The sequence below is a fragment of the Vespula vulgaris genome, unplaced genomic scaffold, assembly GCF_905475345.1.
Source record: "Vespula vulgaris unplaced genomic scaffold, iyVesVulg1.1, whole genome shotgun sequence".
NCBI classification, from domain to species: Eukaryota; Metazoa; Arthropoda; class Insecta; order Hymenoptera; family Vespidae; genus Vespula; species Vespula vulgaris.
In genome coordinates, this window is record NW_026114518.1 from 1 (window position 1) to 144179 (window position 144179).

Genomic DNA, 144179 nt, shown 5'->3' on the forward strand with positions numbered 1-144179 from the left:
ACGTATTACAAGCAGAAATATTATCAATTCGAATAAAGAAAGCTTTCGTGTATATAATATTTCAAGAAAATTGACCTAAATATACCCATAATTCCACGTATTTTCTAAGTTCAATAGTAATTGTATTTCCACCATCTTGCTGAATTTCTCCTTCCATGTATGCCTTTTAAAGGGACTTATTACGTCAGCACATTTTACTCATATATACGCTAGTATTTAAAGACAAACGAAAATAACCAACAATCAGTGGACGACAATAAGTGAGGAAAAAAATGAAATGGAAAATATTTAGCGAGTAACATCGAGAAGTCTTGTTCTTTTGTCCCATGATGTTGAATCTTGTCCTATGTAATGCGGTATATAATATATATACATGTATATATGTTTATATATGTATATATATTATATATGTGTATGTATATATATATATATATATATATGCTTACACACACGCACACATATATATACATATGCACTTAATTTTTTATTAATATTATGTTTTCATGTAATATAAAATAATAATAATAATATTTCACTTCATATGTATATAGGTATATGAAAAATCGATTGAGCTATGCGCAGTAGACAGATCTGCTGATTGGTAACTCTTTCCTGAGGTAGACCGTATCTATGGCCATTAGTAAAAGGTGATTAGCACAATACCCAACGTACAATACTTGTCAGTCATCTTCTCTTGTTGAGGGCGTGTACTGCATCGTATAAGAAAAAAATTTTAAGTTCCTATTAGTTATTAAAAACGTTAAAACGTTCAAGAAAAAGTTACATTTCTCAATTTCGATAGCACCTCATTCAATTATTTTTATTCAGTAAAGATGGTTAAAACGGCAATAATGATTTTACAAGAGTTAGGAGTGAAAGAGGGCTTCTTACCAGTTTACACATTGCTTCGTTCAGAAACTGGTAAGCACATAAGTATATTTACTTATGAAGTAAAATATAAAGATTTCTCAGCAACTGGACAAGCTTTGAGTAAAAAAGATGCGAAGCAGAAAGCAGCTCAGAATATGTTAACATTATTGGAAGACCCAAATGATATTTCCAAGACGAGACCACTATCATCATCAAACGACATTTATCCTGATGCTTCCCCTTCAACATCAGGACAAGCTTTGCTAGATTCAACATTAATGCATGAAGACCTTAAAAATTATGTTGGATCTTTGCAAGTATGACTCCTTTGAGTTATTATTTTTTCTTTATTTAATTTCGTGAATATATATATATATATATATATATATATATATAAAAGTACATATATAATAGAATATATATACTTTCATCATCATTCTCTTTACAGTTTACTATATATTTTTTGTAAATACTTTTTGTCTATAACATGATCATAAGAAAGTTTTCTGGTTTTTTAGGAATACTGTGTAGAAAATAAATTAACGCAGGCAGAGTATCAAATTACTGATATAACTGGCCTAGCACACGAACAAGTGTTTACCATGTCCTGTACAGTAGGGTCAATAACTGAAGAAGCAACGGGAACTACAAAAAAGCAAGTCAAACAAAGAGTAGCAAAAAAGATATTAGAACGTCTCACAAATACTAATGATCCGTCAGTTGCAAACAAAGATGAATGCGGATCTTATAATCCTTTTGAAGACTGTGACAAGTTGTCTGACATAGACAATGATGTTCTTGACAAGTTAAGTTTAAAAATAGATAATTGTAAACTAAACGAAACCAAATCTCAAGCAAATAAGAAAAAAAAATATCTAGATGCAAAGGTCAAGAGTTACCTAGGACGAATATTTCAAAATGAAGTTATTGATTTCGAAAATTATCATTCGTTCTTCAAACAGTACGTTTACAATACTGTTTGCAATGGTAGCGAGGAAAAATTCATGGTAATATTTAATACTGTCAAGAGCTTTAAGACGAATTTTACAGATATAGAGAAATGTGACATCGTAACTTTAACTTCTCTGGAACAGGAGATTTTAACATATATTCAAGAGAAAATGAAATTATCCATAGAAAGAAAGATTATAGGTTCCAATGATCCATCGCTACAGTTAACTGTTTTTAGAATAAATGCTCCTATACCTATAACTCAAATTGGAGCACATAAAGATTCTGTGGTTTCAGGAGCAATAGCTCTAGCTAATATTCTTGACACGATTATAACATTCTTGGAGTAAATGTAAATGTCCAATTTCTTACAGTTGTTCTTACAATTTTACGTTCTGACATTTACTTTTTGATATTATAATTTATATATGTCGATATCACAATTTATACAATCGTAATTGTGTTCGCAATTGTGATAATAATCGTGACAATAATCGTGATCGTGATCGTAGTCGTAGTCGTAATCGGGATCTTAATCTTATTCGGAATCTTAATCTTAACCTTAATCTTAATCGGAATCGTAGTCGTGATCGTGATTGTAGTTGTAGTCGTAGTCGTAATCCGATTCTTAATCTTAATCTTAATCGGAATCAGAATCGTGGTCGTTATCGTGATCGTAGTCGTAGTCGTAGTCTTGATCGTGATCGTGATCGTGTTGTGATCGTAGTCATAGTCGTACTAGTAATCATGATTGATGTCGTAATCGTTGTTGTAATTGCAACGTAATCGTAATAGTAATCAAATGTAATGGTAACCCTAAAAAAGATTTTATACCTTGAGGCTTTACATAATCTATGAAATTATAATCGTATAAGTATATTTTATAAACTTTTAAAATCCATTAAAGTGAATTTAAGACTTGAAATATTTATTATAAAAGAAAATAAAAAATAAATGATCAATATAAAATGTCAGACTGTAAGCGTACAAATATATTTTATGTCTCGATATTTGATATAAAATGTAAAATTTTAATCGTATAAATATATTTTATTACCTTGACTTTGTTATATGTAAACTAAGAAACTGTAAATGTATAAATATAGTACAAAATCTTGACGTTTTACAAGAACCGAAATTGTAACAACAAAAGGCAAATAAAAATGGCTGTAAAAGTACTTGTCATCGTGTTACGTGTATAAAGAAAATTCCCTATTCGAAACATGTTATTTTTGGTTTGAAAAGTTATTAGGCGGGAATATATGAATTTACCCGTATTTCAGTCAATGCTTTTCTTCTAATTTCTGCATTATTCTCTGCATTATTATTTATTTGTTTATTAAAAAATTACTTATTTATTACATTAAAAAATTAATTATTTATTTTATTAAAAAGTTATGAATGAAAGTTTGAAGATATACGTCTTAATCGCTGCCAATTTATTGTCAATTGATTTGAAATATACAGGAAGGGACGCTATTCATGAAAATCGTTCAAACGCGATAATTTCCGCTTTATTTATAACCTATAAATAAGTGTTAAAGGAATTGTGAAATAATGCTGTTCAGTATAAGACAACTACACTTGAGAGTGATTTGTAATAGAAAAATTTTGGATACATTTATTGCTAAACCTACAACAAATCTACAAAGAAAATGTAAGTATACTAGATGGGAACATCGTAAACCAATTGCAATAGTGAATAAAAATGAGTTGTTTGATGATCAAAATGTGACTGATACAAAGATATTACAGAGAAAACGACAGAGTATCATGGTCAGAAAAATTAAATCACAAAAAAAAGTTTCTCCAAATGAAGAAACTCTTTTAGATAAGGAAAGTGATAAGATCAATAATAAAAACGGATGGAGTAATCGTATCATCAAACTCAAAGAAAATGATAGTATTACTAGGTCAGTATACAATATACAATATCATAATATCTTAATAATAAAATGATATACAAATATATCTTTTTTCTAGGTCTTTAATGATAAATGTAAAGTCTCTTAAGAAACGAAAGAGGAACGATCAGATTCTTCTAGAGGGCTATAGACTAGTCAAACATGGGACAGAAGTTGGAGTAAAACCCAAAGCTATTTTTCTTTTTCCAGATCATCTGACATTATTTATTTAACTTTGTACGAAGATGTTAAATTATTTCAGATTCCATATAAAACAATACAATTGTGGAGTAATTTAGCAACTTCTCCTGGAATTATAGGTAGGTTTATATTACTATCTAATTAAGTGTCATACATGTAATGTCATATAATTACTACACGCACATTAACTATGCGTAAAATTATATTTATTATGTGCAAAATTACACAACAAGCAAAAGAATAATTATGATTTACTTTTCACCTAATCATTATGGAAGCGCTGGATTAAGAAGATTTAAAAATGCAAGGACAGAATGTATCAGATGGACTAGCACCGAATCTGTGTCATTTGCAAAAGCCATGAGTAAAGATGGATGTACGGATGAAAAACAATGAAAAGAGATGATGTTTACAGCCATAAACGAACAAAACGACTGCAACCGAGGTCATTATTAGATATCAGATGAATATATCGATTAGTGAAAGATTATTTCAAACTACTCGATGCTTTAATGAAGTCTTCTATTAACAAATTATTTAAAGATATAAAATTTATTTTTCTGCTCAGCCTTCATTTGGACAAGGTGTCGATAGGCACTTATTTGGTTTAAAAATGATAGCTTCTATCGAATCAATGTGTCTTCCAGAATTGTATAAGGATGTTGCATATATTAAAAGTACATACTATGATTTAACAACGAGTCAAGTAAGAAATAAACATAGTTATTCCGAATAAACATGTTTACAATTGTGGATACAAGTTTTGATGTAATTCTCTAATCAACAGGTACCTCATAAAACATCGTCATTTATGTGTTACGGTCCGGTTGTACCAGAAGGTTACGGTTGTTGTTATAATCCTCGAGAGAACGATATTCTCTTTCGTTGCTCTCCCTTCAAATCCAGTACAAAAGCAGACGCAACACAATTTGCCAACACTTTAAAAGAAACTTTGTGTCGGATGAGAAACTTATGTAATGTTTGATTATATTGATATACTATGTAATAGTATAAATATATAATTATTTCATTTGTTAACTTGGATAGATTATCCATACGCTATATTGTTTTCATAATTTATATTTAAACAATAAAATTCTCAATTTCTAAGCATAATATAAAAAATATTTAATATCTATTTGAATTTTTTTCTTTGGGGGAAAAAAAAAGGAGGAATCGTCGAAAAAAAAAGGAAGCAATGTTCCCAGCGCGATTTATCAAAGTGACCTCTCATCTTTGTATAATTTTTTTTTTATTTTTGATAACATACAATATAAAATATTACAAAATTAACTAAGTTGTGATGAAAATATATATATTCTATTATTGTTGTCTACCCGTAATATTCCACATGATATTGTACTTCTTATGGTTGTGTTTATACAATAATTGATATAAATAAAAATAATCTATACCGTACAATGAAAATTTTTGACTGCGTACATATTTGTATACTCTCCTCTGTTCAACCGATCGAATTTTAAAAATAATTTAGCATGTAATTATATAACGTATTACAAGCAGAAATATTATCAATTCGAATAAAGAAAGCTTTCGTGTATATAATATTTCAAGAAAATTGACCTAAATATACCCATAATTCCACGTATTTTCTAAGTTCAATAGTAATTGTATTTCCACCATCTTGCTGAATTTCTCCTTCCATGTATGCCTTTTAAAGGGACTTATTACGTCAGCACATTTTACTCATATATACGCTAGTATTTAAAGACAAACGAAAATAACCAACAATCAGTGGACGACAATAAGTGAGGAAAAAAATGAAATGGAAAATATTTAGCGAGTAACATCGAGAAGTCTTGTTCTTTTGTCCCATGATGTTGAATCTTGTCCTATGTAATGCGGTATATAATATATATACATGTATATATGTTTATATATGTATATATATTATATATGTGTATGTATATATATATATATATATGTATATATATATGCTTACACACACGCACACATATATATACATATGCACTTAATTTTTTATTAATATTATTTTCATGTAATATAAAATAATAATAATAATATTTCACTTCATATGTATATAGGTATATGAAAAATCGATTGAGCTATGCGCAGTAGACAGATCTGCTGATTGGTAACTCTTTCCTGAGGTAGACCGTATCTATGGCCATTAGTAAAAGGTGATTAGCACAATACCCAACGTACAATACTTGTCAGTCATCTTCTCTTGTTGAGGGCGTGTACTGCATCGTATAAGAAAAAAATTTTAAGTTCCTATTAGTTATTAAAAACGTTAAAACGTTCAAGAAAACGTTACATTTCTCAATTTCGATAGCACCTCATTCAATTATTTTTATTCAGTAAAGATGGTTAAAACGGCAATAATGATTTTACAAGAGTTAGGAGTGAAAGAGGGCTTCTTACCAGTTTACACATTGCTTCGTTCAGAAACTGGTAAGCACATAAATATATTTACTTATGAAGTAAAATATAAAGATTTCTCAGCAACTGGACAAGCTTTGAGTAAAAAAGATGCGAAGCAGAAAGCAGCTCAGAATATGTTAACATTATTGGAAGACCCAAATGATATTTCCAAGACGAGACCACTATCATCATCAAACGACATTTATCCTGATGCTTCCCCTTCAACATCAGGACAAGCTTTGCTAGATTCAACATTAATGCATGAAGACCTTAAAAATTATGTTGGATCTTTACAAGTATGACTCCTTTGAGTTATTATTTTTTCTTTATTTAATTTCGTGAATATATATATATATATATATATATATATATATATATATAAAAATACATATATAATAGAATATATATACTTTCATCATCATTCTCTTTACAGTTTACTATATATTTTTTGTAAATACTTTTTGTCTATAACATGATCATAAGAATGTTTTCTGGTTTTTTAGGAATACTGTGTAGAAAATAAATTAACGCAGGCAGAGTATCAAATTACTGATATAACTGGCCTAGCACACGAACAAGTGTTTACCATGTCCTGTACAGTAGGGTCAATAACTGAAGAAGCAACGGGAACTACAAAAAAGCAAGTCAAACAAAGAGTAGCAAAAAAGATATTAGAACGTCTCACAAATACTAATGATCCGTCAGTTGCAAACAAAGATGAATGCGGATCTTATAATCCTTTTGAAGACTGTGACAAGTTGTCTGACATAGACAATGATGTTCTTGACAAGTTAAGTTTAAAAATAGATAATTGTAAACTAAACGAAACCAAATCTCAAGCAAATAAGAAAAAAAAATATCTAGATGCAAAGGTCAAGAGTTACCTAGGACGAATATTTCAAAATGAAGTTATTGATTTCGAAAATTATCATTCGTTCTTCAAACAGTACGTTTACAATACTGTTTGCAATGGTAGCGAGGAAAAATTCATGGTAATATTTAATACTGTCAAGAGCTTTAAGACGAATTTTACAGATATAGAGAAATGTGACATCGTAACTTTAACTTCTCTGGAACAGGAGATTTTAACATATATTCAAGAGAAAATGAAATTATCCATAGAAAGAAAGATTATAGGTTCCAATGATCCATCGCTACAGTTAACTGTTTTTAGAATAAATGCTCCTATACCTATAACTCAAATTGGAGCACATAAAGATTCTGTGGTTTCAGGAGCAATAGCTCTAGCTAATATTCTTGACACGATTATAACATTCTTGGAGTAAATGTAAATGTCCAATTTCTTACAGTTGTTCTTACAATTTTACGTTCTGACATTTACTTTTTGATATTATAATTTATATATGTCGATATCACAATTTATACAATCGTAATTGTGTTCGCAATTGTGATAATAATCGTGACAATAATCGTGATCGTGATCGTAGTCGTAGTCGTAATCGGGATCTTAATCTTATTCGGAATCTTAATCTTAACCTTAATCTTAATCGGAATCGTAGTCGTGATCGTGATTGTAGTTGTAGTCGTAGTCGTAATCCGATTCTTAATCTTAATCTTAATCGGAATCAGAATCGTGGTCGTTATCGTGATCGTAGTCGTAGTCGTAGTCTTGATCGTGATCGTGATCGTGTTGTGATCGTAGTCATAGTCGTACTAGTAATCATGATTGATGTCGTAATCGTTGTTGTAATTGCAACGTAATCGTAATAGTAATCAAATGTAATGGTAACCCTAAAAAAGATTTTATACCTTGAGGCTTTACATAATCTATGAAATTATAATCGTATAAGTATATTTTATAAACTTTTAAAATCCATTAAAGTGAATTTAAGACTTGAAATATTTATTATAAAAGAAAATAAAAAATAAATGATCAATATAAAATGTTAGACTGTAAGCGTACAAATATATTTTATGTCTCGATATTTGATATAAAATGTAAAATTTTAATCGTATAAATATATTTTATTACCTTGACTTTGTTATATGTAAACTAAGAAACTGTAAATGTATAAATATAGTACAAAATCTTGACGTTTTACAAGAACCGAAATTGTAACAACAAAAGGCAAATAAAAATGGCTGTAAAAGTACTTGTCATCGTGTTACGTGTATAAAGAAAATTCCCTATTCGAAACATGTTATTTTTGGTTTGAAAAGTTATTAGGCGGGAATATATGAATTTACCCGTATTTCAGTCAATGCTTTTCTTCTAATTTCTGCATTATTCTCTGCATTATTATTTATTTGTTTATTAAAAAATTACTTATTTATTACATTAAAAAATTAATTATTTATTTTATTAAAAAGTTATGAATGAAAGTTTGAAGATATACGTCTTAATCGCTGCCAATTTATTGTCAATTGATTTGAAATATACAGGAAGGGACGCTATTCATGAAAATCGTGCAAACGCGATAATTTCCGCTTTATTTATAACCTATAAATAAGTGTTAAAGGAATTGTGAAATAATGCTGTTCAGTATAAGACAACTACACTTGAGAGTGATTTGTAATAGAAAAATTTTGGATACATTTATTGCTAAACCTACAACAAATCTACAAAGAAAATGTAAGTATACTAGATGGGAACATCGTAAACCAATTGCAATAGTGAATAAAAATGAGTTGTTGATGATCAAAGAGTTGTGACTGATACAAAGATATTACAGAGAAAACGACAGAGTATCATGGTCAGAAAAATTAAATCACAAAAAAAAGTTTCTCCAAATGAAGAAACTCTTTTAGATAAGGAAAGTGATAAGATCAATAATAAAAACGGATGGAGCAATCGTATCATCAAACTCAAAGAAAATGATAGTATTACTAGGTCAGTATACAATATACAATATCATAATATCTTAATAATAAAATGATATACAAATATATCTTTTTTCTAGGTCTTTAATGATAAATGTAAAGTCTCGTAAGAAACGAAAGAAGAACGATCAGATTCTTCTAGAGGGCTATAGACTAGTCAAACATGGGACAGAAGTTGGAGTAAAACCCAAAGCTATTTTTCTTTTTCCAGATCATCTGACATTATTTATTTAACTTTGTACGAAGATGTTAAATTATTTCAGATTCCATATAAAACAATACAATTGTGGAGTAATTTAGCAACTTCTCCTGGAATTATAGGTAGGTTTATATTACTATCTAATTAAGTGTCATACATGTAATGTCATATAATTACTACACGCACATTAACTATGCGTAAAATTATATTTATTATGTGCAAAATTACACAACAAGCAAAAGAATAATTATGATTTTCTTTTCACCTAATCATTATGGAAGCGCTGGATTAAGAAGATTTAAAAATGCAAGGACAGAATGTATCAGATGGACTAGCACCGAATCTGTGTCATTTGCAAAAGCCATGAGTAAAGATGGATGTACGGATGAAAAACAATGAAAAGAGATGATGTTTACAGCCATAAACGAACAAAACGACTGCAACCGAGGTCATTATTAGATATCAGATGAATATATCGATTAGTGAAAGATTATTTCAAACTACTCGATGCTTTAATGAAGTCTTCTATTAACAAATTATTTAAAGATATAAAATTTATTTTTCTGCTCAGCCTTCATTTGGACAAGGTGTCGATAGGCACTTATTTGGTTTAAAAATGATAGCTTCTATCGAATCAATGTGTCTTCCAGAATTGTATAAGGATGTTGCATATATTAAAAGTACATACTATGATTTAACAACGAGTCAAGTAAGAAATAAACATAGTTATTCCGAATAAACATGTTTACAATTGTGGATACAAGTTTTGATGTAATTCTCTAATCAACAGGTACCTCATAAAACATCGTCATTTATGTGTTACGGTCCGGTTGTACCAGAAGGTTACGGTTGTTGTTATAATCCTCGAGAGAACGATATTCTCTTTCGTTGCTCTCCCTTCAAATCCAGTACAAAAGCAGACGCAACACAATTTGCCAACACTTTAAAAGAAACTTTGTGTCGGATGAGAAACTTATGTAATGTTTGATTATATTGATATACTATGTAATAGTATAAATATATAATTATTTCATTTGTTAACTTGGATAGATTATCCATACGCTATATTGTTTTCATAATTTATATTTAAACAATAAAATTCTCAATTTCTAAGCATAATATAAAAAATATTTAATATCTATTTGAATTTTTTTCTTTGGGGGAAAAAAAAAGGAGGAATCGTCGAAAAAAAAAGGAAGCAATGTTCCCAGCGCGATTTATCAAAGTGACCTCTCATCTTTGTATAATTTTTTTTTTATTTTTGATAACATACAATATAAAATATTACAAAATTAACTAAGTTGTGATGAAAATATATATATTCTATTATTGTTGTCTACCCGTAATATTCCACATGATATTGTACTTCTTATGGTTGTGTTTATACAATAATTGATATAAATAAAAATAATCTATACCGTACAATGAAAATTTTTGACTGCGTACATATTTGTATACTCTCCTCTGTTCAACCGATCGAATTTTAAAAATAATTTAGCATGTAATTATATAACGTATTACAAGCAGAAATATTATCAATTCGAATAAAGAAAGCTTTCGTGTATATAATATTTCAAGAAAATTGACCTAAATATACCCATAATTCCACGTATTTTCTAAGTTCAATAGTAATTGTATTTCCACCATCTTGCTGAATTTCTCCTTCCATGTATGCCTTTTAAAGGGACTTATTACGTCAGCACATTTTACTCATATATACGCTAGTATTTAAAGACAAACGAAAATAACCAACAATCAGTGGACGACAATAAGTGAGGAAAAAAATGAAATGGAAAATATTTAGCGAGTAACATCGAGAAGTCTTGTTCTTTTGTCCCATGATGTTGAATCTTGTCCTATGTAATGCGGTATATAATATATATACATGTATATATGTTTATATATGTATATATATTATATATGTGTATGTATATATATATATGTATATATATATGCTTACACACACGCACACATATATATATACATATGCACTTAATTTTTTCTTAATATTATGTTTTCATGTAATATAAAATAATAATAATAATATTTCACTTCATATGTATATAGGTACATGAAAAATCGATTGAGCAATGCGCAGTAGACAGATCTGCTGGTAACTTTTTTCCCAGGTAGACCATACCTATGGCCCTTTGTTAGAAGTGATCAGCACAACGCCCAACGTACAATACTTGTCAGTCATCTTCTCTTGTTAAGGGCGTGTACTGCATCGTATAGGAAAAAAAATTTTAAGTTCTCATTAGTTCTTAAAAACGTTAAAACGTTCAAGAAAAAGTTACATTTCTCAATTTCGATATCATCTCATTCAATTATTTTTATTCAGTAAAATGGGTAAAACAGCAATAATGATTTTACAAGAGTTAGGAATGAAAGAGGGCTTCTTACCAGTTTACACATTGCTTCGTTCACAAACTGGTAAGCAAATAAATATATTTACTTTTAAAGTACAATATAAAGAGTTCTCAGCAATTGGACAAGCTCTGAATAAAAAAGATGCGAAGCAGAAAGCAGCTCAGAATATGTTAATATTGTTGGAAGACCCAAATGACATTTCTAAGACAAAACCACTATCATCTTCAAACGACATTTATCCTGATACTTCATCAGTACCAGCTTTGCTAGATTCAACATTAATGGATGAAGACCTTAGAAATTATGTTGGATCTTTACAAGTATGACTCATTTAAATTATTATTTTTTCTCTATTTAATTCTGTGAATATATATACATATATATATATATATATATAAAAATACATATCTAATAGAATATATATACTTTCATCATCATTCTCTTTAGAGTTTACTATATATTTTTTGTAAATACTTTTTGTCTATAACATGATCGTAAGAAAGTTTTCTGGTTTTTTAGCAATACTGTTTAGAAAATAAATTAATGCAGGCAGAGTATCAAACTACTAATATAACTGGCCCAGCACACGAAAAAGTGTTTACTATGTCCTGTACAGTAGGGTCAATAACTGAAGAAGCAACAGGAACTAGAAAAAAGCAAGTCAAACAAAGTGTAGCAAAAAAGATACTAGAACGTCTCACGAATGCTAATGATCCGTCAGTTGCAAACAAAGATGAATGCGGATCTTCTAATCCTTTTAAAGACTGTGACGATTTGTCTGGAATAGACAAAGATGTTCTTAACGAGTTAAGTTTAAAAGTAGATAATTGTAAACTTAACGAAACCGAATCTCAAGCGAATAAGAAGAAAAAATTTCTAGATCCAAATATCAAGAGTTACCTAGGACCAATACTTCCAAAGGATGTTATTGAATTACAAAATCGTCATTTGTTATTCAAACAGTACGTTTACAATACTGTTTGTAATGGTAGCGAGGAAAAATTAATTGAAATATTTAATACTGTCAAAGGCTTTAAGAGAAGTTTTATGGATATAGAGAAATATGACATCGTAAGAGTAACTTCTCTGGAACAGGAGATTTTAGTATATATTGAAGAGAAAATGAAATTATCCATGGAAAAAAAGATTATACATAGCAGGAATCCATTGCTAAAGATAACTGCTTTTAAAATAAGTAATCCTCTAGATATAGTTCAATTTGGAGCACATAACAGTTCGTTGGTTGCAGGAGCAATAGCTCTAGTTAATATTCTTGACACGATTATAATATACTTGGAGTAAATATGAATGTCTAATTTTTTACAGTTGTTCTTACAATTTTACGTTATGACATTTACTTTTTGGTATTATAATTTATATATGTTGATATCACAATTTATACAATCGTAATTGTGTTTGTAATTGTGATAATAATCGTGACAATAATCGTGACAATAATCCTGATCGTGATCGTAGTTGTAGTCGTAGTCGTAGTCGTAGTCGTAGTCGCAATCAGAATCTTTATCTTAATATTAATCTTAATCTTCATCTTAATCTTAATCGTTGTCAGAATCTGAATCAGAATCGTGGTCGTTATCCTGATCGTAGTCGTAGTTGTAGTCTTGATCGTGATCGTGTTGTGATCGTAGTCATAGTCGTAGTCGTAATCATGATTGATGTCGTAATCGTTGTTGTAATTGCAACGTAATCGTAATAGTAATCAAATGTAATGGTAACCCTAAAAAAGATTTTATACCTTGAGGCTTTACATAATCTATGAAATTATAATCGTATAAGTATATTTTATAAACTTTTAAAATCCATTAAAGTGAATTTAAGACTTGAAATATTTATTATAAAAGAAAATAAAAAATAAATGATCAATATAAAATGTTAGACTGTCAGCGTACAAATATATTTTATGTCTCGATATTTGATATAAAATGTAAAATTTTAATCGTATAAATATATTTTATTACCTTGACTTTGTTATATGTAAACTAAGAAACTGTAAATGTATAAATATAGTACAAAATCTTGACGTTTTACAAGAACCGAAATTGTAACAACAAAAGGCAAATAAAAATGGCTGTAAAAGTACTTGTCATCGTGTTACGTGTATAAAGAAAATTCCCTATTCGAAACATGTTATTTTTGGTTTGAAAAGTTATTAGGCGGGAATATATGAATTTACCCGTATTTCAGTCAATGCTTTTCTTCTAATTTCTGCATTATTCTCTGCATTATTATTTATTTGTTTATTAAAAAATTACTTATTTATTACATTAAAAAATTAATTATTTATTTTATTAAAAAGTTATGAATGAAAGTTTGAAGATATACGTCTTAATCGCTGCCAATTTATTGTCAATTGATTTGAAATATACAGGAAGGGACGCTATTCATGAAAATCGTTCAAACGCGATAATTTCCGCTTTATTTATAACCTATAAATAAGTGTTAAAGGAATTGTGAAATAATGCTGTTCAGTATAAGACAACTACACTTGAGAGTGATTTATAATAGAAAAATTTTGGATACATTTATTGCTAAACCTACAACAAATCTACAAAGAAAATGTAAGTATACTAGATGGGAACATCGTAAACCAATTGCAATAGTGAATAAAAATGAGTTGTTGATGATCAAAGAGTTGTGACTGATACAAAGATATTACAGAGAAAACGACAGAGTATCATGGTCAGAAAAATTAAATCACAAAAAAAAGTTTCTCCAAATGAAGAAACTCTTTTAGATAAGGAAAGTGATAAGATCAATAATAAAAACGGATGGAGTAATCGTATCATCAAACTCAAAGAAAATGATAGTATTACTAGGTCAGTATACAATATACAATATCATAATATCTTAATAATAAAATGATATACAAATATATCTTTTTTCTAGGTCTTTAATGATAAATGTAAAGTCTCGTAAGAAACGAAAGAGGAACGATCAGATTCTTCTAGAGGGCTATAGACTAGTCAAACATGGGACAGAAGTTGGAGTAAAACCCAAAGCTATTTTTCTTTTTCCAGATCATCTGACATTATTTATTTAACTTTGTACGAAGATGTTAAATTATTTCAGATTCCATATAAAACAATACAATTGTGGAGTAATTTAGCAACTTCTCCTGGAATTATAGGTAGGTTTATATTACTATCTAATTAAGTGTCATACATGTAATGTCATATAATTACTACACGCACATTAACTATGCGTAAAATTATATTTATTATGTGCAAAATTACACAACAAGCAAAAGAATAATTATGATTTTCTTTTCACCTAATCATTATGGAAGCGCTGGATTAAGAAGATTTAAAAATGCAAGGACAGAATGTATCAGATGGACTAGCACCGAATCTGTGTCATTTGCAAAAGCCATGAGTAAAGATGGATGTACGGATGAAAAACAATGAAAAGAGGTGATGTTTACAGCCATAAACGAACAAAACGACTGCAACCGAGGTCATTATTAGATATCAGATGAATATATCGATTAGTGAAAGATTATTTCAAACTACTCGATGCTTTAATGAAGTCTTCTATTAACAAATTATTTAAAGATATAAAATTTATTTTTCTGCTCAGCCTTCATTTGGACAAGGTGTCGATAGGCACTTATTTGGTTTAAAAATGATAGCTTCTATCGAATCAATGTGTCTTCCAGAATTGTATAAGGATGTTGCATATATTAAAAGTACATACTATGATTTAACAACGAGTCAAGTAAGAAATAAACATAGTTATTCCGAATAAACATGTTTACAATTGTGGATACAAGTTTTGATGTAATTCTCTAATCAACAGGTACCTCATAAAACATCGTCATTTATGTGTTACGGTCCGGTTGTACCAGAAGGTTACGGTTGTTGTTATAATCCTCGAGAGAACGATATTCTCTTTCGTTGCTCTCCCTTCAAATCCAGTACAAAAGCAGACGCAACACAATTTGCCAACACTTTAAAAGAAACTTTGTGTCGGATGAGAAACTTATGTAATGTTTGATTATATTGATATACTATGTAATAGTATAAATATATAATTATTTCATTTGTTAACTTGGATAGATTATCCATACGCTATATTGTTTTCATAATTTATATTTAAACAATAAAATTCTCAATTTCTAAGCATAATATAAAAAATATTTAATATCTATTTGAATTTTTTTCTTTGGGGGAAAAAAAAAGGAGGAATCGTCGAAAAAAAAAGGAAGCAATGTTCCCAGCGCGATTTATCAAAGTGACCTCTCATCTTTGTATAATTTTTTTTTTATTTTTGATAACATACAATATAAAATATTACAAAATTAACTAAGTTGTGATGAAAATATATATATTCTATTATTGTTGTCTACCCGTAATATTCCACATGATATTGTACTTCTTATGGTTGTGTTTATACAATAATTGATATAAATAAAAATAATCTATACCGTACAATGAAAATTTTTGACTGCGTACATATTTGTATACTCTCCTCTGTTCAACCGATCGAATTTTAAAAATAATTTAGCATGTAATTATATAACGTATTACAAGCAGAAATATTATCAATTCGAATAAAGAAAGCTTTTGGGTATATAATATTTCAAGAAAGTTGACCTAAATATACCCATAATTCCACGTATTTTCTAAGTTCAATAGTAACTGTATTTCCACCATCTTGCTGAATTTCTCCTTCCATGTATGCCTTTTAAAGGGACTTATTACGTCAGCACATTAGTCATCTAGACGCTAGTATCTAAAGCCAAGCGAATGTAACCAACAATCAGTGGGCGACAATAAGTGAGGAAAAAAATGAAATGGAAAATATTTAGGGGGTAACATCGAGAAGTCTTGTTCTTTTGTCCCATGATGTTGAATCTTCTCCTATGTAATACGGTATATAATTTATATACATGTATATATGCATATATATATATACAAACATATATATATACACAGATATTTTTTAATTCATATTATGTTTTCATTTAATATAAAATAATAATAATAATATTTTATTTCATATGTACATAGGTATCTGAAAAATTGATTGAGCAATGCGCAGTAGATAGTTCTCCTGGTTGTTAACTTTTTTCCAAGGTAGACCATATCTATGGCCCTTTGTGAAAAGTGATCAGCACAATACCCAACGTATAATACTTATCAGTCATCTTCTCTTGTTCTGGGCGTATACTGCATCTTATAAGAAAAAAAAATGTAAGTTCTTATTAGTTCTTAAAAATGTTAAAACGTTCAAGATAAAGTTACATTTCTCAATTTCGATAGCTTCTTATTCAATTATTTTTATTCTGTAAAGATGGGTAAAACGGCAATAATGGTTTTACAAGAGTTAGGAATGAAAGAGGGCTTCTTACCAGTTTACACATTGCTTCGTGCAGAAACTGGTAAGCACATAAATATATTTACTTATGAAGTAAAATATAAAGATTTCTCAGTAACTGGACAAGCTTTGAATAAAAAAGACGCGAAGCAGAAAGCAGCTCAGAATATGTTAACATTAGACCCAAATGATATTTCCAAGACCAAACCACTATCATCATCAAACGACATTTATCCTGATACTTCCCCTTCTACATCAAGACAAGCTTTGCTAGATTCAACATTAATGCATGAAGACCTTAAAAATTATGTTGGATCTCTGCAAGTATGACTCATTTAAATTATTATTTTTTTCTCTATTTAATTTTGTGAATATGTATACATATATATATATAAAAATACATATATAATAGAATATATATACTTTCATCGTCATTCTCTTTACAGTTTACTATATATTTTTTGTAAATACTTTTTGTCTATAACATGATAATAAGAAAGTTTTCTGGTTTTTTAGAAATACTGTGTAGAAAATAAATTAACGCAGGCAGAGTATCAAATTACTGACATAACTGGCCTAGCACACGAACAATTGTTTACTATGTCCTGTACAGTAGGGTCAGTAACTGAAGAAGCAACAGGAACTACAAAAAAGCAAGTCAAACAAAGAGTATCAAAAAAGATATTAGAACGTCTCACAAATACTAATAATCCGTCAATTGCAAACAAAGATGAATTTGGATCTTATAATCCTTTTGAAGACTGTGACGAGTTGTCTGACATAGACAATGATGTTTTTGACGAGTTAAGTTTAAAAGTAGAAAATTGTAAACTAAACGAAACCGAAGCTCAAGCAAATAAGAAAAAAAAATTTCCAGATGCAAACGTCAAGAGTTACCGAGGACAAATACTTCGAAATGAAGTTATTGATTTCCAAAATTATCATTCGTTCTTCAAACAGTATGTTTACCATACTGTTTGTAATCGTAGCGAGGAAAAATTCATGGAAATATTTAATACTGTCAAGAGCTTTAAGACAAATTTTACAGATATAGAGAAATGTGACATCGTAACTTTAACTTCTCTGGAACAGGAGATTTTAACTTATATTGAAGAGAAAATCAAATTATCCATAGAAAAAAAGATTATAGGTTCCAAAGATCCATCGCTACAGTTAACTGTTTTTAGAATAAATGCTCCTTTACCTATAACTCAAATTGGAGCGCATAACAATTCGTTGGTTGCAGGAGCAATAGCTCTAGCTAATATTCTTGACACTATTATAACATTCTTGGAGTAAATATAAATGTCTCATTTCTTACAGTTGTTCTTACAATTCTACGTTGTGACATTTACTTTTTGATACTATAATTTATATATGTCGATATCACAATTTATACAATCGTAATTGTGTTCGTAATTGTGATAACAATCGTGACAATAATCGTGATCGTGATCGTAGTCGTATTCGTAGTCGTAGTCGTAGTCGTAATCGGACTCTTAATGTTAATCTTAATCTTAATCTTAATCTTAATCTTAATCTTAATCTTAATCTTAATCTTAATCGGAATCAGAATCGTCGACGTGATCGTGATTGTAGTTGTAGTTGTAGTTGTAGTCGTAATAGTGCTCGTGCTTTTAATCGTGATGTGATCGAAGTCGTAGTCGTAGTCGTAATCATGATAGATGTAACCGTTGTTGTAATTGCAACGTAATCGTAATAGTAATCATCTGTAATTACTTTTATTTAAGTTACTTTTATTTAGTTATTATTTTAATTGAGTTACCCTAAAAAAGATTTTATACCTTGAGGCTTTACATAATCTATGAAATTATAATCGTATAAGTATATTTTATAAACTTTTAAAATCCATTAAAGTGAATTTAAGACTTGAAATATTTATTATAAAAGAAAATAAAAAATAAATGATCAATATAAAATGTTAGACTGTAAGCGTACAAATATATTTTATGTCTCGATATTTGATATAAAATGTAAAATTTTAATCGTATAAATATATTTTATTACCTTGACTTTGTTATATGTAAACTAAGAAACTGTAAATGTATAAATATAGTACAAAATCTTGACGTTTTACAAGAACCGAAATTGTAACAACAAAAGGCAAATAAAAATGGCTGTAAAAGTACTTGTCATCGTATTACGTGTATAAAGACAATTCCCTATGCGAAACATGTTATTTTTGGTTTGATAAGTTATTATCCGGGAATATATGAATTAACTCGTATTTCAGTCAATGCTTTTCTTCTAATTTCTGCATTATTCTGCATTATTATTTATTTATTTGTTAAAAAATTATTTATTATATTAAGTTATGAATGAAAGTTTGAAGATATACGTCTTAATCGCTGCTAATTTATTGTGATTTGATTTAAAATATACAGGCTGGTACGCTATTCATGAAAATCGTTCAAACGCGATAATTTCCGCTTTATTTATGATCTATAAATAAGTGTTAAAGGAATTGTGAAATAATGCTGTTCAGTATAAGACAACTACACTTGAGAGTGATTTGTAATAGAAAAATTTTGGATACATTTATTGCTAAATTCATTTCATTTGTTAACTTGGATAAATTATCCATACGCTATATTGTTTTCATAATTTATATTTAAACAATAAAATTCTCAATTTCTAAGCATAATATAAAAAATATTTAATATGGATTTGAATTTTTTTCTTTGGGGAAAAAAAAAGAGGAATCGTCGAAAAAAAAGGAAGCATTGTTCCCAGTTCGATTTATCAAAGTGACCTCTCATCTTTGTATAATTTTTTTTTATTTTTGATAACATATAATATAAAATATTACAAAATTAACTAATGTACGATGAAAATATATTCGATTATTGTTGTCTACCCGTAATATTCCACATGATATTGTACTTCTTATGGTTGTGTTTATACAATAATTGACATAAATAAAAATAATCTATACCGTACAATGAAAATTTATGACTGCGTACATATTTATATACTCTCCTCTGTTCAACCGATCGAATTTTAAAAATAATTTAGCATGTAATTATATAACGTATTACAAGCAGAAATATTATCAATTCGAATAAACAAAGCTTTTGTGTATATAGTATTTCAAGAAAATTAACCTTAATATACCCATAATTCCACGTATATTCTAAGTTCAATAGTAATTGTATTTCCACCATCTTGCTGAACTTCTCCTTCCATGTATGCCCATGAAACGGCCTTATTGCGTCAGCACATTACTCATATAGACGCTAGTATCTCAAGACAAACGAATATAACCAACAATCAGTGGACGACAATAAGAGAGGAAATAAAGGAAATGGAAAATATTTACTGAGTAACATAGAGAAGTCTTGTTCTTTTGTTCCATGATGTTGAATCTTGTCCTATGTAATACGGTATATAATTTATATACATGTATATATGCATATATATATACAAACAAATATATATACACATATTTTTTAATTAATATTATGTTTTCATGTCATATAAAATAATAATAATAATATTCTATTTCATATGTACATAGGTATCTGAAAAATTGATTGAGCAATGCGCAGTAGATAGTTCTCCTGGTTGTTAACTTTTTTCCCAGGTAGACCATATCTATGGCCCTTTGTGAAAAGTGATCAGCACAATACCCAGCGTATAATACTTATCAGTCATCTTCTCTTGTTCTGGGCGTATACTGCATCTTATAAGAAAAAAAAATGTAAGTTCTTATTAGTTCTTAAAAATGTTAAAACGTTCAAGATAAAGTTACATTTCTCAATTTCGATATCATCTCATTCAATTATTTTTATTCAGTAAAATGGGTAAAACAGCAATAATGATTTTACAAGAGTTAGGAATGAAAGAGGGCTTCTTACCAGTTTACACATTGCTTTCTTCACAAACTGGTAAGCAAATAAATGTATTTACTTTTAAAGTACAATATAAAGAGTTCTCAGCAACTGGACAAGCTTTGAATAAAAAAGACGCGAAGCAGAAAGCAGCTCAGAATATGTTAACATTATTGGAAGACCCAAATGATATTTCCAAGACCAAACCACTATCATCATCAAACGACATTTATCCTGATACTTCCCCTTCTACATCAAGACAAGCTTTGCTAGATTCAACATTAATGCATGAAGACCTTAAAAATTATGTTGGATCTTTGCAAGTATGACTCATTTAAATTATTATTTTTTTCTCTATTTAATTTTGTGAATATATATACATATATATATATATATATATATATATATATATATATATATATATATATATAATAGAATATATATAGTTTCATCATCATTCTCTTTATAGTTTACTATCTATTTCTTGTAAATACTTTTTGTTTATAATATGATCGTAAGAAAGTTTTCTGGTTTTTTAGCAATACTGTGGGGAAAATAAATTAATGCAGGCAGAGTATCAAATTACGGATATAACTGGCCTAGGACACGAACAAGTGTTTACTATGTCCTGTACAGTAGGGTCAATAACTGAAGAAGCAACAGGAACTAGAAAAAAGCAAGTCAAACAAAGAGTAGCAAAAAAGATGTTAGAACGTCTCACAAATACTAATCATCCGTCAGTTGCAAACAAAGATGAATCTGGATCTTCTAATCCTTTTAAACACTGTGACGATTTGTCTGGAATAGACAAAGATGTTCTTGACGACTTAAGTTTACAATTACATAATTCTGAACTAAACGAAACCGAATCTCAAGCAAGTAAGAAGAAAAAATTTCTAGATGCAAATATCAAGAGTAACCTAGGACCAATACTTCCAAAGGATGTTAGTGAATTACAAAATCGTCATTTGTTCTTCAAACAGTACGTTTACAATACTGTTTGTAATGATAGCGAGGAAACATTACTTGAAATATTGAATACTGTCAAAGGCTTTAAGAGAAGTTTTATGGATATAGAGGAATATGACATCGTAAGAGTAACTTCTCTGGAACAGGAGATTTTAATATATATTGAAGAGAAAATGAAATTATCCATGGAAAAAAAGATTATACATAGCAAGAATCCATTGCTAAAGATAACTGCTTTTAAAATAAGTACTCCTGTAGCTATAATTCAATTTGGAGCACATAACAGTTCGCTGGTTGCAGGAGCAATAGCTCTAGTTAATATTCTTGACACGATTATAAGATACTTGGAGTAAATATAAATGTCTAATTTCTTACAGTAGTTCTTACAATTTTACGTTCTGACATTTACTTTTTGATATTATAATATATATAGGTTGATATCACAATTTATACAATCGTAATTGTGTTCGTAATTGTGGTAATAATTGTGACAATAATCGTGATCGTGATCGTGAACGTGATCGTGATCGTGATCGTAGTCGTCGTAGTCGCAATCGGAATTTTAATCTTCATATTAATCTTAATCGGAGTCAGAATCATGAGCTTTATCCTGATTGTAGTTGTAGTTGTGTGGTAGGCGTAGTCGTAGTCGTGCGCGTGATGGTGATTGTGTTGTGACCGTAGTCGTAGTCGTAGTCGTAGTCGTAATCATGATTGATGTCGTAATCGTGTTGTAATTGCAACGTAATCGTAATAGTAATCAAATGTAATGGTAACCCTAAAAAAGATTTTATACCTTGAGGCTTTACATAATCTATGAAATTATAATCGTATAAGTATATTTTATAAACTTTTAAAATCCATTAAAGTGAATTTAAGACTTGAAATATTTATTATAAAAGAAAATAAAAAATAAATGATCAATATAAAATGTTAGACTGTAAGCGTACAAATATATTTTATGTCTCGATATTTGATATAAAATGTAAAATTTTAATCGTATAAATATATTTTATTACCTTGACTTTGTTATATGTAAACTAAGAAACTGTAAATGTATAAATATAGTACAAAATCTTGACGTTTTACAAGAACCGAAATTGTAACAACAAAAGGCAAATAAAAATGGCTGTAAAAGTACTTGTCATCGTGTTACGTGTATAAAGAAAATTCCCTATTCGAAACATGTTATTTTTGGTTTGAAAAGTTATTAGGCGGGAATATATGAATTTACCCGTATTTCAGTCAATGCTTTTCTTCTAATTTCTGCATTATTCTCTGCATTATTATTTATTTGTTTATTAAAAAATTACTTATTTATTACATTAAAAAATTAATTATTTATTTTATTAAAAAGTTATGAATGAAAGTTTGAAGATATACGTCTTAATCGCTGCCAATTTATTGTCAATTGATTTGAAATATACAGGAAGGGACGCTATTCATGAAAATCGTGCAAACGCGATAATTTCCGCTTTATTTATAACCTATAAATAAGTGTTAAAGGAATTGTGAAATAATGCTGTTCAGTATAAGACAACTACACTTGAGAGTGATTTGTAATAGAAAAATTTTGGATACATTTATTGCTAAACCTACAACAGATCTACAAAGAAAATGTAAGTATACTAGATGGGAACATCGTAAACCAATTGCAATAGTGAATAAAAATGAGTTGTTTGATGATCAAAATGTGACTGATACAAAGATATTACAGAGAAAACGACAGAGTATCATGGTCAGAAAAATTAAATCACAAAAAAAAGTTTCTCCAAATGAAGAAACTCTTTTAGATAAGGAAAGTGATAAGATCAATAATAAAAACGGATGGAGCAATCGTATCATCAAACTCAAAGAAAATGATAGTATTACTAGGTCAGTATACAATATACAATATCATAATATCTTAATAATAAAATGATATACAAATATATCTTTTTTCTAGGTCTTTAATGATAAATGTAAAGTCTCGTAAGAAACGAAAGAAGAACGATCAGATTCTTCTAGAGGGCTATAGACTAGTCAAACATGGGACAGAAGTTGGAGTAAAACCCAAAGCTATTTTTCTTTTTCCAGATCATCTGACATTATTTATTTAACTTTGTACGAAGATGTTAAATTATTTCAGATTCCATATAAAACAATACAATTGTGGAGTAATTTAGCAACTTCTCCTGGAATTATAGGTAGGTTTATATTACTATCTAATTAAGTGTCATACATGTAATGTCATATAATTACTACACGCACATTAACTATGCGTAAAATTATATTTATTATGTGCAAAATTACACAACAAGCAAAAGAATAATTATGATTTTCTTTTCACCTAATCATTATGGAAGCGCTGGATTAAGAAGATTTAAAAATGCAAGGACAGAATGTATCAGATGGACTAGCACCGAATCTGTGTCATTTGCAAAAGCCATGAGTAAAGATGGATGTACGGATGAAAAACAATGAAAAGAGATGATGTTTACAGCCATAAACGAACAAAACGACTGCAACCGAGGTCATTATTAGATATCAGATGAATATATCGATTAGTGAAAGATTATTTCAAACTACTCGATGCTTTAATGAAGTCTTCTATTAACAAATTATTTAAAGATATAAAATTTATTTTTCTGCTCAGCCTTCATTTGGACAAGGTGTCGATAGGCACTTATTTGGTTTAAAAATGATAGCTTCTATCGAATCAATGTGTCTTCCAGAATTGTATAAGGATGTTGCATATATTAAAAGTACATACTATGATTTAACAACGAGTCAAGTAAGAAATAAACATAGTTATTCCGAATAAACATGTTTACAATTGTGGATACAAGTTTTGATGTAATTCTCTAATCAACAGGTACCTCATAAAACATCGTCATTTATGTGTTACGGTCCGGTTGTACCAGAAGGTTACGGTTGTTGTTATAATCCTCGAGAGAACGATATTCTCTTTCGTTGCTCTCCCTTCAAATCCAGTACAAAAGCAGACGCAACACAATTTGCCAACACTTTAAAAGAAACTTTGTGTCGGATGAGAAACTTATGTAATGTTTGATTATATTGATATACTATGTAATAGTATAAATATATAATTATTTCATTTGTTAACTTGGATAGATTATCCATACGCTATATTGTTTTCATAATTTATATTTAAACAATAAAATTCTCAATTTCTAAGCATAATATAAAAAATATTTAATATCTATTTGAATTTTTTTCTTTGGGGGAAAAAAAAAGGAGGAATCGTCGAAAAAAAAAGGAAGCAATGTTCCCAGCGCGATTTATCAAAGTGACCTCTCATCTTTGTATAATTTTTTTTTTATTTTTGATAACATACAATATAAAATATTACAAAATTAACTAAGTTGTGATGAAAATATATATATTCTATTATTGTTGTCTACCCGTAATATTCCACATGATATTGTACTTCTTATGGTTGTGTTTATACAATAATTGATATAAATAAAAATAATCTATACCGTACAATGAAAATTTTTGACTGCGTACATATTTGTATACTCTCCTCTGTTCAACCGATCGAATTTTAAAAATAATTTAGCATGTAATTATATAACGTATTACAAGCAGAAATATTATCAATTCGAATAAAGAAAGCTTTTGGGTATATAATATTTCAAGAAAGTTGACCTAAATATACCCATAATTCCACGTATTTTCTAAGTTCAATAGTAACTGTATTTCCACCATCTTGCTGAATTTCTCCTTCCATGTATGCCTTTTAAAGGGACTTATTACGTCAGCACATTAGTCATCTAGACGCTAGTATCTAAAGCCAAGCGAATGTAACCAACAATCAGTGGGCGACAATAAGTGAGGAAAAAAATGAAATGGAAAATATTTAGGGGGTAACATCGAGAAGTCTTGTTCTTTTGTCCCATGATGTTGAATCTTCTCCTATGTAATACGGTATATAATTTATATACATGTATATATGCATATATATATATACAAACATATATATATACACAGATATTTTTTAATTCATATTATGTTTTCATTTAATATAAAATAATAATAATAATATTTTATTTCATATGTACATAGGTATCTGAAAAATTGATTGAGCAATGCGCAGTAGATAGTTCTCCTGGTTGTTAACTTTTTTCCAAGGTAGACCATATCTATGGCCCTTTGTGAAAAGTGATCAGCACAATACCCAACGTATAATACTTATCAGTCATCTTCTCTTGTTCTGGGCGTATACTGCATCTTATAAGAAAAAAAAATGTAAGTTCTTATTAGTTCTTAAAAATGTTAAAACGTTCAAGATAAAGTTACATTTCTCAATTTCGATAGCTTCTTATTCAATTATTTTTATTCTGTAAAGATGGGTAAAACGGCAATAATGGTTTTACAAGAGTTAGGAATGAAAGAGGGCTTCTTACCAGTTTACACATTGCTTCGTGCAGAAACTGGTAAGCACATAAATATATTTACTTATGAAGTAAAATATAAAGATTTCTCAGTAACTGGACAAGCTTTGAATAAAAAAGACGCGAAGCAGAAAGCAGCTCAGAATATGTTAACATTATTGGAAGACCCAAATGATATTTCCAAGACCAAACCACTATCATCATCAAACGACATTTATCCTGATACTTCCCCTTCTACATCAAGACAAGCTTTGCTAGATTCAACATTAATGCATGAAGACCTTAAAAATTATGTTGGATCTCTGCAAGTATGACTCATTTAAATTATTATTTTTTTCTCTATTTAATTTTGTGAATATGTATACATATATATATATAAAAATACATATATAATAGAATATATATACTTTCATCGTCATTCTCTTTACAGTTTACTATATATTTTTTGTAAATACTTTTTGTCTATAACATGATAATAAGAAAGTTTTCTGGTTTTTTAGAAATACTGTGTAGAAAATAAATTAACGCAGGCAGAGTATCAAATTACTGACATAACTGGCCTAGCACACGAACAATTGTTTACTATGTCCTGTACAGTAGGGTCAGTAACTGAAGAAGCAACAGGAACTACAAAAAAGCAAGTCAAACAAAGAGTATCAAAAAAGATATTAGAACGTCTCACAAATACTAATAATCCGTCAATTGCAAACAAAGATGAATTTGGATCTTATAATCCTTTTGAAGACTGTGACGAGTTGTCTGACATAGACAATGATGTTTTTGACGAGTTAAGTTTAAAAGTAGAAAATTGTAAACTAAACGAAACCGAAGCTCAAGCAAATAAGAAAAAAAAATTTCCAGATGCAAACGTCAAGAGTTACCGAGGACAAATACTTCGAAATGAAGTTATTGATTTCCAAAATTATCATTCGTTCTTCAAACAGTATGTTTACCATACTGTTTGTAATCGTAGCGAGGAAAAATTCATGGAAATATTTAATACTGTCAAGAGCTTTAAGACAAATTTTACAGATATAGAGAAATGTGACATCGTAACTTTAACTTCTCTGGAACAGGAGATTTTAACTTATATTGAAGAGAAAATCAAATTATCCATAGAAAAAAAGATTATAGGTTCCAAAGATCCATCGCTACAGTTAACTGTTTTTAGAATAAATGCTCCTTTACCTATAACTCAAATTGGAGCGCATAACAATTCGTTGGTTGCAGGAGCAATAGCTCTAGCTAATATTCTTGACACTATTATAACATTCTTGGAGTAAATATAAATGTCTCATTTCTTACAGTTGTTCTTACAATTCTACGTTGTGACATTTACTTTTTGATACTATAATTTATATATGTCGATATCACAATTTATACAATCGTAATTGTGTTCGTAATTGTGATAACAATCGTGACAATAATCGTGATCGTGATCGTAGTCGTATTCGTAGTCGTAGTCGTAGTCGTAATCGGACTCTTAATGTTAATCTTAATCTTAATCTTAATCTTAATCTTAATCTTAATCTTAATCTTAATCGGAATCAGAATCGTCGACGTGATCGTGATTGTAGTTGTAGTTGTAGTTGTAGTCGTAATAGTGCTCGTGCTTTTAATCGTGATGTGATCGAAGTCGTAGTCGTAGTCGTAATCATGATAGATGTAACCGTTGTTGTAATTGCAACGTAATCGTAATAGTAATCATCTGTAATTACTTTTATTTAAGTTACTTTTATTTAGTTATTATTTTAATTGAGTTACCCTAAAAAAGATTTTATACCTTGAGGCTTTACATAATCTATGAAATTATAATCGTATAAGTATATTTTATAAACTTTTAAAATCCATTAAAGTGAATTTAAGACTTGAAATATTTATTATAAAAGAAAATAAAAAATAAATGATCAATATAAAATGTTAGACTGTAAGCGTACAAATATATTTTATGTCTCGATATTTGATATAAAATGTAAAATTTTAATCGTATAAATATATTTTATTACCTTGACTTTGTTATATGTAAACTAAGAAACTGTAAATGTATAAATATAGTACAAAATCTTGACGTTTTACAAGAACCGAAATTGTAACAACAAAAGGCAAATAAAAATGGCTGTAAAAGTACTTGTCATCGTATTACGTGTATAAAGACAATTCCCTATGCGAAACATGTTATTTTTGGTTTGATAAGTTATTATCCGGGAATATATGAATTAACTCGTATTTCAGTCAATGCTTTTCTTCTAATTTCTGCATTATTCTGCATTATTATTTATTTATTTGTTAAAAAATTATTTATTATATTAAGTTATGAATGAAAGTTTGAAGATATACGTCTTAATCGCTGCTAATTTATTGTGATTTGATTTAAAATATACAGGCTGGTACGCTATTCATGAAAATCGTTCAAACGCGATAATTTCCGCTTTATTTATGATCTATAAATAAGTGTTAAAGGAATTGTGAAATAATGCTGTTCAGTATAAGACAACTACACTTGAGAGTGATTTGTAATAGAAAAATTTTGGATACATTTATTGCTAAATTCATTTCATTTGTTAACTTGGATAAATTATCCATACGCTATATTGTTTTCATAATTTATATTTAAACAATAAAATTCTCAATTTCTAAGCATAATATAAAAAATATTTAATATGGATTTGAATTTTTTTCTTTGGGGAAAAAAAAAGAGGAATCGTCGAAAAAAAAGGAAGCATTGTTCCCAGTTCGATTTATCAAAGTGACCTCTCATCTTTGTATAATTTTTTTTTATTTTTGATAACATATAATATAAAATATTACAAAATTAACTAATGTACGATGAAAATATATTCGATTATTGTTGTCTACCCGTAATATTCCACATGATATTGTACTTCTTATGGTTGTGTTTATACAATAATTGACATAAATAAAAATAATCTATACCGTACAATGAAAATTTATGACTGCGTACATATTTATATACTCTCCTCTGTTCAACCGATCGAATTTTAAAAATAATTTAGCATGTAATTATATAACGTATTACAAGCAGAAATATTATCAATTCGAATAAACAAAGCTTTTGTGTATATAGTATTTCAAGAAAATTAACCTTAATATACCCATAATTCCACGTATATTCTAAGTTCAATAGTAATTGTATTTCCACCATCTTGCTGAACTTCTCCTTCCATGTATGCCCATGAAACGGCCTTATTGCGTCAGCACATTACTCATATAGACGCTAGTATCTCAAGACAAACGAATATAACCAACAATCAGTGGACGACAATAAGAGAGGAAATAAAGGAAATGGAAAATATTTACTGAGTAACATAGAGAAGTCTTGTTCTTTTGTTCCATGATGTTGAATCTTGTCCTATGTAATACGGTATATAATTTATATACATGTATATATGCATATATATATACAAACAAATATATATACACATATTTTTTAATTAATATTATGTTTTCATGTCATATAAAATAATAATAATAATATTCTATTTCATATGTACATAGGTATCTGAAAAATTGATTGAGCAATGCGCAGTAGATAGTTCTCCTGGTTGTTAACTTTTTTCCCAGGTAGACCATATCTATGGCCCTTTGTGAAAAGTGATCAGCACAATACCCAGCGTATAATACTTATCAGTCATCTTCTCTTGTTCTGGGCGTATACTGCATCTTATAAGAAAAAAAAATGTAAGTTCTTATTAGTTCTTAAAAATGTTAAAACGTTCAAGATAAAGTTACATTTCTCAATTTCGATATCATCTCATTCAATTATTTTTATTCAGTAAAATGGGTAAAACAGCAATAATGATTTTACAAGAGTTAGGAATGAAAGAGGGCTTCTTACCAGTTTACACATTGCTTTCTTCACAAACTGGTAAGCAAATAAATGTATTTACTTTTAAAGTACAATATAAAGAGTTCTCAGCAACTGGACAAGCTTTGAATAAAAAAGACGCGAAGCAGAAAGCAGCTCAGAATATGTTAACATTATTGGAAGACCCAAATGATATTTCCAAGACCAAACCACTATCATCATCAAACGACATTTATCCTGATACTTCCCCTTCTACATCAAGACAAGCTTTGCTAGATTCAACATTAATGCATGAAGACCTTAAAAATTATGTTGGATCTTTGCAAGTATGACTCATTTAAATTATTATTTTTTTCTCTATTTAATTTTGTGAATATATATACATATATATATATATATATATATATATATATATATAAATACATATATAATAGAATATATATAGTTTCATCATCATTCTCTTTATAGTTTACTATCTATTTCTTGTAAATACTTTTTGTTTATAATATGATCGTAAGAAAGTTTTCTGGTTTTTTAGCAATACTGTGGGGAAAATAAATTAATGCAGGCAGAGTATCAAATTACGGATATAACTGGCCTAGGACACGAACAAGTGTTTACTATGTCCTGTACAGTAGGGTCAATAACTGAAGAAGCAACAGGAACTAGAAAAAAGCAAGTCAAACAAAGAGTAGCAAAAAAGATGTTAGAACGTCTCACAAATACTAATCATCCGTCAGTTGCAAACAAAGATGAATCTGGATCTTCTAATCCTTTTAAACACTGTGACGATTTGTCTGGAATAGACAAAGATGTTCTTGACGACTTAAGTTTACAATTACATAATTCTGAACTAAACGAAACCGAATCTCAAGCAAGTAAGAAGAAAAAATTTCTAGATGCAAATATCAAGAGTAACCTAGGACCAATACTTCCAAAGGATGTTAGTGAATTACAAAATCGTCATTTGTTCTTCAAACAGTACGTTTACAATACTGTTTGTAATGATAGCGAGGAAACATTACTTGAAATATTGAATACTGTCAAAGGCTTTAAGAGAAGTTTTATGGATATAGAGGAATATGACATCGTAAGAGTAACTTCTCTGGAACAGGAGATTTTAATATATATTGAAGAGAAAATGAAATTATCCATGGAAAAAAAGATTATACATAGCAAGAATCCATTGCTAAAGATAACTGCTTTTAAAATAAGTACTCCTGTAGCTATAATTCAATTTGGAGCACATAACAGTTCGCTGGTTGCAGGAGCAATAGCTCTAGTTAATATTCTTGACACGATTATAAGATACTTGGAGTAAATATAAATGTCTAATTTCTTACAGTAGTTCTTACAATTTTACGTTCTGACATTTACTTTTTGATATTATAATATATATAGGTTGATATCACAATTTATACAATCGTAATTGTGTTCGTAATTGTGGTAATAATTGTGACAATAATCGTGATCGTGATCGTGAACGTGATCGTGATCGTGATCGTAGTCGTCGTAGTCGCAATCGGAATTTTAATCTTCATATTAATCTTAATCGGAGTCAGAATCATGAGCTTTATCCTGATTGTAGTTGTAGTTGTGTGGTAGGCGTAGTCGTAGTCGTGCGCGTGATGGTGATTGTGTTGTGACCGTAGTCGTAGTCGTAGTCGTAGTCGTAATCATGATTGATGTCGTAATCGTGTTGTAATTGCAACGTAATCGTAATAGTAATCAAATGTAATGGTAACCCTAAAAAAGATTTTATACCTTGAGGCTTTACATAATCTATGAAATTATAATCGTATAAGTATATTTTATAAACTTTTAAAATCCATTAAAGTGAATTTAAGACTTGAAATATTTATTATAAAAGAAAATAAAAAATAAATGATCAATATAAAATGTTAGACTGTAAACGTACAAATATATTTTATGTCTCGATATTTGATATAAAATGTAAAATTTTAATCGTATAAATATATTTTATTACCTTGACTTTGTTATATGTAAACTAAGAAACTGTAAATGTATAAATATAGTACAAAATCTTGACGTTTTACAAGAACCGAAATTGTAACAACAAAAGGCAAATAAAAATGGCTGTAAAAGTACTTGTCATCGTATTACGTGTATAAAGACAATTCCCTATGCGAAACATGTTATTTTTGGTTTGATAAGTTATTATCCGGGAATATATGAATTAACTCGTATTTCAGTCAATGCTTTTCTTCTAATTTCTGCATTATTCTGCATTATTATTTATTTATTTGTTAAAAAATTATTTATTATATTAAGTTATGAATGAAAGTTTGAAGATATACGTCTTAATCGCTGCTAATTTATTGTGATTTGATTTAAAATATACAGGCTGGTACGCTATTCATGAAAATCGTTCAAACGCGATAATTTCCGCTTTATTTATGATCTATAAATAAGTGTTAAAGGAATTGTGAAATAATGCTGTTCAGTATAAGACAACTACACTTGAGAGTGATTTGTAATAGAAAAATTTTGGATACATTTATTGCTAAATTCATTTCATTTGTTAACTTGGATAAATTATCCATACGCTATATTGTTTTCATAATTTATATTTAAACAATAAAATTCTCAATTTCTAAGCATAATATAAAAAATATTTAATATGGATTTGAATTTTTTTCTTTGGGGAAAAAAAAGAGGAATCGTCGAAAAAAAAGGAAGCATTGTTCCCAGTTCGATGTATCAAAGTGACCTCTCATCTTTGTATAATTTTTTTTTATTTTTGATAACATATAATATAAAAATATTACAAAATTACTAATGTACGATGAAATTATATTCGATTATTGTTGTCTACCCGTAATATTCCACATGATATTGTACTTCTTATGGTTGTGTTTATACAATAATTGACATAAATAAAAATAATCTATACCGTACAATGAAAATTTATGACTGCGTACATATTTATATACTCTCCTCTGTTCAACCGATCGAATTTTAAAAATAATTTAGCATGTATTATATAACGTATTACAAGCAGAAATATTATCAATTCGAATAAAGAAAGCTTTCGTGTATATAATATTTCAAGAAAATTGACCTAAATATACCCATAATTCCACGTATTTTCTAAGTTCAATAGTAATTGTATTTCCACCATCTTGCTGAATTTCTCCTTCCATGTATGCCTTTTAAAGGGACTTATTACGTCAGCACATTTTACTCATATATACGCTAGTATTTAAAGACAAACGAAAATAACCAACAATCAGTGGACGACAATAAGTGAGGAAAAAAATGAAATGGAAAATATTTAGCGAGTAACATCGAGAAGTCTTGTTCTTTTGTCCCATGATGTTGAATCTTGTCCTATGTAATGCGGTATATAATATATATACATGTATATATGTTTATATATGTATATATATTATATATGTGTATGTATATATATATATATATATATATATATGCTTACACACACGCACACATATATATATACATATGCACTTAATTTTTTATTAATATTATGTTTTCATGTAATATAAAATAATAATAATAATATTTCACTTCATATGTATATAGGTACATGAAAAATCGATTGAGCAATGCGCAGTAGACAGATCTGCTGGTAACTTTTTTCCCAGGTAGACCATACCTATGGCCCTTTGTTAGAAGTGATCAGCACAACGCCCAACGTACAATACTTGTCAGTCATCTTCTCTTGTTAAGGGCGTGTACTGCATCGTATAAGAAAAAAATTTTAAGTTCCTATTAGTTATTAAAAACGTTAAAACGTTCAAGAAAAAGTTACATTTCTCAATTTCGATAGCACCTCATTCAATTATTTTTATTCAGTAAAGATGGTTAAAACGGCAATAATGATTTTACAAGAGTTAGGAGTGAAAGAGGGCTTCTTACCAGTTTACACATTGCTTCGTTCAGAAACTGGTAAGCACATAAGTATATTTACTTATGAAGTAAAATATAAAGATTTCTCAGCAACTGGACAAGCTTTGAGTAAAAAAGATGCGAAGCAGAAAGCAGCTCAGAATATGTTAACATTATTGGAAGACCCAAATGATATTTCCAAGACGAGACCACTATCATCATCAAACGACATTTATCCTGATGCTTCCCCTTCAACATCAGGACAAGCTTTGCTAGATTCAACATTAATGCATGAAGACCTTAAAAATTATGTTGGATCTTTGCAAGTATGACTCCTTTGAGTTATTATTTTTTCTTTATTTAATTTCGTGAATATATATATATATATATATATATATATATATATATATATAAAAGTACATATATAATAGAATATATATACTTTCATCATCATTCTCTTTACAGTTTACTATATATTTTTTGTAAATACTTTTTGTCTATAACATGATCATAAGAAAGTTTTCTGGTTTTTTAGGAATACTGTGTAGAAAATAAATTAACGCAGGCAGAGTATCAAATTACTGATATAACTGGCCTAGCACACGAACAAGTGTTTACCATGTCCTGTACAGTAGGGTCAATAACTGAAGAAGCAACGGGAACTACAAAAAAGCAAGTCAAACAAAGAGTAGCAAAAAAGATATTAGAACGTCTCACAAATACTAATGATCCGTCAGTTGCAAACAAAGATGAATGCGGATCTTATAATCCTTTTGAAGACTGTGACAAGTTGTCTGACATAGACAATGATGTTCTTGACAAGTTAAGTTTAAAAATAGATAATTGTAAACTAAACGAAACCAAATCTCAAGCAAATAAGAAAAAAAAATATCTAGATGCAAAGGTCAAGAGTTACCTAGGACGAATATTTCAAAATGAAGTTATTGATTTCGAAAATTATCATTCGTTCTTCAAACAGTACGTTTACAATACTGTTTGCAATGGTAGCGAGGAAAAATTCATGGAAATATTTAATACTGTCAAGAGCTTTAAGACGAATTTTACAGATATAGAGAAATGTGACATCGTAACTTTAACTTCTCTGGAACAGGAGATTTTAACATATATTCAAGAGAAAATGAAATTATCCATAGAAAGAAAGATTATAGGTTCCAATGATCCATCGCTACAGTTAACTGTTTTTAGAATAAATGCTCCTATACCTATAACTCAAATTGGAGCACATAAAGATTCTGTGGTTTCAGGAGCAATAGCTCTAGCTAATATTCTTGACACGATTATAACATTCTTGGAGTAAATGTAAATGTCCAATTTCTTACAGTTGTTCTTACAATTTTACGTTCTGACATTTACTTTTTGATATTATAATTTATATATGTCGATATCACAATTTATACAATCGTAATTGTGTTCGCAATTGTGATAATAATCGTGACAATAATCGTGATCGTGATCGTAGTCGTAGTCGTAATCGGGATCTTAATCTTATTCGGAATCTTAATCTTAACCTTAATCTTAATCGGAATCGTAGTCGTGATCGTGATTGTAGTTGTAGTCGTAGTCGTAATCCGATTCTTAATCTTAATCTTAATCGGAATCAGAATCGTGGTCGTTATCGTGATCGTAGTCGTAGTCGTAGTCTTGATCGTGATCGTGATCGTGTTGTGATCGTAGTCATAGTCGTACTAGTAATCATGATTGATGTCGTAATCGTTGTTGTAATTGCAACGTAATCGTAATAGTAATCAAATGTAATGGTAACCCTAAAAAAGATTTTATACCTTGAGGCTTTACATAATCTATGAAATTATAATCGTATAAGTATATTTTATAAACTTTTAAAATCCATTAAAGTGAATTTAAGACTTGAAATATTTATTATAAAAGAAAATAAAAAATAAATGATCAATATAAAATGTCAGACTGTAAGCGTACAAATATATTTTATATCTCGATATTTGATATAAAATGTAAAATTTTAATCGTATAAATATATTTTATTACCTTGACTTTGTTATATGTAAACTAAGAAACTGTAAATGTATAAATATAGTACAAAATCTTGACGTTTTACAAGAACCGAAATTGTAACAACAAAAGGCAAATAAAAATGGCTGTAAAAGTACTTGTCATCGTGTTACGTGTATAAAGAAAATTCCCTATTCGAAACATGTTATTTTTGGTTTGAAAAGTTATTAGGCGGGAATATATGAATTTACCCGTATTTCAGTCAATGCTTTTCTTCTAATTTCTGCATTATTCTCTGCATTATTATTTATTTGTTTATTAAAAAATTACTTATTTATTACATTAAAAAATTAATTATTTATTTTATTAAAAAGTTATGAATGAAAGTTTGAAGATATACGTCTTAATCGCTGCCAATTTATTGTCAATTGATTTGAAATATACAGGAAGGGACGCTATTCATGAAAATCGTTCAAACGCGATAATTTCCGCTTTATTTATAACCTATAAATAAGTGTTAAAGGAATTGTGAAATAATGCTGTTCAGTATAAGACAACTACACTTGAGAGTGATTTGTAATAGAAAAATTTTGGATACATTTATTGCTAAACCTACAACAGATCTACAAAGAAAATGTAAGTATACTAGATGGGAACATCGTAAACCAATTGCAATAGTGAATAAAAATGAGTTGTTTGATGATCAAAATGTGACTGATACAAAGATATTACAGAGAAAACGACAGAGTATCATGGTCAGAAAAATTAAATCACAAAAAAAAGTTTCTCCAAATGAAGAAACTCTTTTAGATAAGGAAAGTGATAAGATCAATAATAAAAACGGATGGAGCAATCGTATCATCAAACTCAAAGAAAATGATAGTATTACTAGGTCAGTATACAATATACAATATCATAATATCTTAATAATAAAATGATATACAAATATATCTTTTTTCTAGGTCTTTAATGATAAATGTAAAGTCTCGTAAGAAACGAAAGAAGAACGATCAGATTCTTCTAGAGGGCTATAGACTAGTCAAACATGGGACAGAAGTTGGAGTAAAACCCAAAGCTATTTTTCTTTTTCCAGATCATCTGACATTATTTATTTAACTTTGTACGAAGATGTTAAATTATTTCAGATTCCATATAAAACAATACAATTGTGGAGTAATTTAGCAACTTCTCCTGGAATTATAGGTAGGTTTATATTACTATCTAATTAAGTGTCATACATGTAATGTCATATAATTACTACACGCACATTAACTATGCGTAAAATTATATTTATTATGTGCAAAATTACACAACAAGCAAAAGAATAATTATGATTTTCTTTTCACCTAATCATTATGGAAGCGCTGGATTAAGAAGATTTAAAAATGCAAGGACAGAATGTATCAGATGGACTAGCACCGAATCTGTGTCATTTGCAAAAGCCATGAGTAAAGATGGATGTACGGATGAAAAACAATGAAAAGAGATGATGTTTACAGCCATAAACGAACAAAACGACTGCAACCGAGGTCATTATTAGATATCAGATGAATATATCGATTAGTGAAAGATTATTTCAAACTACTCGATGCTTTAATGAAGTCTTCTATTAACAAATTATTTAAAGATATAAAATTTATTTTTCTGCTCAGCCTTCATTTGGACAAGGTGTCGATAGGCACTTATTTGGTTTAAAAATGATAGCTTCTATCGAATCAATGTGTCTTCCAGAATTGTATAAGGATGTTGCATATATTAAAAGTACATACTATGATTTAACAACGAGTCAAGTAAGAAATAAACATAGTTATTCCGAATAAACATGTTTACAATTGTGGATACAAGTTTTGATGTAATTCTCTAATCAACAGGTACCTCATAAAACATCGTCATTTATGTGTTACGGTCCGGTTGTACCAGAAGGTTACGGTTGTTGTTATAATCCTCGAGAGAACGATATTCTCTTTCGTTGCTCTCCCTTCAAATCCAGTACAAAAGCAGACGCAACACAATTTGCCAACACTTTAAAAGAAACTTTGTGTCGGATGAGAAACTTATGTAATGTTTGATTATATTGATATACTATGTAATAGTATAAATATATAATTATTTCATTTGTTAACTTGGATAGATTATCCATACGCTATATTGTTTTCATAATTTATATTTAAACAATAAAATTCTCAATTTCTAAGCATAATATAAAAAATATTTAATATCTATTTGAATTTTTTTCTTTGGGGGAAAAAAAAAGGAGGAATCGTCGAAAAAAAAAGGAAGCAATGTTCCCAGCGCGATTTATCAAAGTGACCTCTCATCTTTGTATAATTTTTTTTTTATTTTTGATAACATACAATATAAAATATTACAAAATTAACTAAGTTGTGATGAAAATATATATATTCTATTATTGTTGTCTACCCGTAATATTCCACATGATATTGTACTTCTTATGGTTGTGTTTATACAATAATTGATATAAATAAAAATAATCTATACCGTACAATGAAAATTTTTGACTGCGTACATATTTGTATACTCTCCTCTGTTCAACCGATCGAATTTTAAAAATAATTTAGCATGTAATTATATAACGTATTACAAGCAGAAATATTATCAATTCGAATAAAGAAAGCTTTCGTGTATATAATATTTCAAGAAAATTGACCTAAATATACCCATAATTCCACGTATTTTCTAAGTTCAATAGTAATTGTATTTCCACCATCTTGCTGAATTTCTCCTTCCATGTATGCCTTTTAAAGGGACTTATTACGTCAGCACATTTTACTCATATATACGCTAGTATTTAAAGACAAACGAAAATAACCAACAATCAGTGGACGACAATAAGTGAGGAAAAAAATGAAATGGAAAATATTTAGCGAGTAACATCGAGAAGTCTTGTTCTTTTGTCCCATGATGTTGAATCTTGTCCTATGTAATGCGGTATATAATATATATACATGTATATATGTTTATATATGTATATATATTATATATGTGTATGTATATATATATATGTATATATATATGCTTACACACACGCACACATATATATATACATATGCACTTAATTTTTTATTAATATTATGTTTTCATGTAATATAAAATAATAATAATAATATTTCACTTCATATGTATATAGGTACATGAAAAATCGATTGAGCAATGCGCAGTAGACAGATCTGCTGGTAACTTTTTTCCCAGGTAGACCATACCTATGGCCCTTTGTTAGAAGTGATCAGCACAACGCCCAACGTACAATACTTGTCAGTCATCTTCTCTTGTTAAGGGCGTGTACTGCATCGTATAAGAAAAAAATTTTAAGTTCCTATTAGTTATTAAAAACGTTAAAACGTTCAAGAAAAAGTTACATTTCTCAATTTCGATAGCACCTCATTCAATTATTTTTATTCAGTAAAGATGGTTAAAACGGCAATAATGATTTTACAAGAGTTAGGAGTGAAAGAGGGCTTCTTACCAGTTTACACATTGCTTCGTTCAGAAACTGGTAAGCACATAAGTATATTTACTTATGAAGTAAAATATAAAGATTTCTCAGCAACTGGACAAGCTTTGAGTAAAAAAGATGCGAAGCAGAAAGCAGCTCAGAATATGTTAACATTATTGGAAGACCCAAATGATATTTCCAAGACGAGACCACTATCATCATCAAACGACATTTATCCTGATGCTTCCCCTTCAACATCAGGACAAGCTTTGCTAGATTCAACATTAATGCATGAAGACCTTAAAAATTATGTTGGATCTTTGCAAGTATGACTCCTTTGAGTTATTATTTTTTCTTTATTTAATTTCGTGAATATATATATATATATATATATATATATATATATATAAAAGTACATATATAATAGAATATATATACTTTCATCATCATTCTCTTTACAGTTTACTATATATTTTTTGTAAATACTTTTTGTCTATAACATGATCATAAGAAAGTTTTCTGGTTTTTTAGGAATACTGTGTAGAAAATAAATTAACGCAGGCAGAGTATCAAATTACTGATATAACTGGCCTAGCACACGAACAAGTGTTTACCATGTCCTGTACAGTAGGGTCAATAACTGAAGAAGCAACGGGAACTACAAAAAAGCAAGTCAAACAAAGAGTAGCAAAAAAGATATTAGAACGTCTCACAAATACTAATGATCCGTCAGTTGCAAACAAAGATGAATGCGGATCTTATAATCCTTTTGAAGACTGTGACAAGTTGTCTGACATAGACAATGATGTTCTTGACAAGTTAAGTTTAAAAATAGATAATTGTAAACTAAACGAAACCAAATCTCAAGCAAATAAGAAAAAAAAATATCTAGATGCAAAGGTCAAGAGTTACCTAGGACGAATATTTCAAAATGAAGTTATTGATTTCGAAAATTATCATTCGTTCTTCAAACAGTACGTTTACAATACTGTTTGCAATGGTAGCGAGGAAAAATTCATGGAAATATTTAATACTGTCAAGAGCTTTAAGACGAATTTTACAGATATAGAGAAATGTGACATCGTAACTTTAACTTCTCTGGAACAGGAGATTTTAACATATATTCAAGAGAAAATGAAATTATCCATAGAAAGAAAGATTATAGGTTCCAATGATCCATCGCTACAGTTAACTGTTTTTAGAATAAATGCTCCTATACCTATAACTCAAATTGGAGCACATAAAGATTCTGTGGTTTCAGGAGCAATAGCTCTAGCTAATATTCTTGACACGATTATAACATTCTTGGAGTAAATGTAAATGTCCAATTTCTTACAGTTGTTCTTACAATTTTACGTTCTGACATTTACTTTTTGATATTATAATTTATATATGTCGATATCACAATTTATACAATCGTAATTGTGTTCGCAATTGTGATAATAATCGTGACAATAATCGTGATCGTGATCGTAGTCGTAGTCGTAATCGGGATCTTAATCTTATTCGGAATCTTAATCTTAACCTTAATCTTAATCGGAATCGTAGTCGTGATCGTGATTGTAGTTGTAGTCGTAGTCGTAATCCGATTCTTAATCTTAATCTTAATCGGAATCAGAATCGTGGTCGTTATCGTGATCGTAGTCGTAGTCGTAGTCTTGATCGTGATCGTGATCGTGTTGTGATCGTAGTCATAGTCGTAGTCGTAATCATGATTGATGTCGTAATCGTTGTTGTAATTGCAACGTAATCGTAATAGTAATCAAATGTAATGGTAACCCTAAAAAAGATTTTATACCTTGAGGCTTTACATAATCTATGAAATTATAATCGTATAAGTATATTTTATAAACTTTTAAAATCCATTAAAGTGAATTTAAGACTTGAAATATTTATTATAAAAGAAAATAAAAAATAAATGATCAATATAAAATGTCAGACTGTAAGCGTACAAATATATTTTATATCTCGATATTTGATATAAAATGTAAAATTTTAATCGTATAAATATATTTTATTACCTTGACTTTGTTATATGTAAACTAAGAAACTGTAAATGTATAAATATAGTACAAAATCTTGACGTTTTACAAGAACCGAAATTGTAACAACAAAAGGCAAATAAAAATGGCTGTAAAAGTACTTGTCATCGTGTTACGTGTATAAAGAAAATTCCCTATTCGAAACATGTTATTTTTGGTTTGAAAAGTTATTAGGCGGGAATATATGAATTTACCCGTATTTCAGTCAATGCTTTTCTTCTAATTTCTGCATTATTCTCTGCATTATTATTTATTTGTTTATTAAAAAATTACTTATTTATTACATTAAAAAATTAATTATTTATTTTATTAAAAAGTTATGAATGAAAGTTTGAAGATATACGTCTTAATCGCTGCCAATTTATTGTCAATTGATTTGAAATATACAGGAAGGGACGCTATTCATGAAAATCGTTCAAACGCGATAATTTCCGCTTTATTTATAACCTATAAATAAGTGTTAAAGGAATTGTGAAATAATGCTGTTCAGTATAAGACAACTACACTTGAGAGTGATTTGTAATAGAAAAATTTTGGATACATTTATTGCTAAACCTACAACAGATCTACAAAGAAAATGTAAGTATACTAGATGGGAACATCGTAAACCAATTGCAATAGTGAATAAAAATGAGTTGTTTGATGATCAAAATGTGACTGATACAAAGATATTACAGAGAAAACGACAGAGTATCATGGTCAGAAAAATTAAATCACAAAAAAAAGTTTCTCCAAATGAAGAAACTCTTTTAGATAAGGAAAGTGATAAGATCAATAATAAAAACGGATGGAGCAATCGTATCATCAAACTCAAAGAAAATGATAGTATTACTAGGTCAGTATACAATATACAATATCATAATATCTTAATAATAAAATGATATACAAATATATCTTTTTTCTAGGTCTTTAATGATAAATGTAAAGTCTCGTAAGAAACGAAAGAAGAACGATCAGATTCTTCTAGAGGGCTATAGACTAGTCAAACATGGGACAGAAGTTGGAGTAAAACCCAAAGCTATTTTTCTTTTTCCAGATCATCTGACATTATTTATTTAACTTTGTACGAAGATGTTAAATTATTTCAGATTCCATATAAAACAATACAATTGTGGAGTAATTTAGCAACTTCTCCTGGAATTATAGGTAGGTTTATATTACTATCTAATTAAGTGTCATACATGTAATGTCATATAATTACTACACGCACATTAACTATGCGTAAAATTATATTTATTATGTGCAAAATTACACAACAAGCAAAAGAATAATTATGATTTTCTTTTCACCTAATCATTATGGAAGCGCTGGATTAAGAAGATTTAAAAATGCAAGGACAGAATGTATCAGATGGACTAGCACCGAATCTGTGTCATTTGCAAAAGCCATGAGTAAAGATGGATGTACGGATGAAAAACAATGAAAAGAGATGATGTTTACAGCCATAAACGAACAAAACGACTGCAACCGAGGTCATTATTAGATATCAGATGAATATATCGATTAGTGAAAGATTATTTCAAACTACTCGATGCTTTAATGAAGTCTTCTATTAACAAATTATTTAAAGATATAAAATTTATTTTTCTGCTCAGCCTTCATTTGGACAAGGTGTCGATAGGCACTTATTTGGTTTAAAAATGATAGCTTCTATCGAATCAATGTGTCTTCCAGAATTGTATAAGGATGTTGCATATATTAAAAGTACATACTATGATTTAACAACGAGTCAAGTAAGAAATAAACATAGTTATTCCGAATAAACATGTTTACAATTGTGGATACAAGTTTTGATGTAATTCTCTAATCAACAGGTACCTCATAAAACATCGTCATTTATGTGTTACGGTCCGGTTGTACCAGAAGGTTACGGTTGTTGTTATAATCCTCGAGAGAACGATATTCTCTTTCGTTGCTCTCCCTTCAAATCCAGTACAAAAGCAGACGCAACACAATTTGCCAACACTTTAAAAGAAACTTTGTGTCGGATGAGAAACTTATGTAATGTTTGATTATATTGATATACTATGTAATAGTATAAATATATAATTATTTCATTTGTTAACTTGGATAGATTATCCATACGCTATATTGTTTTCATAATTTATATTTAAACAATAAAATTCTCAATTTCTAAGCATAATATAAAAAATATTTAATATCTATTTGAATTTTTTTCTTTGGGGGAAAAAAAAAGGAGGAATCGTCGAAAAAAAAAGGAAGCAATGTTCCCAGCGCGATTTATCAAAGTGACCTCTCATCTTTGTATAATTTTTTTTTTATTTTTGATAACATACAATATAAAATATTACAAAATTAACTAAGTTGTGATGAAAATATATATATTCTATTATTGTTGTCTACCCGTAATATTCCACATGATATTGTACTTCTTATGGTTGTGTTTATACAATAATTGATATAAATAAAAATAATCTATACCGTACAATGAAAATTTTTGACTGCGTACATATTTGTATACTCTCCTCTGTTCAACCGATCGAATTTTAAAAATAATTTAGCATGTAATTATATAACGTATTACAAGCAGAAATATTATCAATTCGAATAAAGAAAGCTTTTGGGTATATAATATTTCAAGAAAGTTGACCTAAATATACCCATAATTCCACGTATTTTCTAAGTTCAATAGTAACTGTATTTCCACCATCTTGCTGAATTTCTCCTTCCATGTATGCCTTTTAAAGGGACTTATTACGTCAGCACATTAGTCATCTAGACGCTAGTATCTAAAGCCAAGCGAATGTAACCAACAATCAGTGGGCGACAATAAGTGAGGAAAAAAATGAAATGGAAAATATTTAGGGGGTAACATCGAGAAGTCTTGTTCTTTTGTCCCATGATGTTGAATCTTCTCCTATGTAATACGGTATATAATTTATATACATGTATATATGCATATATATATATACAAACATATATATATACACAGATATTTTTTAATTCATATTATGTTTTCATTTAATATAAAATAATAATAATAATATTTTATTTCATATGTACATAGGTATCTGAAAAATTGATTGAGCAATGCGCAGTAGATAGTTCTCCTGGTTGTTAACTTTTTTCCAAGGTAGACCATATCTATGGCCCTTTGTGAAAAGTGATCAGCACAATACCCAACGTATAATACTTATCAGTCATCTTCTCTTGTTCTGGGCGTATACTGCATCTTATAAGAAAAAAAAATGTAAGTTCTTATTAGTTCTTAAAAATGTTAAAACGTTCAAGATAAAGTTACATTTCTCAATTTCGATAGCTTCTTATTCAATTATTTTTATTCTGTAAAGATGGGTAAAACGGCAATAATGGTTTTACAAGAGTTAGGAATGAAAGAGGGCTTCTTACCAGTTTACACATTGCTTCGTGCAGAAACTGGTAAGCACATAAATATATTTACTTATGAAGTAAAATATAAAGATTTCTCAGTAACTGGACAAGCTTTGAATAAAAAAGACGCGAAGCAGAAAGCAGCTCAGAATATGTTAACATTATTGGAAGACCCAAATGATATTTCCAAGACCAAACCACTATCATCATCAAACGACATTTATCCTGATACTTCCCCTTCTACATCAAGACAAGCTTTGCTAGATTCAACATTAATGCATGAAGACCTTAAAAATTATGTTGGATCTCTGCAAGTATGACTCATTTAAATTATTATTTTTTTCTCTATTTAATTTTGTGAATATGTATACATATATATATATAAAAATACATATATAATAGAATATATATACTTTCATCGTCATTCTCTTTACAGTTTACTATATATTTTTTGTAAATACTTTTTGTCTATAACATGATAATAAGAAAGTTTTCTGGTTTTTTAGAAATACTGTGTAGAAAATAAATTAACGCAGGCAGAGTATCAAATTACTGACATAACTGGCCTAGCACACGAACAATTGTTTACTATGTCCTGTACAGTAGGGTCAGTAACTGAAGAAGCAACAGGAACTACAAAAAAGCAAGTCAAACAAAGAGTATCAAAAAAGATATTAGAACGTCTCACAAATACTAATAATCCGTCAATTGCAAACAAAGATGAATTTGGATCTTATAATCCTTTTGAAGACTGTGACGAGTTGTCTGACATAGACAATGATGTTTTTGACGAGTTAAGTTTAAAAGTAGAAAATTGTAAACTAAACGAAACCGAAGCTCAAGCAAATAAGAAAAAAAAATTTCCAGATGCAAACGTCAAGAGTTACCGAGGACAAATACTTCGAAATGAAGTTATTGATTTCCAAAATTATCATTCGTTCTTCAAACAGTATGTTTACCATACTGTTTGTAATCGTAGCGAGGAAAAATTCATGGAAATATTTAATACTGTCAAGAGCTTTAAGACAAATTTTACAGATATAGAGAAATGTGACATCGTAACTTTAACTTCTCTGGAACAGGAGATTTTAACTTATATTGAAGAGAAAATCAAATTATCCATAGAAAAAAAGATTATAGGTTCCAAAGATCCATCGCTACAGTTAACTGTTTTTAGAATAAATGCTCCTTTACCTATAACTCAAATTGGAGCGCATAACAATTCGTTGGTTGCAGGAGCAATAGCTCTAGCTAATATTCTTGACACTATTATAACATTCTTGGAGTAAATATAAATGTCTCATTTCTTACAGTTGTTCTTACAATTCTACGTTGTGACATTTACTTTTTGATACTATAATTTATATATGTCGATATCACAATTTATACAATCGTAATTGTGTTCGTAATTGTGATAACAATCGTGACAATAATCGTGATCGTGATCGTAGTCGTATTCGTAGTCGTAGTCGTAGTCGTAATCGGACTCTTAATGTTAATCTTAATCTTAATCTTAATCTTAATCTTAATCTTAATCTTAATCTTAATCGGAATCAGAATCGTCGACGTGATCGTGATTGTAGTTGTAGTTGTAGTTGTAGTCGTAATAGTGCTCGTGCTTTTAATCGTGATGTGATCGAAGTCGTAGTCGTAGTCGTAATCATGATAGATGTAACCGTTGTTGTAATTGCAACGTAATCGTAATAGTAATCATCTGTAATTACTTTTATTTAAGTTACTTTTATTTAGTTATTATTTTAATTGAGTTACCCTAAAAAAGATTTTATACCTTGAGGCTTTACATAATCTATGAAATTATAATCGTATAAGTATATTTTATAAACTTTTAAAATCCATTAAAGTGAATTTAAGACTTGAAATATTTATTATAAAAGAAAATAAAAAATAAATGATCAATATAAAATGTTAGACTGTAAGCGTACAAATATATTTTATGTCTCGATATTTGATATAAAATGTAAAATTTTAATCGTATAAATATATTTTATTACCTTGACTTTGTTATATGTAAACTAAGAAACTGTAAATGTATAAATATAGTACAAAATCTTGACGTTTTACAAGAACCGAAATTGTAACAACAAAAGGCAAATAAAAATGGCTGTAAAAGTACTTGTCATCGTATTACGTGTATAAAGACAATTCCCTATGCGAAACATGTTATTTTTGGTTTGATAAGTTATTATCCGGGAATATATGAATTAACTCGTATTTCAGTCAATGCTTTTCTTCTAATTTCTGCATTATTCTGCATTATTATTTATTTATTTGTTAAAAAATTATTTATTATATTAAGTTATGAATGAAAGTTTGAAGATATACGTCTTAATCGCTGCTAATTTATTGTGATTTGATTTAAAATATACAGGCTGGTACGCTATTCATGAAAATCGTTCAAACGCGATAATTTCCGCTTTATTTATGATCTATAAATAAGTGTTAAAGGAATTGTGAAATAATGCTGTTCAGTATAAGACAACTACACTTGAGAGTGATTTGTAATAGAAAAATTTTGGATACATTTATTGCTAAATTCATTTCATTTGTTAACTTGGATAAATTATCCATACGCTATATTGTTTTCATAATTTATATTTAAACAATAAAATTCTCAATTTCTAAGCATAATATAAAAAATATTTAATATGGATTTGAATTTTTTTCTTTGGGGAAAAAAAAAGAGGAATCGTCGAAAAAAAAGGAAGCATTGTTCCCAGTTCGATTTATCAAAGTGACCTCTCATCTTTGTATAATTTTTTTTTATTTTTGATAACATATAATATAAAATATTACAAAATTAACTAATGTACGATGAAAATATATTCGATTATTGTTGTCTACCCGTAATATTCCACATGATATTGTACTTCTTATGGTTGTGTTTATACAATAATTGACATAAATAAAAATAATCTATACCGTACAATGAAAATTTATGACTGCGTACATATTTATATACTCTCCTCTGTTCAACCGATCGAATTTTAAAAATAATTTAGCATGTAATTATATAACGTATTACAAGCAGAAATATTATCAATTCGAATAAACAAAGCTTTTGTGTATATAGTATTTCAAGAAAATTAACCTTAATATACCCATAATTCCACGTATATTCTAAGTTCAATAGTAATTGTATTTCCACCATCTTGCTGAACTTCTCCTTCCATGTATGCCCATGAAACGGCCTTATTGCGTCAGCACATTACTCATATAGACGCTAGTATCTCAAGACAAACGAATATAACCAACAATCAGTGGACGACAATAAGAGAGGAAATAAAGGAAATGGAAAATATTTACTGAGTAACATAGAGAAGTCTTGTTCTTTTGTTCCATGATGTTGAATCTTGTCCTATGTAATACGGTATATAATTTATATACATGTATATATGCATATATATATACAAACAAATATATATACACATATTTTTTAATTAATATTATGTTTTCATGTCATATAAAATAATAATAATAATATTCTATTTCATATGTACATAGGTATCTGAAAAATTGATTGAGCAATGCGCAGTAGATAGTTCTCCTGGTTGTTAACTTTTTTCCCAGGTAGACCATATCTATGGCCCTTTGTGAAAAGTGATCAGCACAATACCCAGCGTATAATACTTATCAGTCATCTTCTCTTGTTCTGGGCGTATACTGCATCTTATAAGAAAAAAAAATGTAAGTTCTTATTAGTTCTTAAAAATGTTAAAACGTTCAAGATAAAGTTACATTTCTCAATTTCGATATCATCTCATTCAATTATTTTTATTCAGTAAAATGGGTAAAACAGCAATAATGATTTTACAAGAGTTAGGAATGAAAGAGGGCTTCTTACCAGTTTACACATTGCTTTCTTCACAAACTGGTAAGCAAATAAATGTATTTACTTTTAAAGTACAATATAAAGAGTTCTCAGCAACTGGACAAGCTTTGAATAAAAAAGACGCGAAGCAGAAAGCAGCTCAGAATATGTTAACATTATTGGAAGACCCAAATGATATTTCCAAGACCAAACCACTATCATCATCAAACGACATTTATCCTGATACTTCCCCTTCTACATCAAGACAAGCTTTGCTAGATTCAACATTAATGCATGAAGACCTTAAAAATTATGTTGGATCTTTGCAAGTATGACTCATTTAAATTATTATTTTTTTCTCTATTTAATTTTGTGAATATATATACATATATATATATATATATATATATATATATATATATATAATACATATATAATAGAATATATATAGTTTCATCATCATTCTCTTTATAGTTTACTATCTATTTCTTGTAAATACTTTTTGTTTATAATATGATCGTAAGAAAGTTTTCTGGTTTTTTAGCAATACTGTGGGGAAAATAAATTAATGCAGGCAGAGTATCAAATTACGGATATAACTGGCCTAGGACACGAACAAGTGTTTACTATGTCCTGTACAGTAGGGTCAATAACTGAAGAAGCAACAGGAACTAGAAAAAAGCAAGTCAAACAAAGAGTAGCAAAAAAGATGTTAGAACGTCTCACAAATACTAATCATCCGTCAGTTGCAAACAAAGATGAATCTGGATCTTCTAATCCTTTTAAACACTGTGACGATTTGTCTGGAATAGACAAAGATGTTCTTGACGACTTAAGTTTACAATTACATAATTCTGAACTAAACGAAACCGAATCTCAAGCAAGTAAGAAGAAAAAATTTCTAGATGCAAATATCAAGAGTAACCTAGGACCAATACTTCCAAAGGATGTTAGTGAATTACAAAATCGTCATTTGTTCTTCAAACAGTACGTTTACAATACTGTTTGTAATGATAGCGAGGAAACATTACTTGAAATATTGAATACTGTCAAAGGCTTTAAGAGAAGTTTTATGGATATAGAGGAATATGACATCGTAAGAGTAACTTCTCTGGAACAGGAGATTTTAATATATATTGAAGAGAAAATGAAATTATCCATGGAAAAAAAGATTATACATAGCAAGAATCCATTGCTAAAGATAACTGCTTTTAAAATAAGTACTCCTGTAGCTATAATTCAATTTGGAGCACATAACAGTTCGCTGGTTGCAGGAGCAATAGCTCTAGTTAATATTCTTGACACGATTATAAGATACTTGGAGTAAATATAAATGTCTAATTTCTTACAGTAGTTCTTACAATTTTACGTTCTGACATTTACTTTTTGATATTATAATATATATAGGTTGATATCACAATTTATACAATCGTAATTGTGTTCGTAATTGTGGTAATAATTGTGACAATAATCGTGATCGTGATCGTGAACGTGATCGTGATCGTGATCGTAGTCGTCGTAGTCGCAATCGGAATTTTAATCTTCATATTAATCTTAATCGGAGTCAGAATCATGAGCTTTATCCTGATTGTAGTTGTAGTTGTGTGGTAGGCGTAGTCGTAGTCGTGCGCGTGATGGTGATTGTGTTGTGACCGTAGTCGTAGTCGTAGTCGTAGTCGTAATCATGATTGATGTCGTAATCGTGTTGTAATTGCAACGTAATCGTAATAGTAATCAAATGTAATGGTAACCCTAAAAAAGATTTTATACCTTGAGGCTTTACATAATCTATGAAATTATAATCGTATAAGTATATTTTATAAACTTTTAAAATCCATTAAAGTGAATTTAAGACTTGAAATATTTATTATAAAAGAAAATAAAAAATAAATGATCAATATAAAATGTTAGACTGTAAACGTACAAATATATTTTATGTCTCGATATTTGATATAAAATGTAAAATTTTAATCGTATAAATATATTTTATTACCTTGACTTTGTTATATGTAAACTAAGAAACTGTAAATGTATAAATATAGTACAAAATCTTGACGTTTTACAAGAACCGAAATTGTAACAACAAAAGGCAAATAAAAATGGCTGTAAAAGTACTTGTCATCGTATTACGTGTATAAAGACAATTCCCTATGCGAAACATGTTATTTTTGGTTTGATAAGTTATTATCCGGGAATATATGAATTAACTCGTATTTCAGTCAATGCTTTTCTTCTAATTTCTGCATTATTCTGCATTATTATTTATTTATTTGTTAAAAAATTATTTATTATATTAAGTTATGAATGAAAGTTTGAAGATATACGTCTTAAGCGCTGCTAATTTATTGTGATTTGATTTAAAATATACAGGCTGGTACGCTATTCATGAAAATCGTTCAAACGCGATAATTTCCGCTTTATTTATGATCTATAAATAAGTGTTAAAGGAATTGTGAAATAATGCTGTTCAGTATAAGACAACTACACTTGAGAGTGATTTGTAATAGAAAAATTTTGGATACATTTATTGCTAAATTCATTTCATTTGTTAACTTGGATAAATTATCCATACGCTATATTGTTTTCATAATTTATATTTAAACAATAAAATTCTCAATTTCTAAGCATAATATAAAAAATATTTAATATGGATTTGAATTTTTTTCTTTGGGGAAAAAAAAAGAGGAATCGTCGAAAAAAAAGGAAGCATTGTTCCCAGTTCGATTTATCAAAGTGACCTCTCATCTTTGTATAATTTTTTTTTATTTTTGATAACATATAATATAAAATATTACAAAATTAACTAATGTACGATGAAAATATATTCGATTATTGTTGTCTACCCGTAATATTCCACATGATATTGTACTTCTTATGGTTGTGTTTATACAATAATTGACATAAATAAAAATAATCTATACCGTACAATGAAAATTTATGACTGCGTACATATTTATATACTCTCCTCTGTTCAACCGATCGAATTTTAAAAATAATTTAGCATGTAATTATATAACGTATTACAAGCAGAAATATTATCAATTCGAATAAAGAAAGCTTTCGTGTATATAATATTTCAAGAAAATTGACCTAAATATACCCATAATTCCACGTATTTTCTAAGTTCAATAGTAATTGTATTTCCACCATCTTGCTGAATTTCTCCTTCCATGTATGCCTTTTAAAGGGACTTATTACGTCAGCACATTTTACTCATATATACGCTAGTATTTAAAGACAAACGAAAATAACCAACAATCAGTGGACGACAATAAGTGAGGAAAAAAATGAAATGGAAAATATTTAGCGAGTAACATCGAGAAGTCTTGTTCTTTTGTCCCATGATGTTGAATCTTGTCCTATGTAATGCGGTATATAATATATATACATGTATATATGTTTATATATGTATATATATTATATATGTGTATGTATATATATATATATATATATATGTATATATATATGCTTACACACACGCACACATATATATACATATGCACTTAATTTTTTATTAATATTATTTTCATGTAATATAAAATAATAATAATAATATTTCACTTCATATGTATATAGGTATATGAAAAATCGATTGAGCTATGCGCAGTAGACAGATCTGCTGATTGGTAACTCTTTCCTGAGGTAGACCGTATCTATGGCCATTAGTAAAAGGTGATTAGCACAATACCCAACGTACAATACTTGTCAGTCATCTTCTCTTGTTGAGGGCGTGTACTGCATCGTATAAGAAAAAAATTTTAAGTTCCTATTAGTTATTAAAAACGTTAAAACGTTCAAGAAAAAGTTACATTTCTCAATTTCGATAGCACCTCATTCAATTATTTTTATTCAGTAAAGATGGTTAAAACGGCAATAATGATTTTACAAGAGTTAGGAGTGAAAGATGGCTTCTTACCAGTTTACACATTGCTTCGTTCAGAAACTGGTAAGCACATAAATATATTTACTTATGAAGTAAAATATAAAGATTTCTCAGCAACTGGACAAGCTTTGAGTAAAAAAGATGCGAAGCAGAAAGCAGCTCAGAATATGTTAACATTATTGGAAGACCCAAATGATATTTCCAAGACGAGACCACTATCATCATCAAACGACATTTATCCTGATGCTTCCCCTTCAACATCAGGACAAGCTTTGCTAGATTCAACATTAATGCATGAAGACCTTAAAAATTATGTTGGATCTTTGCAAGTATGACTCCTTTGAGTTATTATTTTTTCTTTATTTAATTTCGTGAATATATATATATATATATATATATATATATATATATATAAAGTACATATATAATAGAATATATATACTTTCATCATCATTCTCTTTACAGTTTACTATATATTTTTTGTAAATACTTTTTGTCTATAACATGATCATAAGAAAGTTTTCTGGTTTTTTAGGAATACTGTGTAGAAAATAAATTAACGCAGGCAGAGTATCAAATTACTGATATAACTGGCCTAGCACACGAACAAGTGTTTACCATGTCCTGTACAGTAGGGTCAATAACTGAAGAAGCAACGGGAACTACAAAAAAGCAAGTCAAACAAAGAGTAGCAAAAAAGATATTAGAACGTCTCACAAATACTAATGATCCGTCAGTTGCAAACAAAGATGAATGCGGATCTTATAATCCTTTTGAAGACTGTGACAAGTTGTCTGACATAGACAATGATGTTCTTGACAAGTTAAGTTTAAAAATAGATAATTGTAAACTAAACGAAACCAAATCTCAAGCAAATAAGAAAAAAAAATATCTAGATGCAAAGGTCAAGAGTTACCTAGGACGAATATTTCAAAATGAAGTTATTGATTTCGAAAATTATCATTCGTTCTTCAAACAGTACGTTTACAATACTGTTTGCAATGGTAGCGAGGAAAAATTCATGGAAATATTTAATACTGTCAAGAGCTTTAAGACGAATTTTACAGATATAGAGAAATGTGACATCGTAACTTTAACTTCTCTGGAACAGGAGATTTTAACATATATTCAAGAGAAAATGAAATTATCCATAGAAAGAAAGATTATAGGTTCCAATGATCCATCGCTACAGTTAACTGTTTTTAGAATAAATGCTCCTATACCTATAACTCAAATTGGAGCACATAAAGATTCTGTGGTTTCAGGAGCAATAGCTCTAGCTAATATTCTTGACACGATTATAACATTCTTGGAGTAAATGTAAATGTCCAATTTCTTACAGTTGTTCTTACAATTTTACGTTCTGACATTTACTTTTTGATATTATAATTTATATATGTCGATATCACAATTTATACAATCGTAATTGTGTTCGCAATTGTGATAATAATCGTGACAATAATCGTGATCGTGATCGTAGTCGTAGTCGTAATCGGGATCTTAATCTTATTCGGAATCTTAATCTTAACCTTAATCTTAATCGGAATCGTAGTCGTGATCGTGATTGTAGTTGTAGTCGTAGTCGTAATCCGATTCTTAATCTTAATCTTAATCGGAATCAGAATCGTGGTCGTTATCGTGATCGTAGTCGTAGTCGTAGTCTTGATCGTGATCGTGATCGTGTTGTGATCGTAGTCATAGTCGTAGTCGTAATCATGATTGATGTCGTAATCGTTGTTGTAATTGCAACGTAATCGTAATAGTAATCAAATGTAATGGTAACCCTAAAAAAGATTTTATACCTTGAGGCTTTACATAATCTATGAAATTATAATCGTATAAGTATATTTTATAAACTTTTAAAATCCATTAAAGTGAATTTAAGACTTGAAATATTTATTATAAAAGAAAATAAAAAATAAATGATCAATATAAAATGTTAGACTGTAAGCGTACAAATATATTTTATGTCTCGATATTTGATATAAAATGTAAAATTTTAATCGTATAAATATATTTTATTACCTTGACTTTGTTATATGTAAACTAAGAAACTGTAAATGTATAAATATAGTACAAAATCTTGACGTTTTACAAGAACCGAAATTGTAACAACAAAAGGCAAATAAAAATGGCTGTAAAAGTACTTGTCATCGTGTTACGTGTATAAAGAAAATTCCCTATTCGAAACATGTTATTTTTGGTTTGAAAAGTTATTAGGCGGGAATATATGAATTTACCCGTATTTCAGTCAATGCTTTTCTTCTAATTTCTGCATTATTCTCTGCATTATTATTTATTTGTTTATTAAAAAATTACTTATTTATTACATTAAAAAATTAATTATTTATTTTATTAAAAAGTTATGAATGAAAGTTTGAAGATATACGTCTTAATCGCTGCCAATTTATTGTCAATTGATTTGAAATATACAGGAAGGGACGCTATTCATGAAAATCGTGCAAACGCGATAATTTCCGCTTTATTTATAACCTATAAATAAGTGTTAAAGGAATTGTGAAATAATGCTGTTCAGTATAAGACAACTACACTTGAGAGTGATTTGTAATAGAAAAATTTTGGATACATTTATTGCTAAACCTACAACAGATCTACAAAGAAAATGTAAGTATACTAGATGGGAACATCGTAAACCAATTGCAATAGTGAATAAAAATGAGTTGTTTGATGATCAAAATGTGACTGATACAAAGATATTACAGAGAAAACGACAGAGTATCATGGTCAGAAAAATTAAATCACAAAAAAAAGTTTCTCCAAATGAAGAAACTCTTTTAGATAAGGAAAGTGATAAGATCAATAATAAAAACGGATGGAGCAATCGTATCATCAAACTCAAAGAAAATGATAGTATTACTAGGTCAGTATACAATATACAATATCATAATATCTTAATAATAAAATGATATACAAATATATCTTTTTTCTAGGTCTTTAATGATAAATGTAAAGTCTCGTAAGAAACGAAAGAAGAACGATCAGATTCTTCTAGAGGGCTATAGACTAGTCAAACATGGGACAGAAGTTGGAGTAAAACCCAAAGCTATTTTTCTTTTTCCAGATCATCTGACATTATTTATTTAACTTTGTACGAAGATGTTAAATTATTTCAGATTCCATATAAAACAATACAATTGTGGAGTAATTTAGCAACTTCTCCTGGAATTATAGGTAGGTTTATATTACTATCTAATTAAGTGTCATACATGTAATGTCATATAATTACTACACGCACATTAACTATGCGTAAAATTATATTTATTATGTGCAAAATTACACAACAAGCAAAAGAATAATTATGATTTTCTTTTCACCTAATCATTATGGAAGCGCTGGATTAAGAAGATTTAAAAATGCAAGGACAGAATGTATCAGATGGACTAGCACCGAATCTGTGTCATTTGCAAAAGCCATGAGTAAAGATGGATGTACGGATGAAAAACAATGAAAAGAGATGATGTTTACAGCCATAAACGAACAAAACGACTGCAACCGAGGTCATTATTAGATATCAGATGAATATATCGATTAGTGAAAGATTATTTCAAACTACTCGATGCTTTAATGAAGTCTTCTATTAACAAATTATTTAAAGATATAAAATTTATTTTTCTGCTCAGCCTTCATTTGGACAAGGTGTCGATAGGCACTTATTTGGTTTAAAAATGATAGCTTCTATCGAATCAATGTGTCTTCCAGAATTGTATAAGGATGTTGCATATATTAAAAGTACATACTATGATTTAACAACGAGTCAAGTAAGAAATAAACATAGTTATTCCGAATAAACATGTTTACAATTGTGGATACAAGTTTTGATGTAATTCTCTAATCAACAGGTACCTCATAAAACATCGTCATTTATGTGTTACGGTCCGGTTGTACCAGAAGGTTACGGTTGTTGTTATAATCCTCGAGAGAACGATATTCTCTTTCGTTGCTCTCCCTTCAAATCCAGTACAAAAGCAGACGCAACACAATTTGCCAACACTTTAAAAGAAACTTTGTGTCGGATGAGAAACTTATGTAATGTTTGATTATATTGATATACTATGTAATAGTATAAATATATAATTATTTCATTTGTTAACTTGGATAGATTATCCATACGCTATATTGTTTTCATAATTTATATTTAAACAATAAAATTCTCAATTTCTAAGCATAATATAAAAAATATTTAATATCTATTTGAATTTTTTTCTTTGGGGGAAAAAAAAAGGAGGAATCGTCGAAAAAAAAAGGAAGCAATGTTCCCAGCGCGATTTATCAAAGTGACCTCTCATCTTTGTATAATTTTTTTTTTATTTTTGATAACATACAATATAAAATATTACAAAATTAACTAAGTTGTGATGAAAATATATATATTCTATTATTGTTGTCTACCCGTAATATTCCACATGATATTGTACTTCTTATGGTTGTGTTTATACAATAATTGATATAAATAAAAATAATCTATACCGTACAATGAAAATTTTTGACTGCGTACATATTTGTATACTCTCCTCTGTTCAACCGATCGAATTTTAAAAATAATTTAGCATGTAATTATATAACGTATTACAAGCAGAAATATTATCAATTCGAATAAAGAAAGCTTTCGTGTATATAATATTTCAAGAAAATTGACCTAAATATACCCATAATTCCACGTATTTTCTAAGTTCAATAGTAATTGTATTTCCACCATCTTGCTGAATTTCTCCTTCCATGTATGCCTTTTAAAGGGACTTATTACGTCAGCACATTTTACTCATATATACGCTAGTATTTAAAGCCAAACGAAAATAACCAACAATCAGTGGACGACAATAAGTGAGGAAAAAAATGAAATGGAAAATATTTAGCGAGTAACATCGAGAAGTCTTGTTCTTTTGTCCCATGATGTTGAATCTTGTCCTATGTAATGCGGTATATAATATATATACATGTATATATGTTTATATATGTATATATATTATATATGTGTATATATATATATATGTATATATACATGCTTACACACACGCACACATATATATATACATATGCACTTAATTTTTTATTAATATTATGTTTTCATGTAATATAAAATAATAATAATAATATTTCACTTCATATGTATATAGGTACATGAAAAATCGATTGAGCAATGCGCAGTAGACAGATCTGCTGGTAACTTTTTTCCCAGGTAGACCATACCTATGGCCCTTTGTTAGAAGTGATCAGCACAACGCCCAACGTACAATACTTGTCAGTCATCTTCTCTTGTTAAGGGCGTGTACTGCATCGTATAGGAAAAAAAATTTTAAGTTCTCATTAGTTCTTAAAAACGTTAAAACGTTCAAGAAAAAGTTACATTTCTCAATTTCGATATCATCTCATTCAATTATTTTTATTCAGTAAAATGGGTAAAACAGCAATAATGATTTTACAAGAGTTAGGAATGAAAGAGGGCTTCTTACCAGTTTACACATTGCTTCGTTCACAAACTGGTAAGCAAATAAATATATTTACTTTTAAAGTACAATATAAAGAGTTCTCAGCAATTGGACAAGCTCTGAATAAAAAAGATGCGAAGCAGAAAGCAGCTCAGAATATGTTAATATTGTTGGAAGACCCAAATGACATTTCTAAGACAAAACCACTATCATCTTCAAACGACATTTATCCTGATACTTCATCAGTACCAGCTTTGCTAGATTCAACATTAATGGATGAAGACCTTAGAAATTATGTTGGATCTTTACAAGTATGACTCATTTAAATTATTATTTTTTCTCTATTTAATTCTGTGAATATATATATATATATATATATATATATATATATATATATATATATATATAAAAATACATATCTAATAGAATATATATACTTTCATCATCATTCTCTTTAGAGTTTACTATATATTTTTTGTAAATACTTTTTGTCTATAACATGATCGTAAGAAAGTTTTCTGGTTTTTTAGCAATACTGTTTAGAAAATAAATTAATGCAGGCAGAGTATCAAACTACTAATATAACTGGCCCAGCACACGAAAAAGTGTTTACTATGTCCTGTACAGTAGGGTCAATAACTGAAGAAGCAACAGGAACTAGAAAAAAGCAAGTCAAACAAAGTGTAGCAAAAAAGATACTAGAACGTCTCACGAATACTAATGATCCGTCAGTTGCAAACAAAGATGAATGCGGATCTTCTAATCCTTTTAAAGACTGTGACGATTTGTCTGGAATAGACAAAGATGTTCTTAACGAGTTAAGTTTAAAAGTAGATAATTGTTAACTTAACGAAACCGAATCTCAAGCGAATAAGAAGAAAAAATTTCTAGATCCAAATATCAAGAGTTACCTAGGACCAATACTTCCAAAGGATGTTATTGAATTACAAAATCGTCATTTTTTATTCAAACAGTACGTTTACAATACTGTTTGTAATGGTAGCGAGGAAAAATTAATTGAAATATTTAATACTGTCAAGAGCTTTAAGACAAATTTTACAGATATAGAGAAATGTGACATCGTAACTTTAACTTCTCTGGAACAGGAGATTTTAACATATATTCAAGAGAAAATGAAATTATCCATAGAAAGAAAGATTATAGGTTCCAATGATCCATCGCTACAGTTAACTGTTTTTAGAATAAATGCTCCTATACCTATTACTCAAATTGGAGCGCATAACGATTCTGTGGTTTCCGGAGCAATAGCTCTAGCTAATATTCTTGACACGATTATAACATTCTTGGAGTAAATGTAAATGTCCAATTTCTTACAGTTGTTCTTACAATTTTACGTTCTGACATTTACTTTTTGATATTATAATTTATATATGTTGATATCACAATTTATACAATCGTAATTGTGTTCGCAATTGTGATAATAATCGTGACAATAATCGTGATCGTGATCGTAGTCGTAGTCGTAATTGGGATCTTAATCTTATTCGGGATCTTAATCTTAATCGGAATCTTAATCTTAATCCTAATCTTTATCTTAATCTTAATCTTAACCTTAATCTTAATCGGAATCGTAGTCGTGACCAATAGCAGCCGAGTTATAACGGTTTAAAGGGAACAAGGGAAAAAAAATTTTTTTTTAACAATTTTTTTCTCCGAAACTGTGGCATCTAGAACAACTGGACCGAGGTCATTGGAAAGGGCTCGTCGCGCCCTACACGCCCATATTTTTTTCATCCAGATCTGACCAATAGGAGCCGAGTAACATCGGTTTAAAGGGAACAAAGGAAAAAAAAATTTTTCTTTAACAATTTTTTTCTCCGAAACTGTGGCACCTAGAACAACCGGACCGAGGGCATTGGAAAGGGCTCGTCGCCTCCTACACGGCCATATTTTTTTCATCCAGACCTGACCAATAGGAGCCGAGTTACAACGGTTTAAATGGAACAAAGGAAAATAATCTTTCTTTAACAATTTTTTTCTCCAAAACTATAGCACCTAGAACAACCGGACAGGGGTCATTGGAAGGCGCTCCTCGCGCCCTACACGGCCATATTTTGCACATCCAGATCTGACCAATAGGAGCCGAGTTATAACGGTTTAAAGGGAACAAAGGAAAAAAAAATTTTTCTTTAACAATTTTTTTCTCCGAAACTATAGCACCTAGCACAACCGGAGCGAGGGCATTGGAAAGGGCTCGTCGCCTCCTACACGCCCATATTTTTTTCGTCCACATCTGACCAATAGGAGCCGAGTAACAACGGTTTAAAAGGAACAAAGGAAAATAATCTTTCTTTAACAATTTTTTTCTCCGAAACCGTGGCCCCTAGAACAACCGGAGCGAGGGCATTGGAAAGGGCTCGTCGCCTCCTACACGGCCATATTTTTTTCATCCAGACCTGACCAATAGGAGCCGAGTTACAACGGTTTAAATGGAACAAAGGAAAATAATCTTTCTTTAACAATTTTTTTCTCCAAAACTATAGCACCTAGAACAACCGGACAGGGGTCATTGGAAGGCGCTCCTCGCGCCCTACACGGCCATATTTTGCACATCCAGATCTGACCAATAGGAGCCGAGTTATAACGGTTTAAAGGGAACAAAGGAAAAAAAAATTTTTCTTTAACAATTTTTTTCTCCGAAACTATAGCACCTAGCGCAACCGGAGCGAGGGCATTGGAAAGGGCTCGTCGCCTCCTACACGCCCATATTTTTTTCGTCCACATCTGACCAATAGTAGCCGAGTTACAACGGTTTAAATGGAACAAAGGAAAATAATCTTTCTTTAACAATTTTTTTCTCCAAAACTATAGCACCTAGAACAACCGGACAGGGGTCATTGGAAGGCGCTCCTCGCGCACTACACGGCCATATTTTGTTCATCCAGATCTGACCAATATGAGCCGAGTTATAACGGATAAAGCGGAACAAAGGAAAAAAAAATTTTTCCTTAACAATTTTTTTCTCCGAAACTGCGGCACCTAGAACAACCGGAGCGAGGGCATTGGAAAGGGCTCGTCGCCTCCTACACGGTCATATTTTTTTCATCCAGATCTGACCAATAGGAGCCGAGTTACAACGGTTTAAATGGAACAAAGGAAAAAAAATTTTTTTTAACAATTTTTTTCTCCGAAACTGTGGCACCTAGAACAACCAGAGCGAGGGCATTGGAAAGGGCTCGTCGCGCTCTACACGCCCATATTTTTTTCATCCAGATCTGACCAATAGCAGCCGAGTTATAACGGTTTAAAGGGAACAAGGGAAAAAAAAATTTTTCTTTAACAATTTTTTCCTCCGAAACTGTGGCATCTAGAACAACTGGACCGATGTCATTGGAAAGGGCTCGTCGCGCCCTACGCGCTCATATTTTTTTCATCCAGATCTGACCAATAGGAGCCGAGTTACAACGGTTTAAATGGAACAAAGGAAAAAAAATTTTTTTTTAACAATTTTTTTCTCCGAAACTGTGGCATCTAGAACAACTGGACCGAGGTCATTGGAAAGGGCTCGTCGCGCCCTACACGCCCATATTTTTTTCATCCAGATCTGACCAATAGGAGCCGAGTAACATCGGTTTAAAGGGAACAAAGGAAAAAAAAATTTTTCTTTAACAATTTTTTTCTCCGAAACTGTGGTACCTAGAACAACCGGACCGAGGGCATTGGAAAGGGCTCGTCGCCTCCTAGACGGCCATATTTTTTTCATCCAGACCTGACCAATAGGAGCCGAGTTACAACGGTTTAAATGGAACAAAGGAAAATAATCTTTCTTTAACAATTTTTTTCTCCAAAACTATAGCACCTAGAACAACCGGACAGGGGTCATTGGAAGGCGCTCCTCGCGCCCTACACGGCCATATTTTGCACATCCAGATCTGACCAATAGGAGCCGAGTTATAACGGTTTAAAGGGAACAAAGGAAAAAAAAATTTTTCTTTAACAATTTTTTTCTCCGAAACTATAGCACCTAGCACAACCGGAGCGAGGGCATTGGAAAGGGCTCGTCGCCTCCTACACGCCCATATTTTTTTCGTCCACATCTGACCAATAGGAGCCGAGTAACAACGGTTTAAAAGGAACAAAGGAAAATAATCTTTCTTTAACAATTTTTTTCTCCGAAACCGTGGCCCCTAGAACAACCGGAGCGAGGGCATTGGAAAGGGCTCGTCGCCTCCTACACGGCCATATTTTTTTCATCCAGACCTGACCAATAGGAGCCGAGTAACAACGGTTTAAATGGAACAAAGGAAAATAATCTTTCTTTAACAATTTTTTTCTCCAAAACTATAGCACCTAGAACAACCGGACAGGGGTCATTGGAAGGCGCTCCTCGCGCCCTACACGGCCATATTTTGCACATCCAGATCTGACCAATAGGAGCCGAGTTATAACGGTTTAAAGGGAACAAAGGAAAAAAAAATTTTTCTTTAACAATTTTTTTCTCCGAAACTATAGCACCTAGCGCAACCGGAGCGAGGGCATTGGAAAGGGCTCGTCGCCTCCTACACGCCCATATTTTTTTCGTCCACATCTGACCAATAGGAGCCGAGTTATAACGGTTTAAAGGGAACAAAGGAAAACAAATTTTTTTTTAACAATTTTTTCCTCCGAAACTGTGGCATCTAGAACAACTGGACCGATGTCATTGGAAAGGGCTCGTCGCGCCCTACGCGCCCATATTTTTTTCATCCAGATCTGACCAATAGTAGCCGAGTTACAACGGTTTAAATGGAACAAAGGAATATAATCTTTCTTTAACAATTTTTTTCTCCAAAACTATAGCACCTAGAACAACCGGACAGGGGTCATTGGAAGGCGCTCCTCGCGCACTACACGGCCATATTTTGTTCATCCAGATCTGACCAATATGAGCCGAGTTATAACGGATAAAGCGGAACAAAGGAAAAAAAAATTTTTCCTTAACAATTTTTTTCTCCGAAACTGCGGCACCTAGAACAACCGGAGCGAGGGCATTGGAAAGGGCTCGTCGCCTCCTACACGGTCATATTTTTTTCATCCAGATCTGACCAATAGGAGCCGAGTTACAACGGTTTAAATGGAACAAAGGAAAAAAAATTTTTCTTTAACAATTTTTTTCTCCGAAACTGTGGCACCTAGAACAACCAGAGCGAGGGCATTGGAAAGGGCTCGTCGCGCTCTACACGCCCATATTTTTTTCATCCAGATCTGACCAATAGCAGCCGAGTTATAACGGTTTAAAGGGAACAAAGGAAAAAAAAATTTTTCTTTAACAATTTTTTCCTCCGAAACTGTGGCATCTAGAACAACTGGACCGATGTCATTGGAAAGGGCTCGTCGCGCCCTACGCGCTCATATTTTTTTCATCCTGATCTGACCAATAGGAGCCGAGTTACAACGGTTTAAATGGAACAAAGGAAAAAAAATTTTTTTTTAACAATTTTTTTCTCCGAAACTGTGGCACCTAGAACAACCGGAGCGAGGGCATTGGAAAGGGCTCGTCGCGCTCTACACGCCCATATTTTTTTCATCCAGATCTGACCAATAGCAGCCGAGTTATAACGGTTTAAAGGGAACAAAGGAAAAAAAAATTCTCTTTAACAATTTTTCTCTCCGAAACTATAGCACCTAGAACAACCGTAGCGAGGGCATTGGAAAGGGCTCGTCGCCTCCTACACGGCCATATTTTTTTCATCCAGATCTGACCAATAGGAGCCGAGTTACAACGGTTTAAATGGAACAAAGGAAAAAAAATTTTTCTTTAACAATTTTTTTCTCCGAAACTGTGGCACCTAGAACAACCAGAGCGAGGGCATTGGAAAGGGCTCGTCGCGCTCTACACGCCCATATTTTTCTCATCCAGATCTGACCAATAGCAGCCGAGTTATAACGGTTTAAAGGGAACAAAGGAAAAAAAAATTTTTCTTTAACAATTTTTTCCTCCGAAACTGTGGCATCTAGAACAACTGGACCGATGTCATTGGAAAGGGCTCGTCGCGCCCTACGCGCCCATATTTTTATCATCCAGATCTGACCAAAAGGAGCCGAGTTACAACGGTTTAAATGGAACAAAGGAAAACAAATTTTTTTTTAACAATTTTTTCCTCCGAAACTGTGGCATCTAGAACAACTGGACCGATGTCATTGGAAAGGGCTCGTCGCGCCCTACGCGCCCATATTTTTTTCATCCAGATCTGACCAATAGTAGCCGAGTTACAACGGTTTAAATGGAACAAAGGAAAATAATCTTTCTTTAACAATTTTTTTCTCCAAAACTATAGCACCTAGAACAACCGGACAGGGGTCATTGGAAGGCGCTCCTCGCGCACTACACGGCCATATTTTGTTCATCCAGATCTGACCAATATGAGCCGAGTTATAACGGATAAAGCGGAACAAAGGAAAAAAAAATTTTTCCTTAACAATTTTTTTCTCCGAAACTGCGGCACCTAGAACAACCGGAGCGAGGGCATTGGAAAGGGCTCGTCGCCTCCTACACGGTCATATTTTTTTCATCCAGATCTGACCAATAGGAGCCGAGTTACTACGGTTTAAATGGAACAAAGGAAAAAAAATTTTTCTTTAACAATTTTTTTCTCCGAAACTGTGGCACCTAGAACAACCAGAGCGAGGGCATTGGAAAGGGCTCGTCGCGCTCTACACGCCCATATTTTTTTCATCCAGATCTGACCAATAGCAGCCGAGTTATAACGGTTTAAAGGGAACAAAGGAAAAAAAAATTTTTCTTTAACAATTTTTTCCTCCGAAACTGTGGCATCTAGAACAACTGGACCGATGTCATTGGAAAGGGCTCGTCGCGCCCTACGCGCTCATATTTTTTTCATCCAGATCTGACCAATAGGAGCCGAGTTACAACGGTTTAAATGGAACAAAGGAAAAAAAATTTTTTTTTAACAATTTTTTTCTCCGAAACTGTGGCACCTAGAACAACCGGAGCGAGGGCATTGGAAAGGGCTCGTCGCGCTCTACACGCCCATATTTTTTTCATCCAGATCTGACCAATAGCAGCCGAGTTATAACGGTTTAAAGGGAACAAAGGAAAAAAAAATTCTCTTTAACAATTTTTCTCTCCGAAACTATAGCACCTAGAACAACCGTAGCGAGGGCATTGGAAAGGGCTCGTCGCCTCCTACACGGCCATATTTTTTTCATCCAGATCTGACCAATAGGAGCCGAGTTACAACGGTTTAAATGGAACAAAGGAAAAAAAATTTTTCTTTAACAATTTTTTTCTCCGAAACTGTGGCACCTAGAACAACCAGAGCGAGGGCATTGGAAAGGGCTCGTCGCGCCCTACGCGCCCATATTTTTTTCATCCAGATCTGACCAATAGCAGCCGAGTTAAAACGGTTTAAAGGGAACAAAGGAAAAAAAAATTCTCTTTAACAATTTTTCTCTCCGAAACTATAGCACCTAGAACAACCGGAGCGAGGGCATTGGAAAGGGCTCGTCGCGCTCTACACGCCCATATTTTTTTCATCCAGATCTGACCAATAGGAGCCGAGTTACAACGGTTTAAATGGAACAAAGGAAAATAATCTTTCTTTAACAATTTTTTTCTCCGAAACCGTGGCTCCTAGAACAACCGGAGCGAGGGCGTTGGAAAGGGCTCGTCGCCTCCTACACGGCCATATTTTTTTCATCCAGAGCTGACCAATAGGAGCCGAGTTACAACGGTTTAAATGGAACAAAGGAAAATAATCTTTCTTTAACAATTTTTTTCTCCAAAACTATAGCACCTAGAACAACCGGACAGGGGTCATTGGAAGGCGCTCCTCGCGCCCTACACGGCCGTATTTTGTTCATCCAGATCTGACCAATAGGAGCCGAGTTATAACGGTTTAAAGGGAACAAAGGAAAAAAAATTTTTCTTTAACAATTTTTTTCTCCGAAACTGTGGCACCTAGAACAACCAGAGCGAGGGCATTGGAAAGGGCTCGTCGCCTCCTACACGGCCATATTTTTTTCATCCAGATCTGACCAATAGGAGCCGAGTTACAACGGTTTAAATGGAACAAAGGAAAATAATCTTTCTTTAACAATTTTTTTCTCAAAAACTATAGCACCTAGAACAACGGAAGCGAGGGCATTGGAAAGGGCTCGTCGCGCCGTACACGCCTATATTTTTCTCATCCAGATCTGACCAATAGGAGCCGAGTTATAACGGTTTAAAGGGAACAAAGGAAAAAAAAATTTTTCTTTCACAATTTTTCTCTCCGAAACTATAGCACCTAGAACAACCGTAGCGAGGGCATTGGAAAGGGCTCGTCGCCTCCTACACGGCCATATTTTTTTCATCTAGATCTGACCAATAGGAGCCGAGTTACTACGGTTTAAATGGAACAAAGGAAAATAATCTTTCTTTAACAATTTTTTTCTCCAAAACTATAGCACCTAGAACAACCGGACAGGGGTCATTGGAAGGCGCTCCTCACGCACTACACGGCCATATTATGTTCATCCAGATCTGACCAATAGGAGCAGAGTTATAACGGTATAAAGGGAACAAAGGAAAAAAAAATTTTTCTTTAACAATTTTTTTCTCCGAAACAATAGCACCTAGAACAACCGGAGCGAGGGAATTGGAAAGTGCTCGTCGCCTCCTACAGGAGCATATTTTTTTCATCCAGATCTGACCAATAGGAGCCGAGTTATAACGGTTTAAAGGGAACAAAGGAAACAAAAATTTTTCTTTAACAATTTTTTCCTCCGAAACTGTAGCACTTGGAACAACCGGAGCGAGGGCATTGGAAAGGACTCGTCGCCTCCTACACGCCCATATTTTTTTCATCCACATCTGACCAATAGGAGCCGAGTTACAACGGTTTAAATGGAACAAAGGAAAAAAAATTTTTTTTTAAAGATTTTTCTCTCCGAAACTGTGGCACCTAGAACAACCGGAGCGAGGGCATTGGAAAGGACTCGTCGCGCCGTACACGCCCATATTTTTTTCATCCAGATCTGACCAACTGGAGCCGAGTTATAACGGTTTAAAGGGAACAAAGGAAAACAAAATTTTTTTAAATAATTTTTCTCTCCGAAACTATAGCACCTAGAACAACCGTAGCGAGGGCATTGGAAAGGGCTCGTCGCCTCCTACACGGCCATATTTTTTTCATCCAGATCTGACCAATAGGAGCCGAGTTACAACGGTTTAAATGGAACAAAGGAAAATAATCTTTCTTTAACAATTTTTTTCTCCAAAACTATAGCACCTAGATCAACCGGACAGGAGTCATTGGAAGGCGCTCCTCGCGCGATACACGGCCATATTTTGTTCATCCAGATCTGACCAATAGGAGCCGAGTTATAACGGTTTAAAGGGAACAAAGGAAAAAAAAATTTTTATTTAACAATTTTTTCCTCCGAAACTGTAGCACCTAGAACAACCGGAGCGAGGGAATTGGAAAGGGCTCGTCGCCTCCTACACGGCCATATTTTTTTCATCCAGATCTGACCAATAGGAGCCGAGTTACAACGGTTTAAATGGAACAAAGGAAAATAATCTTTCTTTAACAATTTTTTTCTCAAAAACTATAGCACCTAGAACAACGGAAGCGAGGGCATTGGAAAGGGCTCGTCGCGCCGTACACGCCTATATTTTTCTCATCCAGATCTGACCAATAGGAGCCGAGTTATAACGGTTTAAAGGGAACAAAGGAAAAAAAAATTTTTCTTTCACAATTTTTCTCTCCGAAACTATAGCACCTAGAACAACCGTAGCGAGGGCATTGGAAAGGGCTCGTCGCCTCCTACACGGCCATATTTTTTTCATCTAGATCTGACCAATAGGAGCCGAGTTACAACGGTTTAAATGGAACAAAGGAAAAAAAATTTTTTTTTAACAATTTTCTTCTCCGAAACTGTGGCACCTAGAACAACCGGAGCGAGGGCATTGGAAAGGGCTCGTCGCGCTCTACACGCCCATATTTTTTTCATCCAGATCTGACCAATAGCAGCCGAGTTAAAACGGTTTAAAGGGAACAAAGGAAAAAAAAATTCTCTTTAACAATTTTTCTCTCCGAAACTATAGCACCTAGAACAACCGGAGCGAGGGCATTGGAAAGGGCTCGTCGCGCTCTACACGCCCATATTTTTTTCATCCAGATCTGACCAATAGGAGCCGAGTTACAACGGTTTAAATGGAACAAAGGAAAATAATCTTTCTTTAACAATTTTTTTCTCCGAAACCGTGGCCCCTAGAACAACCGGAGCGAGGGCGTTGGAAAGGGCTCGTCGCCTCCTACACGGCCATATTTTTTTCATCCAGAGCTGACCAATAGGAGCCGAGTTACAACGGTTTAAATGGAACAAAGGAAAATAATCTTTCTTTAACAATTTTTTTCTCCAAAACTATAGCACCTAGAACAACCGGACAGGGGTCATTGGAAGGCGCTCCTCGCGCCCTACACGGCCGTATTTTGTTCATCCAGATCTGACCAATAGGAGCCGAGTTATAACGGTTTAAAGGGAACAAAGGAAAAAAAATTTTTCTTTAACAATTTTTTTCTCCGAAACTGTGGCACCTAGAACAACCAGAGGGAGGGCATTGGAAAGGGCTCGTCGCCTCCTACACGGCCATATTTTTTTCATCCAGATCTGACCAATAGGAGCCGAGTTACAACGGTTTAAATGGAACAAAGGAAAATAATCTTTCTTTAACAATTTTTTTCTCAAAAACTATAGCACCTAGAACAACGGAAGCGAGGGCATTGGAAAGGGCTCGTCGCGCCGTACACGCCTATATTTTTCTCATCCAGATCTGACCAATAGGAGCCGAGTTATAACGGTTTAAAGGGAACAAAGGAAAAAAAAATTTTTCTTTCACAATTTTTCTCTCCGAAACTATAGCACCTAGAACAACCGTAGCGAGGGCATTGGAAAGGGCTCGTCGCCTCCTACACGGCCATATTTTTTTCATCTAGATCTGACCAATAGGAGCCGAGTTACTACGGTTTAAATGGAACAAAGGAAAATAATCTTTCTTTAACAATTTTTTTCTCCAAAACTATAGCACCTAGAACAACCGGACAGGGGTCATTGGAAGGCGCTCCTCACGCACTACACGGCCATATTATGTTCATCCAGATCTGACCAATAGGAGCAGAGTTATAACGGTATAAAGGGAACAAAGGAAAAAAAAATTTTTCTTTAACAATTTTTTTCTCCGAAACTATAGCACCTAGAACAACCGGAGCGAGGGAATTGGAAAGTGCTCGTCGCCTCCTACAGGAGCATATTTTTTTCATCCAGATCTGACCAATAGGAGCCGAGTTATAACGGTTTAAAGGGAACAAAGGAAACAAAAATTTTTCTTTAACAATTTTTTCCTCCGAAACTGTAGCACTTGGAACAACCGGAGCGAGGGCATTGGAAAGGACTCGTCGCCTCCTACACGCCCATATTTTTTTCATCCACATCTGACCAATAGGAGCCGAGTTACAACGGTTTAAATGGAACAAAGGAAAAAAAATTTTTTTTTAAAGATTTTTCTCTCCGAAACTGTGGCACCTAGAACAACCGGAGCGAGGGCATTGGAAAGGACTCGTCGCGCCGTACACGCCCATATTTTTTTCATCCAGATCTGACCAACTGGAGCCGAGTTATAACGGTTTAAAGGGAACAAAGGAAAACAAAATTTTTTTAAATAATTTTTCTCTCCGAAACTATAGCACCTAGAACAACCGTAACGAGGGCATTGGAAAGGGCTCGTCGCCTCCTACACGGCCATATTTTTTTCATCCAGATCTGACCAATAGGAGCCGAGTTACAACGGTTTAAATGGAACAAAGGAAAATAATCTTTCTTTAACAATTTTTTTCTCCAAAACTATAGCACCTAGATCAACCGGACAGGAGTCATTGGAAGGCGCTCCTCGCGCGATACACGGCCATATTTTGTTCATCCAGATCTGACCAATAGGAGCCGAGTTATAACGGTTTAAAGGGAACAAAGGAAAAAAAAATTTTTATTTAACAATTTTTTCCTCCGAAACTGTAGCACCTAGAACAACCGGAGCGAGGGAATTGGAAAGGGCTCGTCGCCTCCTACACGGTCATATTTTTTTCATCCAGATCTGACCAATAGGAACCGAGTTACAACGGTTTAAATGGAACAAGGGAAAAAAAAATTCTCTTTAACAATTTTTCTCTCCGAAACTATAGCACCTAGAACAACCGTAGCGAGGGCATTGGAAAGGGCTCGTCGCCTCCTACACGGCCATATTTTTTTCATCCAGATCTGACCGATAGGAGCCGAGTTACAACGGTTTAAATGGAACAAAGGAAAATAATCTTTCTTTAACAATTTTTTTCTCCAAAACTATAGCACCTAGATCAACCGGACAGGGGTCATTGGAAGGCGCTCCTCGCGCAATACACGGCCATATTTTGTTCATCCAGATCTGACCAATAGGAGCCGAGTTATAGCGGTTTAAATGGAACAAAGGAGAAAAAAATTTTTCTTTAACAATTTTTTCCTAGGAAACTGTAGCACCTAGAACAACCGGAGCGAGGACATTGGAAAGGACTCGTCGCGCCGTACACGCCCATATTTTTTTCATCCAGATCTGACCAATAGGAGCCGAGTTACAACGGTTTAAATGGAACAAAGGAAAATAATCTTTCTTTAACAATTTTTTTCTCCGAAACCGTGGCCCCTAGAAAAACCGGAGCGAGGGCATTGGAAAGGGCTCGTCGCCTCCTACACGGCCATATTTTTTTCATCCAGAGCTGACCAATAGGAGCCGAGATACAACGGTTTAAATGGAACAATGGAAAATAATCTTTCTTTAACAATTTTTTTCTCCAAAACTATAGCACCTAGAACAACCGGACAGGGGTCATTGGAAGGCGCTCCTCGCGCCCTACACGGCCATATTTTGTTCATCCAGATCTGAACAATAGGAGCCGAGTTATAACGGTTTAAATGGAACAAAGGAAAAAAAATTTTTCTTTAACAATTTTTTTCTCCGAAACTGTGGCACCTAGAACAACCAGAGCGAGGGCTTTGGAAAGGGCTCGTCGCCTCCTACACGGCCATATTTTTTTCATCCAGATCTGACCAATAGGAGCCGAGTTACAACGGTTTAAATGGAACAAAGGAAAATAATCTTTCTTTTACAATTTTTTTCTCCAAAACTATAGCACCTACAACAACCGGACAGGGGTCATTGGAAGGCGCTCCTCGCGCGATACACGGCCATATTTTGTTCATCCAGATCTGACCAATAGGAGCCGAGTTATAACGGTTTAAAGGGAACAAAGGAAAAAAAAATTTTTATTTAACAATTTTTTCCTCCGAAACTGTAGCACCTAGAACAACCGGAGCGAGGGAATTGGAAAGGGCTCGTCGCCTCCTACACGGTCATATTTTTTTCATCCAGATCTGACCAATAGGAACCGAGTTTCAACGGTTTAAATGGAACAAAGGAAAAAAAAATTCTCTTTAACAATTTTTCTCTCCGAAACTATAGCACCTAGAACAACCGTAGCGAGGGCATTGGAAAGGGCTCGTCGCGCCGTACACGCCCATATTTTTTTCATCCAGATCTGACCAATAGGAGCCGAGTTACAACGGTTTAAATGGAACAAAGGAAAATAATCTTTCTTTTACAATTTTTTTCTCCAAAACTATAGCACCTACAACAACCGGACAGGGGTCATTGGAAGGCGCTCCTCGCGCGATACACGGCCATATTTTGTTCATCCAGATCTGACCAATAGGAGCCGAGTTATAACGGTTTAAAGGGAACAAAGGAAAAAAAAATTTTTATTTAACAATTTTTTCCTCCGAAACTGTAGCACCTAGAACAACCGGAGCGAGGGAATTGGAAAGGGCTCGTCGCCTCCTACACGGTCATATTTTTTTCATCCAGATCTGACCAATAGGAACCGAGTTTCAACGGTTTAAATGGAACAAAGGAAAAAAAAATTCTCTTTAACAATTTTTCTCTCCGAAACTATAGCACCTAGAACAACCGTAGCGAGGGCATTGGAAAGGGCTCGTCGCCTCCTACACGGCCATATTTTTTTCATCCAGATCTGACCGATAGGAGCCGAGTTACAACGGTTTAAATGGAACAAAGGAAAATAATCTTTCTTTAACAATTTTTTTCTCCAAAACTATAGCACCTAGATCAACCGGACAGGGGTCATTGGAAGGCGCTCCTCGCGCAATACACGGCCATATTTTGTTCATCCAGATCTGACCAATAGGAGCCGAGTTATAGCGGTTTAAATGGAACAAAGGAGAAAAAAATTTTTCTTTAACAATTTTTTCCTAGGAAACTGTAGCACCTAGAACAACCGGAGCGAGGACATTGGAAAGGACTCGTCGCGCCGTACACGCCCATATTTTTTTCATCCAGATCTGACCAATAGGAGCCGAGTTACAACGGTTTAAATGGAACAAAGGAAAATAATCTTTCTTTAACAATTTTTTTCTCCGAAACCGTGGCCCCTAGAAAAACCGGAGCGAGGGCATTGGAAAGGGCTCGTCGCCTCCTACACGGCCATATTTTTTTCATCCAGAGCTGACCAATAGGAGCCGAGATACAACGGTTTAAATGGAACAATGGAAAATAATCTTTCTTTAACAATTTTTTTCTCCAAAACTATAGCACCTAGAACAACCGGACAGGGGTCATTGGAAGGCGCTCCTCGCGCACTACACGGCCATATTTTGTTCATCCAGATCTGACCAATATGAGCCGAGTTATAACGGATAAAGCGGAACAAAGGAAAAAAAAATTTTTCTTTAACAATTTTTTTCTCCGAAACTGCGGCACCTAGAACAACCAGAGCGAGGACATTGGAAAGGGCTCGTCGCGCTCTACACGCCCATATTTTTTTCATCCAGATCTGACCAATAGCAGCCGAGTTATAACGGTTTAAAGGGAACAAAGGAAAAAAAAATTCTCTTTAACAATTTTTCTCTCCGAAACTATAGCACCTAGAACAACCGTAGCGAGGGCATTGGAAAGGGCTCGTCGCCTCCTACACGGCCATATTTTTTTCATCCAGATCTGACCAATAGGAGCCGAGTTACAACGGTTTAAATGGAACAAAGGAAAATAATCTTTCTTTAACAATTTTTTTCTCCAAAACTATAGCACCTAGATCAACCGGACAGGGGTCATTGGAAGGCGCTCCTCGCGCAATACACGGCCATATTTTGTTCATCCAGATCTGACCAATAGGAGCCGAGTTATAACGGTTTAAAGGGAACAGAGGAAAAAAAATTTTTCTTTAACAATTTTTTCCTCCGAAACTGTAGCACCTAGAACAACCGGAGCGAGGGAACTGGAAAGGGCTCGTCGCCTCCTACACGGTCATATTTTTTTCATCCAGATCTGACCAATAGGAGCCGAGTAACAACGGTTTAAATGGAACAAAGGAAAAAAAATTTTTTTTTAACAAGTTTTTTCTCCGAAACTGTGGCACCTAGAACAACCGGAGCGAGGGCATTGGAAAGGGCACGTCGCGCTCTACACGCCCATATTTTTTTCATCCAGATCTGACCAATAGCAGCCGAGTTATAACGGTTTAAATGGAACAAAGGAAAAAAAAATTTTTCTTTAACAATTTTTTCCTAGGAAACTGTAGCACCTAGAACAACCGGAGCGAGGGCATTGGAAAGGACTCGTCGCGCCGTACACGCCCATATTTTTTTCATCCAGATCTGACCAATAGGAGCCGAGTTACAACGGTTTAAATGGAACAAAGGAAAATAATCTTTCTTTAACAATTTTTTTCTCCGAACCCGTGGCCCCTAGAACAACCGGAGCGAGGGCATTGGAAAGGGCTCGTCGCCTCCTACACGGCCATATTTTTTTCATCCAGATCTGACCAATAGGAGCCGAGTTACAACGGTTTAAATGGAACAAAGGAAAATAATCTTTCTTTAACAATTTTTTTCTCCAAAACTATAGCACCTACAACAACCGGACAGGGGTCATTGGAAGGCGCTCCTCGCGCACTACACGGCCATATTTTGTTCATCCAGATCTGACCAATAGGAGCTGAATTATAACGGTTTAAAGGGTACAAAGGAAAAAAAATTTTCCTTTAACAATTTTTTTCTCCGAAACTATAGCACCTAGAACAACGGAAGCGAGGGCATTGGAAAGGGCTCGTCGCGCCGTACACGCCCATATTTTTCTCATCCAGATCTGACCAATAGGAGCCGAGTTATAACGGTTTAAAGGGAACAAAGGAAAAAAAAATTTTTCTTTCACAATTTTTCTCTCCGAAACTATAGCACCTAGAACAACCGTAGCGAGGGCATTGGAAAGGGCTCGTCGCCTCCTACACGGCCATATTTTTTTCATCTAGATCTGACCAATAGGAGCCGAGTTACTACGGTGTAAATGGAACAAAGGAAAATAATCTTTCTTTAACAATTTTTTTCTCCAAAACTATAGCACCTAGAACAACCGGACAGGGGTCATTGGAAGGCGCTCCTCACGCACTACACGGCCATATTATGTTCATCCAGATCTGACCAATAGGAGCAGAGTTATAACGGTATAAAGGGAACAAAGGAAAAAAAAATTTTTCTTTAACAATTTTTTTCTCCGAAACTATAGCACCTAGAACAACCGGAGCGAGGGAATTGGAAAGTGCACGTCGCCTCCTACAGGCGCATATTTTTTTCATCCAGATCTGACCAATAGGAGCCGAGTTATAACGGTTTAAAGGGAACAAAGGAAACAAAAATTTTTCTTTAACAATTTTTTCCTCCGAAACTGTAGCACTTAGCACAACCGGAGCGAGGGCATTGGAAAGGACTCGTCGCCTCCTACACGCCCATATTTTTTTCATCCACATCTGACCAATAGGAGCCGAGTTACAACGGTTTAAATGGAACAAAGGAAAAAAAATTTTTCTTTAAAGATTTTTCTCTCCGAAACTGTGGCACCTAGAACAACCGGAGCGAGGGCATTGGAAAGGACTCGTCGCGCCGTACACGCCCATATTTTTTTCATCCAGATCTGACCAACTGGAGCCGAGTTATAACGGTTTAAAGGGCACAAAGGAAAAAAAAATTTTTTTAAATAATTTTTCTCTCCGAAACTATAGCACCTAGAACAAACGTAGCGAGGGCATTGGAAAGGGCTCGTCGCCTCCTACACGGCCATATTTTTTTCATCCAGATCTGACCAATAGGAGCCGAGTTACAACGGTTTAAATGGAACAAAGGAAAATAATCTTTCTTTAACAATTTTTTTCTCCAAAACTATAGCTCCTAGATCAACCGGACAGGGGTCATTGGAAGGCGCTCCTCGCGCGATACACGGCCATATTTTGTTCATCCAGATCTGACCAATAGGAGCCGAGTTATAACGGTTTAAAGGGAACAAAGGAAAAAAAAATTCTCTTTAACAATTTTTTCCTCCGAAACTGTAGCACCTAGAACAACCGTAGCGAGGGCATTGGAAAGGGCTCGTCGCCTCCTACACGGCCATATTTTTTTCATCCAGATCTGACCGATAGGAGCCGAGTTACAACGGTTTAAATGGAACAAAGGAAAATAATCTTTCTTTAACAATTTTTTTCTCCAAAACTATAGCACCTAGATCAACCGGACAGCGGTCATTGGAAGGCGCTCCTCGCGCAATACACGGCCATATTTTGTTCATCCAGATCTGACCAATAGGAGCCGAGTTATAGCGGTTTAAATGGAACAAAGGAGAAAAAAATTTTTCTTTAACAATTTTTTCCTAGGAAACTGTAGCACCTAGAACAACCGGAGCGAGGACATTGGAAAGGACTCGTCGCGCCGTACACGCCCATATTTTTTTCATCCAGATCTGACCAATAGGAGCCGAGTTACTACGGTTTAAATGGAACAAAGGAAAATAATCTTTTTTAACAATTTTTTTCTCCGAAACCGTAGCCCCTAGAAAAACCGGAGCGAGGGCATTGGAAAGGGCTCGTCGCCTCCTACACGGCCATATTTTTTTCATCCAGAGCTGACCAATAGGAGCCGAGTTACAACGGTTTAAATGGAACAATGGAAAATAATCTTTCTTTAACAATTTTTTTCTCCAAAACTATAGCACCTAGAACAACCGGACAGGGGTCATTGGAAGGCGCTCCTCGCGCCCTGCACGGCCATATTTTGTTCATCCAGATCTGACCAATAGGAGCCGAGTTATAACGGTTTAAATGGAACAAAGGAAAAAAAATTTTTCTTTAACAATTTTTTCTCCGAAACTGTGGCACCTAGAACAACCAGAGCGAGGGCATTGGAAAGGGCTCGTCGCCTCCTACACGGCCATATTTTTTTCATCCAGATCTGACCAATAGGAGCCGAGTTACAACGGTTTAAATGGAACAAAGGAAAATAATCTTTCTTTAACAATTTTTTTCTCCAAAACTATAGCACCTAGAACAACCGGACAGGGGTGATTGGAAGGCGCTCCTCACGCACTACACGGCCATATTATGTTCATCCAGATCTGACCAATAGGAGCCGAGTTATAACGGTTTAAATGGTACAAAGGAAAAAAAAATTTTCCTTTAACAATTTTTTTCTCCGAAACTATAGCACCTAGAACAACCGAAGCGAGGGCATTGGAAAGGGCTCGTCGCGCCGTACACGCCCATATTTTTTTCATCCAGATCTGACCAATAGGAGCCGAGTTATAACGGTTTAAAGGGAACAAAGGAAAAAAAAATTTTTCTTTAACAATTTTTTCCTCCGAAACTGTGGCATCTAGAACAACTGGACCGATGTCATTGGAAAGGGCTCGTCGCGCCCTACGCGCCCATATTTTTTTCATCCAGATCTGACCAATAGGTGCCGAGTTACAACGGTTTAAATGGAACAAAGGAAAATAATCTTTCTTTAACAATTTTTTTCTCCAAAACTATAGCACCTAGAACAACCGGACAGGGGTCATTGGAAGGCGCTCCTCGCGCACTACACGGCCATATTTTGTTCATCCAGATCTGACCAATATGAGCCGAGTTATAACGGATAAAGCGGAACAAAGGAAAAAAAAATTTTTCTTTAACAATTTTTTTCTCCGAAACTGCGGCACCTAGAACAACCAGAGCGAGGGCATTGGAAAGGGCTCGTCGCGCTCTACACGCCCATATTTTTTTCATCCAGATCTGACCAATAGCAGCCGAGTTATAACGGTTTAAAGGGAACAAAGGAAAAAAAAATTCTCTTTAACAATTTTTCTCTCCGAAACTATAGCACCTAGAACAACCGTAGCGAGGGCATTGGAAAGGGCTCGTCGCCTCCTACACGGCCATATTTTTTTCATCCAGATCTGACCAATAGGAGCCGAGTTACAACGGTTTAAATGGAACAAAGGAAAATAATCTTTCTTTAACAATTTTTTTCTCCAAAACTATAGCACCTAGATCAACCGGACAGGGGTCATTGGAAGGCGCTCCTCGCGCGATACACGGCCATATTTTGTTCATCCAGATCTGACCAATAGGAGCCGAGTTATAACGGTTTAAAGGGAACAAAGGAAAAAAAAATTCTCTTTAACAATTTTTTCCTCCGAAACTGTAGCACCTAGAACAACCGTAGCGAGGGCATTGGAAAGGGCTCGTCGCCTCCTACACGGCCATATTTTTTTCATCCAGATCTGACCGATAGGAGCCGAGTTACAACGGTTTAAATGGAACAAAGGAAAATAATCTTTCTTTAACAATTTTTTTCTCCAAAACTATAGCACCTAGATCAACCGGACAGCGGTCATTGGAAGGCGCTCCTCGCGCAATACACGGCCATATTTTGTTCATCCAGATCTGACCAATAGGAGCCGAGTTATAGCGGTTTAAATGGAACAAAGGAGAAAAAAATTTTTCTTTAACAATTTTTTCCTAGGAAACTGTAGCACCTAGAACAACCGGAGCGAGGACATTGGAAAGGACTCGTCGCGTCGTACACGCCCATATTTTTTTCATCCAGATCTGACCAATAGGAGCCGAGTTACTACGGTTTAAATGGAACAAAGGAAAATAATCTTTCTTTAACAATTTTTTTCTCCGAAACCGTAGCCCCTAGAAAAACCGGAGCGAGGGCATTGGAAAGGGCTCGTCGCCTCCTACACGGCCATATTTTTTTCATCCAGAGCTGACCAATAGGAGACGAGTTACAACGGTTTAAATGGAACAATGGAAAATAATCTTTCTTTAACAATTTTTTTCTCCAAAACTATAGCACCTAGAACAACCGGACAGGGGTCATTGGAAGGCGCTCCTCGCGCCCTGCACGGCCATATTTTGTTCATCCAGATCTGACCAATAGGAGCCGAGTTATAACGGTTTAAATGGAACAAAGGAAAAAAAATTTTTCTTTAACAATTTTTTTCTCCGAAACCTTGGCACCTAGAACAACCAGAGCGAGGGCATTGGAAAGGGCTCGTCGCCTCCTACACGGCCATATTTTTTTCATCCAGATCTGACCAATAGGAGCCGAGTTACAAAGGTTTAAATGGAACAAAGGAAAATAATCTTTCTTTAACAATTTTTTTCTCCAAAACTATAGCACCTACAACAACCGGACAGGGGTCATTGGAAGGCGCTCCTCGCGCACTACACGGCCATATTTTGTTCATCCAGATCTGACCAATAGGAGCCGAATTATAACGGTTTAAAGGGTACAAAGGAAAAAAAATTTTCCTTTAACAATTTTTTTCTCCGAAACTATAGCACCTAGAACAACGGAAGCGAGGGCATTGGAAAGGGCTCGTCGCGCCGTACACGCCCATATTTTTCTCATCCAGATCTGACCAATAGGAGCCGAGTTATAACGGTTTAAAGGAACAAAGGAAGAAAAAATTTTTCTTTCACAATTTTTCTCTCCGAAACTATAGCACCTAGAACAACCGTAGCGAGGGCATTGGAAAGGGCTCGTCGCCTCCTACACGGCCATATTTTTTTCATCCAGATCTGACCAATAGGAGCCGAGTTACTACGGTTTAAATGGAACGAAGGAAAATAATCTTTCTTTAACAATTTTTTTCTCCAAAACTATAGCACCTAGAACAACCGGACAGGGGTCATTGGAAGGCGCTCCTCACGCACTACACGGCCATATTATGTTCATCCAGATCTGACCAATAGGAGCCGAGTTATAACGGTTTAAATGGTACAAAGGAAAAAAAAATTTTCCTTTAACAATTTTTTTCTCCGAAACTATAGCACCTAGAACAACCGAAGCGAGGGCATTGGAAAGAGCTCGTCGCGCTCTACACGCCCATATTTTTTTCATCCAGATCTGACCAATAGGAGCCGAGTTATAACGGTTTAAAGGGAACAAAGGAAAAAAAAATTTTTCTTTAACAATTTTTTCCTCCGAAACTGTGGCATCTAGAACAACTGGACCGATGTCATTGGAAAGGGCTCGTCGCGCCCTACGCGCCCATATTTTTTTCATCCAGATCTGACCAATAGGAGCCGAGTTACAACGGTTTAAATGGAACAAAGGAAAATAATCTTTCTTTAACAATTTTTTTCTCCAAAACTATAGCACCTAGAACAACCGGACAGGGGTCATTGGAAGGCGCTCCTCGCGCACTACACGGCCATATTTTTTTCATCCAGATCTGACCAATAGCAGCCGAGTTATAACGGTTTAAAGGGAACAAAGGAAAAAAAAATTCTCTTTAACAATTTTTCTCTCCGAAACTATAGCACCTAGAACAACCGTAGCGAGGGCATTGGAAAGGGCTCGTCGCCTCCTACACGGCCATATTTTTTTCATCCAGATCTGACCAATAGGAGCCGAGTTACAACGGTTTAAATGGAACAAAGGAAAATAATCTTTCTTTAACAATTTTTTTCTCCAAAACTATAGCACCTAGATCAACCGGACAGGGGTCATTGGAAGGCGCTCCTCGCGCAATACACGGCCATATTTTGTTCATCCAGATCTGACCAATAGGAGCCGAGTTATAACGGTTTAAAGGGAACAGAGGAAAAAAAATTTTTCTTTAACAATTTTTTCCTCCGAAACTGTAGCACCTAGAACAACCGGAGCGAGGGAACTGGAAAGGGCTCGTCGCCTCCTACACGGTCATATTTTTTTCATCCAGATCTGACCAATAGGAGCCGAGTAACAACGGTTTAAATGGAACAAAGGAAAAAAAATTTTTTTTTAACAAGTTTTTTCTCCGAAACTGTGGCACCTAGAACAACCGGAGCGAGGGCATTGGAAAGGGCTCGTCGCGCTCTACACGCCCATATTTTTTTCATCCAGATCTGACCAATAGCAGCCGAGTTATAACGGTTTAAATGGAACAAACGAAAAAAAAATTTTTTTTTAACAATTTTTTCCTAGGAAACTGTAGCACCTAGAACAACCGGAGCGAGGGCATTGGAAAGGACTCGTCGCGCCGTACACGCCCATATTTTTTTCATCCAGATCTGACCAATAGGAGCCGAGTTACAACGGTTTAAATGGAACAAAGGAAAATAATCTTTCTTTAACAATTTTTTTCTCCGAAACCGTGGCCCCTAGAACAACCGGACAGGGGTCATTGGAAGGCGCTCCTCGCGCACTACACGGCCATATTTTGTTCATCCAGATCTGACCAATATGAGCCGAGTTATAACGGATAAAGCGGAACAAAGGAAAAAAAAATTTTTCTTTAACAATTTTTTTCTCCGAAACTGCGGCACCTAGAACAACCAGAGCGAGGGCATTGGAAAGGGCTCGTCGCGCTCTACACGCCCATATTTTTTTCATCCAGATCTGACCAATAGCAGCCGAGTTATAACGGTTTAAAGGGAACAAAGGAAAAAAAAATTCTCTTTAACAATTTTTCTCTCCGAAACTATAGCACCTAGAACAACCGTAGCGAGGGCATTGGAAAGGGCTCGTCGCCTCCTACACGGCCATATTTTTTTCATCCAGATCTGACCAATAGGAGCCGAGTTACAACGGTTTAAATGGAACAAAGGAAAATAATCTTTCTTTAACAATTTTTTTCTCCAAAACTATAGCACCTAGATCAACCGGACAGGGGTCATTGGAAGGCGCTCCTCGCGCAATACACGGCCATATTTTGTTCATCCAGATCTGACCAATAGGAGCCGAGTTATAACGGTTTAAAGGGAACAGAGGAAAAAAAATTTTTCTTTAACAATTTTTTCCTCCGAAACTGTAGCACCTAGAACAACCGGAGCGAGGGAACTGGAAAGGGCTCGTCGCCTCCTACACGGTCATATTTTTTTCATCCAGATCTGACCAATAGGAGCCGAGTAACAACGGTTTAAATGGAACAAAGGAAAAAAAATTTTTTTTTAACAAGTTTTTTCTCCGAAACTGTGGCACCTAGAACAACCGGAGCGAGGGCATTGGAAAGGGCTCGTCGCGCTCTACACGCCCATATTTTTTTCATCCAGATCTGACCAATAGCAGCCGAGTTATAACGGTTTAAATGGAACAAACGAAAAAAAAATTTTTCTTTAACAATTTTTTCCTAGGAAACTGTAGCACCTAGAACAACCGGAGCGAGGGCATTGGAAAGGACTCGTCGCGCCGTACACGCCCATATTTTTTTCATCCAGATCTGACCAATAGGAGCCGAGTTACAACGGTTTAAATGGAACAAAGGAAAATAATCTTTCTTTAACAATTTTTTTCTCCGAAACCGTGGCCCCTAGAACAACCGGAGCGAGGGCATTGGAAAGGGCTCGTCGCCTCCTACACGGCCATATTTTTTTCATCCAGATCTGACCAATAGGAGCCGAGTTACAACGGTTTAAATGGAACAAAGGAAAATAATCTTTCTTTAACAATTTTTTTCTCCAAAACTATAGCACCTACAACAACCGGACAGGGGTCATTGGAAGGCGCTCCTCGCGCACTACACGGCCATATTTTGTTCATCCAGATCTGACCAATAGTAGCCGAATTATAACGGTTTAAAGGGTACAAAGGAAAAAAAATTTTCCTTTAACAATTTTTTTCTCCGAAACTATAGCACCTAGAACAACGGAAGCGAGGGCATTGGAAAGGGCTCGTCGCGCCGTACACGCCCATATTTTTCTCATCCAGATCTGACCAATAGGAGCCGAGTTATAACGGTTTAAAGGGAACAAAGGAAAAAAAAATTTTTCTTTCACAATTTTTCTCTCCGAAACTATAGCACCTAGAACAACCGTAGCGAGGGCATTGGAAAGGGCTCGTCGCCTCCTACACGGCCATATTTTTTTCATCTAGATCTGACCAATAGGAGCCGAGTTACTACGGTTTAAATGGAACAAAGGAAAATAATCTTTCTTTAACAATTTTTTTCTCCAAAACTATAGCACCTAGAACAACCGGACAGGGGTCATTGGAAGGCGCTCCTCACGCACTACACGGCCATATTATGTTCATCCAGATCTGACCAATAGGAGCAGAGTTATAACGGTATAAAGGGAACAAAGGAAAAAAAAATTTTTCTTTAACAATTTTTTTCTCCGAAACTATAGCACCTAGAACAACCGGAGCGAGGGAATTGGAAAGTGCACGTCGCCTCCTACAGGCGCATATTTTTTTCATCCAGATCTGACCAATAGGAGCAGAGTTATAACGGTTTAAAGGGAACAAAGGAAACAAAAATTTTTCTTTAACAATTTTTTCCTCCGAAACTGTAGCACTTAGAACAACCGGAGCGAGGGCATTGGAAAGGACTCGTCGCCTCCTACACGCCCATATTTTTTTCATCCACATCTGACCAATAGGAGCCGAGTTACAACGGTTTAAATGGAACAAAGGAAAAAAAATTTTTTTTTAAAGATTTTTCTCTCCGAAACTGTGGCACCTAGAACAACCGGAGCGAGGGCATTGGAAAGGACTCGTCGCGCCGTACACGCCCATATTTTTTTCATCCAGATCTGACCAACTGGAGCCGAGTTATAACGGTTTAAAGGGAACAAAGGAAAAAAAAATTTTTTTAAATAATTTTTCTCTCCGAAACTATAGCACCTAGAACAAACGTAGCGAGGGCATTGGAAAGGGCTCGTCGCCTCCTACACGGCCATATTTTTTTCATCCAGATCTGACCAATAGGAGCCGAGTTACAACGGTTTAAATGGAACAAAGGAAAATAATCTTTCTTTAACAATTTTTTTCTCCAAAACTATAGCACCTAGATCAACCGGACAGGGGTCATTGGAAGGCGCTCCTCGCGCGATTCACGGCCATATTTTGTTCATCCAGATCTGACCAATAGGAGCCGAGTTATAACGGTTTAAAGGGAACAAAGGAGAAAAAAATTTTTCTTTAACAATTTTTTCCTAGGAAACTGTAGCACCTAGAACAACCGGAGCGAGGACATTGGAAAGGACTCGTCGCGCCGTACACGCCCATATTTTTTTCATCCAGATCTGACCAATAGGAGCCGAGTTACTACGGTTTAAATGGAACAAAGGAAAATAATCTTTCTTTAACAATTTTTTTCTCCGAAACCGTAGCCCCTAGAAAAACCAGAGCGAGGGCATTGGAAAGGGCTCGTCGCCTCCTACACGGCCATATTTTTTTCATCCAGAGCTGACCAATAGGAGCCGAGTTACAACGGTTTAAATGGAACAATGGAAAATAATCTTTCTTTAACAATTTTTTTCTCCAAAACTATAGCACCTAGAACAACCGGACAGGGGTCATTGGAAGGCGCTCCTCGCGCCCTGCACGGCCATATTTTGTTCATCCAGATCTGACCAATAGGAGCCGAGTTATAACGGTTTAAATGGAACAAAGGAAAAAAAATTTTTCTTTAACAATTTTTTTCTCCGAAACTGTGGCACCTAGAACAACCAGAGCGAGGGCATTGGAAAGGGCTCGTCGCCGCCTACACGGCCATATTTTTTTCATCCAGATCTGACCAATAGGAGCCGAGTTACAACGGTTTAAATGGAACAAAGGAAAATAATCTTTCTTTAACAATTTTTTTCTCCAAAACTATAGCACCTACAACAACCGGACAGGGGTCATTGGAAGGCGCTCCTCGCGCACTACACGGCCATATTTTGTTCATCCAGATCTGACCAATAGGAGCCGAATTATAACGGTTTAAAGGGTACAAAGGAAAAAAAATTTTCCTTTAACAATTTTTTTCTCCAAAACTATAGCACCTAGATCAACCGGACAGGGGTCATTGGAAGGCGCTCCTCGCGCAATACACGGCCATATTTTGTTCATCCAGATCTGACCAATAGGATCCGAGTTATAGCGGTTTAAATGGAACAAAGGAGAAAAAAATTTTTCTTTACCAATTTTTTCCTAGGAAACTGTAGCACCTAGAACAACCGGAGCGAGGACATTGGAAAGGACTCGTCGCGCCGTACACGCCCATATTTTTTTCATCCAGATCTGACCAATAGGAGCCGAGTTACAACGGTTTAAATGGAAAAAAGGAAAATAATCTTTCTTTAACAATTTTTTTCTCCGAAACCGTGGCCCCTAGAAAAACCGGAGCGAGGGCATTGGAAAGGGCTCGTCGCCTCCTACACGGCCATATTTTTTTCATCCAGAGCTGACCAATAGGAGCCGAGTTACAACGGTTTAAATGGAACAATGGAAAATAATCTTTCTTTAACAATTTTTTTCTCCAAAACTATAGCACCTAGAACAACCGGACAGGGGTTATTGGAAGGCGCTCCTCGCGCCCTACACGGCCATATTTTGTTCATCCAGATCTGAACAATAGGAGCCGAGTTATAACGGTTTAAATGGAACAAAGGAAAAAAAATTTTTCTTTAACAATTTTTTTCTCCGAAACTGTGGCACCTAGAACAACCAGAGCGAGGGCATTGGAAAGGGCTCGTCGCCTCCTACACGGCCATATTTTTTTCATCCAGATCTGACCAATAGGAGCCGAGTTACAACGGTTTAAATGGAACAAAGGAAAATAATCTTTCTTTAACAATTTTTTTCTCCAAAACTATAGCACCTACAACAACCGGACAGGGGTCATTGGAAGGCGCTCCTCGCGCACTACACGGCCATATTTTGTTCATCCAGATCTGACCAATAGGAGCCGAATTATAACGGTTTAAAGGGTACAAAGGAAAAAAAATTTTCCTTTAACAATTTTTTTCTCCGAAACTGTGGCACCTAGAACAACCAGAGCGAGGGCATTGGAAAGGGCTCGTCGCCTCCTACACGGCCATATTTTTTTCATCCAGATCTGACCAATAGGAGCCGAGTTACAACGGTTTAAATGGAACAAAGGAAAATAATCTTTCTTTAACAATTTTTTTCTCCAAAACTATAGCACCTACAACAACCGGACAGGGGTCATTGGAAGGCGCTCCTCGCGCACTACACGGCCATATTTTGTTCATCCAGATCTGACCAATAGGAGCCGAATTATAACGGTTTAAAGGGAACAAAGGAAAAAAAATTTTCCTTTAACAATTTTTTTCTCCGAAACTATAGCACCTAGAACAACGGAAGTGAGGGCATTGGAAAGGGCTCGTCGCGCCGTACACGCCCATATTTTTCTCATCCAGATCTGACCAATAGGAGCCGAGTTATAGCGGTTTAAAGGAACAAAGGAAAAAAAAATTTTTCTTTCACAATTTTTCTCTCCGAAACTATAGCACCTAGAACAACCGTAGCGAGGGCATTGGAAAGGGCTCGTCGCCTCCTACAAGGCCATATTTTTTTCATCCAGATCTGACCAATAGGAGCCGAGTTACAACGGTTTAAATGGAACAAAGGAAAATAATCTTTCTTTAACAATTTTTTTCTCCAAAACTATAGCACCTACAACAACCGGACAGGGGTCATTGGAAGGCGCTCCTCGCGCACTACACGGCCATATTTTGTTCATCCAGATCTGACCAATAGGAGCCGAATTATAACGGTTTAAAGGGTACAAAGGAAAAAAAATTTTCCTTTAACAATTTTTTTCTCCAAAACTATAGCACCTAGATCAACCGGACAGGGGTCATTGGAAGGCGCTCCTCGCGCAATACACGGCCATATTTTGTTCATCCAGATCTGACCAATAGGATCCGAGTTATAGCGGTTTAAATGGAACAAAGGAGAAAAAAATTTTTCTTTAACAATTTTTTCCTAGGAAACTGTAGCACCTAGAACAACCGGAGCGAGGACATTGGAAAGGACTCGTCGCGCCGTACACGCCCATATTTTTTTCATCCAGATCTGACCAATAGGAGCCGAGTTACAACGGTTTAAATGGAACAAAGGAAAATAATCTTTCTTTAACAATTTTTTTCTCCGAAACCGTGGCCCCTAGAAAAACCGGAGCGAGGGCATTGGAAAGGGCTCGTCGCCTCCTACACGGCCATATTTTTTTCATCCAGAGCTGACCAATAGGAGCCGAGTTACAACGGTTTAAATGGAACAATGGAAAATAATCTTTCTTTAACAATTTTTTTCTCCAAAACTATAGCACCTAGAACAACCGGACAGGGGTTATTGGAAGGCGCTCCTCGCGCCCTACACGGCCATATTTTGTTCATCCAGATCTGAACAATAGGAGCCGAGTTATAACGGTTTAAATGGAACAAAGGAAAAAAAATTTTTCTTTAACAATTTTTTTCTCCGAAACTGTGGCACCTAGAACAACCAGAGCGAGGGCATTGGAAAGGGCTCGTCGCCTCCTACACGGCCATATTTTTTTCATCCAGATCTGACCAATAGGAGCCGAGTTACAACGGTTTAAATGGAACAAAGGAAAATAATCTTTCTTTAACAATTTTTTTCTCCAAAACTATAGCACCTACAACAACCGGACAGGGGTCATTGGAAGGCGCTCCTCGCGCACTACACGGCCATATTTTGTTCATCCAGATCTGACCAATAGGAGCCGAATTATAACGGTTTAAAGGGTACAAAGGAAAAAAAATTTTCCTTTAACAATTTTTTTCTCCGAAACTATAGCACCTAGAACAACGGAAGCGAGGGCATTGGAAAGGGCTCGTCGCGCCGTACACGCCCATATTTTTCTCATCCAGATCTGACCAATAGGGGCCGAGTTATAACGGTTTAAAGGAACAAAGGAAAAAAAAATTTTTCTTTCACAATTTTTCTCTCCGAAACTATAGCACCTAGAACAACCGTAGCGAGGGCATTGGAAAGGGCTCGTCGCCTCCTACACGGCCATATTTTTTTCATCCAGATCTGACCAATAGGAGCCGAGTTACTACGGTTTAAATGGAACAAAGGAAAATAATCTTTCTTTAACAATTTTTTTCTCCAAAACTATAGCACCTAGAACAACCGGACAGGGGTTATTGGAAGGCGCTCCTCGCGCCCTACACGGCCATATTTTGTTCATCCAGATCTGAACAATAGGAGCCGAGTTATAACGGTTTAAATGGAACAAAGGAAAAAAAATTTTTCTTTAACAATTTTTTTCTCCGAAACTGTGGCACCTAGAACAACCAGAGCGAGGGCATTGGAAAGGGCTCGTCGCCTCCTACACGGCCATATTTTTTTCATCCAGATCTGACCAATAGGAGCCGAGTTACAACGGTTTAAATGTAACAAAGGAAAATAATCTTTCTTTAACAATTTTTTTCTCCAAAACTATAGCACCTACAACAACCGGACAGGGGTCATTGGAAGGCGCTCCTCGCGCACTACACGGCCATATTTTGTTCATCCAGATCTGACCAATAGGAGCCGAATTATAACGGTTTAAAGGGTACAAAGGAAAAAAAATTTTCCTTTAACAATTTTTTTCTCCGAAACTATAGCACCTAGAACAACGGAAGCGAGGGCATTGGAAAGGGCTCGTCGCGCCGTACACGCCCATATTTTTCTCATCCAGATCTGACCAATAGGGGCCGAGTTATAACGGTTTAAAGGAACAAAGGAAAAAAAAATTCTTCTTTCACAATTTTTCTCTCCGAAACTATAGCACCTAGAACAACCGTAGCGAGGGCATTGGAAAGGGCTCGTCGCCTCCTACACGGCCATATTTTTTTCATCCAGATCTGACCAATAGGAGCCGAGTTACTACGGTTTAAATGGAACAAAGGAAAATAATCTTTCTTTAACAATTTTTTTCTCCAAAACTATAGCACCTAGAACAACCGGACAGGGGTCATTGGAAGGCGCTCCTCACGCACTACACGGCCATATTATGTTCATCCAGATCTGACCAATAGGAGCCGAGTTATAACGGTTTAAATGGTACAAAGGAAAAAAAAATTTTCCTTTAACAATTTTTTTCTCCGAAACTATAGCACCTAGAACAACCGAAGCGAGGGCATTGGAAAGGGCTCGTCGCGCCGTACACGCCCATATTTTTTTCATCCAGATCTGACCAATAGGAGCCGAGTTATAACGGTTTAAAGGGAACAAAGGAAAAAAAAATTTTTCTATAACAATTTTTTCCTCCGAAACTGTGGCATCTAGAACAACTGGACCGATGTCATTGGAAAGGGCTCGTCGCGCCCTACGCGCCCATATTTTTTTCATCCAGATCTGACCAATAGGAGCCGAGTTACAACGGTTTAAATGGAACAAAGGAAAATAATCTTTCTTTAACAATTTTTTTCTCCAAAACTATAGCACCTAGAACAACCGGACAGGGGTCATTGGAAGGCGCTCCTCGCGCACTACACGGCCATATTTTGTTCATCCAGATCTGACCAATATGAGCCGAGTTATAACTGATAAAGCGGAACAAAGGAAAAAAAAATTTTTCTTTAACAATTTTTTTCTCCGAAACTGCGGCACCTAGAACAACCAGAGCGAGGGCATTGGAAAGGGCTCGTCGCCTCCTACACGGCCATATTTTTTTCATCCAGATCTGACCAATAGGAGCCGAGTTACAACGGTTTAAAGGGAACAGAGGAAAAAAAATTTTTCTTTAACAATTTTTTCCTCCGAAACTGTAGCACCTAGAACAACCGGAGCGAGGGAACTGGAAAGGGCTCGTCGCCTCCTACACGGTCATATTTTTTTCATCCAGATCTGACCAATAGGAGCCGAGTAACAACGGTTTAAATGGAACAAAGGAAAAAAAATTTTTTTTTAACAAGTTTTTTCTCCGAAACTGTGGCACCTAGAACAACCGGAGCGAGGGCATTGGAAAGGGCTCGTCGCGCTCTACACGCCCATATTTTTTTCATCCAGATCTGACCAATAGCAGCCGAGTTATAACGGTTTAAATGGAACAAACGAAAAAAAAATTTTTCTTTAACAATTTTTTCCTAGGAAACTGTAGCACCTAGAACAACCGGAGCGAGGGCATTGGAAAGGACTCGTCGCGCCGTACACGCCCATATTTTTTTCATCCAGATCTGACCAATAGGAGCCGAGTTACAACGGTTTAAATGGAACAAAGGAAAATAATCTTTCTTTAACAATTTTTTTCTCCGAAACCGTGGCCCCTAGAACAACCGGAGCGAGGGCATTGGAAAGGGCTCGTCGCCTCCTACACGGCCATATTTTTTTCATCCAGATCTGACCAATAGGAGCCGAGTTACAACGGTTTAAATGGAACAAAGGAAAATAATCTTTCTTTAACAATTTTTTTCTCCAAAACTATAGCACCTACAACAACCGGACAGGGGTCATTGGAAGGCGCTCCTCGCGCACTACACGGCCATATTTTGTTCATCCAGATCTGACCAATAGGAGCCGAATTATAACGGTTTAAAGGGTACAAAGGAAAAAAAATTTTCCTTTAACAATTTTTTTCTCCGAAACTATAGCACCTAGAACAACGGGAGCGAGGGCATTGGAAAGGGCTCGTCGCGCCGTACACGCCCATATTTTTCTCATCCAGATCTGACCAATAGGGGCCGAGTTATAACGGTTTAAAGGAACAAAGGAAAAAAAAATTTTTCTTTCACAATTTTTCTCTCCGAAACTATAGCACCTAGAACAACCGTAGCGAGGGCATTGGAAAGGGCTCGTCGCCTCCTACACGGCCATATTTTTTTCATCCAGATCTGACCAATAGGAGCCGAGTTACTACGGTTTAAATGGAACAAAGGAAAATAATCTTTCTTTAACAATTTTTTTCTCCAAAACTATAGCACCTAGAACAACCGGACAGGGGTTATTGGAAGGCGCTCCTCGCGCCCTACACGGCCATATTTTGTTCATCCAGATCTGAACAATAGGAGCCGAGTTATAACGGTTTAAATGGAACAAAGGAAAAAAAATTTTTCTTTAACAATTTTTTTCTCCGAAACTGTGGCACCTAGAACAACCAGAGCGAGGGCATTGGAAAGGGCTCGTCGCCTCCTACACGGCCATATTTTTTTCATCCAGATCTGACCAATAGGAGCCGAGTTACAACGGTTTAAATGGAACAAAGGAAAATAATCTTTCTTTAACAATTTTTTTCTCCAAAACTATAGCACCTACAACAACCGGACAGGGGTCATTGGAAGGCGCTCCTCGCGCACTACACGGCCATATTTTGTTCATCCAGATCTGACCAATAGGAGCCGAATTATAACGGTTTAAAGGGTACAAAGGAAAAAAAATTTTCCTTTAACAATTTTTTTCTCCGAAACTATAGCACCTAGAACAACGGAAGCGAGGGCATTGGAAAGGGCTCGTCGCGCCGTACACGCCCATATTTTTCTCATCCACATCTGACCAATAGGGGCCGAGTTATAACGGTTTAAAGGAACAAAGGAAAAAAAAATTCTTCTTTCACAATTTTTCTCTCCGAAACTATAGCACCTAGAACAACCGTAGCGAGGGCATTGGAAAGGGCTCGTCGCCTCCTACACGGCCATATTTTTTTCATCCAGATCTGACCAATAGGAGCCGAGTTACTACGGTTTAAATGGAACAAAGGAAAATAATCTTTCTTTAACAATTTTTTTCTCCAAAACTATAGCACCTAGAACAACCGGACAGGGGTCATTGGAAGGCGCTCCTCACGCACTACACGGCCATATTATGTTCATCCAGATCTGACCAATAGGAGCCGAGTTATAACGGTTTAAATGGTACAAAGGAAAAAAAAATTTTCCTTTAACAATTTTTTTCTCCGAAACTATAGCACCTAGAACAACCGAAGCGAGGGCATTGGAAAGGGCTCGTCGCGCCGTACACGCCCATATTTTTTTCATCCAGATCTGACCAATAGGAGCCGAGTTATAACGGTTTAAAGGGAACAAAGGAAAAAAAAATTTTTCTTTAACAATTTTTTCCTCCGAAACTGTGGCATCTAGAACAACTGGACCGATGTCATTGGAAAGGGCTCGTCGCGCCCTACGCGCCCATATTTTTTTCATCCAGATCTGACCAATAGGAGCCGAGTTACAACGGTTTAAATGGAACAAAGGAAAATAATCTTTCTTTAACAATTTTTTTCTCCAAAACTATAGCACCTAGAACAACCGGACAGGGGTCATTGGAAGGCGCTCCTCGCGCACTACACGGCCATATTTTGTTCATCCAGATCTGACCAATATGAGCCGAGTTATAACGGATAAAGCGGAACAAAGGAAAAAAAAATTTTTCTTTAACAATTTTTTTCTCCGAAACTGCGGCACCTAGAACAACCAGAGCGAGGGCATTGGAAAGGGCTCGTCGCCTCCTACACGGCCATATTTTTTTCATCCAGATCTGACCAATAGGAGCCGAGTTACAACGGTTTAAAGGGAACAGAGGAAAAAAAATTTTTCTTTAACAATTTTTTCCTCCGAAACTGTAGCACCTAGAACAACCGGAGCGAGGGAACTGGAAAGGGCTCGTCGCCTCCTACACGGTCATATTTTTTTCATCCAGATCTGACCAATAGGAGCCGAGTAACAACGGTTTAAATGGAACAAAGGAAAAAAAATTTTTTTTTAACAAGTTTTTTCTCCGAAACTGTGGCACCTAGAACAACCGGAGCGAGGTCATTGGAAAGGGCTCGTCGCGCTCTACACGCCCATATTTTTTTCATCCAGATCTGACCAATAGCAGCCGAGTTATAACGGTTTAAATGGAACAAACGAAAAAAAAATTTTTCTTTAACAATTTTTTCCTAGGAAACTGTAGCACCTAGAACAACCGGAGCGAGGGCATTGGAAAGGACTCGTCGCGCCGTACACGCCCATATTTTTTTCATCCAGATCTGACCAATAGGAGCCGAGTTACAACGGTTTAAATGGAACAAAGGAAAATAATCTTTCTTTAACAATTTTTTTCTCCGAAACCGTGGCCCCTAGAACAACCGGAGCGAGGGCATTGGAAAGGGCTCGTCGCCTCCTACACGGCCATATTTTTTTCATCCAGATCTGACCAATAGGAACCGAGTTACAACGGTTTAAATGGAACAAAGGAAAATAATCTTTCTTTAACAATTTTTTTCTCCAAAACTATAGCACCTACAACAACCGGACAGGGGTCATTGGAAGGCGCTCCTCGCGCACTACACGGCCATATTTTGTTCATCCAGATCTGACCAATAGGAGCCGAATTATAACGGTTTAAAGGGTACAAAGGAAAAAAAATTTTCCTTTAACAATTTTTTTCTCCGAAACTATAGCACCTAGAACAACGGAAGCGAGGGCATTGGAAAGGGCTCGTCGCGCCGTACACGCCCATATTTTTCTCATCCAGATCTGACCAATAGGAGCCGAGTTATAACGGTTTAAAGGGAACAAAGGAAAAAAAAATTTTTCTTTCACAATTTTTCTCTCCGAAACTATAGCACCTAGAACAACCGTAGCGAGGGCATTGGAAAGGGCTCGTCGCCTCCTACACGGCCATATTTTTTTCATCTAGATCTGACCAATAGGAGCCGAGTTACTACGGTTTAAATGGAACAAAGGAAAATAATCTTTCTTTAACAATTTTTTTCTCCAAAACTATAGCACCTAGAACAACCGGACAGGGGTCATTGGAAGGCGCTCCTCACGCACTACACGGCCATATTATGTTCATCCAGATCTGACCAATAGGAGCAGAGTTATAACGGTATAAAGGGAACATTGGAAAAAAAAATTTTTCTTTAACAATTTTTTTCTCCGAAACTATAGCACCTAGAACAACCGGAGCGAGGGAATTGGAAAGTGCACGTCGCCTCCTACAGGCGCATATTTTTTTCATCCAGATCTGACCAATAGGAGCCGAGTTATAACGGTTTAAAGGGAACAAAGGAAACAAAAATTTTTCTTTAACAATTTTTTCCTCCGAAACTGTAGCACTTAGAACAACCGGAGCGAGGGCATTGGAAAGGACTCGTCGCCTCCTACACGCCCATATTTTTTTCATCCACATCTGACCAATAGGAGCCGAGTTACAACGGTTTAAATGGAACAAAGGAAAAAAAATTTTTTTTTAAAGATTTTTCTCTCCGAAACTGTGGCACCTAGAACAACCGGAGCGAGGGCATTGGAAAGGACTCGTCGCGCCGTACACGCCCATATTTTTTTCATCCAGATCTGACCAACTGGAGCCGAGTTATAACGGTTTAAAGGGAACAAAGGAAAAAAAAATTTTTTTAAATAATTTTTCTCTCCGAAACTATAGCACCTAGAACAAACGTAGCGAGGGCATTGGAAAGGGCTCGTCGCCTCCTACACGGCCATATTTTTTTCATCCAGATCTGACCAATAGGAGCCGAGTTACAACGGTTTAAATGGAACAAAGGAAAATAATCTTTCTTTAACAATTTTTTTCTCCAAAACTATAGCACCTACAACAACCGGACAGGGGTCATTGGAAGGCGCTCCTCGCGCACTACACGGCCATATTTTGTTCATCCAGATCTGACCAATAGGAGCCGAGTTACAACGGTTTAAATGGAACAAAGGAAAATAATCTTTCTTTAACAATTTTTTTCTCCAAAACTATAGCACCTAGATCAACCGGACAGGGGTCATTGGAAGGCGCTCCTCGCGCGATACACGGCCATATTTTGTTCATCCAGATCTGACCAATAGGAGCCGAGTTATAACGGTTTAAATGGTACAAAGGAAAAAAAAATTTTCCTTTAACAATTTTTTTCTCCGAAACTATAGCACCTAGAACAACCGAAGCGAGGGCATTGGAAAGGGCTCGTCGCGCCGTACACGCCCATATTTTTTTCATCCAGATCTGACCAATAGGAGCCGAGTTATAACGGTTTAAAGGGAACAAAGGAAAAAAAAATTTTTCTTTAACAATTTTTTCCTCCGAAACTGTGGCATCTAGAACAACTGGACCGATGTCATTGGAAAGGGCTCGTCGCGCCCTACGCGCCCATATTTTTTTCATCCAGATCTGACCAATAGGAGCCGAGTTACAACGGTTTAAATGGAACAAAGGAAAATAATCTTTCTTTAACAATTTTTTTCTCCAAAACTATAGCACCTAGAACAACCGGACAGGGGTCATTGGAAGGCGCTCCTCGCGCACTACACGGCCATATTTTGTTCATCCAGATCTGACCAATATGAGCCGAGTTATAACGGATAAAGCGGAACAAAGGAAAAAAAAATTTTTCTTTAACAATTTTTTTCTCCGAAACTGCGGCACCTAGAACAACCAGAGCGAGGGCATTGGAAAGGGCTCGTCGCGCTCTACACGCCCATATTTTTTTCATCCAGATCTGACCAATAGCAGCCGAGTTATAACGGTTTAAAGGGAACAAAGGAAAAAAAAATTCTCTTTAACAATTTTTCTCTCCGAAACTATAGCACCTAGAACAACCGTAGCGAGGGCATTGGAAAGGGCTCGTCGCCTCCTACACGGCCATATTTTTTTCATCCAGATCTGACCAATAGTAGCCGAGTTACAACGGTTTAAATGGAACAAAGGAAAATAATCTTTCTTTAACAATTTTTTTCTCCAAAACTATAGCACCTAGATCAACCGGACAGGGGTCATTGGAAGGCGCTCCTCGCGCAATACACGGCCATATTTTGTTCATCCAGATCTGACCAATAGGAGCCGAGTTATAACGGTTTAAAGGGAACAGAGGAAAAAAAATTTTTCTTTAACAATTTTTTCCTCCGAAACTGTAGCACCTAGAACAACCGGAGCGAGGGAACTGGAAAGGGCTCGTCGCCTCCTACACGGTCATATTTTTTACATCCAGATCTGACCAATAGGAGCCGAGTAACAACGGTTTAAATGGAACAAAGGAAAAAAAATTTTTTTTAACAAGTTTTTTCTCCGAAACTGTGGCACCTAGAACAACCGGAGCGAGGGCATTGGAAAGGGCTCGTCGCGCTCTACACGCCCATATTTTTTTCATCCAGATCTGACCAATAGCAGCCGAGTTATAACGGTTTAAATGGAACAAACGAAAAAAAAATTTTTCTTTAACAATTTTTTCCTAGGAAACTGTAGCACCTAGAACAACCGGAGCGAGGGCATTGGAAAGGACTCGTCGCGCCGTACACGCCCATATTTTTTTCATCCAGATCTGACCAATAGGAGCCGAGTTACAACGGTTTAAATGGAACAAAGGAAAATAATCTTTCTTTAACAATTTTTTTCTCCGAAACCGTGGCCCCTAGAACAACCGGAGCGAGGGCATTGGAAAGGGCTCGTCGCCTCCTACACGGCCATATTTTTTTCATCCAGATCTGACCAATAGGAGCCGAGTTACAACGGTTTAAATGGAACAAAGGAAAATAATCTTTCTTTAACAATTTTTTTCTCCAAAACTATAGCACCTACAACAACCGGACAGGGGTCATTGGAAGGCGCTCCTCGCGCACTACACGGCCATATTTTGTTCATCCAGATCTGACCAATAGGAGCCGAATTATAACGGTTTAAAGGGTACAAAGGAAAAAAAATTTTCCTTTAACAATTTTTTTCTCCGAAACTATAGCACCTAGAACAACGGAAGCGAGGGCATTGGAAAGGGCTCGTCGCGCCGTACACGCCCATATTTTTCTCATCCAGATCTGACCAATAGGAGCCGAGTTATAACGGTTTAAAGGGAACAAAGGAAAAAAAAATTTTTCTTTCACAATTTTTCTCTCCGAAACTATAGCACCTAGAACAACCGTAGCGAGGGCATTGGAAAGGGCTCGTCGCCTCCTACACGGCCATATTTTTTTCATCTAGATCTGACCAATAGGAGCCGAGTTACTACGGTTTAAATGGAACAAAGGAAAATAATCTTTCTTTAACAATTTTTTTCTCCAAAACTATAGCACCTAGAACAACCGGACAGGGGTCATTGGAAGGCGCTCCTCACGCACTACACGGCCATATTATGTCCATCCAGATCTGACCAATAGGAGCAGAGTTATAACGGTATAAAGGGAACATTGGAAAAAAAAATTTTTCTTTAACAATTTTTTTCTCCGAAACTATAGCACCTAGAACAACCGGAGCGAGGGAATTGGAAAGTGCACGTCGCCTCCTACAGGCGCATATTTTTTTCATCCAGATCTGACCAATAGGAGCCGAGTTATAACGGTTTAAAGGGAACAAAGGAAACAAAAATTTTTCTTTAACAATTTTTTCCTCCGAAACTGTAGCACTTAGAACAACCGGAGAGAGGGCATTGGAAAGGACTCGTCGCCTCCTACACGCCCATATTTTTTTCATCCACATCTGACCAATAGGAGCCGAGTTACAACGGTTTAAATGGAACAAAGGAAAAAAAATTTTTTTTTAAAGATTTTTCTCACCGAAACTGTGGCACCTAGAACAACCGGAGCGAGGGCATTGGAAAGGACTCGTCGCGCCGTACACGCCCATATTTTTTTCATCCAGATCTGACCAACTGGAGCCGAGTTATAACGGTTTAAAGGGAACAAAGGAAAAAAAAATTTTTTTAAATAATTTTTCTCTCCGAAACTGTAGCACCTAGAACAACCGGAGCGAGGGCATTGGAAAGGGCTCGTCGCCTCCTACACGGCCATATTTTTTTCATCCAGATCTGACCAATAGGAGCCGAGTTACAACGGTTTAAATGGAACAAAGGAAAATAATCTTTCTTTAACAATTTTTTTCTCCAAAACTATAGCACCTACAACAACCGGACAGGGGTCATTGGAAGGCGCTCCTCGCGCCCTACACGGCCATATTTTGTTCATCCAGATCTGACCAATAGGAGCCGAGTTACAACGGTTTAAATGGAACAAAGGAAAATAATCTTTCTTTAACAATTTTTTTCTCCAAAACTATAGCACCTAGAACAACCGGACAGGGGTCATTGGAAGGCGCTCCTCGCGCGATACACGGCCATATTTTGTTCATCCAGATCTGACCAATAGGAGCCGAGTTATAACGGTTTAAAGGGAACAAAGGAAAAAAAAATTCTCTTTAACAATTTTTTCCTCCGAAACTGTAGCACCTAGAACAACCGTAGCGAGGGCATTGGAAAGGGCTCGTCGCCTCCTACACGGCCATATTTTTTTCATCCAGATCTGACCAATAGGAGCCGAGTTACAACGGTTTAAATGGAACAAAGGAAAATAATCTTTCTTTAACAATTTTTTTCTCCAAAACTATAGCACCTAGATCAACCGGACAGCGGTCATTGGAAGGCGCTCCTCGCGCAATACACGGCCATATTTTGTTCATCCAGATCTGACCAATAGGAGCCGAGTTATAGCGGTTTAAATGGAACAAAGGAGAAAAAAATTTTTCTTTAACAATTTTTTCCTAGGAAACTGTAGCACCTAGAACAACCGGAGCGAGGACATTGGAAAGGACTCGTCGCGCCGTACACGCCCATATTTCTTTCATCCAGATCTGACCAATAGGAGCCGAGTTACTACGGTTTAAATGGAACAAAGGAAAATAATCTTTCTTTAACAATTTTTTTCTCCGAAACCGTAGCCCCTAGAAAAACCGGAGCGAGGGCATTGGAAAGGGCTCGTCGCCTCCTACACGGCCATATTTTTTTCATCCAGAGCTGACCAATAGGAGCCGAGTTACAACGGTTTAAATGGAACAATGGAAAATAATCTTTCTTTAACAATTTTTTTCTCCAAAACTATAGCACCTAGAACAACCGGACAGGGGTCATTGGAAGGCGCTCCTCGCGCACTGCACGGCCATATTTTGTTCATCCAGATCTGACTAATAGGAGCCGAGTTATAACGGTTTAAATGGAACAAAGGAAAAAAAATTTTTCTTTAACAATTTTTTTCTCCGAAACTGTGGCACCTAGAACAACCAGAGCGAGGGCATTGGAAAGGGCTCGTCGCCTCCTACACGGCCATATTTTTTTCATCCAGATCTGACCAATAGGAGCCGAGTTACAACGGTTTAAATGGAACAAAGGAAAATAATCTTTCTTTAACAATTTTTTTCTCCAAAACTATAGCACCTACAACAACCGGACAGGGGTCATTGGAAGGCGCTCCTCGCGCACTACACGGCCATATTTTGTTCATCCAGATCTGACCAATAGGAGCCGAATTATAACGGTTTAAAGGGAACAAAGGAAAAAAAATTTTCCTTTAACAATTTTTTTCTCCGAAACTATAGCACCTAGAACAACGGAAGTGAGGGCATTGGAAAGGGCTCGTCGCGCCGTACACGCCCATATTTTTTTCATCCAGATCTGACCAATAGGAGCCGAGTTATAGCGGTTTAAAGGAACAAAGGAAAAAAAAATTTTTCTTTCACAATTTTTCTCTCCGAAACTATAGCACCTAGAACAACCGTAGCGAGGGCATTGGAAAGGGCTCGTCGCCTCCTACAAGGCCATATTTTTTTCTTCCAGATCTGACCAATAGGAGCCGAGTTACAACGGTTTAAATGGAACAAAGGAAAATAATCTTTCTTTAACAATTTTTTTCTCCAAAACTATAGCACCTACAACAACCGGACAGGGGTCATTGGAAGGCGCTCCTCGCGCACTACACGGCCATATTTTGTTCATCCTGATCTGACCAATAGGAGCCGAATTATAACGGTTTAAAGGGTACAAAGGAAAAAAAATTTTCCTTTAACAATTTTTTTCTCCAAAACTATAGCACCTAGATCAACCGGACAGGGGTCATTGGAAGGCGCTCCTCGTGCAATACACGGCCATATTTTGTTCATCCAGATCTGACCAATAGGATCCGAGTTATAGCGGTTTAAATGGAACAAAGGAGAAAAAAATTTTTCTTTAACAATTTTTTCCTAGGAAACTGTAGCACCTAGAACAACCGGAGCGAGGACATTGGAAAGGACTCGTCGCGCCGTACACGCCCATATTTTTTTCATCCAGATCTGACCAATAGGAGCCGAGTTACAACGGTTTAAATGGAACAAAGGAAAATAATCTTTCTTTAACAATTTTTTTCTCCGAAACCGTGGCCCCTAGAAAAACCGGAGCGAGGGCATTGGAAAGGGCTCGTCGCCTCCTACACGGCCATATTTTTTTGATCCAGAGCTGACCAATAGGAGCCGAGTTATAACGGTTTAAATGGAACAAAGGAAAAAAAATTTTTTTTTAACATTTTTTTTCTCCGAAACTGTGGCACCTAGAACAACCAGAGCGAGGGCATTGGAAAGGGCTCGTCGCCTCCTACACGGCCATATTTTTTTCATCCAGATCTGACCAATAGGAGCCGAGTTACAACGGTTTAAATGGAACAAAGGAAAATAATCTTTCTTTAACAATTTTTTTCTCCAAAACTATAGCACCTACAACAACCGGACAGGGGTCATTGGAAGGCGCTCCTCGCGCACTACACGGCCATATTTTGTTCATCCAGATCTGACCAATAGGAGCCGAACTATAACGGTTTAAATGGTACAAAGGAAAAAAAAATTTTCCTTTAACAATTTTTTTCTCCGAAACTATAGCACCTAGAACAACCGAAGCGAGGGCATTGGAAAGGGCTCGTCGCGCCGTACACGCCCATATTTTTTTCATCCAGATCTGACCAATAGGAGCCGAGTTATAACGGTTTAAAGGGAACAAAGGAAAAAAAAATTTTTCTTTAACAATTTTTTCCTCCGAAACTGTGGCATCTAGAACAACTGGACCGATGTCATTGGAAAGGGCTCGTCGCGCCCTACGCGCCCATATTTTTTTCATCCAGATCTGACCAATAGGAGCCGAGTTACAACGGTTTAAATGGAACAAAGGAAAATAATCTTTCTTTAACAATTTTTTTCTCCGAAACTGCGGCACCTAGAACAACCAGAGCAAGGGCATTGGAAAGGGCTCGTCGCGCAATACACGGCCATATTTTGTTCATCCAGATCTGACCAATAGGAGCAGAGTTATAACGGTATAAAGGGAACATTGGAAAAAAAAATTTTTCTTTAACAATTTTTTTCTCCGAAACTATAGCACCTAGAACAACCGGAGCAAGGGAATTGGAAAGTGCACGTCGCCTCCTACAGGCGCATATTTTTTTCATCCAGATCTGACCAATAGGAGCCGAGTTATAACGGTTTAAAGGGAACAAAGGAAACAAAAATTTTTCTTTAACAATTTTTTCCTCCGAAACTGTAGCACTTAGAACAACCGGAGAGAGGGCATTGGAAAGGACTCGTCGCCTCCTACACGCCCATATTTTTTTCATCCACATCTGACCAATAGGAGCCGAGTTACAACGGTTTAAATGGAACAAAGGAAAAAAAATTTTTTTTTAAAGATTTTTCTCTCCGAAACTGTGGCACCTAGAACAACCGGAGCGAGGGCATTGGAAAGGACTCGTCGCGCCGTACACGCCCATATTTTTTTCATCCAGATCTGACCAACTGGAGCCGAGTTATAACGGTTTAAAGGGAACAAAGGAAAAAAAAATTTTTTTAAATAATTTTTCTCTCCGAAACTATAGCACCTAGAACAAACGTAGCGAGGGCATTGGAAAGGGCTCGTCGCCTCCTACACGGCCATATTTTTTTCATCCAGATCTGACCAATAGGAGCCGAGTTACAACGGTTTAAATGGAACAAAGGAAAATAATCTTTCTTTAACAATTTTTTTCTCCAAAACTATAGCACCTACAACAACCGGACAGGGGTCATTGGAAGGCGCTCCTCGCGCACTACACGGCCATATTTTGTTCATCCAGATCTGACCAATAGGAGCCGAGTTACAACGGTTTAAATGGAACAAAGGAAAATAATCTTTCTTTAACAATTTTTTTCTCCAAAACTATAGCACCTAGATCAACCGGACAGGGGTCATTGGAAGGCGCTCCTCGCGCGATACACGGCCATATTTTGTTCATCCAGATCTGACCAATAGGAGCCGAGTTATAACGGTTTAAAGGGAACAAAGGAAAAAAAAATTCTCTTTAACAATTTTTTCCTCCGAAACTGTAGCACCTAGAACAACCGTAGCGAGGGCATTGGAAAGGGCTCGTCGCCTCCTACACGGCCATATTTTTTTCATCCAGATCTGACCGATAGGAGCCGAGTTACAACGGTTTAAATGGAACAAAGGAAAATAATCTTTCTTTAACAATTTTTTTCTCCAAAACTATAGCACCTAGATCAACCGGACAGCGGTCATTGGAAGGCGCTCCTCGCGCAATACACGGCCATATTTTGTTCATCCAGATCTGACCAATAGGAGCCGAGTTATAGCGGTTTAAATGGAACAAAGGAGAAAAAAATTTTTCTTTAACAATTTTTTCCTAGGAAACTGTAGCACCTAGAACAACCGGAGCGAGGACATTGGAAAGGACTCGTCGCGCCGTACACGCCCATATTTTTTTCATCCAGATCTGACCAATAGGAGCCGAGTTACTACGGTTTAAATGGAACAAAGGAAAATAATCTTTCTTTAACAATTTTTTTCTCCGAAACCGTAGCCCCTAGAAAAACCGGAGCGAGGGCATTGGAAAGGGCTCGTCGCCTCCTACACGGCCATATTTTTTTCATCCAGAGCTGACCAATAGGAGCCGAGTTACAACGGTTTAAATGGAACAATGGAAAATAATCTTTCTTTAACAATTTTTTTCTCCAAAACTATAGCACCTAGAACAACCGGACAGGGGTCATTGGAAGGCGCTCCTCGCGCCCTGCACGGCCATATTTTGTTCATCCAGATCTGACTAATAGGAGCCGAGTTATAACGGTTTAAATGGAACAAAGGAAAAAAAATTTTTCTTTAACAATTTTTTTCTCCGAAACTGTGGCACCTAGAACAACCAGAGCGAGGGCATTGGAAAGGGCTCGTCGCCTCCTACACGGCCATATTTTTTTCATCCAGATCTGACCAATAGGAGCCGAGTTACAACGGTTTAAATGGAACAAAGGAAAATAATCTTTCTTTAACAATTTTTTTCTCCAAAACTATAGCACCTACAACAACCGGACAGGGGTCATTGGAAGGCGCTCCTCGCGCACTACACGGCCATATTTTGTTCATCCAGATCTGACCAATAGGAGCCGAATTATAACGGTTTAAAGGGAACAAAGGAAAAAAAATTTTCCTTTAACAATTTTTTTCTCCGAAACTATAGCACCTAGAACAACGGAAGTGAGGGCATTGGAAAGGGCTCGTCGCGCCGTACACGCCCATATTTTTTTCATCCAGATCTGACCAATAGGAGCCGAGTTATAGCGGTTTAAAGGAACAAAGGAAAAAAAAATTTTTCTTTCACAATTTTTCTCTCCGAAACTATAGCACCTAGAACAACCGTAGGGAGGGCATTGGAAAGGGCTCGTCGCCTCCTACAAGGCCATATTTTTTTCTTCCAGATCTGACCAATAGGAGCCGAGTTACAACGGTTTAAATGGAACAAAGGAAAATAATCTTTCTTTAACAATTTTTTTCTCCAAAACTATAGCACCTACAACAACCGGACAGGGGTCATTGGAAGGCGCTCCTCGCGCACTACACGGCCATATTTTGTTCATCCAGATCTGACCAATAGGAGCCGAATTATAACGGTTTAAAGGGTACAAAGGAAAAAAAATTTTCCTTTAACAATTTTTTTCTCCAAAACTATAGCACCTAGATCAACCGGACAGGGGTCATTGGAAGGCGCTCCTCGCGCAATACACGGCCATATTTTGTTCATCCAGATCTGACCAATAGGATCCGAGTTATAGCGGTTTAAATGGAACAAAGGAGAAAAAAATTTTTCTTTAACAATTTTTTCCTAGGAAACTGTAGCACCTAGAACAACCGGAGCGAGGACATTGGAAAGGACTCGTCGCGCCGTACACGCCCATATTTTTTTCATCCAGATCTGACCAATAGGAGCCGAGTTACAACGGTTTAAATGGAACAAAGGAAAATAATCTTTCTTTAACAATTTTTTTCTCCAAAACTATAGCACCTACAACAACCGGACAGGGGTCATTGGAAGGCGCTCCTCGCGCACTACACGGCCATATTTTGTTCATCCAGATCTGACCAATAGGAGCCGAGTTACAACGGTTTAAATGGAACAAAGGAAAATAATCTTTCTTTAACAATTTTTTTCTCCAAAACTATAGCACCTAGATCAACCGGACAGGGGTCATTGGAAGGCGCTCCTCGCGCGATACACGGCCATATTTTGTTCATCCAGATCTGACCAATAGGAGCCGAGTTATAACGGTTTAAAGGGAACAAAGGAAAAAAAAATTCTCTTTAACAATTTTTTCCTCCGAAACTGTAGCACCTAGAACAACCGTAGCGAGGGCATTGGAAAGGGCTCGTCGCCTCCTACACGGCCATATTTTTTTCATCCAGATCTGACCGATAGGAGCCGAGTTACAACGGTTTAAATGGAACAAAGGAAAATAATCTTTCTTTAACAATTTTTTTCTCCAAAACTATAGCACCTAGATCAACCGGACAGCGGTCATTGGAAGGCGCTCCTCGCGCAATACACGGCCATATTTTGTTCATCCAGATCTGACCAATAGGAGCCGAGTTATAGCGGTTTAAATGGAACAAAGGAGAAAAAAATTTTTCTTTAACAATTTTTTCCTAGGAAACTGTAGCACCTAGAACAACCGGAGCGAGGACATTGGAAAGGACTCGTCGCGCCGTACACGCCCATATTTTTTTCATCCAGATCTGACCAATAGGAGCCGAGTTACTACGGTTTAAATGGAACAAAGGAAAATAATCTTTCTTTAACAATTTTTTTCTCCGAAACCGTAGCCCCTAGAAAAACCGGAGCGAGGGCATTGGAAAGGGCTCGTCGCCTCCTACACGGCCATATTTTTTTCATCCAGAGCTGACCAATAGGAGCCGAGTTACAACGGTTTAAATGGAACAATGGAAAATAATCTTTCTTTAACAATTTTTTTCTCCAAAACTATAGCACCTAGAACAACCGGACAGGGGTCATTGGAAGGCGCTCCTCGCGCCCTGCACGGCCATATTTTGTTCATCCAGATCTGACTAATAGGAGCCGAGTTATAACGGTTTAAATGGAACAAAGGAAAAAAAATTTTTCTTTAACAATTTTTTTCTCCGAAACTGTGGCACCTAGAACAACCAGAGCGAGGGCATTGGAAAGGGCTCGTCGCCTCCTACACGGCCATATTTTTTTCATCCAGATCTGACCAATAGGAGCCGAGTTACAACGGTTTAAATGGAACAAAGGAAAATAATCTTTCTTTAACAATTTTTTTCTCCAAAACTATAGCACCTACAACAACCGGACAGGGGTCATTGGAAGGCGCTCCTCGCGCACTACACGGCCATATTTTGTTCATCCAGATCTGACCAATAGGAGCCGAATTATAACGGTTTAAAGGGAACAAAGGAAAAAAAATTTTCCTTTAACAATTTTTTTCTCCGAAACTATAGCACCTAGAACAACGGAAGTGAGGGCATTGGAAAGGGCTCGTCGCGCCGTACACGCCCATATTTTTTTCATCCAGATCTGACCAATAGGAGCCGAGTTATAGCGGTTTAAAGGAACAAAGGAAAAAAAAATTTTTCTTTCACAATTTTTCTCTCCGAAACTATAGCACCTAGAACAACCGTAGCGAGGGCATTGGAAAGGGCTCGTCGCCTCCTACACGGCCATATTTTTTTCATCCAGATCTGACCAATAGTAGCCGAGTTACAACGGTTTAAATGGAACAAAGGAAAATAATCTTTCTTTAACAATTTTTTTCTCCAAAACTATAGCACCTAGATCAACCGGACAGGGGTCATTGGAAGGCGCTCCTCGCGCAATACACGGCCATATTTTGTTCATCCAGATCTGACCAATAGGAGCCGAGTTATAACGGTTTAAAGGGAACAGAGGAAAAAAAATTTTTCTTTAACAATTTTTTCCTCCGAAACTGTAGCACCTAGAACAACCGGAGCGAGGGAACTGGAAAGGGCTCGTCGCCTCCTACACGGTCATATTTTTTTCATCCAGATCTGACCAATAGGAGCCGAGTAACAACGGTTTAAATGGAACAAAGGAAAAAAAATTTTTTTTTAACAAGTTTTTTCTCCGAAACTGTGGCACCTAGAACAACCGGAGCGAGGGCATTGGAAAGGGCTCGTCGCGCCCTACACGCCCATATTTTTTTCATCCAGATCTGACCAATAGCAGCCGAGTTATAACGGTTTAAATGGAACAAACGAAAAAAAAATTTTTCTTTAACAATTTTTTCCTAGGAAACTGTAGCACCTAGAACAACCGGAGCGAGGGCATTGGAAAGGACTCGTCGCGCCGTACACGCCCATATTTTTTTCATCCAGATCTGACCAATAGGAGCCGAGTTACAACGGTTTAAATGGAACAAAGGAAAATAATCTTTCTTTAACAATTTTTTTCTCCGAAACCGTGGCCCCTAGAACAACCGGAGCGAGGGCATTGGAAAGGGCTCGTCGCCTCCTACACGGCCATATTTTTTTCATCCAGATCTGACCAATAGGAGCCGAGTTACAACGGTTTAAATGGAACAAAGGAAAATAATCTTTCTTTAACAATTTTTTTCTCCAAAACTATAGCACCTACAACAACCGGACAGGGGTCATTGGAAGGCGCTCCTCGCGCACTACACGGCCATATTTTGTTCATCCAGATCTGACCAATAGGAGCCGAATTATAACGGTTTAAAGGGTACAAAGGAAAAAAAATTTTCCTTTAACAATTTTTTTCTCCGAAACTATAGCACCTAGAACAACGGAAGCGAGGGCATTGGAAAGGGCTCGTCGCGCCGTACACGCCCATATTTTTCTCATCCAGATCTGACCAATAGGAGCCGAGTTATAACGGTTTAAAGGGAACAAAGGAAAAAAAAATTTTTCTTTCACAATTTTTCTCTCCGAAACTATAGCACCTAGAACAACCGTAGCGAGGGCATTGGAAAGGGCTCGTCGCCTCCTACACGGCCATATTTTTTTCATCTAGATCTGACCAATAGGAGCCGAGTTACTACGGTTTAAATGGAACAAAGGAAAATAATCTTTCTTTAACAATTTTTTTCTCCAAAACTATAGCACCTAGAACAACCGGACAGGGGTCATTGGAAGGCGCTCCTCACGCACTACCCGGCCATATTATGTCCATCCAGATCTGACCAATAGGAGCAGAGTTATAACGGTATAAAGGGAACATTGGAAAAAAAAATTTTTCTTTAACAATTTTTTTCTCCGAAACTATAGCACCTAGAACAACCGGAGCGAGGGAATTGGAAAGTGCACGTCGCCTCCTACAGGCGCATATTTTTTTCATCCAGATCTGACCAATAGGAGCCGAGTTATAACGGTTTAAAGGGAACAAAGGAAACAAAAATTTTTCTTTAACAATTTTTTCCTCCGAAACTGTAGCACTTAGAACAACCGGAGAGAGGGCATTGGAAAGGACTCGTCGCCTCCTACACGCCCATATTTTTTTCATCCACATCTGACCAATAGGAGCCGAGTTACAACGGTTTAAATGGAACAAAGGAAAAAAAATTTTTTTTTAAAGATTTTTCTCACCGAAACTGTGGCACCTAGAACAACCGGAGCGAGGGCATTGGAAAGGACTCGTCGCGCCGTACACGCCCATATTTTTTTCATCCAGATCTGACCAACTGGAGCCGAGTTATAACGGTTTAAAGGGAACAAAGGAAAAAAAAATTTTTTTAAATAATTTTTCTCTCCGAAACTATAGCACCTAGAACAACCGTAGCGAGGGCATTGGAAAGGGCTCGTCGCCTCCTACACGGCCATATTTTTTTCATCCAGATCTGACCAATAGGAGCCGAGTTACAACGGTTTAAATGGAACAAAGGAAAATAATCTTTCTTTAACAATTTTTTTCTCCAAAACTATAGCACCTACAACAACCGGACAGGGGTCATTGGAAGGCGCTCCTCGCGCACTACACGGCCATATTTTGTTCATCCAGATCTGACCAATAGGAGGCGAGTTACAACGGTTTAAATGGAACAAAGGAAAATAATCTTTCTTTAACAATTTTTTTCTCCAAAACTATAGCACCTAGATCAACCGGACAGGGGTCATTGGAAGGCGCTCCTCGCGCGATACACGGCCATATTTTGTTCATCCAGATCTGACCAATAGGAGCCGAGTTATAACGGTTTAAAGGGAACAAAGGAAAAAAAAATTCTCTTTAACAATTTTTCCCTCCGAAACTGTAGCACCTAGAACAACCGTAGCGAGGGCATTGGAAAGGGCTCGTCGCCTCCTACACGGCCATATTTTTTTCATCCAGATCTGACCGATAGGAGCCGAGTTACAACGGTTTAAATGGAACAAAGGAAAATAATCTTTCTTTAACAATTTTTTTCTCCAAAACTATAGCACCTAGATCAACCGGACAGCGGTCATTGGAAGGCGCTCCTCGCGCAATACACGGCCATATTTTGTTCATCCAGATCTGACCAATAGGAGCCGAGTTATAGCGGTTTAAATGGAACAAAGGAGAAAAAAATTTTTCTTTAACAATTTTTTCCTAGGAAACTGTAGCACCTAGAACAACCGGAGCGAGGACATTGGAAAGGACTCGTCGCGCCGTACACGCCCATATTTCTTTCATCCAGATCTGACCAATAGGAGCCGAGTTACTACGGTTTAAATGGAACAAAGGAAAATAATCTTTCTTTAACAATTTTTTTCTCCGAAACCGTAGCCCCTAGAAAAACCGGAGCGAGGGCATTGGAAAGGGCTCGTCGCCTCCTACACGGCCATATTTTTTTCATCCAGAGCTGACCAATAGGAGCCGAGTTACAACGGTTTAAATGGAACAATGGAAAATAATCTTTCTTTAACAATTTTTTTCTCCAAAACTATAGCACCTAGAACAACCGGACAGGGGTCATTGGAAGGCGCTCCTCGCGCCCTGCACGGCCATATTTTGTTCATCCAGATCTGACTAATAGGAGCCGAGTTATAACGGTTTAAATGGAACAAAGGAAAAAAAATTTTTCTTTAACAATTTTTTTCTCCGAAACTGTGGCACCTAGAACAACCAGAGCGAGGGCATTGGAAAGGGCTCGTCGCCTCCTACACGGCCATATTTTTTTCATCCAGATCTGACCAATAGGAGCCGAGTTACAACGGTTTAAATGGAACAAAGGAAAATAATCTTTCTTTAACAATTTTTTTCTCCAAAACTATAGCACCTACAACAACCGGACAGGGGTCATTGGAAGGCGCTCCTCGCGCACTACACGGCCATATTTTGTTCATCCAGATCTGACCAATAGGAGCCGAATTATAACGGTTTAAAGGGAACAAAGGAAAAAAAATTTTCCTTTAACAATTTTTTTCTCCGAAACTATAGCACCTAGAACAACGGAAGTGAGGGCATTGGAAAGGGCTCGTCGCGCCGTACACGCCCATATTTTTTTCATCCAGATCTGACCAATAGGAGCCGAGTTATAGCGGTTTAAAGGAACAAAGGAAAAAAAAATTTTTCTTTCACAATTTTTCTCTCCGAAACTATAGCACCTAGAACAACCGTAGCGAGGGCATTGGAAAGGGCTCGTCGCCTCCTACAAGGCCATATTTTTTTCTTCCAGATCTGACCAATAGGAGCCGAGTTACAACGGTTTAAATGGAACAAAGGAAAATAATCTTTCTTTAACAATTTTTTTCTCCAAAACTATAGCACCTACAACAACCGGACAGGGGTCATTGGAAGGCGCTCCTCGCGCACTACACGGCCATATTTTGTTCATCCTGATCTGACCAATAGGAGCCGAATTATAACGGTTTAAAGGGTACAAAGGAAAAAAAATTTTCCTTTAACAATTTTTTTCTCCAAAACTATAGCACCTAGATCAACCGGACAGGGGTCATTGGAAGGCGCTCCTCGTGCAATACACGGCCATATTTTGTTCATCCAGATCTGACCAATAGGATCCGAGTTATAGCGGTTTAAATGGAACAAAGGAGAAAAAAATTTTTCTTTAACAATTTTTTCCTAGGAAACTGTAGCACCTAGAACAACCGGAGCGAGGACATTGGAAAGGACTCGTCGCGCCGTACACGCCCATATTTTTTTCATCCAGATCTGACCAATAGGAGCCGAGTTACAACGGTTTAAATGGAACAAAGGAAAATAATCTTTCTTTAACAATTTTTTTCTCCGAAACCGTGGCCCCTAGAAAAACCGGAGCGAGGGCATTGGAAAGGGCTCGTCGCCTCCTACACGGCCATATTTTTTTGATCCAGAGCTGACCAATAGGAGCCGAGTTATAACGGTTTAAATGGAACAAAGGAAAAAAAATTTTTCTTTAACAATTTTTTTCTCCGAAACTGTGGCACCTAGAACAACCAGAGCGAGGGCATTGGAAAGGGCTCGTCGCCTCCTACACGGCCATATTTTTTTCATCCAGATCTGACCAATAGGAGCCGAGTTACAACGGTTTAAATGGAACAAAGGAAAATAATCTTTCTTTAACAATTTTTTTCTCCAAAACTATAGCACCTACAACAACCGGACAGGGGTCATTGGAAGGCGCTCCTCGCGCACTACACGGCCATATTTTGTTCATCCAGATCTGACCAATAGGAGCCGAACTATAACGGTTTAAATGGTACAAAGGAAAAAAAAATTTTCCTTTAACAATTTTTTTCTCCGAAACTATAGCACCTAGAACAACCGAAGCGAGGGCATTGGAAAGGGCTCGTCGCGCCGTACACGCCCATATTTTTTTCATCCAGATCTGACCAATAGGAGCCGAGTTATAACGGTTTAAAGGGAACAAAGGAAAAAAAAATTTTTCTTTAACAATTTTTTCCTCCGAAACTGTGGCATCTAGAACAACTGGACCGATGTCATTGGAAAGGGCTCGTCGCGCCCTACGCGCCCATATTTTTTTCATCCAGATCTGACCAATAGGAGCCGAGTTACAACGGTTTAAATGGAACAAAGGAAAATAATCTTTCTTTAACAATTTTTTTCTCCGAAACTGCGGCACCTAGAACAACCAGAGCAAGGGCATTGGAAAGGGCTCGTCGCGCAATACACGGCCATATTTTGTTCATCCAGATCTGACCAATAGGAGCCGAGTTATAACGGTTTAAAGGGAACAATGGAAAAAAAAATTTTTCTTTCACAATTTTTCTCTCCGAAACTATAGCACCTAGAACAACCGTAGCGAGGGCATTGGAAAGGGCTCGTCGCCTCCTACACGGCCATATTTTTTTCATCTAGATCTGACCAATAGGAGCCGAGTTACTACGGTTTAAATGGAACAAAGGAAAATAATCTTTCTTTAACAATTTTTTTCTCCAAAACTATAGCACCTAGAACAACCGGACAGGGGTCATTGGAAGGCGCTCCTCACGCACTACACGGCCATATTATGTTCATCCAGATCTGACCAATAGGAGCAGAGTTATAACGGTATAAAGGGAACATTGGAAAAAAAAATTTTTCTTTAACAATTTTTTTCTCCGAAACTATAGCACCTAGAACAACCGGAGCGAGGGAATTGGAAAGTGCACGTCGCCTCCTACAGGCGCATATTTTTTTCATCCAGATCTGACCAATAGGAGCCGAGTTATAACGGTTTAAAGGGAACAAAGGAAACAAAAATTTTTCTTTAACAATTTTTTCCTCCGAAACTGTAGCACTTAGAACAACCGGAGAGAGGGCATTGGAAAGGACTCGTCGCCTCCTACACGCCCATATTTTTTTCATCCACATCTGACCAATAGGAGCCGAGTTACAACGGTTTAAATGGAACAAAGGAAAAAAAATTTTTCTTTAAAGATTTTTCTCTCCGAAACTGTGGCACCTAGAACAACCGGAGCGAGGGCATTGGAAAGGACTCGTCGCGCCGTACACGCCCATATTTTTTTCATCCAGATCTGACCAACTGGAGCCGAGTTATAACGGTTTAAAGGGAACAAAGGAAAAAAAAATTTTTTTAAATAATTTTTCTCTCCGAAACTATAGCACCTAGAACAAACGTAGCGAGGGCATTGGAAAGGGCTCGTCGCCTCCTACACGGCCATATTTTTTTCATCCAGATCTGACCAATAGGAGCCGAGTTACAACGGTTTAAATGGAACAAAGGAAAATAATCTTTCTTTAACAATTTTTTTCTCCAAAACTATAGCACCTACAACAACCGGACAGGGGTCATTGGAAGGCGCTCCTCGCGCACTACACGGCCATATTTTGTTCATCCAGATCTGACCAATAGGAGCCGAGTTACAACGGTTTAAATGGAACAAAGGAAAATAATCTTTCTTTAACAATTTTTTTCTCCAAAACTATAGCACCTAGATCAACCGGACAGGGGTCATTGGAAGGCGCTCCTCGCGCGATACACGGCCATATTTTGTTCATCCAGATCTGACCAATAGGAGCCGAGTTATAACGGTTTAAAGGGAACAAAGGAAAAAAAAATTCTCTTTAACAATTTTTTCCTCCGAAACTGTAGCACCTAGAACAACCGTAGCGAGGGCATTGGAAAGGGCTCGTCGCCTCCTACACGGCCATATTTTTTTCATCCAGATCTGACCGATAGGAGCCGAGTTACAACGGTTTAAATGGAACAAAGGAAAATAATCTTTCTTTAACAATTTTTTTCTCCAAAACTATAGCACCTAGATCAACCGGACAGCGGTCATTGGAAGGCGCTCCTCGCGCAATACACGGCCATATTTTGTTCATCCAGATCTGACCAATAGGAGCCGAGTTATAGCGGTTTAAATGGAACAAAGGAGAAAAAAATTTTTCTTTAACAATTTTTTCCTAGGAAACTGTAGCACCTAGAACAACCGGAGCGAGGACATTGGAAAGGACTCGTCGCGCCGTACACGCCCATATTTTTTTCATCCAGATCTGACCAATAGGAGCCGAGTTACTACGGTTTAAATGGAACAAAGGAAAATAATCTTTCTTTAACAATTTTTTTCTCCGAAACCGTAGCCCCTAGAAAAACCGGAGCGAGGGCATTGGAAAGGGCTCGTCGCCTCCTACACGGCCATATTTTTTTCATCCAGAGCTGACCAATAGGAGCCGAGTTACAACGGTTTAAATGGAACAATGGAAAATAATCTTTCTTTAACAATTTTTTTCTCCAAAACTATAGCACCTAGAACAACCGGACAGGGGTCATTGGAAGGCGCTCCTCGCGCCCTGCACGGCCATATTTTGTTCATCCAGATCTGACTAATAGGAGCCGAGTTATAACGGTTTAAATGGAACAAAGGAAAAAAAATTTTTCTTTAACAATTTTTTTCTCCGAAACTATGGCACCTAGAACAACCAGAGCGAGGGCATTGGAAAGGGCTCGTCGCCTCCTACACGGCCATATTTTTTTCATCCAGATCTGACCAATAGGAGCCGAGTTACAACGGTTTAAATGGAACAAAGGAAAATAATCTTTCTTTAACAATTTTTTTCTCCAAAACTATAGCACCTACAACAACCGGACAGGGGTCATTGGAAGGCGCTCCTCGCGCACTACACGGCCATATTTTGTTCATCCAGATCTGACCAATAGGAGCCGAATTATAACGGTTTAAAGGGAACAAAGGAAAAAAAATTTTCCTTTAACAATTTTTTTCTCCGAAACTATAGCACCTAGAACAACGGAAGTGAGGGCATTGGAAAGGGCTCGTCGCGCCGTACACGCCCATATTTTTTTCATCCAGATCTGACCAATAGGAGCCGAGTTATAGCGGTTTAAAGGAACAAAGGAAAAAAAAATTTTTCTTTCACAATTTTTCTCTCCGAAACTATAGCACCTAGAACAACCGTAGGGAGGGCATTGGAAAGGGCTCGTCGCCTCCTACAAGGCCATATTTTTTTCTTCCAGATCTGACCAATAGGAGCCGAGTTACAACGGTTTAAATGGAACAAAGGAAAATAATCTTTCTTTAACAATTTTTTTCTCCAAAACTATAGCACCTAGAACAACCGGACAGGGGTCATTGGAAGGCGCTCCTCACGCACTACACGGCCATATTATGTTCATCCAGATCTGACCAATAGGAGCAGAGTTATAACGGTATAAAGGGAACATTGGAAAAAAAAATTTTTCTTTAACAATTTTTTTCTCCGAAACTATAGCACCTAGAACAACCGGAGCGAGGGAATTGGAAAGTGCACGTCGCCTCCTACAGGCGCATATTTTTTTCATCCAGATCTGACCAATAGGAGCCGAGTTATAACGGTTTAAAGGGAACAAAGGAAACAAAAATTTTTCTTTAACAATTTTTTCCTCCGAAACTGTAGCACTTAGAACAACCGGAGAGAGGGCATTGGAAAGGACTCGTCGCCTCCTACACGCCCATATTTTTTTCATCCACATCTGACCAATAGGAGCCGAGTTACAACGGTTTAAATGGAACAAAGGAAAAAAAATTTTTTTTTAAAGATTTTTCTCTCCGAAACTGTGGCACCTAGAACAACCGGAGCGAGGGCATTGGAAAGGACTCGTCGCGCCGTACACGCCCATATTTTTTTCATCCAGATCTGACCAACTGGAGCCGAGTTATAACGGTTTAAAGGGAACAAAGGAAAAAAAAATTTTTTTAAATAATTTTTCTCTCCGAAACTATAGCACCTAGAACAAACGTAGCGAGGGCATTGGAAAGGGCTCGTCGCCTCCTACACGGCCATATTTTTTTCATCCAGATCTGACCAATAGGAGCCGAGTTACAACGGTTTAAATGGAACAAAGGAAAATAATCTTTCTTTAACAATTTTTTTCTCCAAAACTATAGCACCTACAACAACCGGACAGGGGTCATTGGAAGGCGCTCCTCGCGCCCTACACGGCCATATTTTGTTCATCCAGATCTGACCAATAGGAGCCGAGTTACAACGGTTTAAATGGAACAAAGGAAAATAATCTTTCTTTAACAATTTTTTTCTCCAAAACTATAGCACCTAGATCAACCGGACAGGGGTCATTGGAAGGCGCTCCTCGCGCGATACACGGCCATATTTTGTTCATCCAGATCTGACCAATAGGAGCCGAGTTATAACGGTTTAAAGGGAACAAAGGAAAAAAAAATTCTCTTTAACAATTTTTTCCTCCGAAACTGTAGCACCTAGAACAACCGTAGCGAGGGCATTGGAAAGGGCTCGTCGCCTCCTACACGGCCATATTTTTTTCATCCAGATCTGACCGATAGGAGCCGAGTTACAACGGTTTAAATGGAACAAAGGAAAATAATCTTTCTTTAACAATTTTTTTCTCCAAAACTATAGCACCTAGATCAACCGGACAGCGGTCATTGGAAGGCGCTCCTCGCGCAATACACGGCCATATTTTGTTCATCCAGATCTGACCAATAGGAGCCGAGTTATAGCGGTTTAAATGGAACAAAGGAGAAAAAAATTTTTCTTTAACAATTTTTTCCTAGGAAACTGTAGCACCTAGAACAACCGGAGCGAGGACATTGGAAAGGACTCGTCGCGCCGTACACGCCCATATTTTTTTCATCCAGATCTGACCAATAGGAGCCGAGTTACTACGGTTTAAATGGAACAAAGGAAAATAATCTTTCTTTAACAATTTTTTTCTCCGAAACCGTAGCCCCTAGAAAAACCGGAGCGAGGGCATTGGAAAGGGCTCGTCGCCTCCTACACGGCCATATTTTTTTCATCCAGAGCTGACCAATAGGAGCCGAGTTACAACGGTTTAAATGGAACAATGGAAAATAATCTTTCTTTAACAATTTTTTTCTCCAAAACTATAGCACCTAGAACAACCGGACAGGGGTCATTGGAAGGCGCTCCTCGCGCCCTGCACGGCCATATTTTGTTCATCCAGATCTGACTAATAGGAGCCGAGTTATAACGGTTTAAATGGAACAAAGGAAAAAAAATTTTTCTTTAACAATTTTTTTCTCCGAAACTGTGGCACCTAGAACAACCAGAGCGAGGGCATTGGAAAGGGCTCGTCGCCTCCTACACGGCCATATTTTTTTCATCCAGATCTGACCAATAGGAGCCGAGTTACAACGGTTTAAATGGAACAAAGGAAAATAATCTTTCTTTAACAATTTTTTTCTCCAAAACTATAGCACCTACAACAACCGGACAGGGGTCATTGGAAGGCGCTCCTCGCGCACTACACGGCCATATTTTGTTCATCCAGATCTGACCAATAGGAGCCGAATTATAACGGTTTAAAGGGAACAAAGGAAAAAAAATTTTCCTTTAACAATTTTTTTCTCCGAAACTATAGCACCTAGAACAACGGAAGTGAGGGCATTGGAAAGGGCTCGTCGCGCCGTACACGCCCATATTTTTTTCATCCAGATCTGACCAATAGGAGCCGAGTTATAGCGGTTTAAAGGAACAAAGGAAAAAAAAATTTTTCTTTCACAATTTTTCTCTCCGAAACTATAGCACCTAGAACAACCGTAGGGAGGGCATTGGAAAGGGCTCGTCGCCTCCTACAAGGCCATATTTTTTTCTTCCAGATCTGACCAATAGGAGCCGAGTTACAACGGTTTAAATGGAACAAAGGAAAATAATCTTTCTTTAACAATTTTTTTCTCCAAAACTATAGCACCTACAACAACCGGACAGGGGTCATTGGAAGGCGCTCCTCGCGCACTACACGGCCATATTTTGTTCATCCAGATCTGACCAATAGGAGCCGAATTATAACGGTTTAAAGGGTACAAAGGAAAAAAAATTTTCCTTTAACAATTTTTTTCTCCAAAACTATAGCACCTACAACAACCGGACAGGGGTCATTGGAAGGCGCTCCTCGCGCACTACACGGCCATATTTTGTTCATCCAGATCTGACCAATAGGATCCGAGTTATAGCGGTTTAAATGGAACAAAGGAGAAAAAAATTTTTCTTTAACAATTTTTTCCTAGGAAACTGTAGCACCTAGAACAACCGGAGCGAGGACATTGGAAAGGACTCGTCGCGCCGTACACGCCCATATTTTTTTCATCCAGATCTGACCAATAGGAGCCGAGTTACAACGGTTTAAATGGAACAAAGGAAAATAATCTTTCTTTAACAATTTTTTTCTCCAAAACTATAGCACCTAGAACAACCGGACAGGGGTCATTGGAAGGCGCTCCTCGCGCACTACACGGCCATATTTTGTTCATCCAGATCTGACCAATAGGAGCCGAGTTACAACGGTTTAAATGGAACAAAGGAAAATAATCTTTCTTTAACAATTTTTTTCTCCAAAACTATAGCACCTAGATCAACCGGACAGGGGTCATTGGAAGGCGCTCCTCGCGCGATACACGGCCATATTTTGTTCATCCAGATCTGACCAATAGGAGCCGAGTTATAACGGTTTAAAGGGAACAAAGGAAAAAAAAATTCTCTTTAACAATTTTTTCCTCCGAAACTGTAGCACCTAGAACAACCGTAGCGAGGGCATTGGAAAGGGCTCGTCGCCTCCTACACGGCCATATTTTTTTCATCCAGATCTGACCGATAGGAGCCGAGTTACAACGGTTTAAATGGAACAAAGGAAAATAATCTTTCTTTAACAATTTTTTTCTCCAAAACTATAGCACCTAGATCAACCGGACAGCGGTCATTGGAAGGCGCTCCTCGCGCAATACACGGCCATATTTTGTTCATCCAGATCTGACCAATAGGAGCCGAGTTATAGCGGTTTAAATGGAACAAAGGAGAAAAAAATTTTTCTTTAACAATTTTTTCCTAGGAAACTGTAGCACCTAGAACAACCGGAGCGAGGACATTGGAAAGGACTCGTCGCGCCGTACACGCCCATATTTTTTTCATCCAGATCTGACCAATAGGAGCCGAGTTACTACGGTTTAAATGGAACAAAGGAAAATAATCTTTCTTTAACAATTTTTTTCTCCGAAACCGTAGCCCCTAGAAAAACCGGAGCGAGGGCATTGGAAAGGGCTCGTCGCCTCCTACACGGCCATATTTTTTTCATCCAGAGCTGACCAATAGGAGCCGAGTTACAACGGTTTAAATGGAACAATGGAAAATAATCTTTCTTTAACAATTTTTTTCTCCAAAACTATAGCACCTAGAACAACCGGACAGGGGTCATTGGAAGGCGCTCCTCGCGCCCTGCACGGCCATATTTTGTTCATCCAGATCTGACTAATAGGAGCCGAGTTATAACGGTTTAAATGGAACAAAGGAAAAAAAATTTTTCTTTAACAATTTTTTTCTCCGAAACTGTGGCACCTAGAACAACCAGAGCGAGGGCATTGGAAAGGGCTCGTCGCCTCCTACACGGCCATATTTTTTTCATCCAGATCTGACCAATAGGAGCCGAGTTACAACGGTTTAAATGGAACAAAGGAAAATAATCTTTCTTTAACAATTTTTTTCTCCAAAACTATAGCACCTACAACAACCGGACAGGGGTCATTGGAAGGCGCTCCTCGCGCACTACACGGCCATATTTTGTTCATCCAGATCTGACCAATAGGAGCCGAATTATAACGGTTTAAAGGGAACAAAGGAAAAAAAATTTTCCTTTAACAATTTTTTTCTCCGAAACTATAGCACCTAGAACAACGGAAGTGAGGGCATTGGAAAGGGCTCGTCGCGCCGTACACGCCCATATTTTTTTCATCCAGATCTGACCAATAGGAGCCGAGTTATAGCGGTTTAAAGGAACAAAGGAAAAAAAAATTTTTCTTTCACAATTTTTCTCTCCGAAACTATAGCACCTAGAACAACCGTAGCGAGGGCATTGGAAAGGGCTCGTCGCCTCCTACACGGCCATATTTTTTTCATCCAGATCTGACCAATAGTAGCCGAGTTACAACGGTTTAAATGGAACAAAGGAAAATAATCTTTCTTTAACAATTTTTTTCTCCAAAACTATAGCACCTAGATCAACCGGACAGGGGTCATTGGAAGGCGCTCCTCGCGCAATACACGGCCATATTTTGTTCATCCAGATCTGACCAATAGGAGCCGAGTTATAACGGTTTAAAGGGAACAGAGGAAAAAAAATTTTTCTTTAACAATTTTTTCCTCCGAAACTGTAGCACCTAGAACAACCGGAGCGAGGGAACTGGAAAGGGCTCGTCGCCTCCTACACGGTCATATTTTTTTCATCCAGATCTGACCAATAGGAGCCGAGTAACAACGGTTTAAATGGAACAAAGGAAAAAAAATTTTTTTTTAACAAGTTTTTTCTCCGAAACTGTGGCACCTAGAACAACCGGAGCGAGGGCATTGGAAAGGGCTCGTCGCGCCCTACACGCCCATATTTTTTTCATCCAGATCTGACCAATAGCAGCCGAGTTATAACGGTTTAAATGGAACAAACGAAAAAAAAATTTTTCTTTAACAATTTTTTCCTAGGAAACTGTAGCACCTAGAACAACCGGAGCGAGGGCATTGGAAAGGGCTCGTCGCGCCGTACACGCCCATATTTTTTTCATCCAGATCTGACCAATAGGAGCCGAGTTACAACGGTTTAAATGGAACAAAGGAAAATAATCTTTCTTTAACAATTTTTTTCTCCGAAACCGTGGCCCCTAGAACAACCGGAGCGAGGGCATTGGAAAGGGCTCGTCGCCTCCTACACGGCCATATTTTTTTCATCCAGATCTGACCAATAGGAGCCGAGTTACAACGGTTTAAATGGAACAAAGGAAAATAATCTTTCTTTAACAATTTTTTTCTCCAAAACTATAGCACCTACAACAACCGGACAGGGGTCATTGGAAGGCGCTCCTCGCGCACTACACGGCCATATTTTGTTCATCCAGATCTGACCAATAGGAGCCGAATTATAACGGTTTAAAGGGTACAAAGGAAAAAAAATTTTCCTTTAACAATTTTTTTCTCCGAAACTATAGCACCTAGAACAACGGAAGCGAGGGCATTGGAAAGGGCTCGTCGCGCCGTACACGCCCATATTTTTCTCATCCAGATCTGACCAATAGGAGCCGAGTTATAACGGTTTAAAGGGAACAAAGGAAAAAAAAATTTTTCTTTCACAATTTTTCTCTCCGAAACTATAGCACCTAGAACAACCGTAGCGAGGGCATTGGAAAGGGCTCGTCGCCTCCTACACGGCCATATTTTTTTCATCTAGATCTGACCAATAGGAGCCGAGTTACTACGGTTTAAATGGAACAAAGGAAAATAATCTTTCTTTAACAATTTTTTTCTCCAAAACTATAGCACCTAGAACAACCGGACAGGGGTCATTGGAAGGCGCTCCTCACGCACTACACGGCCATATTATGTCCATCCAGATCTGACCAATAGGAGCAGAGTTATAACGGTATAAAGGGAACATTGGAAAAAAAAATTTTTCTTTAACAATTTTTTTCTCCGAAACTATAGCACCTAGAACAACCGGAGCGAGGGCATTGGAAAGTGCACGTCGCCTCCTACAGGCGCATATTTTTTTCATCCAGATCTGACCAATAGGAGCCGAGTTATAACGGTTTAAAGGGAACAAAGGAAACAAAAATTTTTCTTTAACAATTTTTTCCTCCGAAACTGTAGCACTTAGAACAACCGGAGAGAGGGCATTGGAAAGGACTCGTCGCCTCCTACACGCCCATATTTTTTTCATCCACATCTGACCAATAGGAGCCGAGTTACAACGGTTTAAATGGAACAAAGGAAAAAAAATTTTTTTTTAAAGATTTTTCTCACCGAAACTGTGGCACCTAGAACAACCGGAGCGAGGGCATTGGAAAGGACTCGTCGCGCCGTACACGCCCATATTTTTTTCATCCAGATCTGACCAACTGGAGCCGAGTTATAACGGTTTAAAGGGAACAAAGGAAAAAAAAATTTTTTTAAATAATTTTTCTCTCCGAAACTATAGCACCTAGAACAAACGTAGCGAGGGCATTGGAAAGGGCTCGTCGCCTCCTACACGGCCATATTTTTTTCATCCAGATCTGACCAATAGGAGCCGAGTTACAACGGTTTAAATGGAACAAAGGAAAATAATCTTTCTTTAACAATTTTTTTCTCCAAAACTATAGCACCTAGATCAACCGGACAGGGGTCATTGGAAGGCGCTCCTCGCGCGATACACGGCCATATTTTTTTCATCCAGATCTGACCAATAGGAGCCGAGTTATAACGGTTTAAAGGGAACAAAGGAAAAAAAAATTCTCTTTAACAATTTTTTCCTCCGAAACTGTAGCACCTAGAACAACCGTAGCGAGGGCATTGGAAAGGGCTCGTCGCCTCCTACACGGCCATATTTTTTTCATCCAGATCTGACCGATAGGAGCCGAGTTACAACGGTTTAAATGGAACAAAGGAAAATAATCTTTCTTTAACAATTTTTTTCTCCAAAACTATAGCACCTAGATCAACCGGACAGCGGTCATTGGAAGGCGCTCCTCGCGCAATACACGGCCATATTTTGTTCATCCAGATCTGACCAATAGGAGCCGAGTTATAGCGGTTTAAATGGAACAAAGGAGAAAAAAATTTTTCTTTAACAATTTTTTCCTAGGAAACTGTAGCACCTAGAACAACCGGAGCGAGGACATTGGAAAGGACTCGTCGCGCCGTACACGCCCATATTTCTTTCATCCAGATCTGACCAATAGGAGCCGAGTTACTACGGTTTAAATGGAACAAAGGAAAATAATCTTTCTTTAACAATTTTTTTCTCCGAAACCGTAGCCCCTAGAAAAACCGGAGCGAGGGCATTGGAAAGGGCTCGTCGCCTCCTACACGGCCATATTTTTTTCATCCAGATCTGACCAATAGGAGCCGAGTTACAACGGTTTAAATGGAACAATGGAAAATAATCTTTCTTTAACAATTTTTTTCTCCAAAACTATAGCACCTAGAACAACCGGACAGGGGTCATTGGAAGGCGCTCCTCGCGCCCTGCACGGCCATATTTTGTTCATCCAGATCTGACTAATAGGAGCCGAGTTATAACGGTTTAAATGGAACAAAGGAAAAAAAATTTTTCTTTAACAATTTTTTTCTCCGAAACTGTGGCACCTAGAACAACCAGAGCGAGGGCATTGGAAAGGGCTCGTCGCCTCCTACACGGCCATATTTTTTTCATCCAGATCTGACCAATAGGAGCCGAGTTACAACGGTTTAAATGGAACAAAGGAAAATAATCTTTCTTTAACAATTTTTTTCTCCAAAACTATAGCACCTACAACAACCGGACAGGGGTCATTGGAAGGCGCTCCTCGCGCACTACACGGCCATATTTTGTTCATCCAGATCTGACCAATAGGAGCCGAATTATAACGGTTTAAAGGGAACAAAGGAAAAAAAATTTTCCTTTAACAATTTTTTTCTCCGAAACTATAGCACCTAGAACAACGGATGTGAGGGCATTGGAAAGGGCTCGTCGCGCCGTACACGCCCATATTTTTTTCATCCAGATCTGACCAATAGGAGCCGAGTTATAGCGGTTTAAAGGAACAAAGGAAAAAAAAATTTTTCTTTCACAATTTTTCTCTCCGAAACTATAGCACCTAGAACAACCGTAGCGAGGGCATTGGAAAGGGCTCGTCGCCTCCTACAAGGCCATATTTTTTTCTTCCAGATCTGACCAATAGGAGCCGAGTTACAACGGTTTAAATGGAACAAAGGAAAATAATCTTTCTTTAACAATTTTTTTCTCCAAAACTATAGCACCTACAACAACCGGACAGGGGTCATTGGAAGGCGCTCCTCGCGCACTACACGGCCATATTTTGTTCATCCTGATCTGACCAATAGGAGCCGAATTATAACGGTTTAAAGGGTACAAAGGAAAAAAAATTTTCCTTTAACAATTTTTTTCTCCAAAACTATAGCACCTAGATCAACCGGACAGGGGTCATTGGAAGGCGCTCCTCGTGCAATACACGGCCATATTTTGTTCATCCAGATCTGACCAATAGGATCCGAGTTATAGCGGTTTAAATGGAACAAAGGAGAAAAAAATTTTTCTTTAACAATTTTTTCCTAGGAAACTGTAGCACCTAGAACAACCGGAGCGAGGACATTGGAAAGGACTCGTCGCGCCGTACACGCCCATATTTTTTTCATCCAGATCTGACCAATAGGAGCCGAGTTACAACGGTTTAAATGGAACAAAGGAAAATAATCTTTCTTTAACAATTTTTTTCTCCGAAACCGTGGCCCCTAGAAAAACCGGAGCGAGGGCATTGGAAAGGGCTCGTCGCCTCCTACACGGCCATATTTTTTTGATCCAGAGCTGACCAATAGGAGCCGAGTTATAACGGTTTAAATGGAACAAAGGAAAAAAAATTTTTCTTTAACAATTTTTTTCTCCGAAACTGTGGCACCTAGAACAACCAGAGCGAGGGCATTGGAAAGGGCTCGTCGCCTCCTACACGGCCATATTTTTTTCATCCAGATCTGACCAATAGGAGCCGAGTTACAACGGTTTAAATGGAACAAAGGAAAATAATCTTTCTTTAACAATTTTTTTCTCCAAAACTATAGCACCTACAACAACCGGACAGGGGTCATTGGAAGGCGCTCCTCGCGCACTACACGGCCATATTTTGTTCATCCAGATCTGACCAATAGGAGCCGAACTATAACGGTTTAAATGGTACAAAGGAAAAAAAAATTTTCCTTTAACAATTTTTTTCTCCGAAACTATAGCACCTAGAACAACCGAAGCGAGGGCATTGGAAAGGGCTCGTCGCGCCGTACACGCCCATATTTTTTTCATCCAGATCTGACCAATAGGAGCCGAGTTATAACGGTTTAAAGGGAACAAAGGAAAAAAAAATTTTTCTTTAACAATTTTTTCCTCCGAAACTGTGGCATCTAGAACAACTGGACCGATGTCATTGGAAAGGGCTCGTCGCGCCCTACGCGCCCATATTTTTTTCATCCAGATCTGACCAATAGGAGCCGAGTTACAACGGTTTAAATGGAACAAAGGAAAATAATCTTTCTTTAACAATTTTTTTCTCCGAAACTGCGGCACCTAGAACAACCAGAGCAAGGGCATTGGAAAGGGCTCGTCGCGCAATACACGGCCATATTTTGTTCATCCAGATCTGACCAATAGGAGCCGAGTTATAACGGTTTAAAGGGAACAAAGGAAAAAAAAATTTTTCTTTCACAATTTTTCTCTCCGAAACTATAGCACCTAGAACAACCGTAGCGAGGGCATTGGAAAGGGCTCGTCGCCTCCTACACGGCCATATTTTTTTCATCTAGATCTGACCAATAGGAGCCGAGTTACTACGGTTTAAATGGAACAAAGGAAAATAATCTTTCTTTAACAATTTTTTTCTCCAAAACTATAGCACCTAGAACAACCGGACAGGGGTCATTGGAAGGCGCTCCTCACGCACTACACGGCCATATTATGTTCATCCAGATCTGACCAATAGGAGCAGAGTTATAACGGTATAAAGGGAACATTGGAAAAAAAAATTTTTCTTTAACAATTTTTTTCTCCGAAACTATAGCACCTAGAACAACCGGAGCGAGGGAATTGGAAAGTGCACGTCGCCTCCTACAGGCGCATATTTTTTTCATCCAGATCTGACCAATAGGAGCCGAGTTATAACGGTTTAAAGGGAACAAAGGAAACAAAAATTTTTCTTTAACAATTTTTTCCTCCGAAACTGTAGCACTTAGAACAACCGGAGAGAGGGCATTGGAAAGGACTCGTCGCCTCCTACACGCCCATATTTTTTTCATCCACATCTGACCAATAGGAGCCGAGTTACAACGGTTTAAATGGAACAAAGGAAAAAAAATTTTTTTTTAAAGATTTTTCTCTCCGAAACTGTGGCACCTAGAACAACCGGAGCGAGGGCATTGGAAAGGACTCGTCGCGCCGTACACGCCCATATTTTTTTCATCCAGATCTGACCAACTGGAGCCGAGTTATAACGGTTTAAAGGGAACAAAGGAAAAAAAAATTTTTTTAAATAATTTTTCTCTCCGAAACTATAGCACCTAGAACAAACGTAGCGAGGGCATTGGAAAGGGCTCGTCGCCTCCTACACGGCCATATTTTTTTCATCCAGATCTGACCAATAGGAGCCGAGTTACAACGGTTTAAATGGAACAAAGGAAAATAATCTTTCTTTAACAATTTTTTTCTCCAAAACTATAGCACCTACAACAACCGGACAGGGGTCATTGGAAGGCGCTCCTCGCGCACTACACGGCCATATTTTGTTCATCCAGATCTGACCAATAGGAGCCGAGTTACAACGGTTTAAATGGAACAAAGGAAAATAATCTTTCTTTAACAATTTTTTTCTCCAAAACTATAGCACCTAGATCAACCGGACAGGGGTCATTGGAAGGCGCTCCTCGCGCGATACACGGCCATATTTTGTTCATCCAGATCTGACCAATAGGAGCCGAGTTATAACGGTTTAAAGGGAACAAAGGAAAAAAAAATTCTCTTTAACAATTTTTTCCTCCGAAACTGTAGCACCTAGAACAACCGTAGCGAGGGCATTGGAAAGGGCTCGTCGCCTCCTACACGGCCATATTTTTTTCATCCAGATCTGACCGATAGGAGCCGAGTTACAACGGTTTAAATGGAACAAAGGAAAATAATCTTTCTTTAACAATTTTTTTCTCCAAAACTATAGCACCTAGATCAACCGGACAGCGGTCATTGGAAGGCGCTCCTCGCGCAATACACGGCCATATTTTGTTCATCCAGATCTGACCAATAGGAGCCGAGTTATAGCGGTTTAAATGGAACAAAGGAGAAAAAAATTTTTCTTTAACAATTTTTTCCTAGGAAACTGTAGCACCTAGAACAACCGGAGCGAGGACATTGGAAAGGACTCGTCGCGCCGTACACGCCCATATTTTTTTCATCCAGATCTGACCAATAGGAGCCGAGTTACTACGGTTTAAATGGAACAAAGGAAAATAATCTTTCTTTAACAATTTTTTTCTCCGAAACCGTAGCCCCTAGAAAAACCGGAGCGAGGGCATTGGAAAGGGCTCGTCGCCTCCTACACGGCCATATTTTTTTCATCCAGAGCTGACCAATAGGAGCCGAGTTACAACGGTTTAAATGGAACAATGGAAAATAATCTTTCTTTAACAATTTTTTTCTCCAAAACTATAGCACCTAGAACAACCGGACAGGGGTCATTGGAAGGCGCTCCTCGCGCCCTGCACGGCCATATTTTGTTCATCCAGATCTGACTAATAGGAGCCGAGTTATAACGGTTTAAATGGAACAAAGGAAAAAAAATTTTTCTTTAACAATTTTTTTCTCCGAAACTGTGGCACCTAGAACAACCAGAGCGAGGGCATTGGAAAGGGCTCGTCGCCTCCTACACGGCCATATTTTTTTCATCCAGATCTGACCAATAGGAGCCGAGTTACAACGGTTTAAATGGAACAAAGGAAAATAATCTTTCTTTAACAATTTTTTTCTCCAAAACTATAGCACCTACAACAACCGGACAGGGGTCATTGGAAGGCGCTCCTCGCGCACTACACGGCCATATTTTGTTCATCCAGATCTGACCAATAGGAGCCGAATTATAACGGTTTAAAGGGAACAAAGGAAAAAAAATTTTCCTTTAACAATTTTTTTCTCCGAAACTATAGCACCTAGAACAACGGAAGTGAGGGCATTGGAAAGGGCTCGTCGCGCCGTACACGCCCATATTTTTTTCATCCAGATCTGACCAATAGGAGCCGAGTTATAGCGGTTTAAAGGAACAAAGGAAAAAAAAATTTTTCTTTCACAATTTTTCTCTCCGAAACTATAGCACCTAGAACAACCGTAGGGAGGGCATTGGAAAGGGCTCGTCGCCTCCTACAAGGCCATATTTTTTTCTTCCAGATCTGACCAATAGGAGCCGAGTTACAACGGTTTAAATGGAACAAAGGAAAATAATCTTTCTTTAACAATTTTTTTCTCCAAAACTATAGCACCTACAACAACCGGACAGGGGTCATTGGAAGGCGCTCCTCGCGCACTACACGGCCATATTTTGTTCATCCAGATCTGACCAATAGGAGCCGAATTATAACGGTTTAAAGGGTACAAAGGAAAAAAAATTTTCCTTTAACAATTTTTTTCTCCAAAACTATAGCACCTAGATCAACCGGACAGGGGTCATTGGAAGGCGCTCCTCGCGCAATACACGGCCATATTTTGTTCATCCAGATCTGACCAATAGGATCCGAGTTATAGCGGTTTAAATGGAACAAAGGAGAAAAAAATTTTTCTTTAACAATTTTTTCCTAGGAAACTGTAGCACCTAGAACAACCGGAGCGAGGACATTGGAAAGGACTCGTCGCGCCGTACACGCCCATATTTTTTTCATCCAGATCTGACCAATAGGAGCCGAGTTACAACGGTTTAAATGGAACAAAGGAAAATAATCTTTCTTTAACAATTTTTTTCTCCAAAACTATAGCACCTACAACAACCGGACAGGGGTCATTGGAAGGCGCTCCTCGCGCACTACACGGCCATATTTTGTTCATCCAGATCTGACCAATAGGAGCCGAGTTACAACGGTTTAAATGGAACAAAGGAAAATAATCTTTCTTTAACAATTTTTTTCTCCAAAACTATAGCACCTAGAACAACCGGACAGGGGTCATTGGAAGGCGCTCCTCGCGCGATACACGGCCATATTTTGTTCATCCAGATCTGACCAATAGGAGCCGAGTTATAACGGTTTAAAGGGAACAAAGGAAAAAAAAATTCTCTTTAACAATTTTTTCCTCCGAAACTGTAGCACCTAGAACAACCGTAGCGAGGGCATTGGAAAGGGCTCGTCGCCTCCTACACGGCCATATTTTTTTCATCCAGATCTGACCGATAGGAGCCGAGTTACAACGGTTTAAATGGAACAAAGGAAAATAATCTTTCTTTAACAATTTTTTTCTCCAAAACTATAGCACCTAGATCAACCGGACAGCGGTCATTGGAAGGCGCTCCTCGCGCAATACACGGCCATATTTTGTTCATCCAGATCTGACCAATAGGAGCCGAGTTATAGCGGTTTAAATGGAACAAAGGAGAAAAAAATTTTTCTTTAACAATTTTTTCCTAGGAAACTGTAGCACCTAGAACAACCGGAGCGAGGACATTGGAAAGGACTCGTCGCGCCGTACACGCCCATATTTTTTTCATCCAGATCTGACCAATAGGAGCCGAGTTACTACGGTTTAAATGGAACAAAGGAAAATAATCTTTCTTTAACAATTTTTTTCTCCGAAACCGTAGCCCCTAGAAAAACCGGAGCGAGGGCATTGGAAAGGGCTCGTCGCCTCCTACACGGCCATATTTTTTTCATCCAGAGCTGACCAATAGGAGCCGAGTTACAACGGTTTAAATGGAACAATGGAAAATAATCTTTCTTTAACAATTTTTTTCTCCAAAACTATAGCACCTAGAACAACCGGACAGGGGTCATTGGAAGGCGCTCCTCGCGCCCTGCACGGCCATATTTTGTTCATCCAGATCTGACTAATAGGAGCCGAGTTATAACGGTTTAAATGGAACAAAGGAAAAAAAATTTTTCTTTAACAATTTTTTTCTCCGAAACTGTGGCACCTAGAACAACCAGAGCGAGGGCATTGGAAAGGGCTCGTCGCCTCCTACACGGCCATATTTTTTTCATCCAGATCTGACCAATAGGAGCCGAGTTACAACGGTTTAAATGGAACAAAGGAAAATAATCTTTCTTTAACAATTTTTTTCTCCAAAACTATAGCACCTACAACAACCGGACAGGGGTCATTGGAAGGCGCTCCTCGCGCACTACACGGCCATATTTTGTTCATCCAGATCTGACCAATAGGAGCCGAATTATAACGGTTTAAAGGGAACAAAGGAAAAAAAATTTTCCTTTAACAATTTTTTTCTCCGAAACTATAGCACCTAGAACAACGGAAGTGAGGGCATTGGAAAGGGCTCGTCGCGCCGTACACGCCCATATTTTTTTCATCCAGATCTGACCAATAGGAGCCGAGTTATAGCGGTTTAAAGGAACAAAGGAAAAAAAAATTTTTCTTTCACAATTTTTCTCTCCGAAACTATAGCACCTAGAACAACCGTAGGGAGGGCATTGGAAAGGGCTCGTCGCCTCCTACAAGGCCATATTTTTTTCTTCCAGATCTGACCAATAGGAGCCGAGTTACAACGGTTTAAATGGAACAAAGGAAAATAATCTTTCTTTAACAATTTTTTTCTCCAAAACTATAGCACCTACAACAACCGGACAGGGGTCATTGGAAGGCGCTCCTCGCGCACTACACGGCCATATTTTGTTCATCCAGATCTGACCAATAGGAGCCGAATTATAACGGTTTAAAGGGTACAAAGGAAAAAAAATTTTCCTTTAACAATTTTTTTCTCCAAAACTATAGCACCTAGATCAACCGGACAGGGGTCATTGGAAGGCGCTCCTCGCGCAATACACGGCCATATTTTGTTCATCCAGATCTGACCAATAGGATCCGAGTTATAGCGGTTTAAATGGAACAAAGGAGAAAAAAATTTTTCTTTAACAATTTTTTCCTAGGAAACTGTAGCACCTAGAACAACCGGAGCGAGGACATTGGAAAGGACTCGTCGCGCCGTACACGCCCATATTTTTTTCATCCAGATCTGACCAATAGGAGCCGAGTTACAACGGTTTAAATGGAACAAAGGAAAATAATCTTTCTTTAACAATTTTTTTCTCCGAAACCGTGGCCCCTAGAAAAACCGGAGCGAGGGCATTGGAAAGGGCTCGTCGCCTCCTACACGGCCATATTTTTTTCATCCAGAGCTGACCAATTGGAGCCGAGTTACAACGGTTTAAATGGAACAATGGAAAATAATCTTTCTTTAACAATTTTTTTCTCCAAAACTATAGCACCTATAACAACCGGACAGGGGTTATTGGAAGGCGCTCCTCGCGCCCTACACGGCCATATTTTGTTCATCCAGATCTGAACAATAGGAGCCGAGTTATAACGGTTTAAATGGAACAAAGGAAAAAAAATTTTTCTTTAACAATTTTTTTCTCCGAAACTGTGGCACCTAGAACAACCAGAGCGAGGGCATTGGAAAGGGCTCGTCGCCTCCTACACGGCCATATTTTTTTCATCAAAGATCTGACCAATAAGAGCCGAGTTACAACGGTTTAAATGGAACAAAGGAAAATAATCTTTCTTTAACAATTTTTTTCTCCAAAACTATAGCACCTACAACAACCGGACAGGGGTCATTGGAAGGCGCTCCTCGCGCACTACACGGCCATATTTTGTTCACCCAGATCTGACCAATAGGAGCCGAACTATAACGGTTTAAATGGTACAAAGGAAAAAAAAATTTTCCTTTAACAATTTTTTTCTCCGAAACTATAGCACCTAGAACAACCGAAGCGAGAGCATTGGAAAGGGCTCGTCGCGCCGTACACGCCCATATTTTTTTCATCCAGATCTGACCAATAGGAGCCGAGTTATAACGGTTTAAAGGGAACAAAGGAAAAAAAAATTTTCCTTTAACAATTTTTTTCTCCGAAACTATAGCACCTAGAACAACCGAAGCGAGAGCATTGGAAAGGGCTCGTCGCGCCGTACACGCCCATATTTTTTTCATCCAGATCTGACCAATAGGAGCCGAGTTACAACGGTTTAAATGGAACAAAGGAAAATAATCTTTCTTTAACAATTTTTTTCTCCAAAACTATAGCACCTAGAACAACCGGACAGGGGTCATTGGAAGGCGCTCCTCGCGCACTACACGGCCATATTTTGTTCATCCAGATCTGACCAATATGAGCCGAGTTATAACGGATAAAGCGGAACAAAGGAAAAAAAATTTTTCTTTAACAATTTTTTTCTCCGAAACTGCGGCACCTAGAACAACCAGAGCAAGGGCATTGGAAAGGGCTCGTCGCGCTCTACACGCCCATATTTTTTTCATCCAGATCTGACCAATAGCAGCCGAGTTATAACGGTTTAAAGGGAACAAAGGAAAAAAAAATTCTCTTTAACAATTTTTCTCTCCGAAACTATAGCACCTAGAACAACCGTAGCGAGGGCATTGGAAAGGGCTCGTCGCCTCTTACACGGCCATATTTTCTTCATCCAGATCTGACCAATAGGAGCCGAGTTACAACGGTTTAAATGGAACAAAGGAAAATAATCTTTCTTTAACAATTTTTTTCTCCAAAACTATAGCACCTAGATCAACCGGACAGGGGTCATTGGAAGGCGCTCCTCGCGCAATACACGGCCATATTTTGTTCATCCAGATCTGACCAATAGGAGCCGAGTTATAACGGTTTAAAGGGAACAGAGGAAAAAAAATTTTTCTTTAACAATTTTTTCCTCCGAAACTGTAGCACCTAGAACAACCGGAGCGAGGGAACTGGAAAGGGCTCGTCGCCTCCTACACGGTCATATTTTTTTCATCCAGATCTGACCAATAGGAGCCGAGTTACAACGGTTTAAATGGAACAAAGGAAAAAAAATTTTTTTTTAACAAGTTTTTTCTCCGAAACTGTGGCACCTAGAACAACCGGAGCGAGGGCATTGGAAAGGGCTCGTCGCGCTCTACACGCCCATATTTTTTTCATCCAGATCTGACCAATAGCAGCCGAGTTATAACGGTTTAAATGGAACAAAGGAAAAAAAAATTTTTCTTTAACAATTTTTTCCTAGGAAACTGTAGCACCTAGAACAACCGGAGCGAGGGCATTGGAAAGGACTCGTCGCGCCGTACACGCCCATATTTTTTTCATCCAGATCTGACCAATAGGAGCCGAGTTACAACGGTTTAAATGGAACAAAGGAAAATAATCTTTCTTTAACAATTTTTTTCTCCGAAACCGTGGCCCCTAGAACAACCGGAGCGAGGGCATTGGAAAGGGCTCGTCGCCTCCTACACGGCCATATTTTTTTCATCCAGAGCTGACCAATAGGAGCCGAGTTACAACGGTTTAAATGGAACAAAGGAAAATAATCTTTCTTTAACAATTTTTTTCTCCAAAACTATAGCACCTAGAACAACCGGACAGGGGTCATTGGAAGGCGCTCCTCGCGCCCTACACGGCCATATTTTGTTCATCCAGATCTGACCAATAGGAGCCGAGTTATAACGGTTTAAAGGGAACAAAGGAAAAAAAATTTTTCTTTAACAATTTTTTTCTCCGAAACTGTGGCACCTAGAACAACCAGAGCGAGGGCATTTGAAAGGGCTCGTCGCCTCCTACACGGCCATATTTTTTTCATCCAGATCTGACCAATAGGAGCCGAGTTACAACGGTTTAAATGGAACAAAGGAAAATAATCTTTCTTTAACAATTTTTTTCTCCAAAACTATAGCACCTACAACAACCGGACAGGGGTCATTGGAAGGCGCTCCTCGCGCACTACACGGCCATATTTTGTTCATCCAGATCTGACCAATAGGAGCCGAGTTATAACGGTTTAAAGGGAACAAAGGAAAAAAAATTTTTCTTTAACAATTTTTTTCTCCGAAACTGTGGCACCTAGAACAACCAGAGCGAGGGCATTGGAAAGGGCTCGTCGCCTCCTACACGGCCATATTTTTTTCATCCAGATCTGACCAATAGGAGCCGAGTTACAACGGTTTAAATGGAACAAAGGAAAATAATCTTTCTTTAACAATTTTTTTCTCCAAAACTATAGCACCTACAACAACCGGACAGGGGTCATTGGAAGGCGCTCCTCGCGCACTACACGGCCATATTTTGTTCATCCAGATCTGACCAATAGGAGCCGAATTATAACGGTTTAAAGGGTACAAAGGAAAAAAAATTTTCCTTTAACAATTTTTTTCTCCGAAACTATAGCACCTAGAACAACCGGACAGGGGTCATTGGAAGGCGCTCCTCACGCACTACACGGCCATATTATGTTCATCCAGATCTGACCAATAGGAGCCGAGTTATAACGGTTTAAATGGTACAAAGGAAAAAAAAATTTTCCTTTAACAATTTTTTTCTTCGAAACTATAGCACCTAGAACAACTGAAGCGAGGGCATTGGAAAGGGCTCGTCGCGCCGTACACGCCCATATTTTTTTCATCCAGATCTGACCAATAGGAGCCGAGTTATAACGGTTTAAAGGGAACAAAGGAAAAAAAAATTTTTCTTTAACAATTTTTTCCTCCGAAACTGTGGCATCTAGAACAACTGGACCGATGTCATTGGAAAGGGCTCGTCGCGCCCTACGCGCCCATATTTTTTTCATCCAGATCTGACCAATAGGAGCCGAGTTACAACGGTTTAAATGGAACAAAGGAAAATAATCTTTCTTTAACAATTTTTTTCTCCAAAACTATACCACCTAGAACAACCGGACAGGGGTCATTGGAAGGCGCTCCTCGCGCACTACACGGCCATATTTTGTTCATCCAGATCTGACCAATATGAGCCGAGTTATAACGGATAAAGCGGAACAAAGGAAAAAAAAATTTTTCTTTAACAATTTTTTTCTCCGAAACTGCGGCACCTAGAACAACCAGAGCGAGGGCATTGGAAAGGGCTCGTCGCGCTCTACACGCCCATATTTTTTTCATCCAGATCTGACCAATAGCAGCCGAGTTATAACGGTTTAAAGGGAACAAAGGAAAAAAAAATTCTCTTTAACAATTTTTCTCTCCGAAACTATAGCACCTAGAACAACCGTAGCGAGGGCATTGGAAAGGGCTCGTCGCCTCCTACACGGCCATATTTTTTTCATCCAGATCTGACCAATAGGAGCCGAGTTACAACGGTTTAAATGGAACAAAGGAAAATAATCTTTCTTTAACAATTTTTTTCTCCAAAACTATAGCACCTAGATCAACCGGACAGGGGTCATTGGAAGGCGCTCCTCGCGCAATACACGGCCATATTTTGTTCATCCAGATCTGACCAATAGGAGCCGAGTTATAACGGTTTAAAGGGAACAGAGGAAAAAAAATTTTTCTTTAACAATTTTTTCCTCCGAAACTGTAGCACCTAGAACAACCGGAGCGAGGGCATTGGAAAGGGCTCGTCGCGCTCTACACGCCCATATTTTTTTCATCCAGATCTGACCAATAGCAGCCGAGTTATAACGGTTTAAATGGAACAAAGGAAAAAAAAATTTTTCTTTAACAATTTTTTCCTAGGAAACTGTAGCACCTAGAACAACCGGAGCGAGGGCATTGGAAAGGACTCGTCGCGCCGTACACGCCCATATTTTTTTCATCCAGATCTGACCAATAGGAGCCGAGTTACAACGGTTTAAATGGAACAAAGGAAAATAATCTTTCTTTAACAATTTTTTTCTCCGAAACCGTGGCCCCTAGAACAACCGGAGCGAGGGCATTGGAAAGGGCTCGTCGCCTCCTACACGGCCATATTTTTTTCATCCAGAGCTGACCAATAGGAGCCGAGTTACAACGGTTTAAATGGAACAAAGGAAAATAATCTTTCTTTAACAATTTTTTTCTCCAAAACTATAGCACCTAGAACAACCGGACAGGGGTCATTGGAAGGCGCTCCTCGCGCCCTACACGGCCATATTTTGTTCATCCAGATCTGACCAATAGGAGCCGAGTTATAACGGTTTAAAGGGAACAAAGGAAAAAAAATTTTTCTTTAACAATTTTTTTCTCCGAAACTGTGGCACCTAGAACAACCAGAGCGAGGGCATTGGAAAGGGCTCGTCGCCTCCTACACGGCCATATTTTTTTCATCCAGATCTGACCAATAGGAGCCGAGTTACAACGGTTTAAATGGAACAAAGGAAAATAATCTTTCTTTAACAATTTTTTTCTCCAAAACTATAGCACCTACAACAACCGGACAGGGGTCATTGGAAGGCGCTCCTCGCGCACTACACGGCCATATTTTGTTCATCCAGATCTGACCAATAGGAGCCGAGTTACAACGGTTTAAATGGAACAAAGGAAAATAATCTTTCTTTAACAATTTTTTTCTCCGAAACCGTGGCCCCTAGAACAACCGGAGCGAGGGCATTGGAAAGGGCTCGTCGCCTCCTACACGGCCATATTTTTTTCATCCAGAGCTGACCAATAGGAGCCGAGTTACAACGGTTTAAATGGAACAAAGGAAAATAATCTTTCTTTAACAATTTTTTTTTCCAAAACTATAGCACCTAGAACAACCGGACAGGGGTCATTGGAAGGCGCTCCTCGCGCCCTACACGGCCATATTTTGTTCATCCAGATCTGACCAATAGGAGCCGAGTTATAACGGTTTAAAGGGAACAAAGGAAAAAAAATTTTTCTTTAACAATTTTTTTCTCCGAAACTGTGGCACCTAGAACAACCAGAGCGAGGGCATTGGAAAGGGCTCGTCGCCTCCTACACGGCCATATTTTTTTCATCCAGATCTGACCAATAGGAGCCGAGTTACAACGGTTTAAATGGAACAAAGGAAAATAATCTTTCTTTAACAATTTTTTTCTCCAAAACTATAGCACCCAGAACAACCGGACAGGGGTCATTGGAAGGCGCTCCTCGCGCACTAAACGGCCATATTATTTTCATCCAGATCTGACCAATAGGAGCCGAGTTATAACGGTTTAAATGGTACAAAGGAAAAAAAAATTTTCCTTTAACAATTTTTTTCTCCGAAACTATAGCACCTAGAACAACCGAAGCGAGGGCATTGGAAAGGGCTCGTCGCGCCGCACACGCCCATATTTTTTTCATCCAGATCTGGCCAATAGGAGCCGAGTTATAACGGTTTAAAGGGAACAAAGGAAAAAAAAATTTTTCTTTAACAATTTTTTCCTCCGAAACTATAGCATCTAGAACAACCGGAGCGAGGGCATTGGAAAGGGCTCGTCGCCTCCTACACGGCCATATTTTTTTCATCCAGATCTGACCAATAGGAGCCGAGTTACAACCGTTTAAATGGAACAATGGAAAATAATCTTTCTTTAACAATTTTTTTCTCCAAAACTATAGCAACGAGAACAACCGGACAGGGGTCATTGGAAGGCGCTCCTCGCGCACTACACGGCCATATTTTGTTCATCCAGATCTGACCAATAGGAGCAGAGTTATAACGGTTTAAAGGGAACAAAGGAAAAAAAAATTTTTCTTTAACAATTTTTTTCTCCGAAACTATAGCACCTAGAACAACCGGAGCGAGGGAATTGGAAAGTGCTCGTCGCCTCCTACAGGCGCATATTTTTTTCATCCAGATCTGACCAATAGGAGCCGAGTTATAACGGTTTAAAGGGAACAAAGGAAACAAAAATTTTTCTTTAACAATTTTTTCCTCCGAAACTGTAGCACTTAGAACAACCACAGCGAGGGCATTGGAAAGGACTCGTCGCCTCCTACACGCCCATATTTTTTTCATCCACATATGACCAATAGGAGCCGAGTTACAACGGTTTAAATGGAACAAAGGAAAATAATCTTTCTTTAACAATTTTTTTCTCCAAAACTATAGCACCTAGAACAACCGGACAGGGGTCATTGGAAGGAGCTCCTCGCGCCCTACACGGCCATATTTTGTGCATCCAGATCTGACCAATAGGAGCCGAGTTATAACGGTTTAAAGGGAACAAAGGAAAAAAAAATTTTTCTTTAACAATTTTTTTCTCTGAAACTATAGCACCTAGAACAACCGGAGCGAGGGCATTGGAAAGGGCTCGTTGCCTCCTACACGCCCATATTTTTTTCATCCAGATCTGACCAATAGGAGCCGAGTTATAACGGTTTAAAGGGAACAAAGGAAAATAATCTTTCTTTAACAATTTTTTTCTCCAAAACTATAGCACCTACAACAACCGGACAGGGGTCATTGGAAGGCGCTCCTCGCGCACTACACGGCCATATTTTGTTCATCCAGATCTGACCAATAGGAGCCGAATTATAACGGTTTAAAGGGTACAAAGGAAAAAAAATTTTCCTTTAACAATTTTTTTCTCCGAAACTATAGCACCTAGAACAACGGAAGCGAGGGCATTGGAAAGGGCTCGTCGCGCCGTACACGCCCATATTTTTTTCATCCAGATCTGACCAATAGGAGCCGAGTTACTACGGTTTAAATGGAACAAAGGAAAATAATCTTTCTTTAACAATTTTTTTCTCCAAAACTATAGCACCTAGAACAACCGGACAGGGGTCATTGGAAGGCGCTCCTCACGCACTACACGGCCATATTATGTTCATCCAGATCTGACCAATAGGAGCCGAGTTATAACGGTTTAAATGGTACAAAGGAAAAAAAAATTTTCCTTTAACAATTTTTTTCTCCGAAACTATAGCACCTAGAACAACCGAAGCGAGGGCATTGGAAAGGGCTCGTCGCGCCGTACACGCCCATATTTTTTTCATCCAGATCTGACCAATAGGAGCCGAGTTACAACGGTTTAAATGGAACAAAGGAAAATAATCTTTCTTTAACAATTTTTTTCTCCAAAACTATAGCACCTAGAACAACCGGACAGGGGTCATTGGAAGGCGCTCCTCGCGCACTACACGGCCATATTTTGTTCATCCAGATCTGACCAATATGAGCCGAGTTATAACGGATAAAGCGGAACAAAGGAAAAAAAAATTTTTCTTTAACAATTTTTTTCTCCGAAACTGCGGCACCTAGAACAACCAGAGCAAGGGCATTGGAAAGGGCTCGTCGCGCTCTACACGCCCATATTTTTTTCATCCAGATCTGACCAATAGCAGCCGAGTTATAACGGTTTAAAGGGAACAAAGGAAAAAAAAATTCTCTTTAACAATTTTTCTCTCCGAAACTATAGCACCTAGAACAACCGTAGCGAGGGCATTGGAAAGGGCTCGTCGCCTCCTACACGGCCATATTTTTTTCATCCAGATCTGACCAATAGGAGCCGAGTTACAACGGTTTAAATGGAACAAAGGAAAATAATCTTTCTTTAACAATTTTTTTCTCCAAAACTATAGCACCTAGATCAACCGGACAGGGGTCATTGGAAGGCGCTCCTCGCGCAATACACGGCCATATTTTGTTCATCCAGATCTGACCAATAGGAGCCGAGTTATAACGGTTTAAAGGGAACAGAGGAAAAAAAATTTTTCTTTAACAATTTTTTCCTCCGAAACTGTAGCACCTAGAACAACCGGAGCGAGGGAACTGGAAAGGGCTCGTCGCCTCCTACACGGTCATATTTTTTTCATCCAGATCTGACCAATAGGAGCCGAGTTACAACGGTTTAAATGGAACAAAGGAAAAAAAATTTTTTTTTAACAAGTTTTTTCTCCGAAACTATAGCACCTAGAACAACCGTAGCGAGGGCATTGGAAAGGGCTCGTCGCCTCCTACACGGCCATATTTTTTTCATCCAGATCTGACCAATAGGAGCCGAGTTACTACGGTTTAAATGGAACAAAGGAAAATAATCTTTCTTTAACAATTTTTTTCTCCAAAACTATAGCACCTAGAACAACCGGACAGGGGTCATTGGAAGGCGCTCCTCACGCACTACACGGCCATATTATGTTCATCCAGATCTGACCAATAGGAGCCGAGTTATAACGGTTTAAATGGTACAAAGGAAAAAAAAATTTTCCTTTAACAATTTTTTTCTCCGAAACTATAGCACCTAGAACAACTGAAGCGAGGGCATTGGAAAGGGCTCGTCGCGCCGTACACGCCCATATTTTTTTCATCCAGATCTGACCAATAGGAGCCGAGTTATAACGGTTTAAAGGGAACAAAGGAAAAAAAAATTTTTCTTTAACAATTTTTTCCTCCGAAACTGTGGCATCTAGAACAACTGGACCGATGTCATTGGAAAGGGCTCGTCGCGCCCTACGCGCCCATATTTTTTTCATCCAGATCTGACCAATAGGAGCCGAGTTACAACGGTTTAAATGGAACAAAGGAAAAAAAAATTTTTCTTTAACAATTTTTTCCTAGGAAACTGTAGCACCTAGAACAACCGGAGCGAGGGCATTGGAAAGGACTCGTCGCGCCGTACACGCCCATATTTTTTTCATCCAGATCTGACCAATAGGAGCCGAGTTACAACGGTTTAAATGGAACAAAGGAAAATAATCTTTCTTTAACAATTTTTTTCTCCGAAACCGTGGCCCCTAGAACAACCGGAGCGAGGGCATTGGAAAGGGCTCGTCGCCTCCTACACGGCCATATTTTTTTCATCCAGAGCTGACCAATAGGAGCCGAGTTACAACGGTTTAAATGGAACAAAGGAAAATAATCTTTCTTTAACAATTTTTTTCTCCAAAACTATAGCACCTAGAACAACCGGACAGGGGTCATTGGAAGGCGCTCCTCGCGCCCTACACGGCCATATTTTGTTCATCCAGATCTGACCAATAGGAGCCGAGTTATAACGGTTTAAAGGGAACAAAGGAAAAAAAATTTTTCTTTAACAATTTTTTTCTCCGAAACTGTGGCACCTAGAACAACCAGAGCGAGGGCATTGGAAAGGGCTCGTCGCCTCCTACACGGCCATATTTTTTTCATCCAGATCTGACCAATAGGAGCCGAGTTACAACGGTTTAAATGGAACAAAGGAAAATAATCTTTCTTTAACAATTTTTTTCTCCAAAACTATAGCACCTACAACAACCGGACAGGGGTCATTGGAAGGCGCTCCTCGCGCACTACACGGCCATATTTTGTTCATCCAGATCTGACCAATAGGAGCCGAGTTACAACGGTTTAAATGGAACAAAGGAAAATAATCTTTCTTTAACAATTTTTTTCTCCGAAACCGTGGCCCCTAGAACAACCGGAGCGAGGGCATTGGAAAGGGCTCGTCGCCTCCTACACGGCCATATTTTTTTCATCCAGAGCTGACCAATAGGAGCCGAGTTACAACGGTTTAAATGGAACAAAGGAAAATAATCTTTCTTTAACAATTTTTTTTTCCAAAACTATAGCACCTAGAACAACCGGACAGGGGTCATTGGAAGGCGCTCCTCGCGCCCTACACGGCCATATTTTGTTCATCCAGATCTGACCAATAGGAGCCGAGTTATAACGGTTTAAAGGGAACAAAGGAAAAAAAATTTTTCTTTAACAATTTTTTTCTCCGAAACTGTGGCACCTAGAACAACCGAAGCGAGGGCATTGGAAAGGGCTCGTCGCGCCGTACACGCCCATATTTTTTTCATCCAGATCTGGCCAATAGGAGCCGAGTTATAACGGTTTAAAGGGAACAAAGGAAAAAAAAATTTTTCTTTAACAATTTTTTCCTCCGAAACTATAGCATCTAGAACAACCGGAGCGAGGGCATTGGAAAGGGCTCGTCGCCTCCTACACGGCCATATTTTTTTCATCCAGATCTGACCAATAGGAGCCGAGTTACAACCGTTTAAATGGAACAAAGGAAAATAATCTTTCTTTAACAATTTTTTTCTCCAAAACTATAGCACCTAGAACAACCGGACAGGGGTCATTGGAAGGAGCTCCTCGCGCCCTACACGGCCATATTTTGTGCATCCAGATCTGACCAATAGGAGCCGAGTTATAACGGTTTAAAGGGAACAAAGGAAAAAAAAATTTTTCTTTAACAATTTTTTTCTCTGAAACTATAGCACCTAGAACAACCGGAGCGAGGGCATTGGAAAGGGCTCGTTGCCTCCTACACGCCCATATTTTTTTCATCCAGATCTGACCAATAGGAGCCAAGTTATAACGGTTTAAAGGGATCAATGGAAAAAATAATTTTTCTTTAACAATTTTTTCCTCCGAAACTGTGGCATCTAGAACAACTGGAACGATGTCATTGGAAAGGGCTCGTCGCGCCCTACGCGCCCATATTTTTTTCATCCAGATCTTACCAATAGGAGCCGAGTTACAACGGTTTAAATGGAACAAAGGAAAATAATCTTTCTTTAACAATTTTTTTCTCCAAAACTATAGCACCTAGAACAACCGGACAGGGGTCATTGGAAGGCGCTCCTCGCGCACTACACGGCCATATTTTGTTCATCCAGATCTGACCAATATGAGCCGAGTTATAACGGATAAAGCGGAACAAAGGAAAAAAAAATTTTTCTTTAACAATTTTTTTCTCCGAAACTGCGGCACCTAGAACAACCGGAGCGAGGGCATTGGAAAGGGCTCGTCGCCTCCTACACGGTCATATTTTTTTCATCCAGATCTGACCAATAGGAGCCGAGTTACAACGGTTTAAATGGAACAAAGGAAAAAAAATTTTTCTTTAACAATTTTTTTCTCCGAAACTGTGGCACCTAGAACAACCAGAGCGAGGGCATTGGAAAGGGCTCGTCGCCTCCTACACGGCCATATTTTTTTCATCCAGATCTGACCAATAGGAGCCGAGTTACAACGGTTTAAATGGAACAAAGGAAAATAATCTTTCTTTAACAATTTTTTTCTCCAAAACTATAGCACCTACAACAACCGGACAGGGGTCATTGGAAGGCGCTCCTCGCGCACTACACGGCCATATTTTGTTCATCCAGATCTGACCAATAGGAGCCGAGTTACAACGGTTTAAATGGAACAAAGGAAAATAATCTTTCTTTAACAATTTTTTTCTCCGAAACCGTGGCCCCTAGAACAACCGGAGCGAGGGCATTGGAAAGGGCTCGTCGCCTCCTACACGGCCATATTTTTTTCATCCAGAGCTGACCAATAGGAGCCGAGTTACAACGGTTTAAATGGAACAAAGGAAAATAATCTTTCTTTAACAATTTTTTTTTCCAAAACTATAGCACCTAGAACAACCGGACAGGGGTCATTGGAAGGCGCTCCTCGCGCCCTACACGGCCATATTTTGTTCATCCAGATCTGACCAATAGGAGCCGAGTTATAACGGTTTAAAGGGAACAAAGGAAAAAAAATTTTTCTTTAACAATTTTTTTCTCCGAAACTGTGGCACCTAGAACAACCAGAGCGAGGGCATTGGAAAGGGCTCGTCGCCTCCTACACGGCCATATTTTTTTCATCCAGATCTGACCAATAGGAGCCGAGTTACAACGGTTTAAATGGAACAAAGGAAAATAATCTTTCTTTAACAATTTTTTTCTCCAAAACTATAGCACCTACAACAACCGGACAGGGGTCATTGGAAGGCGCTCCTCGCGCACTACACGGCCATATTTTGTTCATCCAGATCTGACCAATAGGAGCCGAATTATAACGGTTTAAAGGGTACAAAGGAAAAAAAATTTTCCTTTAACAATTTTTTTCTCCGAAACTATAGCACCTAGAACAACGGAAGCGAGGGCATTGGAAAGGGCTGGTCGCGCCGTACACGCCCATATTTTTCTCATCCAGATCTGACCAATAGGAGCCGAGTTATAACGGTTTAAAGGAACAAAGGAAAAAAAAATTTTTCTTTCACAATTTTTCTCTCCGAAACTATAGCACCTAGAACAACCGTAGCGAGGGCATTGGAAAGGGCTCGTCGCCTCCTACACGGCCATATTTTTTTCATCCAGATCTGACCAATAGGAGCCGAGTTACTACGGTTTAAATGGAACAAAGGAAAATAATCTTTCTTTAACAATTTTTTTCTCCAAAACTATAGCACCTAGAACAACCGGACAGGGGTCATTGGAAGGCGCTCCTCACGCACTACACGGCCATATTATGTTCATCCAGATCTGACCAATAGGAGCCGAGTTATAACGGTTTAAATGGTACAAAGGAAAAAAAAATTTTCCTTTAACAATTTTTTTCTCCGAAACTATAGCACCTAGAACAACCGGAGCGAGGGCATTGGAAAGGGCTCGTTGCCTCCTACACGCCCATATTTTTTTCATCCAGATCTGACCAATAGGAGCCAAGTTATAACGGTTTAAAGGGAACAATGGAAAAAATAATTTTTCTTTAACAATTTTTTCCTCCGAAACTGTGGCATCTAGAACAACTGGAACGATGTCATTGGAAAGGGCTCGTCGCGCCCTACGCGCCCATATTTTTTTCATCCAGATCTTACCAATAGGAGCCGAGTTACAACGGTTTAAATGGAACAAAGGAAAATAATCTTTCTTTAACAATTTTTTTCTCCAAAACTATAGCACCTAGAACAACCGGACAGGGGTCATTGGAAGGCGCTCCTCGCGCACTACACGGCCATATTTTGTTCATCCAGATCTGACCAATATGAGCCGAGTTATAACGGATAAAGCGGAACAAAGGAAAAAAAAATTTTTCTTTAACAATTTTTTTCTCCGAAACTGCGGCACCTAGAACAACCGGAGCGAGGGCATTGGAAAGGGCTCGTCGCCTCCTACACGGTCATATTTTTTTCATCCAGATCTGACCAATAGGAGCCGAGTTACAACGGTTTAAATGGAACAAAGGAAAAAAAATTTTTCTTTAACAATTTTTTTCTCCGAAACTGTGGCACCTAGAACAACCGGAGCGAGGGCATTGGAAAGGGCTCGTCGCCTCCTACACGGCCATATTTTTTTCATCCAGATCTGACCAATAGGAGCCGAGTTACAACGGTTTAAATGGAACAAAGGAAAATAATCTTTCTTTAACAATTTTTTTCTCCAAAACTATAGCACCTACAACAACCGGACAGGGGTCATTGGAAGGCGCTCCTCGCGCACTACACGGCCATATTTTGTTCATCCAGATCTGACCAATAGGAGCCGAGTTACAACGGTTTAAATGGAACAAAGGAAAATAATCTTTCTTTAACAATTTTTTTCTCCGAAACCGTGGCCCCTAGAACAACCGGAGCGAGGGCATTGGAAAGGGCTCGTCGCCTCCTACACGGCCATATTTTTTTCATCCAGAGCTGACCAATAGGAGCCGAGTTACAACGGTTTAAATGGAACAAAGGAAAATAATCTTTCTTTAACAATTTTTTTTTCCAAAACTATAGGACCTAGAACAACCGGACAGGGGTCATTGGAAGGCGCTCCTCGCGCCCTACACGGCCATATTTTGTTCATCCAGATCTGACCAATAGGAGCCGAGTTATAACGGTTTAAAGGGAACAAAGGAAAAAAAATTTTTCTTTAACAATTTTTTTCTCCGAAACTGTGGCACCTAGAAAAACCAGAGCGAGGGCATTGGAAAGGGCTCGTCGCCTCCTACACGGCCATATTTTTGTCATCCAGATCTGACCAATAGGAGCCGAGTTACAACGGTTTAAATGGAACAAAGGAAAATAATCTTTCTTTAACAATTTTTTTCTCCAAAACTATAGCACCTACAACAACCGGACAGGGGTCATTGGAAGGCGCTCCTCGCGCACTACACGGCCATATTTTGTTCATCCAGATCTGACCAATAGGAGCCGAATTATAACGGTTTAAAGGGTACAAAGGAAAAAAAATTTTCCTTTAACAATTTTTTTCTCCGAAACTATAGCACCTAGAACAACGGAAGCGAGGGCATTGGAAAGGGCTCGTCGCGCCGTACACGCCCATATTTTTCTCATCCAGATCTGACCAATAGGAGCCGAGTTATAACGGTTTAAAGGAACAAAGGAAAAAAAAATTTTTCTTTCACAATTTTTCTCTCCGAAACTATAGCACCTAGAACAACCGTAGCGAGGGCATTGGAAAGGGCTCGTCGCCTCCTACACGGCCATATTTTTTTCATCCAGATCTGACCAATAGGAGCCGAGTTACTACGGTTTAAATGGAACAAAGGAAAATAATCTTTCTTTAACAATTTTTTTCTCCAAAACTATAGCACCTAGAACAACCGGACAGGGGTCATTGGAAGGCGCTCCTCACGCACTACACGGCTATATTATGTTCATCCAGATCTGACCAATAGGAGCCGAGTTATAACGGTTTAAATGGTACAAAGGAAAAAAAAATTTTCCTTTAACAATTTTTTTCTCCGAAACTATAGCACCTAGAACAACTGAAGCGAGGGCATTGGAAAGGGCTCGTCGCGCCGTACACGCCCATATTTTTTTCATCCAGATCTGACCAATAGGAGCCGAGTTATAACGGTTTAAAGGGAACAAAGGAAAAAAAAATTTTTCTTTAACAATTTTTTCCTCCGAAACTGTGGCATCTAGAACAACTGGACCGATGTCATTGGAAAGGGCTCGTCGCGCCCTACGCGCCCATATTTTTTTCATCCAGATCTGACCAATAGGAGCCGAGTTACAACGGTTTAAATGGAACAAAGGAAAAAAAA

The 144179-nt window shown here is 36.6% G+C and overlaps 7 protein-coding genes and 2 long non-coding RNA genes across 35 annotated transcripts; 7 read left to right on the top strand and 2 right to left on the bottom strand.

Annotated features, from left to right (window-relative positions):
• Positions 1 to 6: 6 nt before the first annotated feature.
• On the bottom strand, positions 7 to 54694 carry LOC127072481 (uncharacterized). 20 transcript variants are annotated; one of them, XR_007785492.1, is made up of 9 exons: positions 54566 to 54694; positions 50651 to 54324; positions 41457 to 44670; positions 36018 to 41215; positions 28303 to 29977; positions 23387 to 26132; positions 13722 to 14189; positions 6247 to 8084; positions 7 to 805 (listed from the first exon to the last, which is right to left on the bottom strand). It is a non-coding gene; the product is annotated as an uncharacterized LOC127072481 (long non-coding RNA). The 20 variants fall into 20 exon arrangements; XR_007785490.1 differs by lacking the exon at positions 13722 to 14189 and adding an exon at positions 21227 to 22677 and having other exon boundaries at positions 6247 to 6601; positions 22919 to 26132; XR_007785479.1 differs by lacking the exon at positions 13722 to 14189 and adding an exon at positions 19108 to 22677 and having other exon boundaries at positions 22919 to 26132.
• On the top strand, positions 6275 to 18871 carry LOC127072479 (RISC-loading complex subunit tarbp2-like). Of its 2 annotated transcripts, XM_051012921.1 has the most exons (3): positions 6275 to 6601; positions 17377 to 17403; positions 17596 to 18871. In XM_051012921.1, the coding sequence occupies exons 1-3, from the start codon at positions 6275 to 6277 to the stop codon at positions 18376 to 18378; spliced, it is 1137 nt and encodes a 378-aa protein (XP_050868878.1). In that variant the 3' UTR covers positions 18379 to 18871. The 2 variants fall into 2 exon arrangements, with proteins under 2 accessions (XP_050868878.1, XP_050868877.1); XM_051012920.1 differs by lacking the exons at positions 17377 to 17403; positions 17596 to 18871 and adding an exon at positions 12262 to 13842 and having other exon boundaries at positions 6275 to 6628.
• On the top strand, positions 15223 to 16199 carry LOC127072480 (choline O-acetyltransferase-like). Its single transcript, XM_051012922.1, has 2 exons — positions 15223 to 15477; positions 15559 to 16199. Exons 1-2 carry the CDS (start codon positions 15385 to 15387, stop codon positions 15754 to 15756), a joined length of 291 nt encoding a protein of 96 aa, XP_050868879.1. The 5' UTR covers positions 15223 to 15384; the 3' UTR covers positions 15757 to 16199.
• Positions 20900 to 28073, top strand: LOC127072478 (RISC-loading complex subunit tarbp2-like). Its single transcript, XM_051012919.1, has 2 exons — positions 20900 to 21253; positions 26797 to 28073. The coding sequence occupies exons 1-2, from the start codon at positions 20900 to 20902 to the stop codon at positions 27577 to 27579; spliced, it is 1137 nt and encodes a 378-aa protein (XP_050868876.1). The 3' UTR covers positions 27580 to 28073.
• Positions 26005 to 32230, top strand: LOC127072477 (RISC-loading complex subunit tarbp2-like). The gene is made up of 3 exons (XM_051012917.1): positions 26005 to 26150; positions 26251 to 26604; positions 30661 to 32230. Exons 2-3 carry the CDS (start codon positions 26251 to 26253, stop codon positions 31441 to 31443), a joined length of 1137 nt encoding a protein of 378 aa, XP_050868874.1. The 5' UTR covers positions 26005 to 26150; the 3' UTR covers positions 31444 to 32230.
• LOC127072475 (RISC-loading complex subunit tarbp2-like) lies at positions 33647 to 50771 on the top strand. 7 transcript variants are annotated; one of them, XM_051012916.1, is made up of 4 exons: positions 44543 to 44688; positions 44789 to 44876; positions 44955 to 45142; positions 45335 to 46611. In XM_051012916.1, the coding sequence occupies exons 2-4, from the start codon at positions 44789 to 44791 to the stop codon at positions 46115 to 46117; spliced, it is 1059 nt and encodes a 352-aa protein (XP_050868873.1). In that variant the 5' UTR covers positions 44543 to 44688; the 3' UTR covers positions 46118 to 46611. The 7 variants fall into 7 exon arrangements, with proteins under 7 accessions (XP_050868872.1, XP_050868871.1, XP_050868867.1 ...); XM_051012911.1 differs by having other exon boundaries at positions 44789 to 45142; XM_051012915.1 differs by lacking the exons at positions 44543 to 44688; positions 44789 to 44876; positions 44955 to 45142 and adding an exon at positions 33647 to 34318 and having other exon boundaries at positions 45335 to 46525.
• Positions 46406 to 47293, bottom strand: LOC127072483 (uncharacterized). The gene is made up of 2 exons (XR_007785493.1): positions 46841 to 47293; positions 46406 to 46542 (listed from the first exon to the last, which is right to left on the bottom strand). It is a non-coding gene; the product is annotated as an uncharacterized LOC127072483 (long non-coding RNA).
• Positions 52516 to 57041, top strand: LOC127072474 (RISC-loading complex subunit tarbp2-like). The gene is made up of 4 exons (XM_051012909.1): positions 52516 to 52869; positions 53076 to 55165; positions 55264 to 55421; positions 55492 to 57041. Exons 1-2 carry the CDS (start codon positions 52516 to 52518, stop codon positions 53856 to 53858), a joined length of 1137 nt encoding a protein of 378 aa, XP_050868866.1. The 3' UTR covers positions 53859 to 55165; positions 55264 to 55421; positions 55492 to 57041.
• Positions 57042 to 57647: 606 nt separating this feature from the next.
• LOC127072473 (RISC-loading complex subunit tarbp2-like) lies at positions 57648 to 59300 on the top strand. Its single transcript, XM_051012908.1, has 3 exons — positions 57648 to 58298; positions 58518 to 58827; positions 58879 to 59300. The coding sequence occupies exons 1-3, from the start codon at positions 57954 to 57956 to the stop codon at positions 59298 to 59300; spliced, it is 1077 nt and encodes a 358-aa protein (XP_050868865.1). The 5' UTR covers positions 57648 to 57953.
• Positions 59301 to 144179: the final 84879 nt, after the last annotated feature.

Excerpts from the sequence above, each read along its gene's own strand:
- LOC127072479 (XM_051012921.1), top strand. The coding sequence starts at position 6,275 with ATGGTTAAAACGGCAATAATGATTTTACAAGAGTTAGGAGTGAAAGAG. Across the intron at positions 6,602-17,376 it reads CAACATTAATGCATGAAGAC|CTTAAAAATTATGTTGGATC; the intron begins CTTAAAAATTAT and ends ATGCATGAAGAC. Across the intron at positions 17,404-17,595 it reads ATTATGTTGGATCTCTGCAA|AAATACTGTGTAGAAAATAA; the intron begins GTATGACTCATT and ends CTGGTTTTTTAG.
- LOC127072480 (XM_051012922.1), top strand. The coding sequence starts at position 15,385 with ATGATAGCTTCTATCGAATCAATGTGTCTTCCAGAATTGTATAAGGAT. Across the intron at positions 15,478-15,558 it reads ATGATTTAACAACGAGTCAA|GTACCTCATAAAACATCGTC; the intron begins GTAAGAAATAAA and ends TCTAATCAACAG.
- LOC127072478 (XM_051012919.1), top strand. The coding sequence starts at position 20,900 with ATGGGTAAAACAGCAATAATGATTTTACAAGAGTTAGGAATGAAAGAG. Across the intron at positions 21,254-26,796 it reads ATTATGTTGGATCTTTGCAA|AAATACTGTGTAGAAAATAA; the intron begins GTATGACTCATT and ends CTGGTTTTTTAG.
- LOC127072477 (XM_051012917.1), top strand. The coding sequence starts at position 26,251 with ATGGGTAAAACGGCAATAATGGTTTTACAAGAGTTAGGAATGAAAGAG. Across the intron at positions 26,605-30,660 it reads ATTATGTTGGATCTCTGCAA|CAATACTGTGGGGAAAATAA; the intron begins GTATGACTCATT and ends CTGGTTTTTTAG.
- LOC127072475 (XM_051012915.1), top strand. The coding sequence starts at position 33,965 with ATGGTTAAAACGGCAATAATGATTTTACAAGAGTTAGGAGTGAAAGAG. Across the intron at positions 34,319-45,334 it reads ATTATGTTGGATCTTTGCAA|AAATACTGTGTAGAAAATAA; the intron begins GTATGACTCCTT and ends CTGGTTTTTTAG.
- LOC127072474 (XM_051012909.1), top strand. The coding sequence starts at position 52,516 with ATGGTTAAAACGGCAATAATGATTTTACAAGAGTTAGGAGTGAAAGAT. Across the intron at positions 52,870-53,075 it reads ATTATGTTGGATCTTTGCAA|GAATACTGTGTAGAAAATAA; the intron begins GTATGACTCCTT and ends CTGGTTTTTTAG.
- LOC127072473 (XM_051012908.1), top strand. The coding sequence starts at position 57,954 with ATGGGTAAAACAGCAATAATGATTTTACAAGAGTTAGGAATGAAAGAG. Across the intron at positions 58,299-58,517 it reads ATTATGTTGGATCTTTACAA|CAATACTGTTTAGAAAATAA; the intron begins GTATGACTCATT and ends CTGGTTTTTTAG. Across the intron at positions 58,828-58,878 it reads AAGTTTAAAAGTAGATAATT|ATCCAAATATCAAGAGTTAC; the intron begins GTTAACTTAACG and ends AAAAATTTCTAG.